The sequence below is a fragment of the Meles meles genome, chromosome 2 (assembly GCF_922984935.1).
Source record: "Meles meles chromosome 2, mMelMel3.1 paternal haplotype, whole genome shotgun sequence".
Classification (NCBI taxonomy): domain Eukaryota; kingdom Metazoa; phylum Chordata; class Mammalia; order Carnivora; family Mustelidae; genus Meles; species Meles meles.
Window position 1 is genome coordinate 59,805,108 of NC_060067.1, and position 144,179 is coordinate 59,949,286.

Genomic DNA, 144,179 nt, shown 5'->3' on the forward strand with positions numbered 1-144,179 from the left:
ATCAACACACAGGTCTATCAACATCCAGGGGCACCTGGGTGGTTCAACTGGTTAAGTGTCCAACTCTTGATTTTGCCTCAGGTCATGATGTCAAGGTTATGAGATTTAGCCACACGTCAGGTTCAGTGCTGGGTGCAGAGCCTGCTTAAGATTCTCTCTTTCCTTCTGCACTGGGTGCCTGGGTGGCTCAGTGGGTTAAAGCCTCTGCCTTCAGCTCAGGTCATGATCTCAGGGTCCTGGGAACAAGCCCCGCATCGGGCTCTCTGTTCAGCAGGGAGACTGCTCCCGCACCCCTCTGCCTGCCTCTCTGCCTACTTGTGATCTCTGTCAAATAAATAAAATCTTAAAAAAAAATTCTCTCTCTCTCTCTCGCTCTGCACCTCTCCCTCCTCTAAAGAAAAAAAAAAAAAAAGAAAGAAAAGAAAAGAAAAAAGAAATCATCCATGTTCCTACCTTTGTCTCTCACTAGGTTGTAGAGTTTCTTGAGAATATACTTTTGACAGGGTTCGTAGGCCTACCATGTAGTCCAGATCCTGAGGCACAGTAGCAGCTCAATTCATGTTTGTTCCATTGAGATAACAATTCCTACTTCCTTGCTCACTCAGCCCACACACCCCAGACAACACATGCTGAATCCCTGACTCCCATAATCCCTGTCTAGTCTACCCCTCAGAAGCACCTCCTTCTGTGTCCCACATCTCTTTGAACAGGACCATTATTCCCCCAGACTCCATGAATTCTTCTTCCCTGACCTTGAACCTCCCCTCAGCATTCCAAGCTACTCAAACAATCACCAACTTCTATCGTTTTTACCTCCTAAGTATTTGTTCTTTTAATGCACTTTTCTTTGATTTCTACTGCAAGCACCTGGATCTAGGCCACCATCATCTCTCTCCTCAGCCAAGTAGGTCCCTCTTCCTCCTCATTTGCATCCCTACCATGCACTCCCTAACCAACAGCAAAACCGTTCTTTCTAAAATGCAATCTGATCATACCCCGCTTACAGTCTTTCCCAAAGTCTGCTGAGGATGACTTTCCAGGCAGCTGCACTCATTCCTGTCCCGCCCCCTTCCCCACTCTATACACATCTCACCTGAGCTTCTACCCAAACGATCTTCCAGCCACATGAGCAGTTTGCTATGCCCAAACTATCCCCCTCCTTCAGGAAAACTGTCTTTCTCTAACTCAGTTCCACTTCCATCATGTTAATTTCTGCTGGTATCTCTTTTTTCAAGAAGCTTTCTAGAGACAGGTCCAATCTGGATAAAGTGGTTTTCCACTGAATTCCTATGGAAAACTTAACTAGTCCCAATATACTTGTCTTAGTCAATGTGGGCTGCCATAACAAAAATACCATAGACCAAGTGACTTAAACAACACACATTTATTTCTCACACTCTGGAGGCTGGGAAGTCCAAGATGTGAGAGCTCACTGCCTGGTTCACAGATGGTGGTCTTCTTGCTGTGGCCTCACATGACAGAAGAAAACAAGAGATATCACTGGAGTCTCTTGCACAGGGGCATTAATACCACCTCTGAGGACCCCACCTTCATGACCTAATTATCTCCCAAAATCCTCACCTCCTAATACCAACACAGTGGCAGGTAGAATTCAACAGATGATTTGAAGGAAGACACAGTCTATAATAACATTTATTGCACTGACTTGTTTAACTGTACCTCAAATAAACTGTGTGATTCAAGTTTTTAAAACAAAATTAAGATTTGACCAAGTTATCCCATTTCTTCAAATCCTTTAAAGATTCCCCATTGCTTCCAGATGTGAGCATGACCTCCTATATCTCTAGCTTCATCTCCCCACTCCATCCAAAGTTCTTACCATTCCCATCTATAAACATAGCCTCACCCATGCAGCACTAGCTCACAAATCTTTGCATGTATTGCTTCTTTTGCCTAGACTACCTTTCCTTATCTTTCTTCTAATCAGTTAGTCCCCATCCTTCAAAACCCATCTTAAGTATCCTCTGTTTCATGAAGTCTTTTGATACCTCTCTCCTCTATATAGATTTGACTACCTTTTCTACTGTGGCCCCATGTTATTTGTACGAATTTCTATTACTTCATGGCACTTCTTGGTTTATAATTCTAACTTTGTGTCTTCCAGTGGACCACAAACTTCTCAAGGGTAGCATCAAGGTTTTATGGAGCTTTCTTTTCCCAGTGCCTGCTGCATACAAAAAAGGTGTTCAATAGAAACTCTTTCAGAGAACAAATGAATGAACAACTTCATCCATTCCTCAGGAATGTACAGTTTTCCCCCCTCCAGTTATTCTATCTCTTCTGAACTACAACAGATGAGATTGCCTTGTTTTCTATACATATATAGCAATACAATCTTTCTCAGTAAGTTCTAAACATCTAAAGAGCAGGGGGAAAGCCTTATAGCCTCTTTGTTTCCATGCCTTGCACATAAAGGAGCTCAATCTACTTTTACTGATTGATTGCTATTGCTCAATCTACTTTTCCTTTTTGAATCAGCAACTTACTGAAAAAATTAAAAAAGAAAGCCTTCTGAGAAATCAAACAACAAAATCACAAAATGTTCTTTTCTAAAAATAACACTTCCCCAAAACACTCAAGGCAAAAGCTGTGTGTTTTCTCCTCTCCCATTAATGAGAGAAAGATACGACTTCCTCAGGTTTCATTTTGTCTGCGTCATGTCTGTGTTGCCTGGAGATTTGTGGCTGTTGTTCAAAAAAAATCAAATGACAACAGGAGATGGATGGTCTCCTTGATTAAAAAGTGGCACTCAGATACATCAGCTTCCTCAAATTCAAGGAGGAGTAGGTTATTTCACAGCTAGTGCCTACTTCAGCAGCACAAGTCCCTGTGAAAAGCTGAGGCTGGCTGTCCCCCACCCAGATCTGCTCTTAATGCAGTACCATGTAGAGCAGAATCACAAGGGTTTAGGATTTGCTATTCACTGATTCAAGATCACCTGCATTCAAATCCTAGCACTGACAGTTGCTAGCTGTGTGATCCTGGGCAAGTTTCTTAACCTCTCTAAGCCTTGATTTCATCATTGGGAAAGTGGGGGTGATAACAACATACCTAATGGAGATGCTGATGTAGTTGAATGAGATAACACAAACCATTTAGCACTGCCTGTTTCCTAGTGCTCATTAGTCATAGCCATTATCATTTCATAGCCAGAACTGCATATGTCATAGTAGCTACCAAATGTTGAACACTTGCTATGTGCTGTATACACTATGCTAATTGTTTTTATATTGATGAACTTACTTATAAATGTCAAAACAGTCCTTAATCAGGTATTATCCTCATTTTACAGTTAACTGGGTTTTCATGAGGCTAACTAACTTATCCAATATCATGCACCTGTTACAGTGATCTTTGTGGAGGAATGAGTTACCCCCTTTTCTGCAGTCCAAACTTTCTGTTTTCTGTATTAAATGAGCAGGTGGGAGCCAGAACCCTGAATCCCAACCAACTCCTCAACTTCTGAAAGGATTTGTGACACAGGGGCAGCCGGGCCCAGTGGATTCTCATTAGCACTACTAGCTTAGTAGTAATTTGGACTTTGGCCCTATGTTTCTTTACACTGGACCCAAATTTGAACTTCAATGGCCCCTTTAATCACTTTAGTTGAAGAGCACTGGTCCTCAGATCTTCCCACTTAAAGGGAGGTCGCCAAACTGTGGAAAGAACCAAGATGCCCTTCAACGGATGAATGGATAAGGAAGATGTGGTCCATATACACAATGGAGTATTATGCCTCCATCAGAAAGGATGAATACCCTACTTTTGTAGCAACATGGACGGGACTGGAAGAGATTATGCAGAGTGAAATAAGTCAAGCAGAGAGAGTCAAATATCATATGGTCTCACTTATTTGTGGAGCATAACAAAGAACATGGAGGACATGGGGAGATGGAGAGGAGAGGGAGTTGAGGGAAACTGGAAGGGGAGATGAACCATGAGAGACTATGGACTCTGAAAAACAACCAGAGGGTTTTGAAGGGGCAGGGGGGTGGGAGGTTGAGGAACCAGGTGGTGGGTAATAGGGAGGGCACGTACTACATGGAGCACTGGGTGTGATGCCAAAACAATGAACACTGTTATGCTGTAAATAAACAAATAAAAAAATAAGAAAATTAAAAAATTAAAAAATAAAAATAATAAAAAAAGAAAAAAAGTACAGAAAAGGGAGGAAACGAAAAAAAAAATCAGAGCAAAAAATCCTTTTCTGTCATCAGCACCAACCTAGAAGGGAAATGGCCTCAGCTATCCTGCCCACTCTTCTCTCATGGGCAATATGCTGCCCATGGGTTTTTAGAGACCACCCACCAAACTGGAAAGACCCCTCAGCTTTTTTTGTCCCCACTGGGCTCATAAAGAGTAAACCACTAGTTATCCCCCTCTCCTCACCTCCCTAAAAAAAAAAAAAAAAAAAAATCGACCTTTCCTTTTTCCTTCCTACTAAATATTCCCACCCATATAGCCTATACCTTTTATGTATTTGTCAGTCAATCCTTAATCTATCTGAGCATCCTCTTTGGCCAGTAGTTGTGGAGATAGAAAAAGGCCTTGAGCTCCCTCTAGAGCTTGATATAATGTGACCAACGCACAGGTTCTTTGCCTTGACTTTATAGAGCTGCAGGTGGTGGGTAGGGGCAATATCAGTCATCTATGCAAGCCAAAAGCTTTACAGGAATGAATTCAAACCAGCGTATTCTCCTCCTTGAAAAGTGAACCAGGGCGAACGTGTCAATTTCAACAATTCCCTCCAAGTGAGCAGACACAGAGACAACTTCTCTCTCCAAGAGGCGGGCAGGTCACTTTGGCCCTTGGAGCCTGCTGTGTCTCAGCAGAAAAGTGGAAAGCAACAGACCGGCCAGCCATCTAACCCCCAGACTGTGGGCTCTGGGGCCCTACCTGGCCTCTGGAGACATGAACAAAGAGAGAAAGGTGCTTCTTCTGGCACCAAACATTGACCAGTAAGAGGCACCCAAGGTGATCACCTGCCTAGTGCCAAGCCCTGGAAGTGGACAAAGGCTGCTTGCCTCAGGCAAACAAAAAGCCAGCCACTATATAAAGCATGCTTGTGTCTGCAGAATCACTGGCTACATTTCCTGTTCCTGTGTCCAGCGCATGCAAGGGAAATATTGGTACTGGGTAAATACATTTTTGGAATAACGTTGAATGAGCACACACCTAACAGCTGTCCTGCGACTGCTTCCCCTAACTAGTGTACAGTGCACTTGTTGTGGGTAGAATTATGTCCCCCCAAAAGAAATACATTCTATTTCTAACTCACAGTGCCTGTGAATGCGACCTCATTTGGAAGTAGGGTCTTTGTAGATTATTCAAAGTTTAGATAAAGTCATATTGGATTCAGGTTACTCATAATCCAGCAACAGGTGTCCTTATTTTTTTTTAACAGGTGTCCTTATAAAAAGAGGAAAATTTAGACACAAACAGACAGTGACATAGGAGGCAACACCACACGATGACAGAGGCAAAGACTGAAGTGATACATCCAAAAGCCAAGGAATGCCATGTATTTCTGGCAATCATAAGGAGTTAGGAGAGATGTATGGAATGATCCTTCCCTGGAGTCTTCTCAGGGAGCCTGGCCCTGCTGACACCTCTTGTGGACTCCATTACTGTGAAAACAACATTTCTGTTGTTTTAAGTCATCCAGTGTATGGTAATTTGATTTGGCAGCCCTAGCAAACTAATACAGCACTTTACTTTTTTCAATCCAGTGAAATGAAATTTTCAGGGCCCCCACAGAGAGAGTATTACATCTCATATTCCCTCCGAAAAAGCCAAACAACACCCAGTTATTATTTTCACTGCTTCCAGTTCTCTACCTGAAGATAAGGTGTTCCAATCATGCACATAGTTTGGGGCTTAGAATTCAAGGACATACCATGGAGGAGCTGCTGGTAATGTCAGCTAAATCTCTGTAGTTCCCACAGGGCTTCTGTTCTAAGCAAGAGGAGAGGAGAACAGGAACAGAAATTATGGACACACTTCAATTCTCTCATGTGGGACACTGGGCAGCAGCTTTTCCCTAATCTATTTGTAAAAATATATTTTGAAAAAGAAGATGTATTCCCAACAATACAGGGCATTACAGATATTACATGCTCTCTGACCTAGTTGCAGAAATTGCTTATCCACTGCTTAAGGACAATAAACAATCGTCCTGGTGTGTTAATCTCATATGTTTCCCAGAAGGGAAAATTACCACATGGAAGTACCAGAGGGTTTCAACACCCTCCTTCCCAGCAAAAAGGGATTCTTCTCAGAGTCCTCCCTTCTAAGGACCCCATCCCTCTACACTGGGATCTCCCCAGGAGAAGAACAGCCCCATTTTGTCTTCAAATTCATACTACCTGGCACCAGGACGGGCATCTTGGAGGTTCTCTGAAAAAATTAGGATGGAAGTGCTAGAGATGGACAGGGTCCTCCAGTTGGAGGGATCTGAAGCCCCCAAGGTCTCCTGGTCCATCCTCTTCCTACCAAGCCTGTTAAGACATGAAGGAGAATCTTTCATCTGAATTTTCTTTATCAGTTAACATTAATTCAGGGTTAAATCTTCTGTAAAAAAAAAAAAATTCATGCAGTGACTGGGCTTCATTCAAGCCAGCTATAGTGCCCAAGACAACATGTTTAAAAATCCTCTCTATTTAAGTCAGTTTGAACACAGCACTGTTCAAACCTACCTAGTTCTAGGATAGTTATTGCTAATCAGCCTGACTCCTTGCAATCTCTTCTGTCAGCATTGACCTTGGGTCTCTATATTTGCTGACTCTCTTGACAGACTGCTATGTTTTCTTCCCAAAAGGGTTCCTGGAAAGCCCCCATTTGGCCCAACCCCCCAAATTCCCTCTGATTAGCTCTCTTGGAACTCATCCTGTTGAGTGGGATGGCTGCCCCTACCAATCCTGATTCTAGGAGTTGGCGTTTCTGTTTTGACTGCAGCGAGGAGTTCTGAAGAAGCAGTTCTCCCTGACCTATGGGTTCTCCACAGGCTGTCCTTGGTAAGTTCATCAACCAGGCATGTTAGCAGTGAAGCTCAGATCACCATTCAGAAACAAGATTTTCTCTCATTGCTTCATTTAGGATTTTTAGGCAATATGAGACTTTAAGAGGACAGACTGGGCCAGATTCTAAATAAATGTTTTATATTGGTGATGTTAGAAGATGAAGGAATTAGAATGAAAAGAAAAGAAGAAAAACGGGTCAGAATATAGGAACAGCTGCTTTTGCAAAGCTGCTTTAGAAACAATCCAAAACTTCTTTATCCATTCATCTGTTGATGGACATCTAGGTTCTTTCCATAGTTTGGCTATTATAGACATTGCTGCTATAAACATTTGGGTACACGTGCCCCTTCGGATCACTATGTTTGTATCTTTAGGGTAAATACCCAGTAGTGCAATTGCTGGGTCATGGAAAGAACCTAGATGTCAATCAACAGATGAATGGATAAAGAAGATGTGGTATATATACACAATGGAATACTATGCAGCCATCAAAAGAAATGAAATCTTGCCATTTGCGACGACGTGGATGAAACTAGAGCGTATCATGCTTAGTGAAATAAGTCAATCGGAGAAAGACAACTATCATATGATCTCCCTGATATGAGGACATGGAGAAGCAACATGGGGGGGTAGGGGGATAGGAGAAGAATAAATGAAACAAGATGGGATTGGGAGGGAGACAAACCATAAATGACTCTTAATCTCACAAAACAAACTGGGGGTTGCTGGGGGGAGGTGGGATTGGGAGAGGGGGAGCGGGCTATGGACATTGGGGAGGGGAGGCGAACCATAAGAGACTATGGACTCTGAAAAACAACCTGAGGGTTTTGAAGGGTCAGGGGTGGGAGGTTGGGGGAACAGGTGGTGGGTAATGGGGAGGGCACGTTTTGCATGGAGCACTGGGTGTTGTGTAAAAAGAATGAATACTGTTATGCTGAAAAAATAAATAAAATGGAATAAAAGCTTTGCTTAAGATAAAAAAAAAAAGAAACAATCCAAAAGCTGAATTTCTATCAATTTGGGAGAGGGTAGTTCAGATACTAGTAGGAGGGGGTCGGGTGGTAGCAGGTCCAAATATCCTGAGATGCTATCATGGAAATTTAAAGATACACATGCACACACACACACACACACACACACACACACACACACACACACAAGTATTTGGATCTCTAAGGTCTAGAAAATGGAAATCAACCCAGTGACTCAAAAAGGAGGCCAACCTGAGGTTAGTAGTAGGAGTCCCTCTGGAGGAAATGCAAAAAGACCTGGTGAAGACATTTTTTGAGAATGAGAGGTTCATTAGATGTCACCAACAGTGTACATGTCCTATTACCATGATGGCGACATCAAAGTCCCAGAAGAGGGGCGCCTGGGTGGCTCAGTGGGTTAAAGCCTCTGCCTTCAGCTCAGGTCATGATCCCAGGGTCCTGGGATAGAGTCCCGCATCGGGCTCTCTGCTCAGCAGGGAGTCTGCTTCCTTCCCTCTCTCTGCCTGCCTCTCTGCCTACTTGCGATCTCTCTCTGTCAAATAAATAAAATCTTTAAAAAAAAAAAGAAAAAAAAAAAGTCCCAGAAGAATCTTGGGCCAGGCCACTCCTGAGTCTTACTCAACTTACCTAAAAAGAGGCAGTAATGACAGTATCTCTATACTGCAAGGACACTTGGAAGGGTTGCATGAGGCAATCATTGTTAAGAACTTTTGAAAATTACCAATTCCAAACAAATAGAAGGGTTATAATTTGTCTGTGAGAAGAATCTCACAGACTGGACCAAAGGCACAGAGCTTGCTTACAGGAGAAAATGCGGCATTAAATCTTTGAGATGTGGTCTGGGTTGACCAAGGTGCTCGTAGAGTGAATCACATCACAATCATGTGACCTTGTAAGACAACTTCAGGTGAAAGTATATTTGGTGATATTGGGTGGGATTTCCCTTGAATATTGGGACCTCAGTGAAATCCTATCCCAGTGGGGTCAAGTGAAGAGCCTTCAGTGGGAAATTGGGACAACTGGATTATCATACCAGGTATAGCTATGCATGGGCTTGTGTCATCAGCAGTCCCTTTGCCTATTTGCTCACTTGTAAAATAAAGGCAATATCTCCTAGTTGTTTCCACATGTAATATTATGTGTGTGTGTTTGTGTACATATGTAATATTGTGTGTGTGTGTGTGTGTGTGTGAATGCTTGTATTCATAGGCAATGCTTATGAGAGAAACATTAATATTACTAGTGCTAAGCCCTGGTTTTGTTCTACTTTTTCCCATCAAGATAATTTTATGAAATTCTTAGAATGTGTTTGAAAGAGCACATTTGGGTTTATAAGAGCAGACTCCAGCCCAATGAAGAGCAACTTTATGTGCATGCCTTCATTCACATGCTCCTATGTTCATTAAACTCAACACCTTGATTATCCTTCTGACCTTATCCAGGTCCACTGGTATCTCAACTGTGCACTCTCTGACCAATCAGGACCAACCAGTCCTGCAATGAAGAAAAGCATGAGCTCCCATTTGGTTTCCAATGATCCCCAAATGGCTCATGAGAGACCAATACTGGGGTTCAGAGATAGTCCTGTTCTCTTCCTGAAAAGTAGGTGTTAGGGTGAGGGTGGGAGGCCCATCACCGGGAGGGAAAGCCATGAAGACATTGAAGTCATTAAGAAAGCATTTAGGGTCTTCAGTGGCTTAGGAGAGAAATGGGTTCAAGTAGACATTATGGGACTACTTGAAACTCCTTTAGACCCAAAACATGCTTCTTTCCCTACTCAGAAACTTTTTATAATCAGATTTCACAACAAAGCCAGCTGGAAACAAAACAAACCAAAAAGGTGTGTGTGTGTGTGTGTGTGTGTGTGTGTGTGTGTGTATACAAGCTCCTGCCTTATACCAGGAAGGATGAATTTCCTTCCACAACATCCACATCCACTCTGAGACTCACTGATCTCTCTAATCTCTGCAGCTCCCAGATACACTCAAAGGAATAGAAAACATAGAGGTATCATCCTGATTCCCAGGGCTGGGCGGGGCAGCCCCTTTCCCCATATGTTCCACCAGTATGGATTGTGTAACTGTGGACAAGTTACAAGTTTTGGGATCTCAGTTTCTTCATTTGTAAAAACAAAGATGGTAACTATGCCTATCAAGGGGGTGGGATGAAAATTCAAGATACTTCATGTAAATCATTTACTGTAGTACATGAGTTTTAAGAAGGACTAAAACATTATCCCGGTAATAAATAATAGCACTATTATTATTATTATCTTTGCTTTAGTACTCTCACAGCCCTACACAGCCCCAAATTGCAGTTGTGTATTTACCTGTAGGATCCTCCCACCGAAGGCAAGGACGAAGCCTGTCTCGTCATCAATCTACCGCAAGCCCTTTGCTGAGTGCCTGACTTACAACAGGTGCTTAGGATGTGTCCTAATGAATGAGGTGTTTGAAGCAATGGTTCTCAGCCCTGGCTGGCACTGACATCACCCCAATAACTTAAAAAATCTTGATGCCCAGCCCCATCTCCAGAAATTCTGAGTGAACTGATAAAAACTTAGACCCCAGCATGAATGCTTTTTTGTTTTTTGTTTTTGTTTTTTCCTAATCTCCCCCAGGGGCTTCAGGAGGCAGCAGGAGTTGAAGACTGCTTCAGAGTCTCAATGATTAGCCAGGCCAGGCCATCCCGGAGGCTCTTCCTCCAACTGCCTGCCTCTGATGACGTGGTTTGCAAGGCCCAGGAGTCCCTATGGACACAACTTTCTGGATTAGAAGTGTCCTGCCCTAACTGCTAAGCGGTGTCTTCCCACTACCCAGTGACGCGGGTCCCACTGACTCCCTATGGAGCACAATGCAATCCTCATCCTGAAACGTGGACCAAGACAAACTGCGACTGCTTTTCCTTTATAGCCAAATTCAGGCACTCTCAGCTCTCAGTGAAAATCATTTGCAGGCCTTGTGGGACAGAGGAGAGAAAATAACATCTAAAATATATAAATAATTTAAGGCTGAGTTTATTCATGATGCCGTGTTTTCTCCAAGCAGTGGTTTGTATAATCTTTCTTACACTGCCAGTTGGGCTGCCTCCCTAGCATTTATTACTGCAGACAAACCGTTAGAAGCTGTTTTGATTTATGCATCTACATTCTATTATGGAGGTAAGTTTATAGCACACTGCGGTTTCTGCTGCTGACATCGTAGGAAGAGGGAAAAAAAAAGAAACAAAATGACTGGAGGAAAAAATGGAGAATAGTCATTCTGAGTAAGAAGGGCAAAAGAAATGGGTCTATGCACTTTTATGAAACATTTAATTAGTTATCTGGTACACACGCTAACACTCACATTCCTGCGTAAGACAAAAATGTATGTATATTAATCAAACGTCTTCTAAGGGACAGTTTACTCTTCTAAGGGATGGGAGTATACAGGTAAATAAAGTAGACAGAATCCCTGCTCTAATAACATTATCTTGTTCCACCAATATCCTCCTGGGGAAAATGATGCTACCACCAACTCTATCTCCCCAAAAAGGCTTAACACAGAATTGACACATGGTAGATATTCCATATCTGTTGACTGAATGAGTGAACCCAAGATGAGGAATAAAATGAAGTTATACTGTCAAGATCCCTTTTAGTTATCTCTCTTCACAGCAAGGTTGCATTAGAAGAACCACACAAAACCTCACCCAATCAGCATTTATTTTGTTTGGCTCTCAAGGATGTCATGGCTGGCTGCCCACTGACCAGGTCAGGCTCTGTTTTAACAACTGGGGTGTCTCAGCTGTACTCCATGAGTCTCTCACTCTCCAGTAAGCTATACAACATTTCCTTGTGGCTGCAGCAAATGAACAGAGAATAGGTAGAAACACACAGGTCTCTTGAGGTTTAGGCTTGGGACTAGGAAACCATTACTTCAGATGGATTCGATTGGCTGAAACTAGTCACAAGGCCAGCCCAGATTCAAGGCATAAAAGATCCCATCTTTAGTGGGAGGATCTGGATGGTCACAGAGCAAAGGACAAGGCTAAAGAGGTGAAGAATTGAAGCCACCATTGTGATTTGCCACAGGTACCCAGCAAATTAGCAAAGAGCTGTGACTGGAACCAGCCTCCTAAGTGAAGTCTACTGTCCTTTCCAGTATTACCCAGGCACATTCCCACCAAGCCCCTGAACAAGATTCCCAGTGAATTTAGGGAGAAATCACGTGTGTGTCTGAAAATAGTGCAGTGTGTCCTGAGTATCTTCCCACCTGTATCCCTAATCATTTCACCTGAGCCCCGCCTAGGGTTGTCTCCTGCCTATGATCTCCTGCCCTTACTCCCACTAGTTCTTTCTAGACCCATCTTATGTTTCACCATAAGAGACAGGATATGTTCATAAAAAACAACAAGACAGAATTTTAGCTTCAATATGTTGAGGGCTTACCACATCCCAGACCCTTGAGTAGCTAAAGGACTTTGCACATATTACCTCATTGAATCCTTATACCTACTCCATGAATGAGTTAAAATTATCTCTTATTTTACCGCTGGGTGTGGGGAGTGAAAAGTAAATACTAAGGGAGATTAAGTCACTTGTCCATGGTTTTAGGATTAGTAAGCAATTGAGTCAGGTTTCAAATCTAGTTTGTCTCAATCAGAGCCCATGTTTCTAACCACTGTACCATGTCTGCCACCCTGGAACCCACTGAGTCTCCTTCACGAAACTATGATACCCACCTTGGTAAGGAATTTCCACTTTCTTAATGCAAAAAACATGATCTTCTGCCCTTTCCCATCTTATCAGATATTGCAAAGGAAGAATCCAAGTTCACACAACAACATCTTGGATCATTTTCCATTGGGGACAAGGGTTGGGGGCAGGTTGTGAAATGTGCTGTCTTGTGTAATTTCTGCTGGCTCCCACAAGAATATCCCAGGCTCTGTCAGAGTGACTGCAAATAAGGCCATAGATTCAGTTTCTCCTTGGGCCAGTTGGAGTCAACATAATGCATGATGTAATTTGCTTGCCCACACAAGCACCAATAATTCTTTGTGTAATTTCCTATTGTTGGTTGGGAAGGAGGCTGGTTCTTAATCAGAGAGAAAGTATGAGAATACCATTCACATTAATGCAAAAGCATTGGATCCCAACAAGAGTACCTCGATGTGAACAGTGGGAGAGTGTGACCAGGAAAACACATGGCAGCCTATTCCAAAGTTGAGCTGTGAGAGGAAACTGTTACCCACAAGTGGACTATCTATTCAGTCCTCACCTCTGCAAGCTGAATTTAGCCTCCCCTTTAATCTCCATTTAACAATGACACCCAAAGAGGAACAGATAAATGGAAACCTACCACCTGATCCAGAGGTCTCCAGGCTCATCAAAGTTTCACCCTAGTGAAAGCTGGATTCAAGGTCATGGCTTAGGTTTAAATACCTAGGTTTAAATACTTAAGAGGACCATGTTCAGGGATGCTAAAAGGGAAAAAAAAAAAATATATATATATATATATATATCTTGTGAATGTCTATATCTATATGATTTATATATATATAATATATCTTGTGAATATATATATATATATATTCACAAGACTTTTGGTGCATTTAACCAGCCAACTACATAGGTAAGAATGACAGACCTGACAGGCCTGTTTCACTCCACTGGTCAAGGGGAGGTTGGTGGGAACCATCCTGCCTTGGGGAAGGAAGATACAATCCTCAATAGGGGGGCTTACCACATTAGAGAAAAAGGTGAAGAAAGCCTCCTATGCCCAAACACAAGAAAGAGTGGAAATCAGAACCCTCTCTTTAAGGCACAGTGACCCCATCTACCGTAAAAACATCCCAGTGAGTGTTAAGCTGGGATCACACTGGTCGTTCCTCTCCCCTTGGAACACAGTGAATGAAGGACTGGGGAGAGGGACCTACCCCATATGGAAAGAATGGACAGAAATCACCTCATCTTTGAAAAGATGGCATAATATAAAAAATGGACATCAATATTCTTACTCTCAGAGAAGCTGAGTGGAGGATAGCTAATTTTTAACACTGGCCAAAAAACCAGCAGAGAGTGGAGAATGTGGATAGAGAGAAACAAAAAGGATTGAGAGGAAGCCTGTTCATTGCAGCATTTGCTGCTGGAAAGCAGACCTCTCCCTTCAGCACAGCTGTGATGTGTGGGGCAGAGTTGAGTCCACGAGAGAATGCAGAGGCATCATCAGAGAAGCAGATGCTAAATCATTCTTAGAACAAGGCAGGGGCTGAGGTGTGAGCCAAATGGGAGGCAGGGAATTAGAAAAAGGAGGGAGGAGACCGCCAGAGAGGACAAAAGGGAGGTGGCAGGAACCCACTCTGGACATAGCCATCTTCCATTGCAGGTGGACTGCTACCTCCCCCAGAGGGCTCAGACTAGGGTGGGATGGATGCTGTCCAAGGGAGGCTTAATGACCTCTTCATGTTGCTTTCTTTGTTCTATAAAGGCATGTACAACTACATTAGTATGCTCAGCAAAGGGCCTCCTTTTGTTGTGGCAGGTGCTGTAGGAATTCAGAACAGCTGATGTTTCATAAAATCATGAGCCTGCAGAGAGCCCTGGGAGGTCAGAAAGCCCAGGCCCCTGCCCCTCACATCTGGTCCCTCTGCTGAATGGTGTTGCAGCTCAGAAATATTTTTAAAATCATGTTTATTGTACTCATCTTATTTCAAGATTGATATACTTTCATTGGGGGAAAAAAAAAACATGGAGCATGCAGTAAGGCAGAGAAGAAAACAAAAATAATTTCTAATCTTACCACCATTGAATGAGAGCCACTGTCAACATTTTAATCGAGAACCTATCGTTCTTTCTCAATCTCTTACCTGCAGGATACAGGTATGTGTATGTGTCTGCATGTATCTGCGTGTGTCCGTGTGTATTGTAAATGTACAAAAAAGAAGTGGGACTTTTCATATACTACAGAATCATCAGATAAAGTGTGAACAAAGAAGCATCAAGTGTCACACACTTTAAATAGAGCCAAATGCCTCTCTCAAGCCTTGCCAAAAAGTGGCTAAACTTGCACGGTTACCTTCAACCATCACCTAACATCACAATAATCCTATCCATCTATGAAAGAAGATCAAAGAGAAGAGAAAGAGGCAGTCCCTGACTATTGAGTAGAAATGCTGGGCTATAGCATATCATGACCTAAACAGAGATTCTATGAGATCTGGAAGGGGCTTTTCAAGAAAATAAGTCCTAAATATATGGAACACTGGCAAGAAGAGAATACTGACACCAGTTGGTCACCTGAGTAGAGAGCAGTCTTGTTGATTTGCTTGGTTCCTGCTTAGGTAAGAAAATAGAGGATTGAGAGAGAAGGGGAGAGAGAGAGAGAGAGAGAGAGAAGCAGGGGGTACATCCACAAAGCATCCTGGTTCTTCCATTGTCCTGACAAAGACGCACTTAACTTTCAGGAGGTCAAGTGGACACTGTAGAAGATAGACTTGGCCCATCTTTTTGGCAACCACAGAAGAGACTGAGTTGCCAAGGAAGAGGAGATGAGAAGCAGGAGGGAGGTTGGGTGAACAACAAAGGGAGCATCTGAGAGAGAGTCAGATATTGTCTGCTGGAGTTTGATCTCTGCAGCTTAAAGTTGTCTGGAGAAGAACCTCAGAAAACTGACAATATGCCCACCAGGAGAGAGCTACAGAGAGGTGAATCTGCCATGGACAGGGCCCTAAGATCCTATCAGTTTGAACGAAGAAATCACAACTGCTGATGGAATGAACGTCAGCAGCAGCCAGCTCAATAACCAACACTGTCCTTGCCCTCTTTCTACACCTCCCAAACACACCAGAGGACCTCTTGCCTCCAAGAGAGAGTGAAGAGACTGCCCCCCAGATAAGGGAAGGAGGAGGAAGAGTAAAGAGCAGGCTAGGTCCCTCCTACTCAACGTGCCTAAAGTCTCAAGCCCCGATACCAGTGGAGGGAGAAGAGAAGATGAGATTGGCCTTTTATGCTGGAAAGTCTTGTTACAACCAAAGAGAATAGGAAATTTTGGAATCTGCTACCTGTTAGGTAAGAGATTTAACACCACATCATTGGGAATTGTGACCGGGGACACAGTGACTAGGGGAAAATCCTTTGATGTTTGTAACCCAGCATGTTAACATGTCTTTATAAACTTAAAACACACATGCACATGTACACACAAGCATACATACACATATGCACACACAATACCTGTATGTATATATACACATACATATACACATACACGCATATATACACATACACACATACATATATACATCACGTGTATACAGCATACACACATACATGTACACACATCTATACACATGTATAGATATATGTGCATATATGCATGGCCACACATATACACTTGCACACGTACACATAATACATGCATACACAATACATGTACACATAGATACATACATACACACACATGCACACATAATACGTGTGCACACACATTCATTCATGCATGCACACATACACATATATACATGAACATTCATGCATACACAATATATATGTGAATGTGTATACACATGCTCACCTACACGTGCACTCATACATATACAAACACACATACATACACATACATATATATATATACACATATACGTGCACACACACATGTATACATACACACCTCAAAATATATATATATTTTTAATCCAGACAGAATAAAACTGCCAAAAGCAACTTTATTTTTTCACATTCCCCTGCATAATTCTCTAGGATGTAGCATTCTTTCCTTTGGGTTATTAACTGTATCTTTCATCTTTTCCTTAACTCTATATTGGTATTAAATTATATTTTCCCATATCTCTTGGAAATAAAATGTTAGCTGAAAATAAAACTTATTTTTAATACTTACCTGCTTTTCTCCCTGATCCTATGACCCTTCCTTCCCAGCACCTGCATGAAACCTCATGCAGTTTCCATCATTTTTCTATTTACTTTTGCATAGAACAAAGCCTGGTCTTGCCTCACACCATCTCGCATCCTATTTAAAATCCTCGCCTCCCGGAACTTGCACCAGTCCCCAGCTGGGGAATCTGGATGAGGAAAGACACAGAGGTGACAAGGCCAGAATTTCTGTACATTGTGGAATCACTATGTTGTACTCCTGAAGGTAAAATAACATTGTGCATTGACCATACACAAATAAAAAAATGAAAATGAAAAAATCTAATATAACAACCAGTATTTGTGAAGTTGTAAAAAAGTAACCTAATCTATTTACTACTGGTGGCCATAAGCATACTCTTTCATGATGACCAAATAACAAAATGTATGAAGAGTCAAAAAATAAAATGTTTAAAAGACAATAAAAACACTAGAAGGTATGGTGGCTTTGTTATGTGAGAAGTTAATTCCCAGGATTCCATATCTGTAAGGTTGTAGGGTGGGAAGGATATAAAAGAAGTGTACATGAAATGCAAAAAGCTTTAGTGAAGCAGTGACCATTTTTTGTACCTTGAAGTTTGGCCTAGGGCACCAGGGACTGTGACAGCTTGTGCCCATGGTCACTGACCATCTAGCTCCCCTTGTAGGCATGGAGCAGATCCAAAGCCTGCAGTTCCTCTAGCCCCTGCTAGATTTCTTCTTTCAGCTACTCCAAGTCTGGAATCAGGAGCATGCACAGCTCTGTGGTAAAGGGCACCAGCTGCCCCTGCATGTCACCAACTTATCATGGTTGGAAGTGGTGAGAGATACACAACGGTTCCAGTTAATTCTTGTGGGATCTAGTCCATGTTCATCTATTCCAGTGTTTCCTGGTTCTCCCCACTTCCTGCCCCCACTTCTCCTCCGAACTGCTAGCTAGGCAAACCTATAGAGACTTCAGGCCCAGCGCCAGATGCAGAGTGCCAGCCTTTTATGACTTCTACACCAGCTCCCACAATGGAAGCAGGTCTAACCCCTTATTCTCTATCACCCATAATGGTTCTGCTTCTCTGATTAAACCCTGACTGATAGAGAAAAAAAGAATATGGAACACTGGGTGTTATACATAAACTATGAATCTTGAAACACTACATCAAAAACTAATGATGTATGGTGACTAACATAACACACACACACACACACACACACACACAAGAACCAATGCCTAGCACCCCAATATCTTCACTAGCTGGCCATGCATTACTGTCCTTCAGTGCATGGCTTCCTCTCCACTTATACTTTACCTCTTTTTGGTCACCTCCTCTGTCCATGTAGTCCTCTACTCTGATACCTCTTTCAAGGTAGCCCCCCTTCCATGAAGTTTATTTCAGGACACAGAGAACATGCATAAAATGTAGACCCACCAAATTCCAAAACTACAGTCTTTTTTCAATAGAGCCTTCTAAAAACAGTTTTTCCATGTCCTCATATCAGGGAGATCATATGATAGTTGTCTTTCTCCGATTGACTTATTTCACTAAGCATGATACGCTCTAGTTCCATCCACGTCGTCGCAAATGGCAAGATTTCATTTCTTTTGATGGCTGCAACATGGGGGGGTAGGGGGATAGGAGAAGAATAAATGAAACAAGATGGGATTGGGAGGGAGACAAACCATAAATGACTCTTAATCTCACAAAACAAACTGGGGGTTGCTGGGGGGAGGTGGGATTGGGAGAGGGGGAGCGGGCTATGGACATTGGGGAGGGGAGGCGAACCATAAGAGACTATGGACTCTGAAAAACAACCTGAGGGTTTTGAAGGGTCAGGGGTGGGAGGTTGGGGGAACAGGTGGTGGGTAATGGGGAGGGCACGTTTTGCATGGAGCAATGGGTGTTGTGCAAAAAGAATGAATACTGTTACGCTGAAAAAAATAAATAAAATGGAAAAAAAATAAAAAATAAAAAAATAAAAACAGTTTTAAGTATAGATCAGATGATAGTCTTTATGTCCCCCAAATACCAAAGGAAACATATCAAGTTCTCCAGCTGATTTTTTCCACCAAATTGCTTTTATTTAGTCAATACACCCTCCCCACAAGGTGGAATATACTTCTCCACTCCTGCTGGTTTGAAGTTTTGCCATATGACTGGTTTTGGCCAATCAGTTATGAAAAAAATGATCACCGTATTAGTTATGAGTCAAGATATTAAAAGGCATTACATTTTTCAGCTAATTCTTATACTTATGCCTTCACTATTAAAACTTGTCCTGAATGGGGAGGGTATGTGCTATGGTGAGTGCTGTGAATTGTGTAAGACTGATGATTCACAGACCTGTACCCCTGAAACAAATAATACATTATATGTTAACTAAAAAAAAAAAAAACACACCTTGTCCTAGGCAATTGTTGCTTTGAGTATGATGAGACACATGAAAAAAACTAGAAGGCCAAACCAGGCCTTTAGACAGCCAAAGAAAATGAATGAACAACACAAGCTACATGACAAATGATTTATTTTGCTAAATAATAAAATCAATTTAGATCTCTAAAGGGCACTATAAATAATTTTTTTTACATTTCCATTTTCGCAAAATGTTCATTCCCTTTCCCATTCTGCTATTATCACCAAACAAAAATACCAGCCTTAAAATTTTCTCAAGATGCCTTATTTCCCTATCTTTGTCTTTGGTTTTCTCCAAACCCACAGGGTTCTTCAGGTTCAGGAGTATTACATAAAAATGCATGGTTAGGGGCGCCTGGGTGGCTCAGTGGGTTAAAGCCTCTGCCTTTGGCTCAGGTCATGATCCCAGGGTCCTGGGATCGAGCCCCGCATCGGGCTCTCTGCTCCGCGGAGAGCCTGCTTCCTCCTCTCTCTCTGCCTGCCTCTCTGCCTAGTTGTGATTTCTCTCTGTCAAATAAAAAAAAAAAAGCATGATTATTCACTCAGATGCAGAATTTAAGAAAATAATAACTGAACAAAGAAAGAGACAAACAAATGAAAACACTCTTAAATATAGAAAACAAACTGGTGGTTGCCAGAGGGGAGGTGGGGGGAAGGGGAAATAGATAAAAGGGGTTAAAAATACAATTATCTTGATGAGCATGGAGAAATGTATAGTATTGTTGAATCATATTGTACAACTAAAACTAATATATATATATGTTAATTATAGTCCAATTTTTAAAGATGAAAATTCTCAGTTCTTCTCAACAGATTTTTTTCTAAGTATACATAAAGTATCCCAGAACCTTCCAGAATGGTGGTAAGCATAATGTAAATAGAATTGATGGCCCTGAATGTCAGCCTTTCTTTCTTTCTTTTTTTTTTTAATATTTTTTTACATTTTTAAATTTCTTTATTTTCAGCATAACAGTATTCATTGTTTTCGCACCACACCCCAGTGCTCCATGCAGTACGTGCCTTCCCTATTATCCACCACCTGGTTCCTCAACCTCCCACCCCCCCCGCCCCTTCAAAACCCTCTGGTTGTTTTTCAGAGTCCATAATCTCTCATGGTCCATCTCCCCTTCCAGTTTCCCTCAACTCCCTCTCCTCTCCATCTCCCCATGTCCTCCGTGTTCTTTGTTATGCTCCACAAATAAGTGAGACTATATGATACTTGACTCTCTCTGCTTGACTTATTTCGCTCAGCATAATCTCTTCCAGTCCCGTCCATGTTGCTACAAAAGTTGGGTATTCATTCTTTCTGATGGAGGCATAATACTCTATCGTGTATATGGACCACATCTTCCTTATCCATTCCTCCGCTGAAGGGCATCTTGGTTCTTTCCACAGGTTGGTGACCATGGCCATTGCTGCAACAAACATTGGGGTACAGATGGCTCTTCTTTTCACTCCATCTGTATCTTTGGGGTAAATACCCAGCACTGCAATTGCAGGGTCACAGGGAAACTCTATTCTTAATTTCTTGAGGAATCTCCACACTGTTCTCCAAAGTGGCTGCACTAACTTGCACTCCCACCAACAGTGTAAGAGGGTTCCCCTTTCTCCACATCCTCTCCAACACACATTTTTTCCTGTCTTGCTAATTTTGGCCATTCTAACTGGTGTCAGGTGGTATCTCAATGTAGTTTTAATTTGAATCTCCCTGATGGCTAGTGATGAGGAGCAATTTTTCATGTGTCTGATAGCCATTTGTATGTCTTCATTGGAGAAGTGTCTGTTCATATCTTCTGCCCATTTTTTGATATGATTATCTCTTTTGGGTCTGTTGAGTTTGAGGAGTTCTTTATAGATACTGGATATCAACCTTTTGTCTGTACTGTCATTTGAAAATATCTTCTCCCATTCCGTGGGTTGCCTCTTTGCTTTGTTGACTGTTTCCTTTGCTGTGCAGAAGCTTTTGATCTTGGTGAAGTTCCAAAAGTTCATTTTTGCTTTTGTTTCCTTGGCCTTTGGAGACATATCTTGAAAGAAGTTGCTGTGGCTGATATCGAAGAGGTTACTGCCTATGTTCTCCACTAGGATTCTGATGGATTCCTGTCTCACATTGAGGTCTTTTATCCATTTCGAGTTTATCTTTGTGTACAGTGTAAGAGAATGGTCGAGTTTCATTCTTCTACATATCGCTGTCCAGTTTTCCCAGCACCATTTATTGAAGAGACTGTCTTTTTTCCATTGAATATTTTTTCCTGTTTTGTCGAAGATTATTTGACCATAGAGTTGAGGGTCCATATCTGGGCTCTCCACTCTGTTCCACTGATCTATGTGTCTGTTTTTATGCCAGTACCACGCTGTCTTGGTGATCACAGCTTTGTAGTAAAGCTTGAAATCAGGTAACGGGATGCCGCCAGTTTTGTTTTTGTTTTTCAACATTTCCTTAGCAATTCGGGGTCTCTTCTGATTCCATACAAATTTTAGGATTATTTGCTCCAGCTCTTTGAAAAATATCGGTGGAATTTTGATCGGAATGGCATTAAAAGTATAGATTGCTCTAGACAGTATAGACATTTTAACAATGTTTATTCTTCCAATCCAAGAGCATGGAACAGTCTTCCATCTTTTTGTGTCTTCTTCAATTTCTTTCATGAGTGTTCTGTAGTTCCTCGAGTACAAGTCCTTTACTTCTTTGGTTAGGTTTATGCCCAGGTATCTTATGGTTCTTGGTGCTATAGTAAATGGAATTGATTCTCTAATTTCCCTTTCTGTATTTTCATTGTTAGTGTATAAGAAAGCCACTGATTTCTGTACATTGACTTTGTGTCCTGCCACGTTACTGATGGTTGTATGAGTTCTAGTAGTTTGGGGGTAGAGTCTTTGGGGTTTTCCATATAAAGAATCATGTCATCAGCAAAGAGAGAGAGTTTGACTTCTTCCTTGCCAATTTGGATACCTTTTATTTCTCTTTGTTGTCTGATTGCCGTTGCTAGGACTTCTAATACTATGTTGAACAAGAGTGGTGAGAGTGGGCATCCTTGTTGTGTTCCTGATCTCAACGGGAAGGCTGCAAGCTTTTTCCCATTGAGGATGATATTTGCTGTGGGTCTTTCATAGATAGATTTTATGAAGTTCAGGAATGTTCCCTCTATCCCGATACTTTGAAGTGTTTTAATCAGGAACGGATGCTGGGATTTTTTTTTTTATTTGTTTATTTTCAGCATAACAGTATTCATTGTTTTTGCACCACACCCAGTGCTTCATGCAGTACGTGCCCTCCCTATTACCCACCACCTGGTTCCTCAACCTCCCACCCCGCTCCCCATCCCTTCAAAACCTTATGGTTGTTTTTCAGAGTCCATAGAGAGACTATGGACTCTGGATTATTTTTTTAAGATTTTATTTATTTATTTGACAGACAGAGATCACAAGTAGGCAGAGAGGCAGGCAGAGAGAGAGGGGGAAGCAGGCTCCCTGCTGAGCAGAGAGCCCGATGCGGGGCCGATCCCAGGACCCTGAGATCATGACCTGATCTGAAGGCAGAGGCTTTAACCCGCTGAGCCACCCAGGTGCCCCTGGATGATGGATTTTGTCATATGCTATTTCTGCATCAATTGAGAGGACCATGTGGTTCTTCTCTCTTCTCATTGATTTGTTCTATCACATTGATTGATTTGTGAATGCTGAACCAACCTTGCAATCCAGGGATGAATCCCACCTGGTCATGGTGGATAATATTTTTAATGTGCTGCTGGATCCTGTTTGCTAGGATCTTGTTGAGAATCTTTGCATCCATATTCATCAGTGATATTGGTCTGAAATTCTCCTTTTTGGTAGAGTCTTTGCCTGGTTTGGGGATCAGGGTAATGCTGGCTTCATAAAAAGAGTCTGGAAGTTTTCCTTCTGCTTCAATTTTTTGGAACAGCTTCAGAAGAATTGGTGTTATTTCTTCTTTGAAAGTTTGGTAGAATTCCCCAGGGAATCCGTCAGGTCCTGGGCTCTTGTTTTTTGGGAGAATGTCTGCCTTTCTAACCTGATTTTTAGGAACAACAGCAGGGAAGTATGAAGCTTCCTTCAACAGCTACTACACAATCATGGTTAATATAATAATAAAAGCTATCAATGATTGATCAATTATGCAAGCTAAACATGGCTCTCTATCATCTAACCCTTACGACCAAAAGCACTCTCTGAGAGATACTCTTAATAGCTGCACTTACAGATGAAGAGACAAGATCAAGGGGTTTTAGTGACTTGTCCTAGAGTCCCCAGATGGTTAATGATGGAGCCTGTTCTTGCTCTGATTCCAGGACACACACTTGTAACTAAGTTGTATGCCTCAAACATCATCGCACCATCAGAAAGAATAAAAACAGCATTGGCTATCATTCATTAAGTTCTGCTGATCATGCCCTACTTTTCTTGATGTCAATATATGTGTGCAATGGGAATGTATTCTGCACTACTATACACACACACACACACACACACACACACACACACACACAATGTCACAGGGTTTTATTTGTCTCGATCAAGGTCAGTTTACCTGGGAGCCCCCACTGGACAGACTGCCAGGAAGCTCAACAGCAGCCATTATTAGGGGGACCCTCCTCTTCTCTAGTGTTGTACAAGTGCTCCATCCTCCTTCCTAGTCTAGAACATTTGGGGATGGGCTCTCTAATCTTCATTCTGTCAATGTGATCCCTAAACTGAGCCACCCAGTGTCTAGCCTCCATAGGTTTGTAACTGATCACACATCACTCAAGATATTACATCAAACAGTGCCCAAGACTTTGCCATTTCCAGAAGCCCCAAACTCCTTTCTTCACCAAGTCACAGAAGTATCCATTGCCAATGCATAAGCCAGTGTTCAGGAATCATTCTTCCAGCGTTGATGCTTAAGAACTAATACCCTCTATTCTGAGGATCTCAAAGAGCTGTTTCAGGAGGTTGGACAAACCAGGGGGATCTTAAATCAATCATGGATAGAAAAAAGAGAAAGAAGTGTGTTGGGCAGCTGCACTGTGCCAAATACTTTGCCATATAATATTCTATTTCCCTACAAAACTGCAAGGCAGAAACAATTATAATTGGCTTTTTCAATGAATAAACAAAAGATCAGGGAATTTTTATAAAGTCTGCAAATTGTACAACTATTCTATTCTTCAGAGATGAACTGGTGAAAACTTGTAGCTAATCTGAATAATAATTACTATTTCTTAAGTTTTCATCCTATCTAGGAATTGCATAGACACTTTACATCTATTAGTGCCCATAACAACCCTATAACTTATTTCATCATCTCTGCCTAAGAGATGAGAACCACTGGAGTTCAGAGAAGCCAAATCCTTTACCCAGGGTCACACATCTGGGGAAGGATGGATTCTGAGTGTGAAGTTGCCATATTAAAACCCAAAGTCTGATTCTTAAACCGTGCAGAGCATAGCTCTCCCTCAAACTTTAAAATGAAGTTGCAGCCCTGGTGGGACTGGGAACTGTGGGAGATGTGAGTGGATGAGACAGGAAGGGACAGAAGAGCAAAGAGCATCCAAGTGGTAGTCCTGGTGCTTTTCTGCCTTACTGCTGAGTATTTTGCAGGATTGAATCACAGAACAAAAGGGCAGAGGTCTTGCTTACTTTGTTTTACAAACCACACACTGCAGAATGAGAATAATTATTAGTCATCTGTGAGGCTTGTGATGCTGGTGGCTTAGTCATTCAAGAAGTATTACAGATCATGCATCCGTAAGCCTCTAGGTAGAGCCTCAAGTAACCTACAGAATTCTTAAACAACTGCCAACTTCTCAGACTCCTTAGGGCAGGGGGTAGGCAACAGCCACACTCTGCAGAAACTATTCAGTCTTTCTCTTAAGAGACAGAAATCTTTAGGTCAATAGCATTGATAGAAGTTCAGCAGAATGCACAAGAGTCCCTCACCTACTTCCAACCAATTTCCTTTTTGGCATGACAAGATACTCCAAGTGGTTTTATGTCTCCCTATGGGCACCAGAGTTTCAATTTCAATTATGTTTGCTTGACATTTATGAGAGATGCTATACGTGTGAGAGAGGTAAGAAAGGAAAATATAACAGGCATATAAATGGGTAAAGAAACCCAAAAAAAGCACTGAAGTTGGCTTTATGATGGAAAAGCTAAAAAGTACATGTGGCCCCCTAACTTGGTAGCACCACTCCAGGAAATACTTCCTATAGAAATCATTTAAACAGTTAGAAAATATTTAAGCACAAAGATGCTCATCAAAGTGTTGCTTATCAAACACTTCTCCAATGAAGACATACAAATGGCTATCAGACACATGAAAAAAATGCTCCTCATCACTAGCCATCAGGGAGATTCAAATTAAAACTACATTGAGATACCACCTGACACCAGTTAGAATGGCCAAAATTAGCAAGACAGGAAACAACGTGTGTTGGAGAGGATGTGGAGAAAGGGGAACCCTCTTTCACTGTTGGTGGGAATGCAAGTTAGTGCAGCCACTTTGGAGAACAGTGTGGAGATTCCCCAAGAAATTAAGAATAGAGCTTCCCTATGACCCTGCAATTGCAGTGCTGGGTATTTACCCCAAAGATACAGATGTAGTGAAAAGAAGAGCCATCTGTACCCCAGTGTTTATTACAGCAATGGCCACAGTCACCAAACTGTGGAAAGAACCAAGATGCCCTTCAGCGGAGGAATGGATAAGGAAGATACACGATGGAGTATTATGCCTCCATCAGAAAGGATGAATACCCAACTTTTGTAGCAACATGGACGGGACTGGAAGAGATTATGCTGAGCGAAGTAAGTCAAGCAGAGAGATTCAAGTATCATATGGTCTCACTTATTTGTGGAGCATAACAAAGAACACGGAGGACATAGGGAGATGGAGAGGAGAGGGAGTTGAGGGAAACTGGAAGGGGAGATGAACCATGAGAGACTATGGACTCTGAAAAACAACCAGAGGGTTTTGAAGGGGAGAGGGGATGGGAGGTTGAGGAACCAGGTGGTGGATAATAGGGAGGGCACATACTGCATGGAGCACTGGGTGTGGTGCAAAAACAATGAACACTGTTATGCTGAAAATGAACAAATAAAAAAAATAATAATAATTTTAAAAAATGTTGCTTACCAACAACAAAAGCATAAAACACCTACGTACTCGGCCCTAAGGCCTTGTATATGAGCAATGTGTTATATCCAAATAGTGGATCATAATCATTAAAGTATATGTTTTTGAAAGTCCTATAACATCTAAGAAGCTATCTTATTGTACTAAGTGGAAAATGGTACCAAATTTAATGTACAGTGTAATCATAATCATGTAAACACAATGACCCAGTTTTTTTTAAGGGAAGGGGAAAAAGACTGAAAGCAAACAGGACCAACCGTGCATAGTGGTTGCTTTGGGAACTGATTCAAAGGTCAATTGTTTTTCTTTCTATTTTTTGGCATTTTCCAAAATGTTTATAATGAGCATGCATTGCTCTTATAATGGACAAAAGCAGTAAAAAGTTGCTGATGGGTTGTTTGACTGATTATCCTTATCAACTCAATTCTACCTATAATTAATCCATATTATGGTTGGTGACAGCAATAACCCAAGTGGTTAAAATGAACCCCACTGGCATAGTTTGGCATTCTAAGCCTTGTTTCTCATCAAGCCCATTTCCCAGTCCAAAGTTCTTTCTTATTATGGTCCCAAAGACAGTAATACACAAATCTTTATAGAACCCACCCTGGTCTAGCTGCCTCCGTGTTTTTGTTTTACCAATTCCTCTTCCCAATGTGCCTTTACTCCTTCTCACCATCCCTCCACAGCAGCTGATTATCAAAAAGCTCAGCCCAAATGCTTCATATCTCTGGAGTGACCTTAGACTCTTGGGAAAATTGTTTCACTTCTCAGAGTTTCGATTTCCACATTTCTATAAAATGGAAATAATTTCTGGGGCACCTGGGTGGCTCAGTGGGTTAAGCCTCTGCCTTCGGCTCAGGTCATGATCTCAGGGTCCTGGGATTGAGCCCCACAACTGGCCCTCTGTTCATCAGGGAGCCTGTTTCCCCCCTCTCTCTGCTTGCCTCTGACTACTTGTGATGTCCCTCTGTCAAATAAATAAACAAAATCTTTTAAAAATGGAAATAATTTCTATACTGATTTTTTGTTAATATTCCAAAAATGTATCTATGTTGAGTGTGTGGCACATAGTAATCACTCAAAATATATTTAAATGGTAGTTATTATTTGTGTTTGATTTTCCTCTGAATCCTATCCCCAACCTGCTGCTAGTTCAGTGCCAGGCATGTAGAAATCACTTGATGCATTTTCATTGGGTTGATAAGTACCACTGGTGATAAAGAGGCCCTGGCAGATAAGAACATGTGGCTATATGATTTTGGATGCTTTAGCTCCATAAGAAAGCACAAATTAAAAAGCTAGTCAACAAAAGAACATTCTTCCTACCTAGAGAATGAATTTTATCAACTTTGATCAGAAAGAGGCTTTGGAAAATTGCCTGCAGGCATCACTGAATGTTCTCACTCCCAAAGTTAAGAATATCAGAAAAGAAGATGGAAATTTTCCTCATCCTTTTCTTCCCCACCCCCACATCAGGTCCCTATTTCAAAAGGAGGATTTGGTTGTTTTCAAATGAACTTTTACATTTTTTTTCAAAAATCAGCTAGATACCAGTGCATCCCTACAGCTGAATAAGCACAATTAAGATGAAAGATATATCCTGGGGACAGCATAAACTCTGGTCCAGCCACCCCTCGGGCTTGTGTAACTTCTCCTGTTTGATGAGAACAGAAGACAAGTGGAGTGTCTGTATTCTACGTCATGCAGGGTTAGCAGCCTCAAAGTTCATTTTGAAAGGAGAGTTTCAATGCCTGCAGACTAAATTTCATCTTGATCTTGTCTACTCAGAAAATCCATGGTTGTAATGGTGGTGAAGCTCCTTCAGCTCAGCCCTTGTAGAGAAACTAGCCTGATCCACAAGCAAAGTAATCTTCTTCAATCTGCAAATGCTTGAAGCAGCTCTTTAGCATAAGGGAGTCACTCTTAAAAGAAATAAAAACAAAATATTGTACAAGTTATACCATTTTTATCGTAGATGATTCTAAGGGAGGGGTGCTTAAGGGGATGGTGAGTTGAGGAGAAACCCAGAAGTTTCTGGGTTTGTAAAACCCAGCATGACATTTGTAAAACACCTTTTTGTTCAGGGAAAAGCACTGTGCTCTACCAATTTTCTTCCAAATCCATTAAATTATTCATTCATTCAATAAACACTCAACAACAAACTACTTTCCATTTGCTTTTTCATTTATTCATTAAATAAACATTTACTGAGCACAGAATGGATACCATGTACTGTCTAGTATATTATGAAGAATATAAATAGTAAATGCTGACATTTGTTGAGTGATTATAATATGCCAGCAATTTCCTAAGATCATACAGCTGGTTAGTAGTAGATCTAGGTTGTATCCAGAAGCCTGACCTGGAAGCCATGTATTTGACTTCATACTCTATTGCCTCTCAAAGATGCAAGATATCCAGATGTGGAGATGCAACTCCTGGCCTCAAGGAGCTTAGATTTTAGAAGAACTGAGACGTGCTCTAAGAGAAGTTCAGAAATAAGTGTCAGGGACATTTAGAATAAGAAATGATTTCTTCTTTGCTAGAGAAAGAAAGATGGCTCCTTAAATTGGTGGGACTCTTTTTTTTTAACATTTTATTTATTTGACAGAGAGAAATCACAACTACAGAGAGGCAGGCAGAGAGAGAGGAGGAAGCAGGCTCCCCACGGAGCAGAGAGCCCAATGTGGGGCTCGATCCCAGGACCCTGGGATCATGACCTGAGCTGAAGGCAGAGGCTTTAGCCACTGAGCCACCCAGGCGCCCCTAAATTGGTGGGACTCTTGATGGACAAGTAGGATTTGAACCAGCATCACTGGGCAGAAATGGTATTCTAAGGGAACAACATCAGCAAATTACAAGGAAGAAAAGCAGGAGGTGTGGAAAAGTGCAAGTAGCTCAGTTTGGTCAGAGCACCAGTGCATGTAAAGAGCCACAGTGAGGGGAAAGTCTGCAGCTGGAGATGGAGGCAAATGTGGTGAGCCACATTTGCTTTTTTTTTTTTTTTTTTTTTTTTGAGTAGCTTCCCAGGTAACGTTCTTCTACTAAAATTTATCCTGCAAGCACCTATTAGTCTGTGATGGGGTATTTGCTCCATCAGAGTGAGTATTATGGCACTCCTCTAAAAAGTCCATGAGAAAGATTTCCACTTTAAAGACTCACTAACAGTCTCAAGCAAGACAGTCATTCTGTAATTTCAAGGACATCCTGTCCATCTTGGGAAACTGTTGATATGATATAAGCTCTGCAACTTTGGACAGGGAATTTCAGAAAAGTCTCGTCTTTCACTAAAAATTTTTCTTGTTGGGTCTGACACAGGGGAGGTATCTGTTGGGTTCATTCCCAGAGTAGAGGAGGGAAACAGTGCTGTGTATACAATGGGTACTTATTCCATTTTGTTCTTGCTTTGTGCTCATAGAGCAACATCCTCAGATCTAATTCCTCCTGGAGTATCACGTGGAACAGGGGAGACATGCTCAGAAGATCAGGATTATATCTATCAACATACATGAGAGAATTGGCCTTTTGAGTTTTTTCAGTACACATCAGTCTCTACCTGGTGCTACACTGTCCAGTATGTGCTCCTACTGTAAAAGAGAGGATGGGGCCTTTGGATGGGGAAGGAATGCACATCCAGTTATATGATCAACAATGGGTGTTCAGCCTGTATCAGAGAAGACTAAAGAGGGGCAAGAGGTATCTTCACATATTTAAAACATGATCATATATAAAGAAGGATCAGCTTTAAAAGACAGATCTTAAACTAATAGGGGAACTGAAATTCATATATATTAGGTACTAGGCTTTGTGATAAATAATTATAAACAATGCAATCAAGGTCTTACAAACCTTTACACTATTACAGGAATTAATATTCTCAGTTCTCAGCTAAAAATTCACATTATTTAGAAGCCTCAAAAAGATTGGGAACTTATTTGAGGTCCCACAAATAACTAGTAGTAGAGTTAAAGCTCAAACCTATAACAGCCTAACTCTGTCTTCTAGCTCCCCAGTTTCTGTCCTCACTATAAAATGCCTTAAGGATCTTTTCTATTAATTACCATAGGGACCAAACAGGAAGGAGCTAGAGAGGCAAATTTTAGCTCAATTGAAAGTACTTCTGTCACATTCAACAGAATCAATTTGGGCAGGAATATGTCCCCTCTTGAGACCTCAGATTTCTCTTCTAAAAATAAAATAAAATAAATAGCCCATCACATTTTTTTTTCTTGCAGTAACTCTCCATAATCTAAGTCTGTATTGAATAGATCTATCTCCCTGGTAGTTCTTGTATCCATAGGACTGTATTGGGATCAAGAGAAACCTCTCTACAAGGTGTTTAGTCACCTTCCTGAGCCAGCCCTTTCCTGTCTCTCCTTCCTCACCTTCCGGTCATCCTAAACTTGCATCCTGTCCTTCATCTCTACCCAACCACCTGTTGGTCTCCAAATGGAGGACCATAGCTCTTAGGCTTCACACATTTTATTCCCTCCACTGGGATAAAACTAGGCAGGTGACCTTCCTACAAGTAAATATTCTTAAATATTATCTAATATTCTTAAATATTTACTATATTAAATAGTAATTAAAGTATCGAGGATATTCTTTTTTAAATTTTTATTTATTTATTTGACAGAGAGAGAGAGCACAAGCAGGGGGAGCATCGGGCAGAGGGAGAAGCAGGCTCCTGCCTGAGGAGGGAGCCTGATGCAGGACTCAATACAAGGACCCTGGAATCTTGACCTGAGCCAAAGGCAGCCGCTTAACTTACTGAGTTACCAAGGCACCTTCCATTTTTCTTTAGGACAGTAAATAGCATAGCACCTAATCACTTCATCTTTTTCTTTAAGTTCCTTTAAAAGAAAATGCCATTCCGCTAAGCATATTAATGATCAAGGAGAATCTACTCAACATTTCATAAAGAGGATAGAAGAGGGCATTTATATCACATAGACCACAGCATGTCATAGGAAACAGCACAATTCTCCAAGTCTTTCCTCAGTCATAGCAATGCTGGGTCTTGTCCCAGCTATTCCCCTTGTCCCCATTCTTGTGACAACAGCACCCATGGCTCACTCGCTCTCTCTTTCTAATGCAGACCAATGAACTCCGTTTACCTGCTGTCATCCAAATATCCTTACCCCTAATTCCTAACGCTATTTTCAAGGGCCAGAACTACTATATTAAGAATGAAAACAGTTTCTAACTAGCAAAGAGGAATTCTAATGTTTATTATATATAAAGTCCAAAATAAGGATTTTATGATACATATCAAAGAAAAGAGAGAGCAAGTTACATTTCTTTAAACACAATAGGAAACACATATAGAAATCTAAGTCAACTGGCACCTTATTCTATTTTTTTTCTAGAGCTATTTTGTGTCCCTCACAGAGTAGGGCCCAAGTTAGCTGCCCAGCTGCCTTGTATCTTTGCCCTGGTCTATGCCTGGCAAGCTCCTGCTCACATTATAAGATTTAGCTGAAAGCAGCACTGTCTCTCTGTAAAGTCTGTACTCATCCACTCACCTTCTTTCAGTGTTCTCCAAATTTCCTATAATTCAGTACTACAATTACTATATAGTATCTACCAATATTTATCATTTATCAATAATCTGTCTCCCCCCACTAGACTACGAGCTCCTTAGCACAAGGACTTTGCCTAAACAGTCTCCAATTCTGCATAATCCCAGAGTAGATAGTACAATAGATCCTGTTTTTGAAAGAAAAGTGTTTGCTGTATTAAACTGAACAATTAAGTTTCTTCCAACTGCTATTTAGATAGATGAATGCCTGCCTACCTACACGAATAAATACATATATACATAGGTGTGTACACATGAGAGTACACACATACACGCGCACACATGATCTTGATTCCTAGTCAAGAGCAAACTGACTTTGATGGCAATGCCTACCCAGTACTCTTCACGTCTAACCCAGGAAAAAAGAAGCTGATCTTACCCAGTATCAAGCACAGAATTCCCTGTAGGTAGGAAAAATATGAAGTTAAAAAAAAAAAAAAACAGGAGATGATTTGCAAAAGAAAATGAAGCGCACAGCAAGCTAGATTCCCCAAGGTTCCTAAACTGGTAGTTAATTGAATCCAGTGTTCCAAGACCTTAATTTCAAACAAGATCTTTGGGAGAAACAGTCAGTTGCCCTCCTTCAGGCAAAATGAAAACCTTTCCTTAACTCTGAGACTTAACAAAGCTCCCAACTTCTGCCTTAATCCTTGTGTTCACTGGGTAAGGCTGTACCTTCGGGCTTAAAGCAGGCTCTGAGCCTCCCTTTCTCCTGTTCCTCCAGCACACCAGTTTCTTAGTAAAACTTTATAGGTATTACTTAATCCAAAGCTCTCTGAATAAAAGCACCATATTTCCCAGATGTGAGTCCCTATCAACCTGACCCAGGCCATATGTTATCCCCAGGTCTTGATTCTGAGCCACCACCCAGAATAAAATTTCTCCATCTCTTCTAGCAGTTTGGTACATCCTTATTTTCATTTCTCTGTTCTCTCTTGTGTCCTCATTCACTCATTCATTCAAAGGAGGTATTTATTGAATATTTACTATGTGTTAGGAGTGAAGTTACACAGAATAGCTAATAATAATAACAATAGTTGCTGAATTTATTGTACACTGTAAAAAAATTAGATAGAAGACAAAATCTAGATTATTCTCTGTCTCACTGAATCCTCACAAAGATCCTTGGCACTGGTACTATTAGCAATGCTACTTTACAAATGAGGAAATAAGGGGTAGCGAGAGCAAATGACTTATTGTATCTATTTAGGATTTCATCTGCAACTGACAAAAAAATCAACTCAGTGTGACTTAAACAATGAGGAAAATATTTTATCTAAGGCAAGAGGCAAAATGGAAGAGGCAGCCTGGGATCAGTGACTTCATACTTGCCAGCTCCCCCAGTCCGTAGGTGGAGTCTCCTCACAACTGCAACAAAGCTGTAGTAGTTGCAAGAGTTTCATCCAAACACAGTAGTCCAAAGGGAGAGAGCAAGAACACTTTTCTTACTGTCTGTGTTAGTTACCTAGGACTACTGTAATTAAGTACCACAAATTGGATGACTTAAAACAACAGAAATGTCATTTTCTCACTGTTCTGGAGGCCAAAATTCTGAAATCAAGGTGTCAGTAGGGCCATGATCTCTCTGAAGGCTTAGAAAAGTATCCTTCCTTGCCTCTTCCTACCTTCTGGTTGTCAGCAATCTTTGGGATTTCTTGACTTGTAGATGCATCACTCCAATCTCTGATTCTGGGACACTGTTTTTCCCTGTGTACATCTCTTGTCTCTTTTTCTCCTCCAATAAAGACATTAGTCATGTTAGACTTAAGGGCCACCCTGATCAGTATGACCTCATCTTAACTTGATTATATCTGCAAAGATCCTATGTCCAAGACAATTTCACATTCATGGGTACTAGAAGTTAGGATTAAACTTATTTTGGGGGGAGAAAAATTCAACTCACAACAATATCTTATTGCAGGAACTAGAAAACCTCTCCTGAAAGCCCCCTCATCAGCTTCCATATATCATTTTTCAGAAGTGCATTAAGTGCCCAAACCTAAGACAATTACTCCATAGGGAAATAACGGCCACGCATGTTCAGCTTATACCAGTCATGACCCTCCATAAGGCCTCAGATATGACCTTCCGCAAAGATATATATGGCTGAAAGAGACTAAATACTTGAACATCATTAAGGAAGAAGGAAATAAAAATTGATGACATTGATGTCTCTAGGAAAAGCAATCAACAATGTCTGTTGTACTTGTCTATGGTCCTACATGGGTGTCTAATTCTTGAACTTCCTGTCTATGAGCTCTGAAACTTCCATCTGAACACCTGTTAAGGTACCATTCCTTATAGTCTGCAAAGCTCTGTACTATGGGATTTGTAGATACCTTCTCCTTTAATCTGTACCACAATCCAATGAGATACAATCCATAATTATCCTTATTTTAGAGATGACAAACTGAGGTATTAAGCTGAAGTTTGCACAACTCTTGGATGTAGACATTTATGAAATGCAACAGTGTATCCCCAGACTGTAAGCAACTCATGGCCAAAAACTATATATAAACTATATATAAAACTATATATAAAAACTATATATAAAACAAACTCATTTTTCTGAACCCATGACATTAAAGCTTGGGAACCATGTCTTCCTAAGTTTACTATGAGTGTTACAACTCTGCTTCTCTCTGTCTTTTTTTCCTATGCCCATTTGTTAATTTATGGATCTGAGGAGCAGGTGACAATAACATGGATGATAAAAAGTTAAAATTGGGCTTCCACTGAATAGTTTGGTTTAAAATTGCTTTCATTGTCATTCTCTTCTTTCCTTTTTTTTTTTAAGGGTAGAAACGTTACCTTTATTATTTTTTCCCCATTTTATTTATTTTTTTCAGCGTAACAGTATTCATTGTTTTTGCACAACACCCAGAGCTCCATGCAAAAAGTGCCCTCCCTATTACCCACCACCTGTTCCCCCAACCTCCCACCCCTGACCCTTCAAAACCCTCAGGTTGTTTTTCAGAGTCCATAGTCTCTTATGGTTTGCCTCCCTTCCCCAATGTCCATAGCCCCCTCCCCCTCTCCCAATCCCACCTCCCCCCAGCAACCCCCAGTTTGTTTTGTGGGATTAAGAGTCATTTATGCTTTGTCTCCCTCCCAATCCCATCTTGTTTCATTTATTCTTCTCCTATCCCCCTAACCCCCCATGTTGCTTCTCTGTGTCCTCATATCAGGGAGATCATATGATAGTTGTCTTTCTCCGATTGACTTATTTCACTAAGCATGATACGCTCTAGTTCCATCCACGTCGTCGCAAATGGCAAGATTTCATTTCTTTTGATGGCTGCATAGTATTCCATTGTGTATATATACCACCTCTTCTTTATCCATTCATCTGTTGATGGATGTCTAGGTTCTTTCCATAGTTTGGCTATTGTAGACATTGCTGCTATAAACATTCGGGTACACGTGCCCCATCGGATCACTATGTTTGTATCTTTAGGGTAAATACCCAGTAGTGCAATTGCTGGGTCATAGGGTAGTTCTATTTTCAACATTTTGAGGAACCTCCATGCTGTTTTCCAGAGTGGTTGCACCAGCTTGCATTCCCACCAACAGTGGAGGAGGGTTCCCCTTTCTCCGCATCCTCGCCAGCATCTGTCATTTCCTGACTTGTTAATTTTAGCCATTCTGACTGGTGTGAGGTGATATCTCATTGTGGTTTTGATTTGTATTTCCCTGATGCCGAGTGACGTGGAGCACTTTTTCATGTGTCTGTTGGCCATCTGGATGTCTTCTTTGCAGAAATGTCTGTTCATGTCCTCTGCCCATTTCTTGATTGGATTGTTTGTTCTTTGGGTGTTGAGTTTGCTAAGTTCCTTATAGATTTTGGATACTAGCCCTTTATCTGATATGTCATTTGCAAATATCTTCTCCCATTCTGTCAGTTGTCTTTTGGTTTTGTTAACTGTTTCCTTTGCTGTGCAAAAGCTTTTGATCTTGATGAAATCCCAATAGTTCATTTTTGCCCTTGCTTCCCTTGCCTTTGCCATTGTTCCTAGGAAGATGTTGCTGCGGCTGAGGTCGAAGAGGTTGTTGCCTGCATTCTCCTCAAGGATTTTGATGGATTCCTTTCTCACATTGAGGTCCTTCATCCATTTGGAGTCTATTTTCATGTGTGGTGTAAGGAAGTGGTCCAATTTCATTTTTCTGCATGTGGCTGTCCAATTTTCTCAGCACCATTTATTGAAGAGGCTGTCTTTTTTCCATTGGACATTCTTTCCTGCTTTGTCGAAGATTAGTTGACCATAGAGTTGAGGGTCGATTTCTGGGCTCTCTATTCTGTTCCATTGATCTTTGTGTCTGTTTTTGTGCCAGTACCATGTTGTCTTGATGATGACAGCTTTGTAATAGAGCTTGAAGTCCGGAATTGTGATGCCACCAACTTTGGCTTTCTTTTTCAATATTCCTTTGGCTACTCGAGGTCTTTTCTGGTTCCATATAAATTTTAGGATTATTTGTTCCATTTCTTTGAAAATAATGGATGGTATTTTGATAGGGATTGCATTAAATGTGTAGATTGCTTTAGGTAGCATGGACATTTTCACAATATTTATTCTTCCAATCCAGGAGCATGGAACATTTTTCCATTTCTTTGTGTCTTCCTCAATTTCTTTCATGAGTACTTTATAATTTTCTGTGTATAGATTCTTAGCCTCTTTGGTTAGGTTTATTCCTAGGTATCTTATAGTTTTGGGTACAATTGTAAATGGGATTGACTCCTTAATTTCTCTTTCTTCTGTCTTGTTGTTGGTGTACAGAAATGCAACTGATTTCTGTGCATTGATTTTATATCCTGACACTTTACTGAATTCCTGTACAAGTTCTAGCAGTTTTGGGGTGGAGTCTTTTGGGTTTTCCACATATAGTATCATATCATCTGCGAAGAGTGATAGTTTGACTTCTTCTTTACCAATTTGGATGCCTTTAATTTCTTTTTGTTGTCTGATTGCTGAGGCTAGGACTTCTAGGACTATGTTGAATAGCAGTGGTGATAATGGACATCCCTGCCGTGTTCCTGACCTTAGCAGAAAAGCTTTCAGTTTTTCTCCATTGAGAATGATATTTGCGGTGGGTTTTTCATAGATGGCTTTGATAATATTGAGGTATGTGCCCTCTATCCCCACACTTTGAAGAGTTTTGATCAGGAAGGGATGCTGTACTTTGTCAAACGCTTTTTCAGCATCTATTGAGAGTATCCTATGGTTCTTGTTCTTTTTTTTATTAATGTGTTGTATCACATTGATTGATTTGCGGATGTTGAACCAACCCTGCAGCCCTGGAATAAATATCACTTGATCGTGGTGAATAATCCTTTTAATGTACTGTTGAATCCTATTGGTTAGTATTTTGGCGAGAATTTTTGCGTCTGTGTTCATCAAGGATATTGGTCTGTAGTTCTCTTTTTTGGTGGGGTCCTTGTCTGGTTTTGGGATCAAGGTGATGCTGGCCTCATAAAATGAGTTTGGAAGTTTTCCTTCCATTTCTATTTTTTGGAACAGTTTCAGGAGAATAGGAATTAGTTCTTCTTTAAATGTTTGGTAGAATTCCCCTGGGAAGCCATCTGGCCCTGGGCTTTTGTTTGTTTGGAGATTTTTGATGACTGTTTCAATCTCCTTACTGGTTATGGGCCTGTTCAGGTTTTCTATTTCTTCCTGGTTCAGTTGTGGTAGTTTATATGTCTCTAGGAATGCATCCATTTCTTCCAGATTGTCCAATTTGTTGGCGTACAGTTGCTCATAGTATGTTCTTATAATTGTCTGTATTTCTTTGGTGTTAGTTGTGATCTCTCCTCTTTCATTCATGATTTTATTTATTTGGGTCCTTTCGCTTTTCTTTTTGATGAGTCTGGCCAGGGGTTTATCAATCTTATTGATTCTTTCAAAGAACCAGCTCCTAGTTTCATTGATTTTTTCTATTGTTTTTTTGGTTTCTATTTCATTGATTTCTGCTCTGATCTTTATGATTTCTCTTCTCCTGCTGGGTTTAGGGTTTCTTTCTTGTTCTTTCTCCAGCTCCTTTACGTGTAGGGTTAGGTTGTGTACTTGAGACCTTTCTTATTTCTTGAGAAAGGCTTGTACCACTATATATTTTCCTCTCAGGACTGCCTTTGCTGTGTCCCACAGATTTTGAACTGTTGTGTTTTCATTATCATTTGTTTCCATGAATTTTTTCAGTTCTTCTTTAATTTCCTGGTTGACCCATTCATTCTTTAGAAGGATGCTGTTTAGTCTCCATGTATTTGGGTTCTTTCCAGCTTTCGTCTTGTGATTGAGTTCTAGCTTCAGAGCATTGTGGTCTGAAAATATGCAGGGAATGATCCCAATCTTTTGATATCGGTTGAGACCTGATTTGTGACCCAGGATGTCATCTATTCTGGAGAAGGTTCCATGTGCACTAGAGAAGAATGTGTATTCTGTTGCTTTGGGATGAAATGTTCTGAATATATCTGTGATGTCCATCTGGTCCAGTGTGTCATTTAAGGCCTTTATTTCCTTGTTGATCTTTTGCTTGGATGATCTGTCCATTTCAGTGAGGGGAGTGTTCAAGTCCCCTACTATTATTGTATTATTATTGATGTGTGTCTTTGATTTTGTTATTAATTGGTTGATATAGTTGGCTGCTCCCACGTTAGGGGCATAGATATTTAAAATTGTGAGATCTTCTTGTTGGACAGACCCTTTGAGTAGGATATAGTGTCCTTCCTCATCTCTTATTATACTCTTTGGCTTAAAATCTAATTGATCTGCTATAAGGATTGCCACCCCAGCTTTCTTCTGATGCCCATTAGCATGGTAAATTGTTTTCCACCCCCTCACTTTAAATCTGGAGGTGTCTTCTCGTCTAAAATGAGTTTCTTGTAGGCAACATACTGATGGGTTTTGTTTTTTTATCCATTCTGATACCCTGTGTCTTTTGATTGGGGCATTTAGCCCATTAACATTCAGGGTAACTATTGAGAGATATGAATTTAGTGCCATTATTAGCCTGTAAGGTGACTGTTACTGTATATTGTCTCTGTACCTTTCTGATCTACTACTTTTAGGCTCTCTCTTTGCTTAGAGGACCCCTTTCAAGATTTCCTGTAGAGCTGGTTTGGTGTTTGCAAATTCTTTCAGTTTTTGTTTGTCCTGGAAGCTTTTGATCTCTCCTTCTATTTTCAATGATAGCCTAGCTGGATAGAGTATTCTTGGCTGCATGTTTTTCTCGTTGAGTGCTCTGAATATATCATGCCAGCTCTTCCTGGCCTGCCAGGTCTCTGTGGATAAGTCTGCTGCCAATCTAATATTTTTACCATTGTATGTTACAGACTTCTTTTCTCGGGCTGCTTTCAGGATTTTCTCTTTGTCACTAAGACTTGTAAATTTTACTATTAGGTGACGGGGTGTGGACCTATTCTTGTTGACTTTGAGGGGGGTTCTCTGCATCTCCTCGATTTTTTTTTCCCTTTTTATTTATTTTTTTTTTCAGCGTAACAGTATTCATTCTTTTTGCACAACACCCAGTGCTCCATGCAAAACGTGCCCTCCCCATCACCCACCACCTGTTCCCCCAACCTCCCACCCCTGACCCTTCAAAACCCTCAGGTTGTTTTTCAGAGTCCATAGTCTCTTATGGTTCGCCTCCCCTCCCCAATGTCCATAGCCCCCTCCCCCTCTCCCAATCCCACCTCCCCCCAGCAACCCCCAGTTTGTTTTGTGAGATTAAGAGTCATTTATGGTTTGTCTCCCTCCCAATCCCATCTTGTTTCATTTATTCTTCTCCTATCCCCCTACCCCCCCATGTTGCTTCTCTGTGTCCTCATATCAGGGAGATCATATGAGAGTTGTCTTTCTCCGATTGACTTATTTCACTAAGCATGATACGCTCTAGTTCCATCCACGTCGTCGCAAATGGCAAGATTTCATTTCTTTTGATGGCTGCATAGTATTCCATTGTGTATATATACCACATCTTCTTGATCCATTCATCTGTTGATGGACATCTAGGTTCTTTCCATAGTCTGGCTATTGTAGACATTGCTGCTATAAACATTCGGGTACACGTGCCCCTTCGGATCACTATGTTTGTATCTTTAGGGTAAATACCCAGTAGTGCAATTGCTGGGTCATAGGGTAGTTCTATTTTCAACATTTTGAGGAACCTCCATGCTGTTTTCCAGAGTGGTTGGACCAGCTTGCATTCCCACCAACAGTGGAGGAGGGTTCCCCTTTCTCCACATCCTCTCCAGCATCTGTCATTTCCTGACTTGTTAATTTTAGCCATTCTGACTGGTGTGAGGTGATATCTCATTGTGGTTTTGATTTGTATTTCCCTGATGCCGAGTGACGTGGAGCACTTTTTCATGTGTCTGTTGGCCATCTGGATGTCTTCTTTGCAGAAATGTCTGTTCATGTCCTCTGCCCATTTCTTGATTGGATTGTTTGTTCTTTGGGTGTTGAGTTTGCTAAGTTCCTTATAGATTTTGGATACTAGCCCTTTATCTGATATGTCACATGATATATTCAGAGCACTCAACGAGAAAAACATGCAGCCAAGAATACTCTATCCAGCTAGGCTATCATTGAAAATAGAAGGAGAGATCAAAAGCTTCCAGGACAAACAAAAACTGAAAGAATTTGCAAACACCAAACCAGCTCTCCAGGAAATCTTGAAAGGGGTCCTCTAAGCAAAGAGAGAGCCTAAAAGTAGTAGATCAGAAAGGTACAGAGACAATATACAGTAACAGTCACCTTACAGGCTAATAATGGCACTAAATTCATATCTCTCAATAGTTACCCTGAATGTTAATGGGCTAAATGCCCCAATCAAAAGACACAGGGTATCAGAATGGATAAAAAAACAAAACCCATCAGTATGTTGCCTACAAGAAACTCATTTTAGACGAGAAGACACCTCCAGATTTAAAGTGAGGGGGTGGAAAACAATTTACCATGCTAATGGGCATCAGAAGAAAGCTGGGGTGGCAATCCTTATAGCAGATCAATTAGATTTTAAGCCAAAGAGTATAATAAGAGATGAGGAAGGACACTATATCCTACTCAAAGGGTCTGTCCAACAAGAAGATCTCACAATTTTAAATATCTATGCCCCTAACGTGGGAGCAGCCAACTATATCAACCAATTAATAACAAAATCAAAGACACACATCAATAATAATACAATAATAGTAGGGGACTTGAACACTCCCCTCACTGAAATGGACAGATCATCCAAGCAAAAGATCAACAAGGAAATAAAGGCCTTAAATGACACACTGGACCAGATGGACATCACAGATATATTCAGAACATTTCATCCCAAAGCAACAGAATACACATTCTTCTCTAGTGCACATGGAACCTTCTCCAGAATAGATCACATCCTGGGTCACAAATCAGGTCTCAACCGGTATCAAAAGATTAGGATTATTCCCTGCATATTTTCAGACCACAATGCTCTGAAGCTAGAACTCAATCACAAGACGAAAGCTGGAAAGAACCCAAATACATGGAGACTAAACAGCATCCTTCTAAAGAATGAATGGGTCAACCAGGAAATTAAAGAAGAATTGAAAAAATTCATGGAAACAAATGATAATGAAAACACAACAGTTCAAAATCTGTGGGACACAGCAAAGGCAGTCCTGAGAGGAAAATATATAGCGGTACAAGCCTTTCTCAAGAAACAAGAACGGTCTCAAGTACACAACCTAACCCTACGCGTAAAGGAGCTGGAGAAAGAACAAGAAAGAAACCCATCTCCTCGATTTTGATGCTTGTTCCCTTTGCCATATTAGGGAAATTCTCTCCAATAATTCTCTCCAATAGACCTTCTGCTCCCCTCTCTGTTTCTTCTTCTTCTGGAATCCCAATTATTCTAATGTTGTTTCATCTTATGGTGTCACTTATCTCTCGAATTCTCCCCTCGTGGTCCAGTAGCTGTTTGTCCCTTTCATTCGGCTTCTTTATTCTCTGTCATTTGGTCTTCTATATCACTAATTCTTTCTTCTGCCTCATTTATCCTAGCAGTGAGAGCCTCCATTTTTGTTTGCACCTCATTAATAGCTTTTTTGATTTCAACTTGGTTAGATTTTAGTTCTTTAATTTCTCCAGAAAGGGCTTTAATATCTCCAGAGAGGGTTTCTCTAATATCTTCCATGTCTAATATCTTCCATGCCTTTTTCGAGCCCGGCTAGAATGTTCAGAATCATCATTCTGAACTCTTGATCTGACATATTACCAATGTCTGTGTTGATTAGGTCCCTAGCCTTTGGTACTGTCTCTTGTTCTTTTGTTTGTGGTGATTTTTTCCACCTTGTCATTTTGTCCAGATAAGAGGATATGAAGGAGCAAATAAAATACTAAAAGGGTGGCAAAGACCCCAGAAAAATGCGCTGTAACCAAATGAGAAGAGACCCCAAATTGTGGGGGGGGGGGAGAAAGGGGATAAAAAGAGGTTCAGAAAAAAAAAAAGAAAAAGATTTAAAAAATACAACAAATAAAGAAAAAATATAAAAAGAAAGAAACTATATATATATTTAGATAAACTAGTCAAAAAACGTTAAAAAAGAAAAGGCTAAAAGTTTTAAAAAATTTAGCAGAAGAAGAAAAAAGAAAAAAAAATTGAAGTAGCCGCAAGACTAAAGAATCATGGGGAGAAAGCCATGAGTTCCGTGCTTTGCTTTCTCCTCCTCTGGAATTTCGCTTCTGTCTTAGGAATTGAACCTACTTTCCTTGATAGATGAACTTCGTCCTGGCTGGATATTTTGTTGATCTTCTGGGGGAGGGGCCTGTTGTAGTGACTCTCAAGTGTCTTTGCCCGAGGCGGGATTGCACCGCCCTTACAGGCGGCCGGACTAAGTAATGGCTCGGGTTCGCTTTTGGGAGCTTCTGTTCCCTGAACTCTTTCCGTAGAGTTCCGGAGGACGGGAATGAAAATGGCGGCCTCCTAGTCTCCGGCCCGGAGGAGCCGAGAGCCTGGGGCCCCACTCCTCAGTGTGCCCCCAGAGGACAGCACCCAATCACTCCCGTATCCCCAGCCTCCAGCCGCGCTCCAAGCTCACCCAGCCCGCGACCAGTTCAAGGTAACCCCGAGCTGAGAGTTCAGTCCTCGGCTCTGTCTCTGCAGCCGGCTTCTCCGCTCTAATACCTGCGAGCTCTGCTACACTCCGACACCCCCGATCCTTCTGTGACCCTGCGGGACCTGCGGCCACGCTGACCCTGCGCGGGCTTCACCCTGGTTTAGCCTCTGGAGCAATGTCCCTCAGTGGAACAGACTTTTAAAAGTCCTGATTTTGTGCTCCGTTGCTCCGCCGCTTGCCGGGAGCCGGCCCCCTCCCCCCGCGGTCTATCTTCCCTTCGTTTTAGATTCACTTCTCCGCCAGTCCTACCTTTCAGAAAGTGGTTGATTTTCTGTTTCTAGAGTTGCTGTTCTTCTTCTATTCGATCTCTAGATCTCCGGCTTATCACGAAAGAAAGTCACTCAGGAACAGCCTGCTGGGACAGATGCAGAGGACCAGGTGTGGCGGAAAGGGCAGGGTGCTTTCCTGGTCTCTCCAGGAGCTCCTGTCTCCCCAAATCTCCATGTGCTCACCAACCCAAACTCTCTGACCCAGGCCCTACGGAGGGTTTGCTACCCAAGCAGGACTGATCACTTCATGGGCCAGAGGCTATGGACTCAACCTCCAGCCCCTCTCCTCTCCTGCGAAGTGACCCCGAAAGTTCCATTCTCTTCTTTCTTATGACAATTTTGGGGGGGGGTGCCTGGGTGGCTCAGTGGTTTGGGCCTCTGACTTCGGCTCGGGTTGTGGTCTCGAGGTCCTGGGATCGAGTCCCGCGTCGGGCTCTCTGCTCGGCGGGGGCCTGCTTCCTCCTCTCTCTCTCTGCCTGCCTCTCTGCCTGCTTGTGATCTCACTCTGTCAAATAAATAAATAAAATCTTAAAAAAAAAAACTGGAAAAGTATGAGCTTACTGATGTAACTCAGCTAATAAGTACCAAATACAGACTTGAGGTCAGTGGTTAGTTCCCAGTTAGTATCATAGAGTCTGATTCCTCAACACACAGACTTTCACAGCACAACTGCTCCATCAATCATAGGATAATCTTAACATTCATCCCAAGGAGATGACAAACTATGGGTAAAATCATTAACTTGGATCAAAATTGCCCTTGTTATTTTAGAATTAAGCTATAACTCATCCTCAAGGAATCCAGTATAAGGAAAAACTGTCTACAAGCAAAGTTGTCCGAAAGACAATGAGTTGCTTTGAGAGATAGTGAGCTGCCCATTATAGACAATATTTGAGCATAGGATAAATACATGCTTGATGAAACTATAGGAATCAGACTTTGGACAAGAAATTGTGTTGAGTTTTCCGTGTGATGTCAGTTGTAATGAGATGATCGTACTGAGACTTGTTGTGAGATTGCCTGAAGTTGTTTTTCTGATGAAAATAAGTAAATCTATATACCTGCAATAAATAGTTAAAAACACAACACTATTTACATTAACATCAGAAATATATTAAATTCTTAAGTACAAATCTAACAAAGTATGTATAAGTTCTATGTGAAGAAAAGTACAAAATGCTAATAAAAAAAAAAAACAATGAAGATCTAAACAAATGGAAAGATATTCCATGCTCATGGATAGGAAAACTCAATATTATCAAGGTATCAGTTTCTTCTGACTTGGTCTATATATCTGACACAATACCAATTAAAATCCCAGCAAGTTATTTTATTGAGATTGACAAACTGATTCTAAACTTAATATGGAAAGGCAGAAGGCCCAGAAGAAAAACAAAGTTGGAGGGCTGATTTCAAAACTTAGTATAAATCTACAGTAATCAAGACAGTATGATTTTGAAAAATCACAATTTTGAGGGGAAAAAAGAATAGATGCAAAGATTAATAGAACAGAACAGACAAGCCCAAAAATAGAACAAGGACCCAAGAAAATGTAGTCAACTGACATTTGACGAAGGAGCAAAGGCAATTCAATGGAGAAAAGATAGTTTTTTCAACAAATAGTATTGGAGCAAAACAGATATATAGAGATAAATCTTACACCTTTTATAAAAATTAACTCAAAATGGGTCATAGATCTAAATGTAAAATGAAAGGCTATAGAAAATAACATAGGAGAAAATCTAGATGACCTTGAGTTTGGAGATGACTTTTACGATTCTACACCAACAGAACCATCCATGAAAGAACATATTGACAAGTTGGACTTCATTAAAATTAAATGCTCATGCTCTATGAAAGAAACTGTAAATATTTTCTCTCGGTCTGTAACTTGTCTTTTTATATTTACAAAACACATATCTGATAAATGATGTATAGCCAAAATACACAAAGAACACTTAAACCTCAAAGATAAGAAAACAAATGACCCAATTTAAAAATTGGAGGATATCTGAACCTATACCTCACCAAAAAGATATGCAGATGGCAAATAAACATATGTCATTAGAGAAATGAAAATTAAAATCCTAGGAGCAACCATATAAAATACCTACATACCAATTAGAATGGTAAAATCTAAGATACTGACATTTGTGATAACATGGATGTACCTAGAGGGTATTATGCTAAGTAAAATAAGTTAAATAGAGAAAGACAAGTACCATATGATTTCCTTTATATGTGGAATCTAAAATAAATAAATGAATAAATAAATAAGACCAAACTCTTAGATACAGAGAATAAACTGGGAGTTGCCAGAAAGGAGGTGGACAGGGATAGGGGCAAAATAGATAAAGTATATTGAGAAGTACAAACTTCCAGTTATAAAATAAATAAGTCATGGAAATGAATAGTATAATAGTCAATAGTCAAATACTGTCATAAAGTTGCATGGTTACAGATGGTGGCTACATGTGTGGTGAGCCCTGAATAATGCACGGAATTGTCAAATCACTATGTTGAACACCTGCAACTAATATAACATCATATGTCAACTTTACTTCAATAATAAATTTGAAAATAAATAAATAAATGAGTAAAATACTAACCACACCAAATGTTGATGAGAGTACAGAGCAATGGGAACTCTCATTCATTGCTGGTGGGAATACAAAGTGAAATAGCCACTTTGGAAGACCGTTTGGCAGTTTTTAAATCTAATCACAGACTTATCACAAAACCCAGTAAGTATGCTCTTAGGTAGTTCCCCCAGATGAGTGAAAACTTATATCTTCTCAGAAACCTGCACACAGATGTTTATAGTATTTAATTCATAATGACCAAAAATGACACAGCCAAGGTGTCTTCAGTAGGTAAAAGGATAAATAAACTGTGGTCCAACCAGACCCTGGAATATTATTGAGCACTTAAAAGAAATGAGCTAGCAAGTTAGAAAAATATATGGAAGAAACTCAAAGACATATTGCTAAGTAAGAAGCCAGTCAGAAAAGGCAACCTGCTCTATAATTCCAACTCTGGTATTCTAGAAAAGGCAAAACTAGGGAGACAGTAAAAAATATCTCTGATTGTCAGGGATTCAGACAGGGAGAAAGGGATGAATATGTGGAGCACAAGGAATTTTTAGAGCAGTGAATCTATTCTGTATGAGACTGTAATGGTGGGTACATGACTATATTCATCTTTCAATGCCCATAGACTGGACGATACTAAGTTAATCCTAACATAAAGGATAGACTTTAGTTAATAATAGCATACCAGTGTTGGTTTATCAATTTTAACAAATGCACCACACTAATGCAAGATGTTAATTATAGGGGAAATCATATAGAGGCAGGCGAGGGAGAAGATAGTTAATGTGCTCTGGGGTGTTCTAGCTGAAAGTGCATGCATACATGTTTTGAAATCCTGACAGCTAGAAACATGCCCCTGACATTTGAAAGCTGCCAGCAATTCTGCTTCGCCGAGGTAGAGGCTTGAGTTTCTCTATGAAAGAAGCCAGTGCCTTTGTTAATGGAAAAACACTTATAGGACATTTTTTTTAATTTTTTTAATTTGTTTATTTACAGCATAACAGTGTTCATTGTTTTGGCATCACACCCAGTGCTCCATGCAGTACGTGCCCTCCCTATTACCCACGACAAAGGGAAAGTGGGACCTCTTCTGAAATAGAGAGACCCAAAACAATGAGAAACCAGTCTCCTCTGTGAAACACATTCCCCAGCCAAGTGTTTATGGGGAGCCTTGGTGATTCTCCCTCACTGTGTCCAGAGGGTTGAGGGATAGACAAAAGGGAGAGATTTCCCTTTTCAGGGCACTCCCTCTCAGGACAATAAATTGGGTGTGTGTGTGTGTGTGTGTGTGTGTGTGTGTGTGCGCGCGCGTGCGCGCAGAGACAGGATAGGCTAAGAAGAATGCCTTAGTGTAGGTCCCCACCAGGAGGACCCTTGGGCCAGGGAAGCTGAAAGTTACCATACCTTGTAACATTCACCTGCATTGCCCTGTCTTTCTCATTCACAAGCCTTAAGTAATGTTTTAGGAAGGGCACAATGGAGAATTAAAGGACAAAGCTACTTCATGCTTAAGGAAAAGCGGTATGGAGAAGTCAACCCTGAGGAAAGGCAGAACCAAGGAAGCCAGGGGCAACAGGAACATTCTCAAAACCACAGAAAAGCAGGTCAGTGGGTGTTTAAACAGCACAGACAATAGAATTATGAAGGTTCTGGAGAGGGACAAAAATGGTCTATGAGCTGGGGAGATGGGAGAGCTCCCAGACATAACCTGAAATGTGGAAGACTGAATACTTGGGGTGAGGGGCTTTCCTAGCAGAGCTCATGTGAACAAATGTCACAGAGGAACCCACTTCATAAAAAGTAAGTTGCACCTGGAAACGTCATTTGATACATTTTTCTGGTCAATTTTGTAGCAGAGAAATTGTCTCCTTGTGCAAAGTTTGGAACCAGTTTGTCAGTTAGAAGATGACACCACACACACACACACACACACACACACACACACTCAACTCACTCACTCTCTCATCGCTCACTCAACATATGCTGTATAGTTGTTGAAAGAGTCACAAAGTACGTCTGGCTCCTTCTAAAGTTATTTTTCCTTCCCAAGCTTGAATGCAAAATTGTGCTTTCATATTTCTTTCAATCCAAGTCCTGTGGATCTGCTTAATAAGATTCAGACTTTCATTCTTTCTATCTCAGGAACTGAAGAAAGAGAAGTCTCCAGGGGTCAGCCCTGTTTGAATTCTCAGCAGACTTGACAATGGAAAAGTTCAAACGTTATGGCCTCCAGTCATTTTCTAAAACAAATAAAACCAAAGCAAGCCTTGTAGGCTCTTTCATGGTTTACACGACTAAAACTCTCTCTCTCTCTTTCTCATTTTTTTTCTTGGCTTAATTTTTTTTTCCTGCCTCCTCCACACAGTCTTCAAAAATATGTGAGTCATGTACACACTAGGACCTCAGCTGACATTCCCCCATGTATCAGTGTGAAATGGCAGTAAGCAAATTAAGCAAAAGTTCTGGCTGGGGAGATAACTCAAGTTGGAGGGCTGCCAGAGAGCTGGCTCTTCAGTTCTGGTTTATCCAGAGGAGGGAGAGCAAGGAGAGCCAGGACCAGAGGAATGAGGCAGCTGTCAAGGACAAACAAACCTCATGGCCAGAATGATGATAATAATAAGTAATAATATACAGAAGATGATCTGAAGATGCAGGAGGTTGGAACAAAGCCAAAGCCATCAGCACTCCCAACACATATGTGGAGACCTTGGTGGTGGAGGAAGGAGAGCACCTGAGAGGAGGCGGGTAGCCATCAAGGGAACTAATCTAGCTCAGGGGCTGGTCTGTGCAATCTTTGCAGTGTGGTTAACCAACTGCCACAGATCCATGACCTCTTCCTTGGGTATCCGTACTACCTCTCTGCCTTAACTGAGGATTGGCTTTCCCCTGGTAATACCAATTCCTTTGCAGCCACCTCAGGTAGAATGTGCCCATTCTCAACACATCCCTATATATTCCTTAGAGTTGTGATCAGCATGCTGGTGCTCACTGCCATGCCCACCTGCCCATCCTCTTGTGTCAAAATCCCTTTCTTCCTGAGCCTTAAATTCTCTGGATACCTCAGTCTCTGACCTCACCATGCTGTTTCTAACTCCCATTCCAGCTGCCTCATTCCAATTCCTTGTCATTATTCCTTCTCCCAGTGGTTTAAATGATGGTTTGATGGTGTTGTTTATATCTGGCCTACAACCTCCCCTTCATTGCATATTACCTCAGGAACAACATTCACAATGACCAGCCTATATGATGGCCAAACTTCTCAGGTCCATGCTCTCCCATCTCAAAGTCTCTTTTTTCCATATAGCACTTATTTCCATTCAACATTCAACAAATAGTAACCAGAATCTCCAAGCACCTACCATTCACTCTTCACTGGGCATGATGCTTAAGTGAACACAGTCCTTGCCTTCAAGGAGCTTATAATCTAATGGGAGAAAGAGTCACACAGAAGAAGAACACAGAGAAATCCAATCTGGAAGGAAGAGTGGGGCAATAGAGTCTCCTCTCAGCAGAAGCTGGACCTACAGTGTTGAGATGGTAGATAACCCATCTGGGCTATGGAAGGACATCAGTGGAGCCCATCAGAGGGACCCATATCCAGTAGAAGATAGGGGGAGATTAGCATTAGCCACATTGTGTCTTACAAAGTCTGTTAAGGTTCAGATTAAGTCTCCAAATAAGGAAAAAATTTTATTTTTTTTTTAAAAAGCTGATTATTAACCAGAAATCAAGGCAGAAACATAGTCATAAGCAGGATCCTATTCATCTCTGTAACTTGGCACCTAATACTATATACTAGCTCATGGCAGGTGCTCAGTAAATGTTTTTCAGATAATAGTCATTCCTCATGAACATAATAAGCAGGATAAGAGATAGAAGGAAAAGCTTCAGAATAATCTACAGGGCACCAAGCACTCAGGCTGGGTTCCTAAGTAAAACCAATTCTAGATCCCACTTCCCCTTGTCCATGGGGCTCCTAAAATACTCCACCACTTGGTTTCCAGGGACCAGGCCTGGCTGAGACTGCAGGTTGGAGGTGATCAGCATAGGATCTGGAAGGCCATGGGACAATCAGGGCTCACTCAGGCTCAACCTAGCTTGGAATTAGTGTGTGGCAATAAGAGGAACCTGAAGCCAATCTAATCCCTCTTCCAACTGAAGCCTCTTCTATACCTTTTGTTGTGATTGGGAACCAATCTGTTTATTGGAATATGGACCACCTGACTCTGAAGCAACACCTGTCCAACCTGGGTCCCCCAGCAGAGCCCTCAGACCCACAGAAGTTTTCAAAGGTGACAAGAGGAGTCATGGGGGCATTTCTCTCATCCTTAAATCCTAACTGAATTTAATTTAAAGCTGTACAGGTTAACCAAATTGTCCTGTTTTTCACTCAAATTAGAACCAACTCAGTGTGCTAATGCAAGTCATGCAGATCAGAAACTATGATTAGAGGTTATATGTGTATTTGATTAAATTTAAATGGAAAAGTGAATCAAATATTTATCATTAAGTACATTTTGCTTGACAAAATCTTTCAAAACATGTTGTACTTTGCAGGGAGTTAATAAAAGATGCCTCTTTGGTGCAGAAAAGTTGAAATCATTTGATAAGAAGTAAGGAAAAGCTTGTATATTTCATCAGCTCATTACATGAGGCCAGAAGCAGCTCATTCCTTGCCTGAGGAGATGCTGAAAAGGTGTATTGAACCTGGCTTCTTCTGCAGAGAATAGCATAGCTTAGACAGAGGAAGTTTGATTCACAAATCGAGCATATATCCTGCCTTTTCTATACAAAGTGTATCTGAGGGTAATCAAGGAGTTAATAAGGGTTCATCTTAATAGAAGTATCCAGCTGTATCTCTTGTCCATGGTTCTCCACATTATTTAATAAGAAAACACAAGCTTGAGATATTAACAAATGTGGATTTGAAAGACAGCTCGCCTACACATTATGTCCCTGACTTTGGACAAATGCATCATGGAAGACATGCAACTGCAAGTATCAAAAGTGCCCATAAATGGTGACTTAAAAAACTGAGGTTTGTTTTTCTCAAATTCCAGGAAGTCAGCTACAGTAATCTCAAAATGGAACAATTCCATAAGAGAATCATCAAGAAACTGGGCTCCGATCCAGTTTCTGCCCCTAGATGAATATGCATGTAAGTGTTCCTCTTCTTCTTGGCATGATGATTATTACTCCTCTCACCATTGCATCCACATTCCAGGCACAGAAAACAGGGAAGGGAAAAGAGCAGAAAGTATGCACCAACTGAATCTTTTTTATCAGGAAAATATTAGCTTATTTGGAAGCCTCATTCAGTAGATTTCTGCTTGTGTATCTTTGCTGACACATTGCAGGGAGAGTCTAAATAATAGTAATTTGACAAAGAATTGACATTTACTAAAGGCACATAATCAAGTACATGTATATTTTTTTTCTTCAAATAGAAATAAAGACCTAAAATTAAAAATTAGTGAATCCTCTTTGAAACCCATCTAATATGTTAAAATTAATTCAGATATTTTAGTTATAAACATAGTTAACAAGACATTTAAATGGGTTAACAATGGAAAGGAAAGGGGGAGAGGAAAGATAGAATGAAGGAAGGGGAAACGTTGAAGAATAAATAAAGAAATGAAGGGAGAAAGATAAGGAGAAAATCTCCTTGATCACTTTTGATGTTTTGTAAATTGGCAAATAGGGGATCCTGGGCAGCTATGACTAAGCTGGGTCAAGGATCCCAGGGTTCTGGGATCAAGCCCCACATAGGGCTCCCTACTTGACAGGAAGCCTGCTTCTCCCTCTCTCACTCCCCCTGCTTGTGTTCCCTTTTTCGCTGTGTCTCTGTCAAATAAATAAGCAAAATCTTTTAAAATTTTTTAAATGAAAATTGGTAAATAAAAATAACAGGAACCAATCATTTATCCTGCCTTTTCTGTACAAAGCATACCTGAGGGTATTCAAAGTCTTACTGAGGGGATTCTCTTTATGGTAGGATCACAGCTTAGAGTAGAAATGAAGAATGATAAAATTAGAACCTAACACTTTGTGGGGCACCTGGGTGATTCAGTCAGTTAAGAGTCTGACTCTTGATTTTGGCTCAGGTCATGATCTCAGGGTCGTGACATTGAGCCCTGCACGTGTTGGGCTCCGTGCTCAGCAGGGAGTCTGCTTAAGATTCTCTCTCTTCCTCTACCCATCCCCACCTCTAAAACAAATAAATAAATCTTTTTTTAAAAGAATGTAACATTTCATAAACTCAAAAGAAATAATGAATCCAGGCAAGGATCATGAAGCACTTCTAATGTCATGGAAAGTCCATTCGATGCAAGGGAAAAATACACCATCTTCTAAAGATCATGGTATTCTTGCCAAAAACTCCAACCTGAATCTATCGAGCTTCAAAATCTAAATAGCAATTTACCTGAAACAGAGAGGCAGAGGAATAAGATAAATGATGCCATGGGGATTCAATCGGCAAAGTCCAGAACATGGGAAAAGCTACACAGGAAATGCTACAGGACAAATAAGCAGTTTTTCAACAAATAAATTACACAGGGAATAAAAGACTAAAGAAAGAGGAAGAAGAGATTTTTTTTTAATTGAGACATATCCAGCTATTGCTATGTATGACACTTATTAGACTGTTGATAGAAAAAAACCATTAAAAGGATATAAATTAATTGGAGAAAATTGAGCACTGACTCAATATCTTTAATTATTTAGATATAAAAATAGTATTGTCATTATGTTTCCTTAAAGAGTACTTCCCAATTAAAAACATGATATAATTTATATGGATTAAATTATACAATGTCTGGGATTTCCTCCAAAAGAATTCAGGAGGAAGGAGGAAAGTGGATGTAGACACACATGTAATAACATTGGCCATGAGTTGCAACTTGAAATTGCATCATGGGTGCAAAAGAGTAATTTATTACACTATGCTCTCTACTTTTCACGTGTCTGAAATTTTCCATAATTTTTAAAATGCTAACCAACCTCAAAATGAATAGCATTAAGCAAAAATACCACTGAACTTAGCCGAAAGTGAAGAAGTCATTCCAAGACAGTCATTTCCCTCAGAACTGGCAGAGATGTCTCCCCAGCCCCAGTGGAGAGAGCCTGAAGTTGATATCAGAACTAGAGAGCTCTTAAGCCGAGAGTAACAGTATAATAAAACCTATTAATTCTATGCAAGAAATTTCCTTGTATCTTATCTGCATATCATCTTCACAAAGTCCTGAATTAAAAAAAAAAAAAAAAGCTCTGGATTTTATTATAAACACCTGAACTGTATGATCCTATCTTACCACAAAAATCAATGTAGGATTTCCCCAAAGGATCTAAAGCGGGTAAATAGCTCCTTGGTAACATGGACTTTGCAAAACTTCTTCTCTCTCTCTCTCTCCAGATATGGCTCCAGTTACACACTCAAATATATTTTCACATAATTATGAGGGTTTAAAGAAAAGAAAATGTGACTCTAGAGAAGGCAGATAGTTTTAAAGATATTCCAAATAAATTTGTGCATTCACTTAGTCAACAAATATTTGAGTGCCTACCCTCTATTGAACATTATCCTGGGTTCTAAGAAACGGCGCTAAAGAAAAACAAGAGGTTCATTTTTTGCCTGGTGGAACTCCCAGCATGGAGAGACCTAAGGAAACAGAGGAAACAGAGTGTACACCCAAGACACCCATGACTAAGTGTATATAACCCTCTACATTCATAGCAGTATTGTTCTCAGTTTCAAAGAGGTGGAAGCAACCCAAGTGTCTATCAACAGATGAATCTAAAAAAAAAAAAATGTGGTAAATACACACAGAGGAATATTATTTGGCCTTAGAAAAGAAGGACAAAGACATTCTAGCATATGGTACAAATGGATGAACCTTGAGAATATTATGCAAAGTGAAATAAGCCAGTCACAAAAGAACACACACTGTATGAGTCCACATATAGGAGGCATCTAGAATAGTCAAGTGTATAGAAATGGAAACTAGCACAGTGGTTGCCAGTGCCTGGGGATGGTGTAATAAGGGCTTACTGTTTAAGAGAGTTTCAGTTTCAGTTTTTAAAGATGCATAGTGTTCTCCTCAGGCATGGTGGTGGCTCTGGTTGCATGACAATGTGAATGTTCTTAGTGCCACTAAACAGTACCCTTAAAAATAGTTAAGTTGCTAAATTTTATGTTATGTGTATCTTACCACAATTATTTTTAAATTATAGTCTTCAGTAAATTCTACCAAGAAGAGTTATACAGCTGTTTAAAAGGACGATAGGTGTGCCTCCCTGTGTTTAGTCCCCATGCTCTCCTTCCCAACATACCCTATATTAGCTTAAGGGTCTACTTCTCCCACACATAGTCATAATGATACCATCTCTGCCTCTATTGCTATATACTGATTAGCCCAAGCCAATCACAGCATGATACTGTTCTGACAACTATCATTGATCTGAGGAGTGCTTTGGCACATGAACTATGTTGGTCCAATAATATTGAAGTGAAGCATTTATATTCTATGGTTGGAAGAGATGGAAACAAGGAAGCACACTGGTTCTATTTGCTGCTGGCAACCATTTTGTAAACACAAGGGGAAGCCGCTTTGGGCTGAAGGTAATGCAGGAAGCAAATCATAGAAAAACTCAAAGGACCTGGTCACAGAGAGAAGTCACTGACATTGCTAAGCCACTGAAACAACCAATTATGTAACCATTCCTACCTCTAGACTTCGTGGTTCATGCATATTCCTATTATAAAAGTCAGTTTAAGTTAAGTGTTTGATAATTCAGCCCAAGTCATCCTTTCTGAAGTAATAATACCAAAGAAGCAACAAATAGGAGTAACTGCCCTAGTTGTAGAATTCAGGACAAGTAACACCCAGGCCCAGGCAATAGCATATGCAAAGGACTTGTGGCAAAAGGGAAAGGAGTTCCTGTCCTCGAGTTCCAAAAAGTGAAAGAAGTCTAGTCTGGCAGAAGCTCAGAGGAAGGGGGTAGAAGGTGAGCAATGTTACAAGAGGAGACTGAGAGATGGGGAAGAGGTGCCAGATCCTATATGTAGGTCACACAAAGATTTGAATCTTAATCTTAATATCAGAAGCCATTGAAGGGTTTTATAACATCATGAGGACATGCTCAAATTGGCTACAATGTATATAACTGATTGAAGGAAGGTCAATAAGAACACAGAGAAATGAGTATTTCAGGCAGCTGATGGCAACCTACGCCAGGGCAGTGGCTGTGAAGATGGAGAAATGTGGACAGATTTATAAGGTTTCAAAAGGTACCGTTGGTAGAACCGGTGCTGGACTTAATATATGTCACGGAAAAAGAGGGAGGTGTCAGGGATGATTTCCAAATGTCTGTTTTTGTCATAGTAGAGAACACTGAAAGACAACTAGATTTGGGAAGATTGATCCAGAATTATAAATAAGAATAGAACTAATACCTAAAAACTTGACTCACTAAAGTAGCCTTCTTATTTTTTTTCTCAGTGCTCTGTTATCTTTTTTTTTTGCATTTTTTAATTAATTTATTTATTTTTTCAGCGTAACAGTATTCATTGTTTTTGCACAACACCCAGTGCTCCATGCAATACGTGCCCTCCCTATTACCCACCACCTGGTTCCCCCAACCTCCCACCCCCGCCCCTTCAAAACCCTCAGGTTGTTTTTCAGAGTCCATAGTCTCTTATGGTTCGCCTCCCCTTCCAATTTCCCTCAACTTCCTTCTCCTCTCCATCTCCCAATGTCCTCCATGTCATTTGTTATGCTCCTATATTTTTATAAAAAAAAAAAAAGAAAGGATGAATACCCAACTTTTGTAGCAACATGGACGGGACTGGAAGTGATTATGTTGAGTGAAATAAGTCAAGCAGAGAGAGCCTTCTTATTTTTTTAAAAGATTTTTATTTATTCATTTGAGAGCAGGAGCACATGGGTGACAGGGGGAGGAAGAGGGAGAGGAAGATGCAGACTCCTCACTAAGCTGGGAGCCTAATGCCATGGAGCTCAATCCCAGGACCTGAAGATCATGACCTGAGCCAAAGACAAATGCCTAACATCTGAGCCTCCCAGGTGCCCCTAAGGTAGCACTCTTAATTATAGCTAATAGAAATCATAGTATCAGTTACCAATTACAGAGCATGTATTCTGACTGGGTCTCACAGTACACTGCAATATAATTATAGTCATCATTGCAGCAGACTGTATTTTCCCAGGAGCCCCTCAACAATGCCTCATATGCCACTGTAATGTCACCTTGTTCCTGCTTCCAGGAACAAGAGGTGATGTCTATGTCCCCACATTGAATGTGGGCAGGATTGTAACTACTTCAGTCAACAGAATGGGTCAGCAGTGCTGCTATTTGATCTCTAAGGTTTAAGTCATAAAAAGCCACGCATTCTGAGAAGTGCTGTTGGGACACCTATTCTAAGGGAAGCCAGACCATGCAAGTGGCCCAACTCTTCTGAGACTACCAAGCTGGGGAGTTCACATACAAGTACTCTGGTTGCCAGATTTCATTGAACTCCTGGCCAACAGTCAATGCCAACTTACCATTCAGGTGCAGGGGCCACCCTGGAAATATATCATCTAGCTCCACTCTGATCACTACCACTGTTGTCATGAGGAAAGAAACAAGCTATCCCCATCAAGCTGTTCCCAAAAGAAAATAATAGCTAATTGAGCAAAGTAACTGATTATGGTTGTTATTTTATGGGGACATTTGGTGGAGTTTATGAGACTCTCCCCACCATCATATAGGTGAAAAAATGAAGGCTGACAAAGATTAAAGTAACTTGCCCAGGGTCACAGAGCTAGTGAACATAGCAGCCAGAATTAAAACCAAATCCCTCTGGCCCAGAACCTGGGCCAGATTTATTTCTTAAATCTCATTGTTGTCCCACTTCTGGTCACATCCCAAAATGAAATTGCTATTTCTATTACAAATCTTGCACCTTATCCCAAAACACATCTTCACACCCAACCTCAAACACATGCATTTTGAAAGTGATCTATTCTGCTTAAAAAGAGCAACCTGCCTGTAAACCAGAGAGATTTGCAAGTGCTTGAATAGTTGTGTGTGTGTGTGTGTGTGTGTCTTCCATCACTCTTCCCAAGCAGTAGGGAATTGATAGGAAATTAAAACAGACAACTTCCATTTTCTTTCAAGAGAGATTTATGACAACTGTCTACAGAATTTCAAGCTGTGAAGTGAACTGTAAAACAAAATGTTTTAAAATAATATGTTTAAAGCAAAGCAGTGTTATGTACAATTAATGTAAAAATTATCAGAAGTGATAGTTGCTGAGAAAAAGTAAAAGTAGAGAAATATGAGTAACGAAGTTACTGGCATTTCATGAAGCAGTAATCCATCAGCAAGGAGCACAAACCAAGGGGATAATCAGGTATATTAATGACTTCAGAGTAACTTCTTACTAGTCAGACATCTCAAAGTGGAATTCAATCCCTTGGTCACTGCCTTAGTCCAGCCTTTAAGATTTTGCCCCAGCCCCTGGAAGCCTCCCTTAGCTGATCTTTCCGTCCCCAAGCCTCATCACCAGTTTTGCACAAACACCCCACACCCCACTCCCACTGGAATACCCAATGTCTGCCCTGACCAGGAAAACTCTTTCTCATTCTACAGACTTCCACTTATGTGCCAGTTCCTCGGAACTGCATCCCTGCTGGGATCCCACGAAATAATGTATGGAAACATTATGTATGTGCCAGGTAAACCTCATCCTGGTCTTGATACGTTTGTTCAGAAGACAAATTCTCACCCTAGACCTCCATACTAAGCTTTAGCCTTCCTTTAATCTTTTCTGAAAGAAAATATTTTATCAGAGTCTTCTGGACAAAAACTAAATTGAATGAAATAAGGAGGAGAATGAAGTACTGGGGTCCAAATCCTAGACTCCTGACTCCCTAGGTGTATGATGTCAGGCAAACCAGTGACTTGCTGAGACCTACTTTCCCTATCTAGAAGAACAAAGTTTATACATGTATATCCCCTAATCTCAGAAATAAATGAAGATCAAATAAAAACACAGAGGTGATGAAAGGTGAAGGCTCTGTAGGCAAGCTGACAAGAAAGGGAAAGAACCATGGATGAATGTACCTTCCCCTGACTCAGGAATCTAAGCCCAAGGGTGCGGGACCTCTCCTGACCCAACCTTCACACTGGTTTGAAAAATTTAACCCTCACTAAAGTGTCCTCATCGCTCCTGTGAAAAATATGGTCCCACTACTAAGACTGTCTGGAGTAAAATATATTTCTCCCAGAAAATGCTAGTGAATTTATCACAACTGGGCCATTCATCTGTTAAAAAGCAGAATGGCATTTATTGCCAATTGCTCCCTTTATGGGAGAAAAGAAACAGGGAGCCTAATAAGCTTGGTTAATTTTTTTTCTTTTATGGCTCCAGCAACTGCACTAAATATTCCGTCTGCTTTTCTTACGCAGTTCGGAGGCGGCTCTGAACTTTGGAAGTGTTACGGGGAAGATTCCAGCAGAACCACATGCTGCAGCCTCATGAGAAGACACTGAGTGGAAAGAGCTCTGAGAACTTGTCCTTCCTAGGGGTTACATGATCACTGATCAGTTTACAAGGACGAAACTTCTAAAAATCCCTCAGGCAGTGGGCAAGTATCTTGCAGGGACTTGACTGAGATAAATCTGAGATACAGAAAGGAGGCTTTTAAGTCAAATAGAAAAGCAGCATAGGTTTCTGAAGGAAGGGTTGTGGAGTCACACCAGGTCTGAGCCCTGACACTGGTTAACTGTGTTAACTTGGTTGATATCAAGGCACCTCAGAAGGCCTATTTCAAGTGCTCACCCCCGACATCCCACAGCACACATGCATCCACCCTGATATTCCTGCTAATTTCGTTCATCTCCCACTTAAGGAGTTTGAGAGCATCTGTTGTAGATCACACAGTGCTTTCTCTGGAGCACAGCACTGCACAAAAAAGCACCAAAGGCCTGGCTTTTAGAACCCAGCTCTACATTTAAATGAACTTCCAGGCCAGCACTATCTGAAAGAACTTCCTGAGATGGTGAGAATATTCTCATATGTGCTGTCCAATATGGTAGAACCTAGCCACATTAGCTAATGAGACCTAAAATGTGGATGGGGAGACTGATGCATTGAATTCTTAAGCTTATTTGATTATAATTAGTGCAAATTTAAATCTAAACAGCCACATGTGGCTACTAGATATCACACTGGACAATTCAGATGGAGACTGTTTGAGCCTCAGCAACTTTATCTGTAAAACACATCCTGAGGAAGATTGCTTTGAGGATCATATGTTATAATGCATAAAAAGCCCCTAGCCTTGTGCCCAGCATGTAATCAATGTTGGTAAGACAAGGAAGTGAGACCGTTCATGGATCTGTCTTCCTTTGGCCCTAGAATCAGAACTTTGAGACTTGATATTAATTGGGAGTGTCAGGCAGCATAAAGATTCCACCTAGTGGTTATCCTCAGGGCATGGGCAAGCAATCTATCTTTTAGCAAACTTTTCCAGGTGGCCAAGAATGTTCTGCATGAGGAAATCTATTAACTACTTCATGTGAGTGAATATTTACAGGAAGTTAGAAACTGCTGACTTTAGCTAAGGAAAATGCCCCTCTTTGGAGTTTCATGGCCGATTAAAGCTCTGGAATTTCATTGAGGGGATTTATAGATAAAAGTTGCTAACTATACAAGTGCATTTTTAAATATGCTCTCACCAACTGCAGGTTCTATTCAAGATGTGGCACTAGGCTTCTAGTGGGCAAAGGAGAGCTCTTTTGGTACAGTATTGAATAATAACAGAACTGCGATGCTCCAAGCTTGTCAGCCGCAGGCAGCATTTCACAAAGGCTTAGACTCCCAGACTCAGAAGGACCTTAAAGACTATGTCATCCCAGCCCTTCTCCAGTGCTCAAATCCTCCCAACATGTTAGCTTTAGCTTGAGCAACTCTTATTTTAGGGGATCTCCTCGTGTCCTAAAGCAATCATTGCATTATTGGGGTTAGAAAGAGCTTCCCCTGGTGAGCAAAACTCCAGTGGAGAAACATGGTATCTTAGAAGAGCATTGAGCTCTGTCATTTTCAACTCTATTAGCCTCAGAATCCTGAGACATAAAAGGGAGATAATAAAAATGTGGTGTAGGGCCACTGGGAAAACGGAGCTAGAAAGAGATGTCATGGAGTATGTTCTATCCCATTCTTTCCGCTGGCTCTGCTTCTTCAGCTCTGAAGGCAAGCTGAAGATGGCTAATCTCTCATAGAGCCTCTCCCCACAGTGGTAATAACAGTAGTAGAAGTAGTAGTCACACAACTACTGTTGTAATTTTTTTTTTACTAATATTATTATTCCTAATAATTCTTCCACAGATTTGTAAGTACATGGACATACATGTGCCATCTCCCTTCACCCAGCTTAGCAAACTTACTTCCATTGATATCCCTCATGTACTAGAGTTTCAGATGCAGCATCGTTTTAATTCAATACGTCTCGATTGCTGTGCTAGACACCAGCTGACACTGGGAACTGTAACCTAAGTGACACCTAAAACCTGTCCATCCCTCCAGCTTCACTTTCCGTGCAGCTGCTGGTGGTGGTGGTGGTTATACTACAAGTAACACTGATAATATTGGGTTCTCAGGATGACCTTGATTAGGCACTATGCTAAGTACTTAGCATAGATAATTGCATTTAATCTTTAAAACAGCATTGGGAGGTAGGTGTAGCATTTTTGTCTACAGATAAGAAAATAGAGCAAGGCAAGTTAAGTAACTTCCCAAAAATATGTAAGTGAAGCTGAAAATTCATCCAAAAAATACAACCCCAGACTGTGCTCTTTCCCACTGCATAATAGAGGTGTTAAGTGCATGAGCGCTGAAGCCAACAATGAAGGGTTCCAATCCCAAAGGTGGAGACACTCTCAAGAGATTATTACATAATAACAGTCCCAGTAAGAGACCAGGGGAACTCGAGCTGAAAGTGGAGACGGAGAGGATCAAGTGAATGGCTTCATAGGACTTGGGGCTTGATGGAATGAGAGATGGCAGAAATTTTCTCTAAGGGAGGGCCTTAGAGAAAGATAGGAAGAGATAGGGGAAGGATAGCAAGACCAGTGTCCATCAGGTAATAAGATCCCTGAAAATTTACAAAATGCTGGAACATCAATCCACTAGACAAGAGAACTGAAATGTTCTTAAAGAGAACAGATACAAACTAAACATTCTCTTACCATGCTACCTGGCAATCATGCTCCTTGGCATTTACTCAGAGTTGAAAACTTATTTCCATGCAAAAACTTGCACACAGAAGTTTATAGCACCTTAATTCATAATTGCCATTACTCTGAAGCAAACAAAATGTCCTCTAGAAGGTGAACAGATGAACTGTGGAACACTTGGACAATGGATCATTATTCAGTACTCAAAAGAAATGAGCTATCAAGCCATGGAAAAGACATAGAGGAAACTTAAATGCATTTTAATGGAAAGGACACATACTGTGTATTTCTACCTATATGATATTCTAGGAAAGTCAAAATTATGAAGACAATAAAAAAAATCAGAGTTTAGAGGGCACCTTTGTGGCACAGTCAGTTAAGCATTTAACTCTTGGTTTCAGCTCAGTTCCTGGTCTCAGGGTTGTGAGATTCAGTCCCACATTTGGCTCCATGCTCAGTGCAGTTTGCTTGAGATTCTCTCCTCATTACCCACCACCTGGTCCCTCAACCTCCCAACCCCCCCACTCTCCCTCTCCCTCTGCCCCTCCTGCTCTCTTTCTCTCTCTCTCTAAAATAAATAAATCAATATTTTTAAAAAATCATTGGTGTTAGGGTGTGTTGAAGTGGTGGGGAAGGGAGGAAAAGATGAATAGCCAGAGCAAAGGGAATTTTAGGGCAATGAGAATATTCTGTATGATATCATAATGATAAATATGTGCCATTATACATGTGTCCAAACTCCTGAAATGTACAACACCAAGAGTAAACCATGGACTTTGAGTGATTATGATGTGTCAGTAGAGGCTCATCCTTGGTTTAAAAAATAAAAAAGTCCATTTCCAGTAAGCGATGCTGATAAGTGAAAGGCGATGCATGTGTGGAGTCGGGAGATATACAGGAAATCTTTCTACCTTCTCTCAATTTTCTTATAAACCTGAAACTGCTCAAAAAATTAAGTCTCTAAAAATAAAAAAAAAAAACAATGGCGGGGGGAAGGAAGGAAGGAAGGAAGAAAGGAAGGAAGGAAAGGAAGGAAGGGAGGGAAGACACCTTCATAGAAATAATTTGACCTTTAGGCCATCAGAATGAGCATCATTCCCAGATAACTGGTTCTCAAGCTCCGACATCTTTAGCCATTTTCATTTCATAGCCTTCCATCTGCCCTTTAAGTGTGGTAGTCTCCAAAACAAAGTTGCAACTTCTTCTAGTGATCCAGAGACTTCCTTTTTTGAGCCCCAAGTCTGCTCCTGTCTTCTGCTCAGTTCTATTTCAGACCTCAGTATCTGAGGTGGATTTCTAGAAACCATGGATACACATCAGGGTTCTGCATTCTGTGTGAATATTCCAATTTTTTAAATTTTATTTTATTTTTATTTACATTCAATTAATTAACATATAGTGTATTATTAGCTTCAGAGGTAGAGTTCAGTGTGTTCCAAATTTCTTAACTTTCCAGGAGCCACTGGCATTTCTCGAGTATCTATTATGAGCCACAAACTGTTCTAGCACTTACGTGCATTAACTATCCTTGACTGACCCTGTGAGATAGGTGCTATTAATCACCCCAGTTTAACAGTTGAGAAAATAGACATCAGGGAACTTGCCAAGTGCTAAATAGTTAATTAAGCAAGTATTATGAACCCAAGCAATCTGATGCCAGAGCCTGTGATTTAAAGCATTTGGTATAATTTTAGTTTGGGTCATCAAGTTCGTTGAGCCTCTAAGCTGTGTCTTTCAAGGTGTGTGGGACTACAGCTTCCACTTTAAATAAAACAAAGTATCAAACACCATAGAAAAGGAGAGTTCAGGTCTCAAATCAGATAGGGAAATTGATACCCAAGGAAGGACAGTGACTTAGGTCACTGCCATGATAAAACTCAATTCAAGCTTTGGTCTCTCATTTCACTGCACTTTCAATGAAACAATGCAATACATGAAAAAAAAATTTGCTATACAAGTTCAAGATATACTTATTATTGTTAACATTCCTCTCCCACAAGGCAAAATGTTTTTCACACAATAGGTGGCTGACAGATATGTTTAGGTTATAAAAAGTGGACCTAGGAATATAATTTAAAATACAAGGTCTTAGGTAAGAAAGGCCTTTTTGGAAATATATAGAAAGGCATTTTTGCACGGCCAACATTCCATTAGTACTCCAAATCATTAATCATATTTTGTGCTTCAAGTCAACCCAATGCCTTTGCCTGTAAACTTTTAACAGATTAGAAACAGGTGACCTGCTTCCTGGACTCCCCTTCAGTATGAAAGCACTTGAGAAAAACTGTAGGGGTAGAAACTCAGGTCCAGGCTAATGAGGCCTGCACTGCCCATAAAATGGCCTTGTGGAATCGGCTGATATGTCATAGAAGCTCAGAGCTCAGACAAAAGAAACCAGTCAGAGAAACAAGATGACCACTTTATAAAGTAAAAAACTAAAATTCCCCCAGGTCTGTGTGTATCGTGGTATTTTATGCGAACTTAGACTGGTGGAAGTGGAAAACAAACTCATATCTTACAACTCCAAAATTCTAGGGCATTAACCAAGTATCTTCATCTTAAAGAGATGATTCCATTATGGAGGGAAAATGATCAATAGCTAATTGAAACACATCTACTGAGCAACTGCCTTTTATCCAGAACTGGACTGAGTATCGTGAGATTTCATAGTAGTGTTGGACATGATCTCAGCCACTCAGTGTCTATAACAACAATTAGTATTACAAATATTTTGAAAAAATCTCTAATGGTCCTTTCAATTCTTGAATGATCCTGGTTGATCTTAAAGCCACATAGAAGAATGACTAAAACATAGACTTGGGATCCAGATTTTAGAGGTTCAAATCCTAACTCTGACACTTACTATCTGTAACACTTACCTTGGGCAAGTGTCTAACTTGGGCAAGTTACTATCTTTCTGAGGCTCCATTCCCACCTCTGTAAAATGGGGTAATATTAGTACATACCTCATAAGGTTGTTGTAAATATTAAATGAGTTAGCACCTATAAAGCCCTATGCTACAACTGGGCATGTACTAAACATTTTGTCAATATTCATTATGTCTCTACAGATTGGAAAACCAAAGTAATGTGCCCAGAGGCAGTACAGGCAAGAGTGACAGTGTCAGAGTGAAAGCCCAAGGCCTGTTGCTGTGATGACATGTCAGATGAGATGCTTCTTCCTTTGAGCCTTTCAGAATTTCAAAAGCAATCCTCAAGCTATCCTGTCAGCACTGGAAATGGGCAACCCTACTCGAGCTGCATGGTGTAGGTTCTTATTTGGATGTAATAATCTGTTTTTAATCTTGTGTGTAAATGAATACAGAGGTTAGTCACGGGGTGCATATTAATCTAAAATAAATGAATACATTTGAATTAATCAGACCTTCAGTCTATGTAAATTGATGATTTATAATGATATTAGCACAAATTGCAATGATAAATCATTTTAAAATTAGATTCAATGTTCCTTAAGGCAGCAAGGACTCTAGAGATTTGAACATAACTTGTGACAACTTTAAAATGTAGATGGGTCTGGCTATAGCTTGAGGGCAGAAGCAAAGGGCCAGAAGACCAGAGGGCAATGTGAAACCACATCCTATGCAGGGACAATGGTAATGGGACCTGCAAGGTCACAAAAATAAGAAAAGAGCAAAAGAAAGTCAATGAAACAGACACATTCTGAATTACCCAGTTTATTTTCTGGTTTACGACTGAATACCTTGAGCCTTTGATTCAATTCAAATTCCAAGGAGGAGTTAAATTGAGGCAGCTTAATGAGAAGGAAAGATTTCAGGGGGCTCCTCTGCTTGTTGGTGATTTAGGGCAACTAACTTTATTGAGGCTGCTGATTTCATCTGAAAAATGGACTTCACCATCCCAACTTTAAAGTACTGTTATGAGAATTAAATAATATTGGATGTTAAATGAAAATCCCAGTTTTACGAAAAACAGAGTAGTAATGTTAAAAATGGAGTCAGACTGCCTGGGTAAAAATCCTGGCGCTGCCACTCGCTGGCTGTAAGACATTCAGATAATTCTATAGTCTTTCTGAGCCTCTGTTTTCCCCATATAGAATGGGGATAATATTAGGGCTGATCTCTTGGACTGGTATGAGAATTACATGTAAACATACAGGTCTTGTAACTAAGGAGGTACTTGGTAAATGTTACCTGTTAGTATATATGATTGTCATTGATGTTACCATGAATCCTGGGTAGTAATATTGTGTGAAACTGGACTAAGTAGAAAGGAGGAACTATGATGGACATACCAGTGGAAGAGAGAATATGTGGCCAGACAATTAAGGGGAGGAGGAAGAAAATATATCTGCAGGGAAGAAAATACACAGCATCCAGACTCAATACTCTTCCCGCATCCAAGGAAGACATTGTTGAACACATTTATTATCTTCCCTGCCAACCCTTAGACCGTCACTTTTTTCATATGTACAAGGTTATAGATCTGCATGAAGAGACGATTACCTGAAGGTAAGAAATTGAGCAATACTTTGCAAGACAAAGAACATGGGGTCAGAATCACTCTGGGCTTCCTCTCTTGGGAATTAGCACTGCCTGGAAAATAATGAAGGTCTGTGATGAACTTAAATTTTCACTTGTGTCCAAAACTGTGACTCTCATCTATAACTGTTTATAAATAAAAGTACCAATGCTCTGAGATCCCATCAGAATTTTTGAACCACCTGGTTGATGGAATCTTTCTGGAGCCTTAAGACAGAAATTGCAAAAAGACTGTGGAACACTGCTCCATAACCATCATGGATGGGAAGGAGAATGAGTAAGAAATAAACTGTGGCAAGAAAGCATCCTTAACTATAAGTTAGTGAACCACAAGAAAATCTTTGTACACATGTCATAGAAGGAGGTACTGAGGCCATCTCCCAAAGGCTTTAGATGAGGGTGAGGTAATCACTTTGTGTGTGTGTGTGTGTGTGTGTCCACTCAAAATTCATATTTTTTTAACTCTTAACCCCCAGTTTAATGGTTTTTGAAGAAAGGGTCTTTGAGAGATAATTAGGTTTAGATGAGGTTATGAGAGCAGGGTCCTTATGATGGAGTTAGTGCCCTTATAGGAAGAGGAAGTTATAAGTGCCTCCCTAAGAAATGTGTATCAGAACTCTCTCTCTACCGTATAAGGATGAAGCAGGAAGGGAGCTATCTGTACCCAGGAAAATCCTCACCAGGGGCTGAATTAGCCCCCATCTTGAACTTGGACTTCCCAATACAGAACTATATGAAATAAATGTCATTGAAGTCACCTGGTGTATGGTATTTTGTCATAGCAGCCTGGGTAGACTAATTCACAGTTATTCTATCAACGGCACTTGCAAGAATTAAAGTACAAATTCAGGATCATCACACCTCATCTTTAAATTACAGTCTTTCTCTTGTGTGTATAAGTATGCCCGTGTGTAGGCAGACACATACACACACACACACACACACACACACACACACACACACACACTCATACATGAAATGTGCAAACACTTGACCATAAGTTGAAAAATCGAACCTTAACCATTTATTCGTCTCCCTGAAAATCATACTTTCTCAATTATCTTATAATTTATAATAAATAATAATAAAATGTTTTCCTCTAGCCAAAAATAAAAGCTTTATCTCCCTGATGGTCAACTGATAGCCAACCTATCAACCAGTTTTTTCCTTTAAGTGCATAACTGCTATAACTTTGAGACACTGATTCTAAATCATCCAATACCACCAAATAAACTGTTTCTAAGAAGGTCAAATCAAATGACTGAAAGGACATCAGAATTTTCAAAGGCAGACAGCAGATTTTCTCAAAGATACCCTCTCTCTGGGGACCAGCATTAATTTGGAGTCTGGTTGAAAGCACGCAAAAAACAAAGAGCAAAGGATCATGGGGGGAAATAGTGGGAACCTGGGCGGTTAGGGTCAGGGACCTAAGTCCCTGGACTCAGGACAGCCTCCCTGGCGCGGAGCCAGAGAGAGTGCGACGGAGAAATCAGGTCTCCATCCCTGAGTCGCCAGTGCACCTGAACGCCAGTGCACCTGAGAAGGAGTGGGGTCTGGCTTCCGTGAGGGGCTGGGAGCCTGGCCAGAGGGCAATCCTGAAACGCGCGTGTACCACACCCTCCCTTGGGATAGGTGCTCATAGGCGCTAGCCTGGAGCTCTGGCAGCCAGAAAAACCAGACATTCCCAGCCCAGGACAGTGGGAAAATCTCAGTGTGCGATCTCTGCTCGGAACCTCTCTGGCGGTCGGTCTGGAGCTGCCCAGACAGCCACCACTGCCCTGGTTTTGGGTACAACGAGGAGCTCCTGCATCCCCAGGGACAGTGACTCAGAACTGACTCTGCCAGCAGCTCTTGCAAAACATTCTGAGTCTTCTCTCTGAGAGGGAGGTCGGGGTGCAGTTTGCTCTCCTCTAAACCTCCAAAAACCATCAAAAGCTGTCAAGGCGAGAGAAAGCAGATGAAAGAACATAAAAACCCCCAGAGAACAAAAGCCTGAAAAAAACAGTTTCCTCAGAGCCCACCCCCTTGAGGGGAGCAGGAGGACCTAACTCAGGGAACATCATTGTCTGAAAACCCACGTGGCAGGACCCTCCCCCAGAAAACCAACCAGGAAGGAAAAAAAAAAAAGACTACAAGAGAACAACCACCACTACTTCATAAATACAACTTTTATTTTTAACTCTTTACCAATATTCTGGTTCTTTTTTTTATACATACAGATAATTTTTTAACCTATTTACCACCACACTGAGATGTCCAGTACATCAAATTCTTTAATAACCTTCTAACCTGAACTTTGTGATACATACACCCGTGTTTTTCTTTTGGTTTTCTATTCTTTTAATTCTTTTTTAATTTTAACTTAGTTTAGACTAGTTTATTCTTTTTTAATTTTTATTTTCTACTATACATATAGAGTTAAACTTCAAGGTAATCCCCTTTCCCCAATCAATGCTACCCCTATAGGCAAACCAGCTTCTAATCCCCCTGTAACTTAGGAAAGTTGAGTCCCTTAACAAAAACATCAAGATACCTTCAGGAAGAATCAAAATAAACTTCCTCACCCACACTGAGAATTTATAACCACTCTCCCAATTTTTCCTTCTGTCAGTGTTTCTGTGAATTTGTGTTTGTCCTGATAATATATAAATCTTATACTTGGGGTTCTTTCTGATGAGGTTATTCCCTTTTTTTTGCATGTATATATATATATATTTTTTCTCTTGTCATATACTTTTATCAGTCTTTTTGTTTGTCTGTTTTTGTTTGTATACTTCACAAATCTTACCTTGTGGCCCATTTGGGCTGAGCCTTCTCTTGTATCTTCCGTTTTTTCCTCTCTCTCTCTCTCTCTTTTTTTTTTCTTTTTTCCTTTTTTCTTTTCCCTTTTTTTCTTTCTTCTCCTCTATTTCTTTTTCTTTTCTTTTTTCTCTCATTTGGGTGGGGAATCCTGACTGCACAGAAGCGTTCCAGGGTGTGCATTGACTGCACCACAATCGATAAGTCCAGCTGCATCTGTTCAGTCATCTCTTACCAAAATGACTAGGAGGAGGAATACCCAACAGAAGAAAAATACAGAGGATGGGCCTTCTGCAACAGAGCTAATGGCTATAGACATAGACAATATGTCAGAAAAGGAATTCAGACTAACAATTATCCAGGCAATAGCTAGGTTGGAGAAAGCCATGGATGACCAAACAGAATTGATTAGGGCAGAACTGAAAGCCACCAGGGATGATGTTCACAATGTTAGGGCAGGAGTGAAAGCCACCAGGGATGATGCTCAAAATGCTCTCAATGAGTTCCAATCTAATCTAAATTCTCTAAAAGCTAGGGTAACTGAGACAGAAAATAGAATTAGTGATCTGGAGGACAAACAGATAGAGAGAAAGGATCAGGAGGAAGCCTGGAACAAACAGCTCAGAAGCCACGAAAACAGAATCAGGGAAATAAATGATGCCATGAAACGTTCCAACATCAGAATTATTGGAATCCCTGAAGGGGAGGAAAAAGAAAGAAGTCTAGAAGATATAGTGGAAGAAGTTGTCTATGAAAATTTTCCCAATCTCACGAATGGAAACAACGTTCATGTACTAGAGGCAGAGAGATTTCCTCCCAAGATTTTAGATTCTCGAAAGTCCTCACGACAACTTATAGTTAGAATGAGGAATTATGTTTCACAACAGACCCTCTTAAAAGCAGCTAGGACAAAGAAGCTCCTGACATACAGAGGAAAGCCCATTAGAATAACGTCAGACCTTTCCACAAAGACCTGAAAAGCCAGGAAGGGCTGGAAAAATATATTCAGAGTACTAAATGAGAAGAACATGCAACCAAGAATACTCTATCCAGCAAGACTGACATTTAAAATGGATGGAGAGATAAAGACTTTCCAAGACCGGCAAGGCTTAAAAGACTATGCAACCACCAAGCCAACACTGCAGGAAATATTAAGGGGGGTCCTATAAAAGAGAAAAAATCCTAACAATATCATTGAACAGAAATATAGAAACAATCTACAGACAGAAAGACTTCAAAGGCAACACGATGTCAATAAAAACCTATCTCTCAATAATCACTCTCAATGTGAATGGCCTAAATGCGCCCATAAAACGACACGTTGCAGATTGGATAAAACGACAGGACCCATCCATATGTTGTCTACAAGAGACCCATCTTGAACCTAAGGATACACCCAGACTGAAAGTGAAGGGATGGAGAAGCATCTTTCATGCCAATGGGCCTCAAAAGAAGGCCGGGGTAGCGATTCTCATATCAGATAAATTAGATTTTAAACTAAAGACTGTAGTCAGAGATACAGAAGGACACTACATAATTCTTAAAGGGACTATCCGCCAAGACGATCTAACAATTGTGAATGTCTATGCCCCCAATATGGGAGCACCCAATTACATAAGAAAACTATTAATCAAGATAAAGAGTCATATTGATATGAATACAATAATAGTAGGGGATCTTAATACGCCTCTCTCAGAAATAGACAGATCATTGAAGCAGAAAATTAATAAAGAAATAAGAGCATTGAATGAAACATTGGACCAGATGGACCTCATTGGCATATACAGAACATTCCACCCTAAAACAACAGAATACTCATTCTTCTCAAGTGCACATGGAACCTTCTCCAGAATAGACCACATACTGGGTCACAAAGCAGGACTCAACCGATACCAAAAGACTGACATTATTCCCTGCATATTCTCCGATCACAATGCTTTGAAACTGGAGCTCAATCACAAGGAAAAGTTCAGAAGGAACTCAAACAACTGCAAGCTAAAGACCACCTTGCTTAAGAATGCTTGGATCAACCAGGAGATCAAAGATGAACTTAAACAATTCATGGAAACCAATGAGAATGAAGACACTTCCGTCCAAACCCTATGGGATACAGCAAAGGCGGTTCTAAGGGGGAAATACATAGCCATCCAAGCCTCCCTCAAAAACATTGAAAAATCCAGAATACACCAGCTGTCTCTACACCTTAAAGAACTGGAGAATCAACAACAAATCAAACCAACTCCACATGCAAGAAGGGAAATAATCAAGATTAGAGCAGAGATCAATGAGGTAGATATGAGAGATACAGTAGAAAGTATCAATGAATCTAGAAGCTGGTTTTTTTGAAAGAATCAATAAGATTGATAAACCATTGGACACACTAATCCAAAAGAAAAGAGAGAAAGCCCAAATTAATAAAATTATGAATAAAAAGGGAGAGATCACAACTAACACCAAGGAAATAGAAACAATCATCAGAAATTATTACCAACAGTTATATGCCATTAAGCTAAGCAACCTAGATGAAATGAATGCATTCCTGGAAAACTATAAACTCCCAAAATTGAAACAGGAAGAAATTGACAACCTGAATAGACTGATATCTAGTAACGAAATTGAAGCAGTGATCAAAAACCTCCCAAAAAACAAGAGCCCAGGACCTGACAGATTCCCTGGGGAATTCTACCAAACTTTCAAAGAAGAAATAACACCACTTCTCCTGAAGCTGTTCCAAAAAATTGAAGCAGAAGGAAAACTTCCAGACTCTTTTTATGAAGCCAGCATTACCCTGATCCCCAAACCAGGCAAAGAACCTACCAAAAAGAATTTCAGACCAATATCACTGATGAATATGGATGCAAAGATTCTCAACAAGATCCTAGCAAACAGGATCCAGCAGCACATTAAAAAGATTATCCACCATGACCAGGTGGGATTCATCCCTGGGTTGCAAGGTTGGTTCAACATTCACAAATCAATCACTGTGATAGAACACATCAATAAGAGAAGAGAGAAGAACCACATGGTCCTCTCAATTGATGCAGAAAAAGCATTTGACAAAATCCAGCATCCGTTCCTGATGAAAACGCTTCAAAGTATAGGGATAGAGGGAACATTCCTGAACTTCATAAAATCTATCTATGAAAGATCCACAGCAAATATCATCCTCAATGGGAAAAAGCTTGCAGCCTTCCCGTTGAGATCAGGAACACGACAAGGATGCCCACTCTCACCATTCTTGTTCAACATAGTATTAGAAGTTCTAGCAATGGCAATCAGACAACAAAGAGAAATAAAAGGTATCCAAATTGGCAAGGAAGAAGTCAAACTCTCTCTCTTCGCAGATGACATGATTCTTTATATGGAAAACCCCAAAGACTCCACCCCCAAACTACTAGAACTCATACAGCAATTCAGTAACGTGGCAGGATACAAAGTCAATGTACAAAAATCAGTGGCTTTCTTATACACTAACAATGAAAATACAGAAAGTGAAATTAGAGAATCAGTTCCATTTACTATAGCACCAAGAACCATAAGATACCTGGGAATAAACCTAACCAAAGAGGTAAAGGACCTGTACTCAAGTAACTACAGAACACTCATGAAAGAAATTAAAGAAGACACAAAAAGATGGAAGACCGTTCCATGCTCTTGGATCAGAAGAATAAACATTGTTAAAATGTCTATACTGCATAGAGCAATCTATACTTTTAATGCCATTCCGATCAAAATTCCACCAGTATTTTTCAAAGAGCTGGAGCAAATAATCCTAAAATTTGTATGGAATCAGAAGAGACCCCGAATTGCTAAGGAAATGTTGAAAAACAAAAACAAAACTGGCGGCATCACGTTACCCGATTTCAAGCTTTACTACAAAGCTGTGATCACCAAGACAGCATGGTACTGGCATAAAAACAGACACATAGACCAGTGGAACAGAGTGGAGAGCCCAGATATGGACCCTCAACTCTATGGTCAAATAATCTTCGACAAAACAGGAAAAAATATTCAATGGAAAAAAGACAGTCTCTTCAATAAATGGTGCTGGAAAAACTGGACAGCGATATGTAGAAGAATGAAACTCGACCATTCTCTTACACCATACACAAAGATAAACTCGAAATGGATAAAAGACCTCAATGTGAGACAGGAATCTATCAGAATCCTAGAGAAGAACATAGGCAGTAACCTTTTCGATATCAGCCACAGCAACTTCTTTCAAGATATGTCTCCAAAGGCCAAGGAAACAAAAGCAAAAATGAACTTTTGGGACTTCATCGAGATCAAAAGCTTCTGCACAGCAAAGGAAACAGTCAACAAAACAAAGAGGCAACCCACGGAATGGGAGAAGCTATTTGCAAATGACAGTACAGACAAAAGGTTGATATCCAGGATCTATAAAGAACTTCTCAAACTCAACACACACAAAACAGATAATCATATCAAAAAATGGGCAGAAGATAGGAACAGACACTTCTCCAACGAAGACATGCCAATGGCTATCAGACACATGAAAAAATGTTCATCATCACTAGCCATCAGGGAGATTCAAATTAAAACCATATTGAGATACCACCTGACACCAGTTAGAATGGCCAAAATTAGCAAGACAGGAAACAACGTGTGTTGGAGAGGATGTGGAGAAAGGGGAACCCTCTTACACTGTTGGTGGGAATGCAAGTTAATGCAGCCACTTTGGAGAACAGTGTGGAGATTCCTGAAGAAATTAAGAATAGAGCTTCCCTATGACCCTGCAATTGCACTGCTGGGTATTTACCCCAAAGATACAGATGTAGTGAGAAGAAGAGCCATCTGTACCCCAATGTTTATTGCAGCAATGGCTACGGTCGCCAAACTGTGGAAAGAACCAAGATGCCCTTCAACGGATGAATGGATAAGGAAGATGTGGTACATATACACAATGGAGTAGTATGCCTCCATCAGAAAGGATGAATACCCAACTTTTGTAGCAACATGGATGGGACTGGAAGAGATTATGCTGAGCGAAATAAGTCAAGCAGAGAGAGTCAAGTATCATATGGTTTCACTTATTTGTGGAGCATAACAAAGAACATGGAGGATATGGGAAGATGGAGAGGAGAGGGAGTTGAGGGAAACTGGAAGGGGAGATGAACCATGAGAGACTACGGACTCTGAAAAACAACCAGAGGGTTTTGAAGGGGCGGGGGGGGTGGGAGGTTGAGGAACCAGGTGGTGGGTAATAGGGAGGGCACGTACTGCATGGAGCACTGGGTGTGATGTCAAAACAATGAACACTGTTATGCTGTAAATAAACAAATAAAAAAAAGGAAAAAAAATAGCTAGAGTTAGGAAGCACTCTACATGTCCATCAATAGGGGAATGGGTAGGCAAAGGTGTTTTGCACTGTTTTGCTTTTAATGTGGTTAACTCTATAAATACTAGGTCTCCAAAAAATAGTATTGACTAAAAATGTGATGGATACACAAAAGTAAAAATGACACTTTTCATGTCAAATAAAACGCAAACACAAAATACACTTTGTATTGTATGAAGATATGAAGGCAAATTCATAAAAAGGACTAGAAAACTGCATAACAAACAAAGTGGTTTACTTTAAGAAGAGGGGAAATTAGATGGAGAAAGGACATTTCTACAAGTATAAAATTCCAACTTTAATAAGGATGTATATGTACATTATTATTAGTTAATAAAAATATTATTTTTTTAAATGAAACACATGTGGCAGTTGCAGCTGTGCTCTCCCAGCTCCTGTCTCCCTCCTCGCACCACCCTGGAGGCCTCCCAGAACCACAACCCATCTGCCACCAGTGTCGCTGCCACGTGCAAAAGACCTGAACCCAGTGGGGGAACGACCAGGGCCCTGAGGGCAAGAAGCTACAGCAGGAGCTGATGACCATCAGGATGTCTGGTGACAAAGGAATTTCTGCCCTCCCTGAATCAGACAACATTTTCAAATGGATAAGGACCATCCTTAGAGCAGCTGACACCGTATATGAAGATCTGCATCATAAGCCCTCCCTGGAGTTCCCAAGTAGCTACCCTTCCAATGCCCATGGTGAAGTTCCTCACATACTGCTACCACCCCAACATGAAAACCCAGAGGAACATCTGCCTGGATACCCCTAAGGACAAATGGTCTGCTGGGTATGATGTCAGGACCATCCTGCTGTCCATCCAAAGCCTGCTAGGAGAACCAAACATTAGTAGTCTTTTGAATACCCATGCTGCTGAACTCTGGAAAAAAACCCACAGCCTTTAAGAAGTATCTGCAAGAAACCTACTCAAAGCATGTCTGCTGCCAAGATCCCTGACTGTCCAGCCTCTCTCCTTGTGTTGTCTTTATTTTCTTCTTGGATAGTCTGCTTTTTTCTTAATTTCTGTCTAGGACTCTGTATCTTAAGCTGTGGTGTCATTTTTGTTTCATCTTTGTTTTTGTTTTTTTTTTTTAATTAAGTCTCTGGTTGAGCCCTTGTGATGAATATATTAAATAAATAATTGGGTTTTTAAAAAATTAAAAAATAAATTTAAAAACACATGAGGCCACCTAGGCCACTTGCAATATTGTAGAGTAATTCTAATGCTAACTGTGCAGAGGGAGTGTCAGACTCCACAGGCTAGGGGCAGATTATCCAACAAGACTGTCCTCACTTCAGATACCTGACACAAATTTGGGAGTCCCCAGGCCACCTGCACTTTTGACCAATTAATTGCAAATCCAGAGAATCCCATGACACTTCTCAGTTTTGATAATTTGGTAGAACAACTCACAGAACTCAGGAATGTGCTATCCTTATGGTTACAGATTTATTATAAGATGTATCAATAACTCCTCAAACTCAACACACACAAAACAGATAATCATGTCAAAAAATGCAACATGGACGGGACTGGAAGAGATTATGCTGAATGAACTAAGTCAAGCAGAGAGAGTCAAGTATCATATGGTTTCACTTATTGGTGGAGCATAACAACATGGAGGACATGGGGAGATGGAGAGGAGAAGGGAGTTGAGGGAAATTGGAAGGGAGATGAACCATGAGAGACGATGGACTCTGAAAAATAACCTGAGGGTCTTGAAGGGGCGGGGGTTGGGAGGTTGGGGGAACAAGGTGGTGGGTATTAGGGAGGGCATGTATTGCATGGAGAACTGGGTGTGGTGCAAAAACAATGAATACTGTTATGCTGAAAAGAAATTTAAAAAACAATGGGCAGAAGACATAACAGACACTTCTCCAAAGAAGACATACAAATGGCTAACAGACACATGAAAAAATGTTCATCATCATTAGCCATCAGGGAGTTTCAAATCAAAACCACATTGAGATACCACATAACAACAGTTAGAATGGCCAAAATTAACAAGACAGTAAACAACAAATGTTGGAGAGGATGTGGAGAAAAGGGAATCCTCTTACACTGTTGATGGGAATGCAAGTTGGTGCAGCCACTTTGGGAAACTGTGGAGATTCCTCAAGAAATTAAAAATAGAGCTTCCCTATGACCCTGCAATTGCACTATTGGGTATTTACCCCAAAGATATGGATGTAGGGAAAAGAAGGGCCATCTCTACCCCAATGTTCATAGCAGCAATGGTCACAGTCGCCAAACTGTGGAAAGAACCAAGATGCCCTTCAACAAACAAATGGATAAAGAAGATATGGTCCATATATACTATGGATATAGTATCCTTCAGAAAGGATGAATACCCAAATTTTGTATCACCATGGCCGGGACTGGAGGAGATTATGCTGAATGAAAGGAGTCAAGCAGAGAGAGTCAAGTATCATGGTTTCACTTATTTGTGGAGTATAAGGAATACTACAGAGGATGTGGAGAGATGGAGAGGACAAGTGAGTTGGGGGAAATTGGAAGGGGAGACAAACCATGAAAGACTGTGGACTCTGAGAAACAAACTGAGGGTTTTGGATGGGAGTGGGGTGGGGGGTTGTGTGAGTATGGTGGTGGGTATTATGGAGGACATGTGTTGCATGGAGCACTGGGTGTGGTGCATAAACAGTGACTTCTGGAACACTGAAAAGAAATTAAATATAGATATAGATATAGAGATAGATAGAGATAGAGATAGGTATAGGTATAGATATAGTTCAATCAGTCAGGACCAGACAAATGAAAAGGAACAAGTTAAAGTCTGGGAGAGTCCTGAATGTAGAAGTCCCTGCTTTCAACCTTGTGGATTCAGGTTATGTCACACCTCTGGCACACTGATATTTTCACCAACCTGAAAGCTCCACTAAGCCTCAATGTTCAGAGGTTTTACTGGGGACTCATTATGAGGGCATGATTGAATAAATCATTGGCTACATGATTGAATGCAACCTCCAGGCCCCGCTTTTCCCTCTCTCCCTGGTTTTTGAGAGATCTAGCTGATCTCCCTTGGCTCGAAGCCTCAACCCTCTAATCACATGATTTGCCTTTCTGACTGTAACAGCCCACATCATGAGTCACCTCATTAACATAAACTCAGGTATGTCTAAGGGGCTCATAAATAACAAAGATGCTCCTGTTACTACAGAAATTCCAAGGATTTAGAGTGTCCTTTCCAGAACTGTAACAAAGGCCAGCCACATTCTGTATTATACAATACCAGTTCTCTGGTGACAAGCACAACTGCACCTAACTCACTTCAGGCTGGTGGATCTATAAAGTGTCAAGGAGGCATACCCTATTAAATTTGGTCATAAGTTATCAAAGAAGTTACACATTAGACAAGACTACAGAGGAGCAGCTCTGCATTACCTATATAGATTTTATAAAAGTGATTTTGTTCTCATAAATACAAATTTTCTTTTTCTTTCTCTCTTTATTGCTCATTGTTGTAGCTACATTTTGGTTAACTATAAGTTTATTGTGCGATATCTCTTAGCAATCCAATCTAATGCAAAAAAAGAGAAAAAAAAAACCACAAAACCTGTCCTATATCTGTCCCTAAGTTTTTCCTATAGCAGTACTAATACTATGAAGACTAGCCAAGTGGAAAAGAAATCTAATTATGAAGTCAGATAGATCTGGACGCAAATCCTAGTTCTGCATCACATTCTATAACTCAATCCTGCTCCACATGTCTCTTACCTGCACAGCATCTGCATGTTCTCATTGTGATAACAGAGATACAAGAGATTTAGAACTGGCACACTGTACTTTCCACCCCCATTATATCAGTCAAAGTATGTCATATTACTGAATCTAGACACCTAGTGGAAGACACTAAAAAGTTACATGGAAAAGGTATCAAAACAGAAAAGGAAAATAAATGGGGCCAGTGTGGAATCTACCACAATAGCTATCACTTTCTGAAAACTTATGCTATACTAAGATATTTGCTAAGTATTTTATATACATTAATACACAACAGCATTTCAGGATTTTGCAGATCAAGAAGTTTGAACTTACACAGCTAAAGTAAATTGAAGGTTAAACAGCCACTACTAGAGGCAGAATTGGAGTTCAGACCCAAATTTTCTGACTCCAGTTCTTACCCCAGACTTATGTAGCCTTTATCAATCCCCCATATCTTGATGAAGCCATAAAAGTCAGCAGAAACCACAATCATGTGGCATTAGAGTGCCTACCTTTTATGTTGTAATATAAATCTCCTTGGAGTGAAGTGTCACACTTCCTTCATTATCTGGTACTCTTTAGATTGCCTGGTTATGAATTCCAGTACTGTAATGTTAAATATGGTTAGCTGGGATAAGTCCCTCAACCATTCTGCCTTAATTTCCTCATATGTAAAAGGGGAATAAAAGTGAAATGTCTACCTTAGAGGACTGTTATATAAATTAAATGACGGGATAACTAGTCATTTATAATAAAGGTATCTAGTATTTATATAGGGCCTCCTATATTCCAGGCATTATTCAAACTCTTTTTTTTTTAATTACCTCATTTAATTCTCACAGGGCCCTGTAGGGATAGTACCATTATTCTTCTCCATTTGTATTCAAGAAGTCTGAGACATGAATAGTTTAGGTAACTTTCTTCAGATCACAGAGCTAATAAATGGCAAAAGTCAGAACCTAAGGAGGCAGTTTGCTTCTTTTTAAAGAGATTTTATTTATTTGACAGCAAGAGAGGGAACACAAGCAGGGGAGAGGGAAAAGCAAGCTTCCTGCTGAGTGGGGAGCCCAATGTGGAGCTCGATCCCAGGAACCTGGGATCATGACCCAAGCTGAAGGCAGACGCTTAATGACTGAGCTACCCAGGTGCCCTGGCAATTTGCTTCTTGATATCTACTTTCAAACCAAGAATACTAAGATTGCCAACGACATCAATGATTTTTTTAATTGTGGTCAGTGCTGTGTTATTTCAGAGAAGGTACTCAGGGATTATGCCTACACAAGTGTTCTTTCACTGGGCTCATTAACCCCTGTCAGAAAGGACAACCTAATGGTCCACAAAGAACTAGATAATGAACCTGGAGGACTCCCATTTCCTAAAAAGGACAGTTGAAATACTAGGGCTGCAGGTCTCCCACTAGGCTGGTCCTCTCACTGCAGATTAAAAACAAATAACTCTCAAGAGATCCACTTGTGAGGCCTTAAACTGGATCTTCTGGCAGAGAGCTGAGGAGGCACTTAACAAAGTCAGGACCCTGAAGTGTGGCTGCTTCTATGAAGATTGATCTGAATGGCTCCAAGTAAATAAAAATGTGCTGGAGCTGCTGTCCTTAGCTTCAAGGCCTGAGGCATTTAGTGTGAGCACCAGATACACACACACACACACACACACACACACACACACAAACTATGACTGCCTTAAGACTGCCGATCTTTCCCAAAGCCAAACCCTGTCCTTTCTGATGATTTTTCTAAGTAGAGATTGGAGAATCATAATACGTCTTCTGTTTCATTCTACAATCAGAGTTGTGTAATACAGCAGGGAACACAGACACCACAGAAAAACTGACTAGTTAAAACATAGTCTAATTGTTGGATGCAGCAGAACCAATGTCCATCCCTTGCTTTTCTGTCTTTCTTTGCTCTGCCTTTGCCCTTGCAGCTACAATGGTGTTTGGGAAGAGATGGCCTCAATAAGCATGATCGTCTCCACCCAACTGTAAACTAGAGCCCCTCTTAACTTTTCACATAATCTCACTTCTATCAATAAAAGAAAAAAAAGTATCAGGGCAAGATGATAAAGGAACAAGTTTCAGAAACATAAACTATCATTCTTCCAGTTTCTTTCACTTAATACATTTCTAAAAGTCACGAATTCATTTTCTAAGCAAAAGGAAGACCCAAAAAGATTTTGATTTACTTGTGACTCTTGAAAGTGATATTTAAGGACACTAAGTCAAGTGGTAATATAGTGTATGGGTTACAAAGGAAAAGTTTAGAGTTAGAGACAATAGTTAGGGAGTAGTTAGTAGAAAGACAATGCTGCCTTTGTCACACCATTTACTCTTTCTGTACATACAAAAAGTCTAAATTCTCCAGTGTACCTTGCAATTAGGTTAAAGCCATGAAACTGAGTTCCAGCTAATAGAAGATGGGCAAAAGTGATGTAAATTTTTCCAGCCATTCTGTACAAGCAATTTATTCTAAAGAAATAGTTGTAAAGCTGCATGAAATTATATTACAAGAGTATTCATGTAGTATCATTCATAATAGTGAAAACTTAGACCAGAACTCCAACAGGGTACTAAATACCTGACACTTGGTATATCTGAAACTTGAAATTGTGTACAATTTTTTTTCCATTTTATTTATTTTTTCAGCGTAACAGTATTCATTCTTTTTGCACAACACCCAGTGCTCCATGCAAAACGTGCCCTCCCCATTACCCACCACCTGTTCCCCCAACCTCCCACCCTTGACCCTTCAAAACCCTCAGGTTGCCCCAGCCTCCCACCCCTGACCCTTCAAAACCCTCAGGTTGTTTTTCAGAGTCCATAGTCTCTTATGGTTCGCCTCCCCTCCCCAATGTCCATAGCCCGCTCCCCCTCTCCCAATCCCACCTCCCCCCAGCAACCCCCAGTTTGTTTTGTGAGATTAAGAGTCATTTATGGTTTGTCTCCCTCCCAGAATGAACAAAATTGTCCCAGTAAGTATGACTATTTTATGTCATACCAACACTTCTATTGAGAACAACCTAAAAACTGATTAAAATACATATTAAAAAGATACTTTTTGAAAGTATCAGAGAACAACCAAGGCAGATAAGAATTAAGAGGCCAGAATCCCAAAAGGAAAGAGAAAGTACCAAGATGAACTGTACTCCATTGTCACTTTTATCCTTTGGGGTTTTGCCAATCTTTGGGAAGGGGCATTGAGGGTAAACAGAAAATAAATACAGTTGCAGCAGTCTCACTGAAACAGAAAGACAAGAAAATTGGAATTAAAGGTGATGAAAACAGCCAGGAGTGAAGGGGTCCAGAAAAAAGGGCACTACAGAAAAGTAAGCCCAAAATTACTCATGTAATTTTGCCCAATTACTCCCTGATTCCTGACTGTGGGCTTATAGAACTAGATAATGGAAAAATCAAACAAAAAGCAGCTACTAGGAAGTTTAAAATCTAAGCAAAGACATAGGCATTCTTACAGAAGTAAGGCGAGATAAATTGGAGACTAGAGTCCATCATGGAAGATAACCCCGATAGAAAACCCAGGTTTTAGATTGAGAACATTATAAGACTAGAACCAAAAAGTAAGGAAACATATAAAAAGATAAGCCCCATTAAAGCCAGAAACCTAGCTTAAATGGATAACCACTCATATGTTATATAACTACAAGAAGAAAAGTAAATCTTCTCTCTAAGAAAGTAATGTCATTCAGAGCTTCTAAAAATTTCTATATACAACGTTGGGAATTTAACAAAAAATCAGAAGTCATGGCAAAACAAAATAACAAATGATCAAAAAACAAAAGAAAAAAATAGACAATAGAAACTTACCCAAAGGTGATCACACAACTGGATTTCAGAAAAACTTAAAAGAAATTATAATTAATGAACTCAATAAAATATAGGATGAGATAAAGTTTTACTATCTATAAATTGATATTTATAATAAATACCTCAGTAGAAATTCTAAAATTGAAAGTATAACAACTAAAATTAGAATAAAAGGCAGATTAAAGAAAACAAAGGAGAAAATCAGTAAACTGAAACAAATCAGTAAAAAAATGTCCATTTTGATGTATACACAAAGAGATGAATATAGAGAAAAAATTGAAAAAGATGCATGGAATGTGGAGGCAGAAGAGAGAAGAGAGACAACTGACCAGAAAAATTTTCAAAGATTGGCTCAGAACGTTCCAAAACTGGTGAAAAACAATAAGTCACAGATTCAAGAATATCTCAGAACCAAAACAACATGAATACAAAAAAAAAAAGTGACAAAAGGAACATCATAGAAAAACTATTGAAAAACATAGACAGAGTAAAAATCTTAAAAAAAAACAGGAGAAAAAAAATCTCTTTTGGCTTCTTAACAGGAATTATGGAAGCCAAAAACAATATAATGAAATTTAAAGTGCTGAGCAAAAACAACTTACCAATCTGGAATATTTTGCTCAGTAAATTAAAAAAAAATTTAAGATTAAGACCAAATACAAGAGGGGTGCCTGGGTGGCTCAGGGGGTTAAGGCCTCTGCCATCCGCTCAAGTCATGATCCCTGGGTCCTGGGATCCAGCCCTGCATTGGGTTCTCGACTCAGTGGGAAGCCTGCTTCTCTTCCTCTCTTTCTCTGCCTACTTGTGGTCTCTGTCTGTTAAATAAATAAATAAAATATTAAAAAAAAAAGACCAAATACAAGAAACACAAATGAAGGAAATGGAAAAACATCTCATCTTCATGGAGTGGGAAAACAATCTTTTGGGTAATCTCAAAAAGAGTAACAAAATTATAGTGTGTATTAAATGGGAGAATGTGAATGTATGTGAAATAAACTAATAGCAGAGGATATAATTTACAAAAAATAATTAATCCTACGGAAAGAAAAACATGAAAGAAAAAATATATATCGAAGGACAATAAGTGAATAAGAACAATGGAATAATCAAATAATAAAACAATTTAACAAATATATAAGCAACTTACAATAAATGTAAATAGGCTAAATATTTCAATTCAAAGCAAATATTGTCACACTGGGATATTCAAGCAAGAATAAGTACACAAGTATCATATGGTTTCACTTACTTGTGGAGCATGAGGAATAACATAGAGGACATTGGGAGATGAAGAGGAGAAGTGAGATGGAGGAAATCTGAAGGGGAGAAAACCATGAGAGACTGTGGACTCTGAGAGACAAACAGAGGGTTTTAGAGGGGAGGGGCTGGGGGGGTGGGTGAGACTGGTGGTGGGTATTATGGAGGGCACATATTGCATAGAGCACTGGGTGTGGTGCATAAACAGTGAGTTTTGGAACACTGAAAAAACTAAAATTAAATATTTTTTTTTTCAAAAAAGGAAAGGAAGATTGCATGTATCTATCTTGAATTAAATAAATTTAAAAAGAGAATAAGTACACAAAAACAGAGAAATATAACCAGGCAAGAAATAATTCAAAGAAAACTAATGTATCTATATTAACCTTATAAATAGTTTTAAGGTAAAAAGTGTTACAAAAAATACAGAAATTTTTATAAGAATAAAAGGTTATTGAAGAGACTGTCTTTTTTCCACTTATATTTTTTTCCTGTTTTGTTGCAGATTATTTGACCATAGAGTTCAGGGTCCATATCTGAGCTCTCTACTCTGTTCCACTGGTCTATGTGTCTGTTTTTTTGCCAGTACCATGCTGTCTTGGTGATCACAGCATTGTAGTAAAGCTTGAAATCAGGTAACGTAGTGCCGCCAGTTTTGTTCTTGTTTTTCAACATTTCCTTAGCAATTCGGGGTCTCTTCTGATTCCATACAAATTTTAGGATTATTTGCTCTAGCTCTTTGAAAAATACCAGAGGAATTTTGATTGTAATGGCATTAAAATCAATGCACAGAAATCAGTTGCATTTCTGTACAACAACAACAAGACAGAAGAAAGAGAAATTAAGGAGTCAATCCCATTTACAATTGCACCCAAAACTATAAGGTACCTAGGAATAAACCTAACCAAAGAGGCTAAGAATCTATACGCAGAAAATTATAAAGTACTCATGAAAGAAATTGAGGAAGACACAAAGAAATGGAAAAATATTCCATGCTCCTGGATTGGAAGAATAAATATTGTGAAAATGTCCATGCTACCTAAAGCAATCTACACATTTAATGCAATCCCTATCAAAATACCCTCCATTTTTTTCAAAGAAATGGAACAAATAATCCTAAAATTTATATGGAACCAGAAAAGACCTCGAATAGCCAAAGGAATATTGAAAAAGAAAGCCAAAGTGGGTGGCATCACAATTCCAGACTTCAAGCTCAATTACAAAGCTGTCATCATCAAGACAGCATGGTACTGGCACAAAAACAGACACATAGATCAATGGAACAGAATAGAGAGCCCAGAAATAGACCCTCAACTCTATGGTCAACTAATCCTCGACAAAGCAGGAAAGAATGTCCAATGGAAAAAAGACAGCCTCTTGAATAAAAGGTGCTGGGAAAATTGGACAGCCACATGCAGAAAAATGAAATTGGACCACTTCCTTACACCACACACGAAAATAGACTCAAAATGGATGAAGGACCTCAATGTGAGAAAGGAATCCATCAAAATCCTTGAGGAGAATGCAGGCAACAACCTCTTTGACCTCAGCCGCAGCAACATCTTCCTAGGAACAATGGCAAAGGCAAGGGAAGCAAGGGCAAAAATGAACTATTGGGATTTCATCAAGATCAAAAGCTTTTGCACAGCAAAGGAAACAGTTAACAAAACCAAAAGACAACTGACAGAATGGGAGAAGATATTTGCAAATGACATATCAGATAAAGGGCTAGTATCCAAAATCTATAAGGAACTTAGCAAACTCAACACCCAAAGAACAAACAATCCAATCAAGAAATGGGCAGAGAACATGAACAGACATTTCTGCAAAGAAGACATCCAGATGGCCAACAGACACATGAAAAAGTGCTCCAATCACTCGGCATCAGGGAAACACAAATCAAAACCACAATGAGATATCACCTCACACCAGTCAGAATGGCTAAAATCAACAAGTCAGGAAAAGACAGATGCTGGCGAGGATGCGGAGAAAGGGGAACTCTCCTACACTGCTGGTGGGAATGCAAGCTGATGCAACCACTCTGGAAAACAGCATGGAGGTTCCTCAAAATGTTGAAAATAGAACTACCCTATGAGCCAGCAATTGCACTACTGGGTATTTACCCTAAAGATACAAACATAGTGATCCGAAGGGGCACGTGTACCCGAATGTTTATAGCAGCAATGTCTACAATAGCCAAACTATGGAAAGAACCTAGATGTCCATCAACATATGAATGGATAAAGAAGATGTGGTATATATACACAATGGAATACTATGCAGCCATCAAAAGAAATGAAATCTTGCCATTTGCGATGACGTGGATAGAACTAGAGCGTACCATGCTTAGTGAAATAAGTCAATCGGAGATAGACAACTATCATATGATCTCCCTGATATGAGGACATGGAGAAGCAACATGGGGGGTTAGGGGGATAGGAGAAGAATAAATGAAACAAGATGGGATTGGGAAGGAGACAAACCATAAATGACTCTTAATCTCACAAAACAAACTGGGGGTTGCTGGGGGGATGTGGGGTTGGGAGAGGGGGAGGGGGTTATGGACATTGGGGAGGGTATGTGCTATCGTGAGTGCTGTGAAGTGTGTAAACCTGGGGATTCACAGACCTGTACCCCTGGGGATAAAAATACATTATATATTTATTTTAAAAAAAAATTGGAAGGGAAGGCGAACCATAAGAGACTATGGACTCTGAAAAACAACCTCAGGGTTTTGAAGAGTCAGGGGTGGGGGGTTGTGGGAAGAGGTGGTGGGTAATAGGGAGGGCACATTTTGCATGGAGCACTGGGTGTTGTGCAAAAACAATGAATACTGTTACGCTGAAAAAATAAATAAAATGGAAAAAAAAGTATAGATTGCTCTAGGCAGTATAGACATTTTAACAATGTTTATTCTTCTGATCCAAGAGCATGGAACAGTCTTCCATCTTTTTGTGTCTTCTCCAATTTCTTTCATGAGTGTTCTGTAGTTCCTCGAGTACAGCTCCTTTACCTCTTTGGTTAGGTTTATTCCCAGGTATCTTATCGTTCTTGCTGCTATAATAAATGGGATCGATTCTCTAATTTCCCTTTCTGTATTTTCATTGTTAGTGTATAAGAAAGCCACTGATTTCTGTACATTGACTTTGTATCCTGCCACGTTACTGAATTGCTGTATGAGTTCTAGTAGTTTGGGGGTGGAGTCTTTGGGGTTTTCTATATAGAGAGTCATGTCATCTGCAAAGAGAGAGAGTTTGACTTCTTCCTTGCCAATTTGGATACATTTAATTTCTCTTTGTTTTCTAATTGTCATTGCTAGAACTTCTAATACTATGTTGAACAAGAGTGGTGAGAGTGGGCATCCTTGTCGTGTTCCTGATCTCAACGGGAAGGCTGCAAGCTTTTTCCCATTGAGGATGATATTTGCTGTGGGTCTTTCATAGATAGATTTTATGGAGTTCAGGAATGTTTCCTCTATCCCTATACTTTGAAGCATTTTAATAAGGAATGGATGCTGGATTTTGTCAAAAGCTTTTTCTGCATCCATTGAGAGGACCATGTGGTTCTTCTCTCTTCTCTTATTGATTTGTTCTATCACATTGATTGATTTGCAAATGTTGAACCATTCTTGTAACCCAGAGATGAATCTCACCTGGTCATGGTGGATAATCTTTTTAATGTGCTGCTGGATACTGTTTGCTAGGATCTTGTTGAGAATCTTAGCATCCATATTCATCAGTGATATTGGTCTGAAATTCTCCTTTTTGGTAGGGTCTTTGCCTGGTTTGGGGATCAGGGTAATGCTGGCTTCATAAACAGAGTCTGGAAGTTTTCCTTCTGCTTCAATTTTTTGAAACAGCTTCAGGAGAATTGGTGTTATTTCTTCTTTGAAAGTTTGGTAGATTTCCCCAGGGAATCCGTCAGGTTCTGGGCTCTTGTTTTTTGGGAGGTTTTTGATCACTGCTTCAATCTCGTTACTAGATATCGGTCTATTCAGGTTGTCAATTTCTTCCTGGTTCAATTTTGGGAGTTTGTAGTTTTCTAGGAATGCATCCATTTCATCTAGGTTGCTTAGCTTATTGTTCAATAAATGGTGCTGGGAAATCTGGGCAGCTATATGTAGAAGAATGAAACTCAACCATTCTCTTACACCATACACAAAGATAAACTCAAAATGGATAAAAGACCTCAATGTGAGAGAGGAATCCATCAGAATCCTAGAGGAGAACATAGGCAGTAACCTCTTCAATATCAGCCACAGCAACTTCTTTCAAGATATGTCTCCAAAGGCCAAGGAAACAAAAGCAAAAATGAACTTTTGGGACTTCATCGAGATCAAAAGCTTCTGCACAGCAAAGGAAACAGTTAACAAAACAAAGAGGCAACCCACGGAATGGGAGAAGCTATTTGCAAATGACAGTACAGGCAAAAGGTTGATATCCAGGATCTATAAAGAACTCCTCAAACTCAACACACACAAAACAGATAATCATATCAAAAAATGGGCAGAAGATATGAACAGACACTTCTCCAATGAAGACATACAAATGGCTATCAGACACATAAAAAAATGTTCATCATCACTAGCCATCAGGGAGATTCACATTAAAACCACATTGAGATACCACCTGACACCAGTTAGAATGGCCAAAATTAGCAAGACAGGAAACAACGTGTGTTGGAGAGGATGTGGAGAAAGGGGAACCCTCTTACACTGTTGGTGGGAATGCAAGTTAGTGCAGCCACTTTGGAGAACAGTGTGGAGATTTCTCAAGAAATTAAGAATAGAGCTTCCCTATGACCCTGCAATTGCACTGCTGGGTATTTACCCCAAAGATACAGATGTAGTGAGAAGAAGGGCCATCTGTACCCCAATGTTTATTGCAGCAATGGCCACGGTTGCCAAACTGTGGAAAGAACCCAGATGCCCTTCAGCAGACAAATGGATAAGGAAGATGTGGTCCATGTACACAATGGAGTATTATGCCTCTATCAGGAAGGATGAATACCCAACTTTTGTAGCAACATGGATGGGAGTGGAAGAGATTATGCTGAGCAAAATAAGTCAAGCAGAGAGAGTCAAGTATCATATGGTTTCACTTATTTGTGGAGCATAACAAAGAACATGGAGGACATGGGGAGATGGAGAGGAGAAGGGAGTTGAGGGAAATTGGAAGGGGAGATGAACCATGAGAGACTATGGACTCTAAAAAACAACCTGAGCGTTTTGAAGGGGCGGGGGGTGGGAGGTTGGGGGAATCAGGTGGTGGGTAATATGGAGGGCACATATTGCATGGAGCACTGGGTGTGGTGCAAAAACAATGAATACTGTTATGCTGAAAAGAAATTTTAAAAAAGTGAAAAAAAGAATAAAAGGTATACACACATATATATATACATATATATATCCTAAATTTCTAAACATTTAAAAAATATAGCCTTGTATTTATGCCAAAACCTGACAGAAATACAAGGGGGAAAAAATCTACTAATAAGTATTGATTTTTAAACAGATTTTTGTGGTTTATTGGGTGGCTCAGTCGTTAACCATCTGCCTTTGGCTTCAGTCATGATCCCAGGGTCCTAGGATGGAGCCCCACATTGGGCTCCCTGCTTAACGGGAAACCCACTTCACCCTCTCACACTCCCCCTGCTTGTGTTCTTGCTCTCCCTCTTTTCTCTGTAAAATAAATAAATAAAATCTTTTAAAAAAATTAAAACAGCTTTCTCAGTAATCAATAGAGTAAATAGACCAAACAAACAAACAAACAAAAATCAACAAGAATACTGAAGTTTTGAATATCCTGATTATCCAATTTAACTGGAATGATCATATATGGAGGACTACAACCAACAAGTACAGAATACACATTATTCATGTACAAATACAACATTTACTACCTGATCAAATGCTTATCTCTAAAGCATACCTCAGAAAATTTCAAAAATCAATCAACACTATGTGTTCCTGATATCAAAGGTAATAAACTAGTAATCAATAACAAAAACAAAAATAGAAAAAATCCCCATATGCCTGGGAATTAAGCAATGATTCAATACACTTGTAAACTACACAAAGGTAAATTAAAATGAGAAAAGATTTGAATTATAAGAACTGAAAAAAAAGAATTAAACACTACTAATAGTGTTTAAAGAAAAATGGATAGCCTCAAATACAGACATTTAAAAAGAAAAAGGCTGAAGATCCGTGACCAAGCTTTTATCAAGCAGCATGAAAAAGAACTGTAAATGAAATTCAAGGGAAATTTTTAAAAGTAAAAATTTTAAGATTAATACAATTTATAAACTTCCTGCAACTTCTAGAAAAAGCAAAATGGAAAGGGCACAAATTACTGATATCAAGGAGAAAAAGAGACACCCTCACAGTTTCTACAGCCATAAAATAATAAGACAATATCAATGACTTTTGCAAATAAGCTTGAAAACTCAGAATAAATAGACATATTTCTTAAAAGTATAATTTACCAAAACTGACATGGAATAAATAAAAGGTCTGAATATTCCTGCATGCATTAAAGAAAATTAATCCATAAGTAAAATTTTCCCCACAAAGAAAACTTCAGTCCACAATAGCTTAACTAGGGAATTCTTTCAGATATTCAACAATAAATCATGCCAAACTTACATTAACTCTTCCCACGAATAGGAAGAATGATATCTCTTGTTAGGATATTAGCATAAGCTCAACCCCAATATCTATCAATGAAATTATAAAACAAAAGAGTACAAACCAATTTCTGTAATTAACATACATGCAAGAGTCCAAACCAAAGTAATAGCAAAGCCAAATGCAAATGCAGTGACATGTGGAAAGAGTTTATTCTGCTAACAAAGATTCTCTCCTTGGCCAAAGTTTAATCAAATTTCTATGAGCCCTTTACTCAAGGAGCCCAAAACTTGGGCTTCTGCCTCCAGGCTGTTGAATCCAGTTTTAGCAAGAATCCTGCTAGTCAGTTTAGCCAGAATCCCCTACCCGCCTTCATTATCTAAACAAATTTCTCATCTCCCATCATCTCCAGGTTATATCTGATTACCCTGGCCTGCTTTCACAGCAAGAATCGTCCTAGTACATCAGTTTAGCAGAGAACTGCCCTACATGCTTAGTAATTTTTTATCTTCTTCCCCCAAACCTTGTCCCGTGGTTATAAATCCATACTTTCCTTTGTCTTATTCTGAATTGAGCCCTATCTCTCTCTCCCTTACTGCAAAACTCCATTGCAGTAGTCTTTGCCCCTATTATGACAGTACTGAATAAAGTTGGCCTTACTATTTTAACACGAGTCATGGTACTCTCTCACTAATGCTGCTATCACCTCTTCTATTCATCATTAGTCTAGAAGTTTTTTTTTTTAATTAATTTATTTATTTTTATTTGTTTATTTACAGCATAACAGTGTTCATTGTTTTGGCATCACACCCAGTGCTCCATGCAGTACGTGCCCTCCCTATTACCCACCACCTGATTCCTCAACCTCCCATCCCACGCCCCGCCACCCCTTCATAACCCTCTGGTTGTTTTCCAGAGTCCATAATCTCTCATGGTTCATCTCCCCTTCCAGTTTCCCTCAACTCCCTCTCCTCTCCATCTCCCCATGTCCTCCATGTTCTTTGTTATGCTCCAAAAATAAGTGAGACCATATGATACTTGACTCTCTCTGTTTGACTTATTTCACTCAGGATAATTTCTTCCAGTCCCGTCCATGTTGCTACAAAAGTTGGGTATTCGTCCTTTCTGATGGAGGCATAATACTCCATTGTGTATATGGACCACATCTTCTTTATCCATTCATCCGTTGAAGGGCATCTTGGTTCTTTCCACAGTTTGGCGACCGTAGCCATTGCTGCAATAAACATTGGGGTACAAATGGTCCTTCTTTTCACTACATCTGTATCTTTGGGGTAAATACCCAGCAGTGCAATTGCAGGGTCATAGGGAAGCTCTATTCTTAATTTCTTGAGAAATCTCCACACTGTTCTTCAAAGTGGCTGCATTAACTTGCATTCCCACCAACAGTGTAAGAGGGTTCCCCTTTCTCCACATCCTCTCCAACACACGTTTGTTTCCTGTCTTGCTAATTTTGGCCATTCTAACTGGTGTCAGGTGGTATCTCAATGTGGTTTTAATTTGAATCTCCCTGATGGCTAGTGATGATGAACATTTTTTTATGTGTCTGATAGCCATTGGCATGTCTTCGTTGGAGAAGTGTCTGTTCATATCTTCTGCCCATTTTTTGATATGATTATCTGTTTTGTGTGTGTTGAGTTTGAGAAGTTCTTTATAGATCCTGGATATCAACCTTTTGTCTGTACTGTCATTTGCAAACAGCTTCTCCCATTCCGTGGGTTGCCTCTTTGTTTTGTTGACTGTTTCCTTTGCTGTGCAGAAGCTTTTGATCTTGATGAAGTCCCAAAAGTTCATTTTTGCTTTTGTTTCCTTGGCCTTTGGAGTCATATCTTGAAAGAAGTTGCTGTGGCTGATATCGAAAAGGTTACTGCCTATGTTCTCCTCTAGGATTCTGATAGATTCCTGTTGAGGTCTTTTATCCATTTCGAGTTTATCTTTGTGTACGGTGTAAGAGAATGGTCGAGTTTCATTCTTCTACATATCGCTGTCCAGTTTTCCCAGCACCATTTATTGAAGAGACTGTCTTTTTTCCATTGAATATTTTTTCCTGTTTTGTCGAAGATTATTTGACCATAGAGTTGAGGGTCCATATCTGGGCTCTCCACTCTGTTCCACTGGTCTATGTGTCTGTTTTTATGCCAGTACCACGCTGTCTTGGTGATCACAGCTTTGTAGTAAAGCTTGAAATCGGGTAACGTGATGCCGCCAGTTTTGTTTTTGTTTTTCAACATTTCCTTAGCAATTCGGGGTCTCTTCTGATTCCATACAAATTTTAGGGTTATTTGCTCCAGCTCTTTGAAAAATACTGGTGGAATTTTGATCGGAATGGCATTAAAAGTATAGATTGCTCTAGGCAGTATAGACATTTTAACAATGTTTATTCTTCCAATCCAAGAGCATGGAACAGTCTTCCATCTTTTTGTGTCTTCTTCAATTTCTTTCATGAGTGTTCTGTAGTTCCTCGAGTACAGGTCCTTTACTTCTTTGGTTAGGTTTATGCCCAGGTATCTTATGGTTCTTGGTGCTATAGTAAATGGAATTGATTCTCTAATTTCCCTTTCTGTATTTTCATTGTTAGTGTATAAGAAAGCCACTGATTTCTGTACATTGACTTTGTATCCTGCCACGTTACTGAATTGCTGTATGAGTTCTAGTAGTTTGGGGGTGGAGTCTTTGGGGTTTTCTATATAGAGAGTCATGTCATCTGCAAAGAGAGAGAGTTTGACTTCTTCCTTGCCAATTTGGATACCTTTTATTTCTCTTTGTTGTCTGATTGCCATTGCTAGAACTTCTAATACTATGTTGAACAAGAATGGTGAGAGTGGGCATCCTTGTCGTGTTCCTGATCTCAACGGGAAGGCTGCAAGCTTTTTCCCATTGAGGATGATATTTGCTGTGGATCTTTCATAGATAGATTTTATGAAGTTCAGGAATGTTCCCTCTATCCCTATACTTTGAAGCGTTTTCATCAGGAACGGATGCTGGATTTTGTCAAATGCTTTTTCTGCATCAATTGAGAGGACCATGTGGTTCTTCTCTCTTCTCTTATTGATGTGCTCTATCACAGTGATTGATTTGTGAATGTTGAACCAACCTTGCAACCCAGGGATGAATCCCACCTGGTCATGGTGGATAAACTTTTTAATGTGCTGCTGGATCCTGTTTGCTAGGATCTTGTTGAGAATCTTTGCATCCATATTCATCAGTGATATTGGTCTGAAATTCTCCTTTTTGGTAGGGTCTTTGCCTGGTTTGGGGATCAGGGTAATGCTGGCTTCATAAAAAGAGTCTGGAAGTTTTCCTTCTGCTTCAATTTTTTGGAACAGCTTCAGGAGAATTGGTGTTATTTCTTCTTTGAAAGTTTGGTAGAATTCCCCAGGGAATCCGTCAGGTCCTGGGCTCTTGGTTTTTGGGAGGTTTTTGGAATGGAAACAACGTTCATGTACTAGAGGCAGAAAGATTTCCTCCCAAGATTTTAGATTCTCGAAAGTCCTCACGGCACCTTATCATTACAATGGGGAATTATGTTTCAAGAGAGACCCTCTTAAAAGCAGCTAGGACAAAGAAGCTTCTTAGATACAGAGGAAAGCCCATTAGAATAACGTCAGACCTTTCCACAGAGATCTGGAAAGCCAGGAAGGGCTGGAAAAATATATTCAGAGTACTAAATGAGAAGAACATGCAACCAAGAATACTCTATCAAGCAAGACTGACATTTAAAATGGATGGAGAGATAAAGAGTTTCCAAGACCGGCAAGGCTTAAAAGACTATGCAACCACCAAGCCAACACTGCAGGAAATATTAAGGGGGGTCCTATAAAAGAGAAAAAATCCTAACAATATCATTGAACAGAAATATAGAAACAATCTACAGACAAAAAGACTTCAAAGGCAACACGATGTCAATAAAAACCTATCTCTCAATAATCACTCTCAATGTGAATGGCCTAAATGCACCCATAAAACGACACATTGCAGATTGGATAAAACGACAGGACCCATCCATATGTTGTCTACAAGAGACCCATCTTGAACCTAAGGATACACCCAGACTAAAAGTGAAGGGATGGAGAAGCATCTTTCATGCCAATGGGCCTCAAAAGAAGGCCGGGGTAGCGATTCTCATATCAGATAAATTAGATTTTAAACTAAAGACTGTAGTCAGAGATACAGAAGGACACTACATAATTCTTTTTTTTTATTTTATTTTATTTATTTTTTTCAGTGTAACAGTATTCATTCTTTTTGCACAACACCCAGTGCTCCATGCAAAACGTGCCCTCCCCATTACCCACCACCTGTTCCCCCAACCTCCCACCCCTGACCCTTCAAAACCCTCAGGTTGCCCCAACCTCCCACCCCTGACCCTTCAAAACCCTCAGGTTGTTTTTCAGAGTACATAGTCTCTTATGGTTCACCTCCCCTCCCCAATGTCCATAGCCCACTCCCCCTCTCCCAATCCCACCTCCCCCCAGCAACCCCCAGTTTGTTTTGTGAGATTAAGAGTCATTTATGGTTTGTCTCCCTCCCAATCCCATCTTGTTTCATTTACTCTTCTCCTATCCCCCTATCCCCCCCCATGTTGCTTCTCCATGTCCTCATATCAGGGAGAAATGACAGATGCTGGCGAGGATGTGGAGAAAGGGGAACCCTCCTCCACTGTTGGTGGGAATGCAAGCTGGTGCAACCACTCTGGAAAACAGCATGGAGGTTCCTCAAAATGTTGAAAATAGAACTACCCTATGACCCAGCAATTGCACTACTGGGTATTTACCCTAAAGATACAAACATAGTGATCCGAAGGGGCACGTGTACCCGAATGTTTATAGCAGCAATGTCTACAATAGCCAGACTATGGAAAGAACCTAGATGTCCATCAACAGATGAATGGATAAAGAAGATGTGGTATATATACACAATGGAATACTATGCAGCCATCAAAAGAAATGAAATCATGCCATTTGCGACGACGTGGATGGAACTAGAGCGTATCATGCTTAGTGAAATAAGTCAATCGGAGAAACACTACATAATTCTTAAAGGGACTATCTGCCAAGACGATCTAACAATTGTGAATGTCTATGCCCCCAATATGGGAGCACCCAATTACATAAGAAAACTATTAATTTAGATAAAGAGTCATATTGATATGAATACAATAATAGTAGGAGATCTTAATACGCCTCTCTCAGAAATAGACAGATCATTGAAGCAGAAAATTAATAAAGAAATAAGAGCATTGAATGAAACATTGGACCAGATGGACCTCATCGGCGTATACAGAACATTCCACCCTAAAACAACAGAATACTCATTCTTCTCAAGTGCACGTGGAACCTTCTCCAGAATAGACCACATACTGGGTCACAAAGCAGGACTCAACCGATACCAAAAGACTGACATTATTCCCTGCATATTCTCCGATAACAATGCTTTGAAACTGGAGCTCAATCACAAGGAAAAGTTCAGAAGGAACTCAAACACCTGCAAGCTAAAGACCACCTTGCTTAAGAATGCTTGGATCAACCAGGAGATCAAAGATGAACTTAAACAATTCATGGAAACCAATGAGAATGAAGACACCTCGGTCCAAAACCTATGGGATACAGCAAAGGCGGTTCTAAGGGGGAAATACATAGCCATCCAAGCCTCCCTCAAAAACATTGAAAAATCCAGAATACACCAGCTGTCTCTAGTCTAGAAGTTTTAACCAGTGCAATAAAATACAAAAAAAAATTAAAATCAAAAATTAAATTAAAGTGTTATTATTTACAAAATTATAATATTAATAGAAAATGCGAAAAACTACAAATAAATTATGAAAATAAACTATTTTTAGGATTTATTACAAAGTCAGCATACAGAAATTAATTATATTTCTACATTCCAATATCAAATAATTAGAAATGAAATTTACAAAAATATAAGTAACAATACCTACCATTCAAATACATCAATATCTAGGAATAAATATAATTTTTTAAATGGGCAGGGCTTCTACACACACACAGAAAAATAAACATTATTAAAGAAAGTTAAAGAAGAAATAAATTGATGAAGAGTTATACCATTTTCATGGATTAAAAGACTCAATATCCCAAAGATATCAGTTCTCCCCAAGTTGATCTATAGATTAAATTCCAACAAAAATCCCAAGGAAATTGATGAGATGATTCTAAAATGGATATAGAAGTGAAAAATATTCAGAATAGTGAATAATCTTGAAGAAGACCAAAATTGAATGACTAACATTACCAGATACCTACTCTTACAAAACCACAATTCTAAGTGTGGTGGTGAAGAAACGATAGACCATAGACTAAAAAGGAATGGAATAGAGTCTCCAGAAACAACCATCCATAAACACATTTCTGACATGGCACAAAATTTACCCATGAAATGCAATGGAAGAAGCACAAGTCTTTTCAATAAATAATGCCAAATCAATGAATCTGACCTCTCTCCTCACACCATGTACAAAAGCTGGTTTCAGATTCATCATAAATCTCATTGTGACAGGTGAAACAGTAACACAGAAGATAATATAACACAATAGCTTCATCAGGATGGGTAAAAATTTCTCAAACAAAATGCAGAAAACATTAATAAAAGAAAATATAGATAAATTAGCCTTCAGTGAAAGATGCTTCAGAGTGGAAAGTCAAAGCACAAAGTGAGAGAAGATATTTGCAATACATGTATCCAAAAAGTACTTATATTCAGAATATATGAAGAACTCCAATAAATCTCTAAGAAAAAGAAAACAACCCAATAAAATAAAGGCAAAAGACTTGTCCAGGCACTTATCAAAAGATGATAACCAAGAGACTAATAAGCATTTGAAAAGGTGTTCAGTATGTTAACTCATAAGGAAAATACAAAATAGAGCCACAATGAATTACTATTTGATAACCACAAAATTGGCTTAAATTTAAATTAGAGAAAAACTCCTACTACATGCTGGAAATAACATAAGCAACTGTAACCCTCACACACCACCTGCGGAAATATAAATTCTTACAGTCACTTTGGAAAAACTGCTGGCAATAGCAACTAATGCTGAATTTGCATAGGTCTTCGGTCACAGCAATTCCATTCCCAAGTGTGTGCCCAAGAAAAAAATATATATGCATGTTCGTCAAAAGATACATATGCCTAAAGACATTATTCATAGTACCCCAGAACTACAAACAATCTGAAAGTCCACCAAAAGCAGAATGAATAGGTTATAGTAGAATCATACAATAGAATACTCTGCAGCAATAAAAATGAACTACTACTCCACACAATAGCAGAATTTCACATCCATAACAAGCAAAAGAATCCAGACACCAAAAATTTTTTTTAATTTATTTATTTTTTAATTTGTTTATTTGTTTATTTACAGCATAACAGTGTTCATTGTTTTGGCATCACACCCAGTGCTCCATGCAGTACGTGCCCTCCCTGTTACCCACCACCTGGTTCCTCAATCTCCCCCACCCCTGCCCCTTCAAAACTCTCTGGTTGTTTTTCAGAGTCCATAGTCTCTCATGGTTCATCTCCCCTTCCAGTTTCCCTCAACTCCCTCTCCTCTCCAACTCCCCCATATCCTCCATGTTCTTTGTTATGCTCCACAAATAAGTGAGACTATATGATACTTGGCTCTCTCTGCTTGACTTATTTCGCTCAGCATAATCTCTTCCAGTCCCGTCCATGTTGCTACAAAAGTTGGGTATTCATCCTTTCTGATGGAGGCATAATACTCCATTGTGTGTATGGACCACATCTTCCTTATCCATTCCTACGCTGAAGGGCATCTTGGTTCTTTCCACAGTTTGGTGACCATGGCCATTGCTGCAACAAACATTGGGGTACAGATGGCTCTTCTTTTCACTACATCTGTATCTTTGGGGTAAATACACAGCAGTGCAATTGCAGGGTCATAGGGAAGCTCTATTCTTAATTTCTTCAGGTATCTCCACACTGTTCTCCAAAGTGGCTGCACTAACTTGCATTCCCACCAACAGTGAAAGAGGGTTCCCCTTTCTCCACATCCTCTCCAACACACGTTGTTTTCTGTCTTGCTAATTTTGGCCATTCTAACTGGTGTCAGGTGATATCTCAATGTGGTTTTAATTTGAATCTCCCTGATGGCTAGTGATGATGAATATTTTTTCATGTGTCTGATAGCCATTTGTATGTCTTCGTTGGAGAAGTGTCTGTTCATATCTTCTGCCCATTTTTTGATATGATTATCTGTTTTGTGTGTGTTGAGTTTGAGAAGTTCTTTATAGATCCTGGATATCAACCTTTTGTCTGTACTGTCATTTGCAAATACCTTCTCCCATTCCCCTGGGTTGCCTTTTTGTTTTGTTCACTGTTTCCTTTGCTGTGCAGAAACTTTTGATCTCGATGAAGTCCCAAAAGTTCATTTTTGCTTTTGTTTCCTTGGCCTTTGGAGACATATCTTGAAAGAAGTTGCTGTGGCTGATATCGAAGAGGTTACTGCCTATGTTCTCCTCTAGGATTCTGATAGATTCCCGTCTCACATTGAGGTCTTTTATCCATTTCGAGTTTATCTTTGTGCACGGTGTAAGAGAATGGTCGAGTTTCATTCTTCTACATATCGCTGTCCAGTTTTCCCAGCACCATTTATTGAAGAGACTGTCTTTTTTCCATTGAATATTTTTTCCTGTTTTGTCGAAGATTATTTGACCATAGAGTTGAGGGTCCATATCTGGGCTCTCCACTCTGTTCCACTGGTCTATGTGTCTGTTTTTATGCCAGTACCACGCTGTCTTGGTGATCACAGCTTTGTAGTAAAGCTTGAAATCGGGTAACGTGATGCCGCCAGTTTTGTTTTTGTTTTTCAACATTTCCTTAGCAATTCGGGGTCTCTTCTGATTCCATACAAATTTTAGGGTTATTTGCTCCAGCTCTTTGAAAAATACTGGTGGAATTTTGATCGGAATGGCATTAAAAGTATAGATTGCTCTAGGCAGTATAGACATTTTAACAATGTTTATTCTTCCAATCCAAGAGCATGGTCTTCCATCTTTTTGTGTCTTCTTCAATTTCTTTCATGAGTGTTCTGTAGTTCCTCGAGTACAGGTCCTTTACCTCTTTGGTTAGGTTTATTCCCAGGTATCTTATGGTTCTTGGTGCTATAGTAAATGGGATCGATTCTCTAATTTCCCTTTCTGTATTTTCATTGTTAGTGTATAAGAAAGCCACTGATTTCTGTACATTGACTTTGTATCCTGCCATGTTACTGAATTGCTGTATGAGTTCTAGCAGTTTGGGGGTGGAGTCTTTGGGGTTTTCCATATAAAGAATCATGTCATCTGCGAAGAGAGAGAGTTTGACTTCTTCCTTGCCAATTTGGATACCTTTTATTTCTCTTTGTTGTCTGATTGCCGTTGCTAGGACTTCTAATACTATGTTGAACAAGATCAGACACCAAAAAAATTTCATGTTAAATGATTCAGCTAATATTAATCTCAAGAAAAGGCAAAATATATCTATGGTGATGATTCAAAATAGTAGTTACATTCAGAGAGAATGGGTAAAATGACTTGGAGGGGTAAGAGGAAGAATTCAAGGTAGTGTTATATTCCATTTTATTTTAAATGATGGTTACATGACTATATTCATTTGGGGGAAAATTGTAAGGATTTGTGCTAAAGTTCTGCACAATTTATGACATACTTTAAACACACTTTTTTAAGTTTAGATCTGTATATATAGACATAAAAATATGTCCAAGCTATAATATTAAATGAAAACAGAAAATTATAAAATAGTCCCTATAGTACAGGCCTATGCTGGAAAAATAAACTTAAAAAAAACATAATGTGTTTTGGGCCTGGGTGACTCAGTCCATTAAGCGCATATGCCTTCCACTCAGGTCATGGTCCCAGGATGCTGGGATCAAGCCCCATGTTCCTACTTAGTGGGGAGTCTGCTTCTCCCTCTCCCTCTGCCCTGCTCATACTCTCGCTTTCTCTCCCTCTCTCTCAAAAAAAAAAAAACCAAACAAACAAACAAAGAAACAAAAACAAAACTTTAAAAAATAATAAAAATAAAAAATAAAAAGCATAGTTTGTGTGGATTCAGAAGAATATGCCACCTTCAATAAATGGTGTTGGGAAAATTGGACAGCCACATGCAGAAAAATGAAATTGGACCATTTCCTTACACCACACACAAAAATAGACTCCAAATGGATGAAGGACCTCAATGTGAGAAAGGAATCCATCAAAATCCATGAGGAGAACACAGGCAGCAACCTCTTCGACCTCAGCCACAGCAACTTCTTCCTAGGAACATCGCCAAAGGCAAGGGAAACAAGGGCAAAAATGAACTATTGGGATTTCATCAAGATCAAAAGCTTTTGCACAGCAAAGGAAACAGTTAACAAAACCAAAAGACAACTGACAGAATGGGAGAAGATATTTGCAAATGACATATCAGATAGTGTCCAAAATCTATAAAGAACTTAGCAAACTCAGCACCCAAAGACAAATAATCCAATCAAGAGATGGGCAGAGGACATGAAGAGACATTTTTGCAAAGAAGACATCCAGATGGCCAACGGACACATGAAAAAGTGTTCCATATCACTCGGCATCAGGGAAATACAAATCAAAACCACAATGAGATATCACCTCACACCAGTCAGAATGGCTAAAATTAACAAGTCAGGAAATGACAGGTGCTGGCAAGGATGCAGAGAAAGGGGAACCCTCCTACACTGTTGGTGGGAACGCAAGCCGGTGCAACCACTCTGGAAAACAGCATGGAGGTTCCTCAAAAAGTTGAAAATAGAACTAACCTATGACCCAGCAATTGCACTACTGGGTATTTACCCTAAAGATACAAATGTAGTGATCTGAAGGAGCACGTGCACCCAAATGTTTATAGTAGTAATGTCTACAATAGCCAAACTATGGAAAGAACCTAGATGTCCATCAACAGATGAGTGGATAAAGAAGATGTTGTATATATATACAATGGAATACTATGCAGCCATCAAAAGAAATGCAATCTTGCCATTTGTGACGACATGGATGGAACTAGAGAGTATCATGCTTAATGAAATAAGTCAATCGAAGAAAGACAACTATCATATGATCTCCCTGATATGAGGAAGTGGAGATTCAACATGGGGGGTTTGGGGGGTAGGAAAAGAATAAATGAAACAAGATAGGATCAGGAGGGAGACAAACCATAAGTGACTCTTAATCTCACAAAACAAACTGAGGATTGCTGGGGGTGGGGGGGGTTGGGAAAGGGGGAGTGGGGTTATGGACATTGGGCAGGGTATGTTCTATGGTGAGTGCTGTGAAGTGTGTAAACCTGGTGATTCACAGACCTGTACCTCTGGGATAAAAATACATTATATGTTTATAAATTAATTAATTTAATTAAAATAAAATAAATACATGGAAAAAAAAGAATACACCACCTAGAATGAAGGTTGAATGTGATAATAAGAGACTTTCCCTCCAAGTTTATATTCTTTACTATTTTAGGGTTTTTTTTTTTTTCTTTCACAACAAGCATACTTACTTAACTGATGGGGATTTTTTTTTTAATAAATGTTTTGAAAAGCAACTGAGAAAATGAGGCCTTGAAGTAAACTATAATTCAAATAAAGACATGGCATCAAGAGACATTTAGCATAAATTATAATTTGAATCTGATCCTTTTGCCCCAATAAATGCCTGAGCACAGGCAGTGGGAGAGAAGTCTAGATGTCTGTAATGTTTTGAACAGGATCCTAAGCCCTGTATCAAAGTTACATATTTTAACACAATGCCAGAAATCAAAGGCTGTTCAGGTCTCCTATTGCCCTTCTTTCATCCTGCTTCCAACCCTTAACTATATGCTGTTAAATAATTTTAACCAACTTTATTTCCCTCCAAAGTCTTCTATATTTTCTCCCTCAGGAGTAGAATGTATTCTGCCATATTACTTTCAATTACTATTTAATAATTTATGAAATTACTCAGCATCATACCTGCAGTATTTCGGTCAGGCCCCATTACATTGTAATGAGGTTTGATTTAACATGGTCATTATAAATGCTGCTAAAGGTTAACAGGGAAAAAAGTTTCATTCCAATGCATTTGATTTCAATCATTTAAGAATAAAATAAGCATCTGTCACTAAGCATGGAATTTCCTTTTCCTATAAGCATCAGGGTCTGATTATTTCTCTCACAAAATTTTAGCAGAATATAAAGGACTATAGTCTGGCAGAAATCCAGCTCGTGGGAAGCATAGTGCAGAGCAGAAATTTCCAATGATTGTGCCATAGATTTCTTGGGCAGAACCATCTTTTGTTGTGTAACTCTGGCAAGATATTCAGCATTCCTGACCTTTGCCCACTAAGTGCCTATAGGGTCAGTTACTGCTACAGCCAAAAGTAGCCCCACAAATCTCCAAATGACCTCTTGGGGGCAGTATTTCTCCCAGTCCAGTACCACTGGTTTAAAGGGTTAACCACTAGTTTGCAAGTTTAGCAAGTTTCATTCTGAAACTCTAATATGCTAGACATAATTTTTGATGTAATCAGAGAAGAAAAAAATGTAACTGTGATCTCAATCACCCTGTAAGGAAGGTAGATCCATTGTTTAGTGAGCCCCTACAGTGACCTGAAGGGCCAGTTTGTATCAGTTCTTGAGAACTGTGCATCTTTCCCACACCCTATGTTCAGTGACCCCCACATCAGTACTTGGAAATCAGCCATGGTGGGAATTTTGGGAAAGCCAGTTGTTAAACATTCACCAGTATATACTGTTCTTGATGCATATGACTAAGTTTTGGATAGGAGCTAGGGAAAGATAAAGAACTTAAAACACAGACTGAAAAAAGGAACAAAGAACAGAAAATTACAACCCTACTTCGTGGTGACCATCAATATTCAGTAAATTCTTCTCAACTTAAGAAATGCTTGAAACAAAGGAGCAACCAGTGAAGATGCTGAGTTTTGCCTGAATGTTGGTCTATTGATTCACTCACCAAATATTTATTAAGCACAAATCAAGTGCCAAACACTATTTTCACCATTAAGTTGCAAGAGCCATTCAAAGACAACACACATAACTACAGAAACATGAGACAGAGAAGATCCACAAGAAAGTAAATTTCAGAGATATTACATACAAACTTTATGGAGGATTTTGGAACATTTCCTTGGAATCAGTGAAGCTCCAGGTAAATCACACCTGGATGTGAAAGGAATAAGGATCTGAATTTCACATGGAGAATACCAATTTAAAGAGGTTTTTGGGGGGCAAAGCATCCAATATCTTGGCATCCAATACTGAATTGCTTTCCCTCCCTCAATCCCAAAAGCAGTATCCTTTTCCAAACACTGAACCCTGGCCCTTGGGAGATGCTGAACTCAAAGGAACACCAGATAGTGACTACTTAGGAGGCCATGCAATATGAAGACATCCCTCTTAGAGAAGCTCAGGGGAATATGAGATCTGTCTTCAAATGCGTGAGGATCATCAGATTAAAGAGAAGTTAGATGTCTTCTCTCTAGCTTTAAGGGCGGCAGTAGAAACAATGGACAGAAATAACAGGGTAGCAAATTTCATCTCAAGAAGAGAAAAAAATTTCTAGCAGTCACAGCTGGCTAGCATTGGAACAACTAAAAACGCCACTCTGTTATGTCAACAGGATAAAATCCAAGTTCTTTTATGGCATCTAGGGTTTTCTCATGACCTGCCTAGTTCCAGTTGGTCACACTAGCTCCAACATCTTCCACTCCTGCTCTGCAACTGATGTTCAGTGAAGACCAAACTGTTTGTAGTTTTGGCACATGCCAAGTTGTTTATATTCTCTCAGTTCCTGGCTCCTGCCTGAAGAGTCCTGTCACCTCTTCTTCATTTGGCTATATGTTCCTTATGGGCATGGCCCTCTTACCTGCTCTGGTGACATTCTATATACATCTTCAACATTGGCCTTCTGCATGCATATAAAAAATAATGAACCTCTGTGAGTGTATCTATTGCTGTAGCAATTAAAAATAGCTAAATGGATTTTCATCTAATTTGGGCACTTTATGGAATGGTCTGTATTAAAATACAGAGTACTCAGAAAACATAAAATTCACTTAGGTGGGACTTGGTGTTACTCCTAAACAACAAGACAGTCATCTTCCAGAGCAGCTAAAGCTGATGCTCTAGGAAGTGGAACAAGGACTGCCAATTGGGTCAGGCAGCAGGTCTACTTGTGGATACAGAAAAATAAGGAGAGCTTCAAATATGAATCCCAAGTCAAAATTCACAAGGATAGGCACTCCAAGTTGCAAATGTAATTTGAATTTGGGCTGATTTTCACAAATGTAATGTTTACCCATAATGGAGAAGTGTTCTTGATCATTATTCCATATACTAGCTGGTCCTATTTAACATGTCTGATTACTTCCTTTTTCTCTCCTAAGTCAATGACTTGGCCAAAGTCAGAGATTCTGACTTTGTTGTTCTGTTGACCATTATATTTTCCATACTTAGCTAGAGGGGAAGGAAGTAAAGTACCTGGTATATGATTCATTTGTCCCTCAGTTATCGGAGGACACTCCAGAGAAAGAAGAAAAGCAAGATAATCTAATCTATTCACCTGTAGACATGCTGATAGCTGGACCGCCTGGAAAATAAAGGCATGGTATTTCCTAGAAGAAGATCATTACTTACAGAATGTTCTTAGCAGGATGTTCCTGGTTTAGAATTACTTGTGGTAAACAAACCTAGAATCTATGGATTTATATGCCATAATTTCCCAGATCACATCACATAAGTTGTACAAATATCTGGGGGTATAAAATGGAGATGTTTCCTAACCCAAACCCTCTCCTCTGGGTGCAGTAATCCACAAATCTCACTTAGGGACTTCGCCTATTATGCTGGGCCAGAGAGTCCATATGTGATGCAGGAAGGCAAGATCTGGGAAATCATACAGGATGTCTCAGACCTCTTCCTGCGTTGCCTGTCCTACTTGATTGCTTACATTTCTGAAATTATTAGCAAATCTTGGTAGCATGTAAGACCTCTGATCCATGTAAGTCTGATTTGATGATCCAATCAAATCATGTTAGCTAGTATAACTATAGTGTAGCTACTATAACTATAAATCAAATCTGTGTTAGCTAGTATAGGCATTTATTGAGGTAGCTCAATAAATACTGGCTAAACCAAATACCCAGACAGAATGTGCCCTCCTATGCACAAGTTAGTTCCCATTGCTAGAATTATTACAGCTGGAGCTGAAAGACAATCTTTAAAAGATATCATCTAATGGGGTTCTGTGTTTAATGACTGCTTCTACTATATTAAACTTTTAAGACCTTCACTGTTAATATTCTGTAGCACAATGATCTGTCTTTGGAAGCTTGAGTCTCTGCACTCAAATCTCATCCCATACCTCAGTGGTACTATAAGCAATCTGCAACAAAAGAAAGTTTAATTCATAGGGCTCCTGCTACCACAAACTGACTTGAGAGACAGAACCAAGAATTATTTGCTCTTAACAAAGCCATTAAAAAAACAATTTTGACGTATTGATTCTATGATCCTCATAATAACCCTGAGAGATTATAAAGGGAGAAAATCTATTTTCATATCCAATTAGACTCAAAGAGGAAAAGTGATTTTTTCCAAACTCACACAGATAATATTTATCAGAGATGGGCTTCAAATGCAAGTCTTTGGCCTCCAGAGACAATGTTCCCTTCCTTAATGTTCTCATACTACCTGTCTCATTCTTTCCAACCTTGGACAAAGAAGTAACTGCAAAGCTCTCTGAAGCACAATTTTCTCTTTTGCAAAATGGCAATAATGGCTGTACCTTGTGTATAACACTGTGAACCTTTCATGATAACAAATGTGTGTTTAGTACTTAGGCAAAACTGAGTACAAAATGGTATTACAATAATGATTTGTGTCTTCATCACATTTTATAATATCATACCCCTTTCACATTCATTGTCTCATCTTATTTACTCTAAACATCTTTCAAGATGGACAGGGTGGGCATTTTTATTCCTTATAAGAATATAAGGACTTAAAAGGTTAAATGAAATGATTAAAGGTGAGGAGGTGAAAATGGAACTCCTTGTTGTCTGATTCTAAAACCCCATCTTAAATGCTACAAAGATTTTGTAAAACAACAAGAAATTTCACTCCCTCTCCCCTTGACAAATTTACAGCTTTGTGAATATCTAGGGCTTTTTAAAATGTCATGTATATCATACCAAAAAATCAACCCATCTAGGAAGCAAGGTGTGTGACTATGGGTTTCAAACAGTGTTTCAAGATCAAAGGCAAGGAGGCTTCATTCGCCATTCACAAGTGCAGAAACCAGTCTTCAGGGGGAAAGCCAAGAAGAGCTATGACCACCACTTAATTCCAAGCATATGATGCAGATGCAGAGCTATGCACACTGTATGTGTTCTCTGAATCCTTGGTCTTATACATAATTAAATTTGGGGTTGAAGTATAAATAAAGAGATAGTAAAATCATCTTGAATTTTCCCTGATCCATGTAACCAAAGTTTTCCCAAGAAATTCTGAACCAGATTTCACTGTCTTCATCTGTAAAACAGAGATCAGAGAACCTGTTAGATTTGCTGTGAGAATTATAGCTGTCTGCTAAGATCTGTTCTTCCTTTCTTCACAGGTACACTTCATTTCCCAGCCTCCTTTGCAATTTGGCATGGTTGTGTGACTGGGTCTGAGCCAGGAGGATGTGAGTGGCAGCGATGTATCAAGATGGGCTATAAAAACCCCCATATTCGGCACCTGAGTGGCTCAGTGGGTTAAGCCTCTGCCTTCAGCTCAGGTCATGATCTCAGGGTCCTGGGATCGAGCCCCACATCAGGCTCTCTGCACAGCAGGGAACCTGCTTCCCCCACTCTCTCTCTGCCTGCCTCTCTGCCTACTTGTGATCTCTCTGTTACATAAAGAAATAAAAAAATCTTAAAAAAAAAAAAAAACCATATTCTTCCATGTTCTCTTTTTTGTGGCTAGAGACCAATAAGGACAATTGGGATAGCCTTGGAAGCCATGTGTTAAAGATGGCAGAGCCGCTGTCAACCTAAGTCCCTGGAAGACTGCGTGGCAGAGAAACTGTCTCCCACCACCAACCACCTCTGCTGACCTGGAACCTCCATCCCCGCCAGACTCAGGTAAGAAAAAACAAGCTTTCTTGTGTTTGAGCTACGACATTTTTAATTTCCTTCTTGTAGCAATTTAGCCCACATAAACTAATACAAATGATAATGTGCTCTGCAACTATAAAGGATTATTTTTCTTCAGTGTCATTATTCTAAGCTCAGCTCTTCCCCAGGTTAATTTTTATGACATATGTCAGCTTTAAAGTCAACCTGTTCATTTTAATTATATGTTGTTCACAATAATGAAAATATCTCTGTGCTACCACTCTACAATCTCTCTCAAACTATAGCTTTTACCATGGCAATTTCAAATCAAGAAAATTCAGTGCTTCCTAATACCAGTTACTCCAAGTTTGGAATGATCTGCTGCAGTAGACAACCTAGTCACTCCTAGTAGGAAGATGCAGTTCATGGCATCGGTTAATTCCCATTCACAGCTAAAAAAACTGAAACCCAGAGAGATACATAATATGGTGAGATTTTGGAGCACCAGGGAGGTCCTTCCCTTCTGGCATATCTGCCTTTGACAGAGCTAGAGAAAGCAATGTAAACTTTAAACCGAAATTTAAAACAAAACAAACAAACAAAAAATAGTAATTTGGACCGCTAGTAGGTATAATAAGGGTTTCTAGTTCCTCTTACCCGAATCCATCTCAAATATCACTTTTAAAATATTGTTTATAAAGCACCACTTGGTTTCACTGTTTCCAAAGTCAAGAACTTCTGATGGCTTCCTATTGTCATTTATCTTGGTTTTTAAGATTCCCTTCCAGGCTCCTCTCACTATAGTCAATCTCCTCCCTTACTGTGCACTCCTTTGTCTCCTGTGGTCTTAGTACCTTTGCTACTGCCTGACAGCCATTCATCTCTGCCCTTTTACCCATCTAAGTCAGATTCAGTCCATTCTGCCTATATCATGATGAACATGATTATGCCAAAGACCCAGCTCCCATGGATTTTGATTCCTGAAATCCATGACCCTCTAGGTCAATACTACAGAATGGACATTTCATTCTTTGCTATTTGGTTTCATGAGGTTTCTTTCTGTTGTCTATGGTGAATTTTAAATTCTATAGAGAGGAAAAATTCACACTACAAGACATTATAGTGGAGGGAGTGGGATTCTGTTCACTGAACACAGGAAAGTTTCTTGAAATCCCTGGCCCACAGTGTGTACATCATTAAAAATGAATTTAATGGACTGTCCAACTCTAGCATTGAGTAAATGTGCTTTGCATTCCCATATCACTACTTGAACAAAGACTCACTGAGCCCCTGCTAAACAGCACACATGATTCTAGGAGCTGAGGATTCAGTGATGATTAATCTTCTTCCTCTCACAGTTAAGGTGAAGAAGCTTGCATTGGAACAGAGTGAGTCCCTGTTACTAATGACATGCAAGCAGAAGCTAAGGAGGTGTTGGCTGTAAGTGCTGGAAGTGTTTTAGCAAAGACTCCTATAATCAGCAGAGGCCTAAAGTTTCTGTCAGGAGGCTGGAGGCCACACACACTTCCTACCCTCTGGAATTCAACCAATAAGATACAGTCACAGGGTCAATTTGCAAAGGTCAAACAGGAAGCAAACTATTGACTCGTGTATTGATTTGGTCAGCTTGTCACCCACTAGAACCCAAGACCTGACATTTACTGCCCACCTGCTTATACTCACTGACCTCTGTTTTACATTTTTCCTTCATCTCTTCTTTCCAGCTTACCTCTTTATTCAGGCAAATGAAACCCCAAAACCACCCCATCCCAGACTATTCAGAACTTTTGAGCCAATCTCCTGACTTGAGCCCACATGGATACACCATGGAGTGACCTCTGGAATGACTTACCATTACCTTTACCTCATTCTAACACTAAAATCTCCTCCCAGGAAGGAGCTTCAGCCTCATTCACATAACACACATGTATGGATAACCATGTTTTCTAAGGTGCATGTGTGACCTTATGCCTGCCTCTACATACCATGACAAGGCTTCCCAATCTAAATATTCATCTTAACCCTAAACCAAAGGAATCCATTCACCCTCTTTAGGGGAGCCACGGTTTTGCAAGCCATTCCCTGTCATCTCCTTGTTTGCTGTAAATAATTTTGTTTGACAGCTTGACTGAGTACTGATTCTGATGCACTGGGAGTGAACTCATGCTGGTTTGGTTACAAGCTCACACTGCTAGAACAAAATATCACAGGCTGGTGCCTTAAACAACATTTCTCATTGTTCTGGGAGGCTGGAAGCCCAAGATCCAGTTTCTGGTTGAATCAGTTCCCGGTGAGGAGCTTCTTATCCTTACATGTCAAAGACAGCAAGCTCTGGTTTCTCTACCTCTTCATATAAGGATGCCATTCCCAACATGGGGAGCCCACCATCATTTCAAATTCATCTAAACCTAATTACCTCACAATGGTCCCACCTCCAAACACCATCACATTGCAGGTTAAGGTCTCAACATATGAATTAAGGTGGGGGAAGGGGGTGGTGTACAAAAATGTTCAGTCTATAACATGTATTAACTGATACATTTGCTATGATGTATTTATTAAATACATATGTAGTAATTAAATATAGATGCAAAAATAATAGCCATGCAAGCATCAGATATTCCTTAGCAGAGTTCTGGTAAAATATGGGATAGAGAATGTGACTGGTCCATAGGCTCCCCACCTCCCACCTAGAAAACAAATCTTAAGGGAGGCTGGTGGAATGGGAACAAGTTAGAAGCAAGCCTGGAGAACAGCCTCTGAGCTGCCTTTCCCAATCAGCTGCAAGAATTAGCCCTGGGGCCCACTTTAACCGTGCAGAGTCATGTCTTCTTTCCTAGGAAAGAGGGAGACACCACAAAAGTTCTTGCGTTCCTTCCCCCCTGTGGTTGCTGGACACAGGAAGAAGGCTCACTCATAATAGTTCTCAATATCTTTTCAAAAATACAATATTAAGATTTAATCTGTTATAGCATCTAGCATAGCAGAAAGCCATTATGAGCCTTTTAAACCATCAGACAACCCCCATGACAGAAAAACTGCCCCACATATAAATGAACCTCATTTGCCATCCATAGCTCACAGACCTGGCCCTAAATGACTTACAGAAACCTCCCCTGCAAACTACATCCCCATCTGCCAGGTTCTGTCATCATTACTTATCCAACATTCAGTCTCACCCTGCAAGTTCTATGTTCCTAACTCCGGGCCATGTGCCTCTTCCTGAATATAGCTCAGTGTCCTTCCAGCTCTGCTCCCCACGGCCACTGCAGATAAGGCTTCTCGCCTAGTGCCAGGCCTCTCTCACAGCTTTTATAGACCCCACCCATCATCCTGCCCCATGCCTGCAAGAGGATCCCACTACACAAACCAGGGCCTGTGGGAGGGGCTCAGTAAATGTTTGCTGATCTTATCATTTTGAACAGCTAAGGGTTGAGATGTCTTTACCTGCCTTTTAATTCCTGATGATAATAATAATATAATCTTTTATTCACTGCTGGCTATGATAGAAGTGTATGCCAATGAATTCATATGCATTATGTTCTCTGACTCTCAAAAGAGCCTGTAAAGTAAATGCTTCTATTACTGGCCCCATTTTATGATCAGGAAGCCAAGGCTCTGAGAGTTGGGACCTTGGCCAAGCTGGTAAGAGGTGGTAGGGCTCAGTGTTGCTGTTAGCCTAAAGGGTGTGGCTTCTTTCTTTCTTTTTTTTTTTTTTTTAAGATTTTATTTATTTATTTGACAGAGAAAGACACAGCGAGAGGGGGAACATGAGTAGGGGGAGTGGGAGAGGGAGAAGCAGGCTTCCTGTTTCCTACTTTGACATGAGCAGGGAGCCCCATGTGGGGCTCAATCCCAGGACTTGGGATCATGACCTGAGTTGAAGGCAGATGCTTAACAACTGAGCCACCCAGGCATCCCAGGGTGTGGGTTTCTAATGTGGTTTTAATTATACCTCGAGGATTATGGAAAACCTCCCTTTCCATGTTCTGCTGTTAATCCTGGGGTTTTACTCCCTCTGGAAGATTCATGCTTGTCTTTGCACAATGAGCTGGAGTGGTCTGGTTGTGGATGGACAATTTCTAGCTCCAACAGGTTGGGATGTCCTCAGCCAGTCATGTAATCTCTGTAACCTTTACCTTGCCAGCTGAAGAATGGGGATAATGCCACAGCTTTGCCTTTTCCTGCCAGTATTCCGGGATTGTGGTGAAAAGCCAGTGAGGGGCTGCATATGAGAACATTCTGAAAGAATAGAACAATCCAGTCAGAATATGGTTGAGCATCAAAATGACCCAGAGAGCTTGTGAGACCCAGGTTCCTGGACCCCATCTGCAGCTTTTCTGTCTCAGAAGTCCTGGGTGGGATCTGAGAATCAGTATTTCTAACAAGGTCCTGGGTAATGCTGATGCTACTAGTTTGGGGACCACATTTTGAGAACCACCATCTGATGCCAACTCCTGTTCTCAGCAAAGTGCCCCAGTGTACTCCCAAAGTCATCTGCCTTCTGTGTCAAGAAGAGTCACAGTTCAGGCTGGATTTCAGTCCCTATCATCAATCCCAGGGACATCACAAACAAAGAAACAAAGGGAAACTGTCCTTCTTTCTCAGACAAGTTATTTGTCAGGTCAGGCTTTTGATGGTTAATGTGAGGGTAGGGGTGCCTAGTCAAAGAGTCATGGTGACGAGCATAAGATTTACAGGTAAAATTACAGCAGGCACCAAATAGGCGGGAACATGAGTCATGGCAGCGGCATCTGGGAAACAATATTAGGAAAGCGCCTTGCGGATTGCGAGGCCATTGATGGCTGGCTCCAAGACAGCCCTCCTAGGCACAGGAACAAAAGTACACCGTGTGCTCCAGTAAACCTCCTGGGAATGCTTCTGTCCAGATCTCCTGACAGGCTAATAGGAGTTTTTCCTTTTCCTGACGAGGGAGTCGTTCTCTCTTTGATGCCTTTCTGAGTGTGTCTGTGGTTGATAACAGCATAATTTCCCTCGGAAAATGTCCTTTTCTTGTGTCCCTCTCATTCCCTACACAGTGCCTGCTATAGGGGAGGGGCGCTGAGGAGAGAATGAATCGCAGGTTTTCCCTGCACCCTTAAGCCATCTCGGGCAGACAGGTCCAGAATAAGAAGGTCAAGGCCAGACTTCACCTGCCCCAAGCCTGTGGGCGGGCACTGTGTTCCCTGGTGAAGCGGAGACCTGGGCAGCCTCAGACACCCCCACTGTGGGCACTGAGCTGCCATCGTCATGGGGATCAAGCCCTCTCTCCTCTCCGTTACGGGGCCCCAGTGGAGCTGCTGCAGGACGCCCCTAGGTCACCTTATGGCTGAGGCCCCGCCAGAATCTCCATGGAAACAGGCAAGGGACGGGGAGGTCCACCCGGTGTCCGCTCCTTGATTTCTGCCTTCAGAGTCCTCTCGGGTATTCCACTACCCCTTGCCTGCAATAATCTGGGCTCCTCAGATATGCAAGTGACTCATTTTCCATCCATCAGAGATGAGACTTAAATAAATAAAAAGGTACTTCGTGGGGTGGCTGGGCCTAATGATAAGCAATTATAGGAAGCCAAATGAAGGCAGTGCTTTGTGCGGGCCTGTGAAATTGGTTAAGCAAAAAAGAATAATGACCCGTTTCAGTGATTCATCCCTTTGCTCATTTCAGAGGGAGCATTATCTCAGTTAAGTGATGCAATTAATATGAAAATGAGGGAATCATTGTTTAAGGAGATGAGAGGAAATCGGGGAGGGCCCCCCCATGCCACAGTGGGGAAGCATAGGGACCACTGAGATGAAAATTTGCATAGGTCAGTAGCAATGTGAAGCCTTTAGCACGTATTCAAAGCTTAGCTTGCATTGTAATACTTCGCCATTAAATTCTCATTATGGTGACCTGTGTCCAACACAATTCAATTTTTCAGAATCTTAATGATAAAAAGTTAATTACGTTAAGGTGAAAACCTTTTGTACTGGGCCCTAAAATGAAACACAGAAAGGGCACCCTGAGTACCTCAGAACACCGCAGGTAGTGCCAGGGGGGCTTAAATTACTGTTTTATTAACCATAACATGATTTGCAGGTTGATTTTTTTGTGAGCTTTGCAGGATCTTTTGTAATGAAGTCGAGAGTGATAAATAAGGTGTTTGCTTCTCCTCTTCACTTTTTTTTCCTTTCTCCTTTTTCTGGTGGTATTTTTCCACTCAGTAGCTGGCAGACTGTAACCCAAGGACTGGTCTACATCTCGGACAAGGAGAAGGAAGAGAACAGGGATTTAGGATGGAGCAGGTGGCAGAGAGCAGAGAGGATCAAGAATTAGGTGCAAAGCTGTCACCTTCTGTGCCTTGGGCATGGCACTATATAACCAAGAATCTCCAAGCAGAGAAGAGAAAGGGAGCGTGGTCTAGTCTTTACAGCATGGAGCTTCTGTCACTTACTGGCTCTGTGCCCTTGATCCAAGTACCTAACCTCTCAGAGTTTCAGCATCCTCTTGGGCAAGAAATGGATAACGTTGCCTTCCTTGCAGGAATTATTGTGAGGATTTGGGATCAGGTATATACCACGGTTCCCACCAGTGGGAAGAGGGGAGCACTGCTATCTGCATGAGCATTCAGTGTGTTGTTAGAACCTATGCTTCACGCACAGCAGGAATATGGTAAACATCAGTTCCCTTCCCAGGGTGAGCCTCCACTTCTTCCATTAGGAAGTCAGAGAGTGAGTCATGATTTTAACATCCTGACAAGACAGAAAAGTACCAAAGACTTCTGGTCCCCTCCACATAATCTGACACTGGCAACTCCAAAAATAGGGAAAAGGATGGCCAACGGATCTCTGGAACTAGGAGAAGATCTATGAGAATCCAAGGAATAAGAGAAGGTGATAGGGACCCCTGAATATGGAGTGAAAAGGGGTAGGAGACACAACCACCCAGAGGAGAAGATGTCCAGGCAGACCACTGCAAGGCAACAGTAATAGGGTAGCATCAGAATGGCCCAGCAGTCAACTGAAGGGGGAGCATTGAACTACGTACACAGGCTGACCAAAGTCTTCTTCCTCCCACACCTCTAAACCCAAAAGCCAGGTATTTGCGACTGAAGGAGATGAAAAACTGCAAGAGAGTTAGTGCCAGGGCAGAGGCAGAGGTTGTAACTGAGATGTGGCAACTCCTTCTCTTCTACAGGAAATGACAGCCAAGGCCTAGAATTTATCCTTTAATGCTGAAAAATGCTGTGGGTGGGAATGCAAGTTGATGCAGCCACTTTGGGAAACAGTGTGGATATTCCTTAAGAAATTAAGAATAGAGCTTCCCTATGACCCTGCAATTGCACTGCTGGGTATTTACCCCAAAGATACAGATGTAGTGAAAAGAAGAGCCATCTGTTCCCCAATGTTTATAGCAGCAATGGCCACGGTCTGTGGAAAGAACCAAGTGCATGGAGCACTGAGTGTGGTGCAAAAACAATGAATACTGTTACTCTGAAAATAAATAAATAAATAAATAAATAATTCTAATGCATTGGAAAAAAATAACTAAATAAAGACAGTATGCATGAAAAACACAATACTTGTAGTTGAGAGAAAGAATTCAGGAAATTGGGGTACCTGGGGGGCTCAGTCAGTTAAGCCTCTGCCTTCAGCTCAGGTCATGATCCCAGGGTCCTGGGATAGAGCCCCACATTGCGCTCCCTGCTCAGCGGGGAGTCACTTCTCCATTTCCCTCTGCCCCTCCTCCCCATGCTCTTTCTCATGTGCTTGCTCTCTCTCTCTCTCTCTCTCTCTCAAATAAATAAATAAAATCTTTTCAAAAGAATTCAGTAGATGGATTGAATAACAGAATGAATATAACTGCAAAATAAATCAGTACATAGAAAAATTAAATCAGAGATGCAACCCGTAGCATCAGGAATGGATACAGGGATGACAAGTATGGAAGAAGAAAATAGGTCAGTATAAGCATCAGCATATGCACCAGAGGACCCCTAGAAAGAGGGAAAAATATGAGGGAGAAAATATGCAAATAAATGACTAATAACTTTTTAAATTAGAAATACATATGTGTGGAGGCCTGGGTGGTTCAGTGGGTTAAGTTTCTGCCTTCAGCTCAGATCATGGTCTCAGGGTCCTGGGATCAAGCCCTGCATTGAGCTCTCTGTTCAACAGGGAGCCTGCTTCCCCCCTCTTCCTCTGCCTGCCTCTCTGCCTACTTGTGATCTCTCTATCTCTGTTAAATAAATAAATAAAATCTTAAAAAATATATATATGTGATTGAAACATTTATAGAATCCAAACTTACAATAAACCATGCATACTTTAACCCAACAAAGAGAAAAATAACATCAATAAACACTTGAAAAACGATTTAAAAGCTTTCAAAGGAAAAGGTCACCTACAACAAAACAAAGATCTAATTGACATCTGATTTCTCAGCAGGAAAAGAAACACACAGAAAAAACTCTGAAGCTAAAATTTTACATCCCTCAAAACTTCTTTTTGAATGCCAGAGTATTTTCAGGTACATAGGACTTCACTTGGGTTACTACACAAAGACTCTCTTTGAAATATATTTGGAGAAGTGCTCCTATATGAAAAGAAATAAATAAAACCTTACAAGATAGGGGACATACAGTAAGCTTAAAAAACAAACAATAAAAAATATGGCCAAAAGATGTTTGAAAATGTGTAATAACTGCATTAAATATTAAGAGACTAAACTCTCTTCTCAAACATCAGAGACCTGTGGATTGGATTTAAAAACAAGATCTAGTAATTCGGGGGTGCCTGGGTGGCTCAGTGGATTAAGCCGCTGCCTTCGGCTCAGGTCATGATCTCAGGGTCCTGGGATCGAGCCCCACATCGGGCTCTCTGCTCCGCAGGGAGCCTGCTTCCTCCTCTCTCTCTGCCTGCCTCTCTGCCTACTTGTGATCTCTCTCTCTGTCAAATAAATAAATAAAATCTTAAAAAAAAAAAATCTAGTAATTCGTTGTATACAACAGACCAATTAAAGGACTATTTCAAAAGTTGAAAGTGAATAAATTAATGAGCTGTGGCAGGCAAATATGAAGTGAAATGACAATTTTGATGCCAAAAGAGAAAAAATAAAGTAGGAGGCAAAAAGAAATTAGAAAGGGACAAAGAGAATATGCTACTAAAGGAAACAATAAATCAAGAAGCTTTTAAAGTCATGGAAATAACTCTATCCAAACATAGAACATTTAAAAATCTATTGATTTTAATTTTCTTGCAGTCCTGGAGATAGAGATAGGGTCCCCAAGTGCCACCTCAATACCCCATATTGTTTTGTTATTCCCCCCCCATACCTTCATAAGTCATCCCTTCTTTAAAGATTCTTCAATTGGGGTCGGGTGGGAGGTTGGGGGAACAGGTGGTGGGTAATAGGGAGGGCACGTATTGCATGGAGCACTGGGTGTTGTGCAAAAACAATGAATACTGTTACGCTGAAAAAATAAATAAATTTAAATAATGGGAAAAAAAAGTTTCTTCAATTGAAGCATCTGAGTCGAATTCTGTTTCTGGTAAGAAACTGATCTAACTTTAACCTTAGTTAACCTTAACTGATCTAACTTTACAACGTACAACCTTCTGGAAACAAAAGTTTATGTTTGTATCAAGAAAAGGACCCCAAAAAAGGATAATATATAGGTTCTAGAGTCAGACAAACGAGGCATGAGGAGTCTTGGCTCCATTTCTGCTTACCATTTGTGGGACGTTGGGTGAGATGCCCAAATTCTCTGAGCCACAGTATCCACAAATATAAACATTATATAGTAATTCCTGCTTCATCATGTTTTCTGAGTATTCGCGATATAGCAGTCACTTAATACATTTTGGTAGTGATAGAAATAGTAGAAGTAGTAGTGTTAATGCTAACCTGATGACACTGCTAAGAAGAAAAAAGTTGTGGCTCTTGGTATTATCACTGGGGTTTTTTTTTTGTTTGTTTTAAGATTGTATTTATTTGAGAGAGAGACAGCGAGAGAGGGAACACAAGCAGGGGGAGTGGGAGATGGAGAAGCAGGCTTCCCCGCTGAACAGGGAGCCCAATACAGACCTGAGCCGAAGGCAGACACTTAACTGACTGAGCCACCCAGGGGCCCATCATTGGCCTTTTTTTGGTGCAAATAGTCCTCCATGTTCAATTACACTAAATACATAAAAGCAAGGGATATATTCTTTCTTCAGTAACAAGAAAACCCAATTTACAATTCTTTTTTTTTTAATTTTTTAATTTTATTTTATTTTCTGTGTTCCAAGATTCATCGTTTATGCACCACACCCAGTGCTCCAGAATTCTGATATCTTTTTTTTAAGATTTTATTTATTTATTTGACAGAGAGATCACAAGTAGGCAGAGAGGCAGGCAGAGGGAGAGGGGGAAACAGGGCTCCTGCTGAGCAAAGAGCCCAGTGCAGGGCTCGATCCCAGGACCCTGAGATCATGAACTGAGCCGAAGGCAGAGGTTTTAACATACTGAGCCACCCAGGTGCCCCCAGAATTCTGATATCTTGATGAGTGTGCAGAACAACAACAGACACCGACCCTGATGTATTGCTTCATCTACCTTTGAGGTGAGATATTTAATAAGTGAAGAAATATCCCCAACAGATCTTCCTCTGAGAAGATTCACATGAGGTTTCACAGAGTTGGCTACACTAGATGACACCTGGATGTCAGGAAAGATGCCAAGAACTGGATAACAATGGATCAAAGGGAGAAGACAGGAATATGAAACCAATGAAAGGAAGATTCTCTGTGCAGGAGGAAGGAGATGTGTTCATCAAACAAGCAGTTTGGTGGCATTTTGAGGACCAAAAAAAAGTATAGACAAACATGACAGGCAGTAAAAAATCATAAGATTTGGGAACTCAAAAGAATGAGGTAAGAATCAGGAAACAGGGAAGGTTAAAATAGTGAGAAGACTAAAATCAAAGCATCCTCCTGCCCCTATCAGGAAGCCACTCATATTCTTCCTGGTGGGACAGAACACTATAGAACCAGTTTTAAGCCTCAGGGACTTGTAGCTAAGACAAGTATCCAAAAATAGTAATCCCAGTCTCATGAAGGAATGTAATCTATCTTTAGCCAACTTTACTCATTTTACGGATTAAAAGCATTCTTAAAGATTCACCCATGTGGTGCCAGTGGCTCCCAAACATTGTTTAGCATACAGTCACCTGAGCAACCTATTAAAGCTCACACTCCCAGATAAAAAGCTCTGGAATAAGAGCCCAGGAATCAGTATCTTCAACAAGTTTTCCAGATCACTTTTCTGCAGCCAGATAGGAAGATAGGCTTAGGGCACAAGCAATGTGTGGAATCACTGCTCTGTAAAGCCCCAAGTGGTCCATTTCTCTACAAGTGCAACACTTATTCTGTTTACATGCTTGTTGAATTTCTTTGGGTACTAGCATGTCCAATTAACAAGTTCCTTAAGTAATTAAGTGTTCCCTGCATATCTACCAGGGGCATGAGTGAAGAACAGAGCGATTCCTGACTTCTCTCAAAGAATTCAAAATGTAGAGAAGAACAGACCTTTGCACTATGAACTACAACACAGGAGTAGAGTAAAACAAGACTATAAGGAAGTATAGCAACAGAAAAGAAAGGAGCTATCGATTTTGACTGGGATAATCCAGGAAGACTCCATAAAAGAGGCAGCATTTGAACCGAACCTTAAAAGATGAGCAGGATTTAAATTAGAGATGAAAGAAGGAAGAGTGTTCCATGCTGAAGGAAGAGCACAAGCAAATGCTTGGATGAGTAAGAAGGTAGGTGTGTCTGACTAATGATGAGTGCTTGGTCTTGTTAGACAATCTCAGGTACATCGTCTGAGACCAGATTATCAGAGGCTCTGAGCATCTTGAACTTTGGGTAGTGAGATGCGGGGAGAGAGTAAAGATTTTGATGGAAAACTGCAGACATGATTTAAGCCTTGTTGTAGGAAGATGACTCTACCGAATGTTACATTGACTATTACAGAAGCAAAGGACTAGAAGTGGGGTGGTAATGATCCAAATGAGAAAGAATGAGGCTCAAACCAGGGCAGTAGCGCTGGGTGTGGAGAGAAAGGGAGTGTGGCCACTCTAATATCAGCCATGTCACTTACTAAATGCATGTCTGTGGTCAAAGCAGTTACTTTCTCTGGGTCTCAGTTTCCCTCTTTATAAAAGGAGGTAAATGACTACCTACTAGTCTCCTTCCCTGGGTTATTATGGGATGTATAATCATTAAAATCATGTCAAGTGCTTTGTAGAGATAAGGAGTTATTAATATTAATGATGGTGCTCGCTTCGGCAGCACATATATTAATATTAATGATGATGATAAGGTCTCTATCAGCAGAAAAGGGGGCAGTCAGAGGCAAGTGGGAGACCAGTAGCACTAAGGAGGATGGGCAGGCCTTTCTCGAGCACTTTCCCCTTTAACCCATTTGGAGTTCTTATGAAATCCCCTAACACACAAATCCTAAATCAACCACTCCAGCTTCATCTTCCTCATTTTGGACTCTAACCTGGCCCTTTGAAGCACTAGTGCATCTTAGCTCATGTTTTCCTCATAGACACCCATCCCAAAAGCTGGACTTGTTTAGAAAGTAACAGAAAAGCCCACATCTCACCTGAAGCTTAATGTCTATAGGCAAATGAGGAATGGCATGAATTTCTTTATTAAGCAGATGGGCCATCTACCCTGGCAGGAGAAAAGGAAGCAACAAAATGTAGATCCCTGGGGACAAGACTAGGGCTATAAGGCTGAATATATATCTCATTTTTTTTTCTGGCAGGCAAATGTAAGAGTAGGAGGAGACACTATTCAGCCTTTTAAGTGATGTATTTGGCTCCAGCAGAAGACCTAGGGAGCCTTAAGCAGGAATCCCTTTGGCATTCTCCACTTGCCTTCCATCCTTCTTTTCTCCCCCATCTGCCCCCAAGACCCCTGCCAGATCGCTCTCCCAAGGTCCAGTCCTGATTATACATCTGCTCATAAATATCAAGAAGAAACATCAGGTTCCAGATGCTCCATACCATGATTTTTGACTGCCAAACCTGCTTCTTCTTCATTGCCTCTCCAAAAAGCCCATAGAAACCCACTCTCCCAAAGCCCGTCTGGCCATCAGGAGCTTTTGGTCCCCTGGTTGACCCCGGAGCCCACATGGAGGGCCAGAGCAGGGACTTGGCCAGGACAAAGATCCTGACTCACAGCCCTTTGCTCTTTTTTTTATATATAATTTTTCTATTTCAATACAGATGCCGTATAATAGTTACATCAGTTTCAGGTGTACAACCCAGTGACCTGACAAGTTAATACTTTATGCTGGGCTCACAACAGCTGTAGTGTAGCTATCTTCCCTCTTTTCTTTCTTTTTTAAAGATTTTGTGTATTTATTTGAGAGAGAGAGAGAGGGCGTTAGAGAGCACAAGCAGGGAGACGGACAAAGGAAAAAGGAGAAGCCAACTCTTAGCTGAGCAGGGAGCTTGATGCGGGGCTCCATCCCAGGACCCTGAGATCTTGACCTGAGCCGAAGGCAGATGCTTAACCTAATGAGTCACCCAGGTGCCCCTACCTTCACTCTGTTTAGGCCACACCATAGAATCCCTTGAGTAACGTCAAGGTCAAGAAGGAGCAAAATGGGCTCCATCTAGTTCTGAATCAGACCTGATACTAAAACTAAGAAGGCAAAAAGCTAGGTATAGCCTTCTGATTTATGGAAAGACCAGAAAACCAGGATATTAATTAGGATCGTTAGATCCTTTAATAATGAGATTCAGTTGACTTATAACCAGTTATAGGAGCACTGTATTTCACTCTGCATTGTTAATTGTACTTACTCATTTTTACAGTTGCTAAATTATAAAATACGCTAGAGTTGTGAAGTAGAAGGAGGGATTTATGTGTGTTCTGTGCCAGGCTGCATGATAGAAAGTAAAATTTAAAGTGTTAAAGAGTCCACAAGAGAACCAATGTTATTCTCCCCAACACACAGTCCCTAGATCCACAGATAAGAAATCCTGCACAAAGGAGAAGGCCACGGCCATCATCTCCCTCTGCAATTATTGCAACCAGCTTTTAATCTGTGGCTCAAGTCTCCTAAGGCACTTTGTGATTCCAGGAGTGGCTCCAAATTTGTGTCACGAACACCCCCCAGGAGACCCATGACTTTTTTTTTAAATATTTTATTTATTTATTTATTTGACAAGGAGACACAACTAGAGAGGGAACAGAAGTAGAGGGAGTGGGAGAGAGAGAAGCAGGCTTCCCGCAGAGCAGGGAATCTGACGTGGGGCTTAATCCCAGGATCCCAGGATCATGACCTGAGCCAAAGGCAGACGCTTAATGACTGAGCCACCCAGGCACGACGCCTTTCTTTTTTTTTTTTTTTCTTTTTTTTAGAGCAGGGGAGGGGGGTAGGGGCAGAGGGAGAGAGAGAATCCTGAGCAGGTTCCAAGCGCAGCACAGAGTCTGACAAGGGGCTGGATCCCACAACCTCAAGATCATGACCTGAGCCAAAATCAAGATTCAGATGCTTAACCAACTGAGCCACCCAGGTGCCCGGAGACCCATGCTTTCTTAACTACCTAGACTCTGTTATGAGGGAACCAAAATTATCACCACTGTCATCATTAATGTTCTCCAATATACTGTGCGGCCTTGAGCAATTTACTAATAAACTTGAGCCTCCATTTCTGGTATGTGGCGTGTGAGTTAGAATAACTTCTATCTCCATAACACAGGGTCTCACACACAGAAAATGCTCAATTCATATCAGCCGCTGTTGGTACCAAATAAAATACCATGTACAGCCAAAAATTACCCAAAGGTGAATCTTCTACCTGACCAAAGGATCTCCCACCCTAGCGCAGTGTCTATCTCCCAGGCAAGCTTCACCTAGTTGGTTTAGCAGAGAAGATGGAAACAAGCGATGATTTCACCCATCAGGTAGAACTCTCTCCATACAGGAAAGGTGTCCTGCCTCATACATCATAGGCTGTCTCTCATTAATCAGTTGCACATACATATGCACACTGCATTATACACAGAGACAATGATGTTGGAAAAAGAATATCTTAGCAGCTATTATAAAACTCTTCCTTGTGAAAGATGCTGCATTTTTGTTTTAGAAGAAATAGAGGACAAGGTATTTCAGCTAAGGGGTGAGGCCCCAAGGAGCAAGTGCAGCTAAAAATAGATGCTTGGTGTTCTGCCTTCTAAAAAAGATAGATTTTTCCAGTTGTGGGAACTTTGCTTTGTTAAACTCCCAGGTGTCTTGGCTCTGTAAATCCAGGGACACAACGTGGGAAGAAGAACTTGCTCTACTTAATAAAGAGATGAAGAATTTAGAGTTCCCCCAAAGAAAACCTAGCAGGAAAATCCCCTGATGGAGGCTTCACCTTGAATACAGAGGGACAGGGGGAGTGCCAGAAGTGATAAGAATTCAGTAAATGAGACTAGAAGACTCAGTGCTTCTATCTGCTGGCAGCCTGAAGCAAGGTTGAGAGAAAGACCTTATGGACCAAAGTGAAATCTACCAAACGTATAGTGGGACCAAAGTAAAATAGGTTTGGTGAGGTCTTTGCACAGCTTAACTCTTCAAGAACAATTTGTCAATTACCACTATGGTAGTTTATACATTGTAAGATGCACACTTTTTTCCACACTTTAATACCTTTGCAGTCAGGATTCACCTTACAACTGATGGGGTGTTACTAGTAGTTGACAATTTAGGGGCTCTTCTTTCTTTCTTAAAGATAAGGAAAAGCATTAACAGAGGTTATCTTAGGTGTGTCTTACAATTAGTAGTATCTCAGATTTTTTGCAATATGGTGGTTTCTTCAATAGTTGTACCAGTGACTCCAACTCTCCAGACCAGGATTCACAAACACTGGCAGTATCATAGTCCTCAGCATTACCAGGTTAGATCCTGGCCAGCTAAGATTAAACTGACATCTCCCTGAGTTCAGAGAGTTCTTATCTGATCTCAAACATGTGATGGAGCACAGAGTACAGGCAAATTTAATTTTACCTGACACCCTTGCCACAGGCTGATTAGCCAGCTGACAATGTACTTTAATTAACTCACTGGGTCATAAATATTTTGGATTTTTCCATTTTTGGATTACCACAAGGAAAGGTAACTTAGAGCACTGCTCCACCATAAATGAATACTTTTAAATCTACTTACTGTGTCCTCTCTCTGCAAAATTCTCTGTCCATTCTTCCCATTCAGTTAAGGAACAAACATGATTTTCATTTCACATTTGTCTTTTCAAAGAAGAGATTTGAGCTTTCTGATTTTGTCTCAGTCTGGTGGAAACTCTGGAGATAAAATGTCCAACACAAGGTCTTTTGTAGACTAAGGAGCACAGGGTAATGAGACCCTTACTCAATGCTACAGATATTTAGTAGGGGCGCCTGGGTGGCTCAGTGGGTTAAAGCTTCTGCCTTCGGCTCAGGTCGTGATCCCAGAGTCCTGGGATCGAGCCCCATGTCAGGCTCTCTGCTCAGCAGGGAGACTGCTTCCCCTCCTCTCTCTCTGCCTGCCTCTCTGCCTACTTGTGATCTCTGTCTGTCAAATAAATAAATAAAATCTTTAAAAAAACAAAAAACTCCCAGACACACAGAACACACACAGCATACCTACACTCACTCACACACTCACTTATACTCATACACAGGCTCACACACACTTCTTTTTTTTTTCTGCTTTAATTAATTTATTTTTTCAGCATAACAGTATTCATTGTTTTTGCACAACACCCAGTGCTCCATGCAAAACGTGCCCTCCCTATTACCCACCACCTGTTCCCCCAACCTCCCACCCCTGACCCTTCAAAACCCTCAGGTTGTTTTTCAGAGTCCATAGTCTCTTATGGTTCGCCTCCCCTTCCAATTTTATTTTTTATAAGCATATAATGTATTTTTATCCCCAGGGGTACAGGTCTGTGAATCACCAGGTTTACACACTTCACAGCACTCACGATAGCACATACCCTCCCCAATGTCCATAACCCCCTCCCCCCTCCCAACCCCACCTCCCCCCAGCAACTCCCAGTTTGTTTTGTGAGATTAAGAGTCATTTATGGTTTGTCTCTCTCCCAATCCCATCTTGTTTCATTTATTCTTCTCCTATCCCCCTAACCCCCCATGTTGCTTCTCCATGTCCTCATATCAGGGAGATCATATGATAGTTGTCTTTCTCCGATTGACTTATTTCACTAAGCATGATACCCTCTAGTTCCATCCACGTCGTCACAAATGGCAAGATTTCATTTCTTTTGATGGCTGCATAGTATTCCATTGTGTATATATATCACTTCTTCTTTTTTTTTTTTTCATTTATTTGTTTATTTACAGCATAACAGTGTTCATTGTTTTGGCATCACACCCAGTGCTCCATGCAGTACGTGCCCTCCCTATTACCCACCACCTGGTTCCTCAACCTTCCACCCCCCACCCCGCCCCTTCAAAACCCTCTGGTTGTTTTTCAGAGTCCATAGTCTCTCATGGTACATCTCCCCTTCCAGTTTCCCTCAACTCCCTCTCCTCTCCATCTCCCCATGTCCTCCATGTTCTATGTTATGCTCCACAAATAAGTGAGACCATATGATACTTGACTCTCTCTGCTTGACTTATTTCGCTCAGCATAATTTCTTCCAGTCCCGCCCATGTTGCTACAAAAGTTGGGTATTCATCCTTTCTGATGGAGGCATAATACTCCATCATCACACACACTTCTTGTTAAGGATCACACTTTTTGTATCTAGATAGAGAGAGAACATCCAACGTGCATGGTTGAGGGAACTGCTGGCATCTGTAATATATGAACATTAACTAGAGTCATTCATGTACAAAAGTTTTAAAAGATGACAAACCGAGAAATGGGGCTATAAGAATTTTCGCTGATTGTAGCTTGGGTGATGGGGACCGGATCAGCAACAGCTAAACTCCCCAGTCACTTACTATGTCCCAGACACTAATGTACAATATCACTAACATTCAAGATGATCCTCTAAAGGAGGTTCCATGGTCAGAGGTACAATGTCATGAGCCTGAGGTCACAAGATCAGCAAGCACCAAGTCTGGGAGTCAGATGCAGGACCATTGATCCCCAAAGTGCTAGCTCTCTCCCTTTGCCAGGTTGCTTCTCATTATCAGCCATTGTCTCCTTTTTCCAGCCCTTGAAAGAATTTCCTTGCTCTCTCAGCTAGCCCTGCTTCTCAGAATGAGGCTACACTGGCAGCATCGCCAATCTCCAGGTGGTAAGTAACCTTCTCGCTTTGCATCTAACCTTGTGTTCCCCATTCTGTGCTGACAGGTAGTAGCAGTCCCTCCTTTCTGAGAATGTCACTGAGCCATCTTCAAGGAAAAAAAGGCAATGCTGACATTCTACTTTTCCTGTGACTCCCTGGAGAACGTTTAATCCCCATGACCTTGTGGCTATTTAAAAAGAGCCAATCCCCAGACCTTGTCAGTTGGTGACAGCCAGCATTTTGTCTAATGGGCCCGAGGGTAGGCACAGTTTGCAGTGGGGAAGGGTAACATCTGGCTGGTGTTTAAAAAGCAAATGGGGTTTCTCAATGATTATTATTCATCAACAGTATTCAAAGGCATGTTTTGTCTGGATTGTTGTCTATAGAGAAAAACAAATCCCAAGCACAGATACACAAAATCTACATTGTTTTTATGATAAGCTAGAAAGATGCCTCTTTCTACTAAAGAATGAGAGGAACTCCAATTTGGTTTTTATGACATCAAAAATTGAATATTACAGTGTTATTAAGAAATATTAAAGCATAATAACCATAGACATTAATAACTACCACTTATTAAGTGGACCTTAATAATTGCCATCAAATATCTTGGTGATTTGCATTATCTAATCAACTCCTCATAGTAACTCTCTCTATATAAAAGGATTTCCCATTTTACAGACAAAAAACTGAGACTAAGTCAGAGAGGCCAGGATGGGGCCCACTCTGAGAAACGTTTGTCATCTGCCTATGACAAGGTCAGTATAGAAACTATAGTAAGTTTAACAACTTCTACAGGCATTTAACACCGCCATGACAACCAGCCAACATTTATTTATTTATTTATTTGTATTTTGCTTTTACTTTTTGTATTGTACAAAAGCATCAGCCTACAATGGATTGGAAATTAAATAGCAATTTGTCCTCCACCACAGATGGCTTTAGAAGCACACTATTCCCCAAAAAATCTCTTGCTCTGGAAGGATGGTCAAATTGGTAGGGAAAAAAAATAGATTTGAATGATTCTAACTTGCCATTTAGTGATTAGTCATCCTTCTTCAAAGTGGCTAGGGTGTCAGATGGGGCCCCAGCATCTATATTATTTGACACCCTACAAAGATGTAAGGTCTGGGAAAGAGGCATCTATAGTCCTTCTTGTTCACTGGTCTGGTACTAAGGAGATGACTCATAAACATTGTTGATTGTGTGAACAAGTGAACAACTTCTGATGGACAGACATGCTTGAGAAGCATTATTTTCCACATTCCCACCTACCATCAAGATTTTACCTATTCAACAGGCTGAAGATTCCCATGATATTTCATCCTGCTAGGTAAGAAAGCCAGATGAATGAAAAGGGTAATGAAAACTGTGAAAGTCTAGTGAAGGATGGAAGCTGGGTGTGGAAAGCAAAGTACTGGCTCCCCAAAGATGTCCACATTCTTAACCCCCAGAACTGTGAACATGTTGGGGCATGTGGTAAAGGAGGAATAAGGTTGAAGATGGAATTAGGGCTGCTAATCAGCTGACCTTTAGATAGAAAGATTATCCTGGGTTGTCTGGCTGGGCCCTGTGTAATCATAGTGTCCTTCAAATTACAGGAGGGAAGAACATTAATGGAAGAAGAGTCCAGGCAGAAGAATTGAATTTTAGGTCCCAGAGAAAGGACATTCTTTGGCATGTTCCAGGAGCAAAAAGAAGGCCTGAGGTGCTGAACTGAGGGAGTGAGAGAAAGATCAAATGAGATGAAGCTGGAGTGAGAGGTGGAAGAGGTCCATGAGAGCCTGGGAGGCCATCACCAGGGACCGGGGTTTACCCTACAATCAGTAGACTGCCATAAAGGTTTAAGCCGGGGTATAATACAATATGATAATGAGCTGGTGTTTTATAGTCTCCTGGGCACTTCACAAGGACCCCAAGACTCAACCAAGTTCAGCACTGAAGTCGTCATCTCATATATATCCCTTAGTCAGTGTACTAAGATATACCAAGTCACCCACCCAGAAGCCTAAGAGTGATCTGAGACTTCTCCTTCCCAACCAAGCTCATCAATTTCCCCTCCTAACCAGCTATCCATACACATTCTCTGTGCCATGTCCATGTGTTAGGGAAGAAGAAGTCACAACTGCCCCCCAGCCAGAGACCCTGCCTCTGCCATCACCCACCTCTAGCCATCCTCCACCCTGAAGCAAAGACATGTGCCCAAAGGCAAACCTGGCCTTTCCCTGCTTTAAATCTGCCAAAGGTTTTCTACAGTCCACAGGATGAACTCTAATTCCTGGGATCTGCACAAGGGTGAGGCAAGTGAGACACTTTCCCCAGGGACAAAACTTAAGGAGGTGCCAAAATACTCAGAAATCAAGATAAATAATATATAAAAAAAACTTTATTACAATACCATTTTACAAACCAAAAAAAGTTTGCCTATAAAGAAGAAGTCAAACTATCACTCTTCGCAGATGATATGATACTATATGTGGAAAACCCAAAAGACTCCACTCCAAAACTGCTAGAACTTGTACAGGAATTCAGTAAAGTGTCAGGATATAAAATCAATGCACAGAAATCAGTTGCATTTCTGTACACCAACAACAAGACAGAAGAAAGAGAAACTAAGGAGTTAATCCCATTTACAATTGCAGCCAAAACTATAAGATACCTAGGAATAAACCTAACCAAAGAGGCTAAGAATCTATACGCAGAAAATTATAAAGTACTCATGAAAGAAATTGAGGAAGACACAAAGAAATGTTTTTTTCTTAAAGATTTTATTTATTTATTTGTCAGAGAGAGCACACTGAAGCAGGAGGAGTGACAGGCAGAGGGAGAAACAGGCTCCCTGTGGAGCAGGGACCCCAATTCAGGACTTGATCCCAGGACACTGGAATCATGACCTGAACCAAAGGCAGACACTTAATCTACTGATCTACCCAGGTGCCACACTATTTGAAGTACATAATTCAATGATTTGGTATATTGCGCAACCATTACCATTGTATTCTAATTTTATTTTTTTTAATATTTGATTTATTTGACAGAGAGAAATCACAACTAGGCAGAGAGGCAGGCAGAGAGAGAGGAGGAGGCAGGCTCCCTGCGGAGCAGAGAGCCTGATGTGGGGCTCGATCCCAGGACCCTGGGATCATGACCTGAGCCGAAAGCAGAGGCCTTAACCACTGAGCCACCCAGGCGCCCCTGTATTCTAATTTTAGAACAGCTTTGCCATCCCCAAAAGTGGCCTTGTACCTGTTAACAATCACCCTCCAGCATCCTTGCCACTTGCTCCAGACCTAAATAATCAATAATCTCTACTTATTTGCATATTCTAGACATTTCATGGAAATGGAATCACAGAACATGTGATCTTTGGTGACTGGCCTCCTTCACATGGCATCTTGCCAAGGGTCATCTGTGTTGCAGCATGGATCAGTAATTCCTTCCTTTTTTCATGGTCACATGCTATTCCATTGTATGGATGTGACACATTTTATTGATCCTTTTGTCAGCTGATGGATATCCAACGGGTGTTTTCTATCCTTTGGCTACAACAAATACTACTGTCAAAATTCATTTACAAGTTTTTTGTGGACATATGTTTTCATTTCTCTTGGGAGAATACCTAGCAGTGGAATTGCTGGATCACATAATATCTCTAGGCTTGACTTTCTGAGGATCTGCGAAACTGTTTTCCAAAGTGGCTGTACCATTTTATATTACCACCAGCAACATAGAATGGTTGCACCTTCCCACATCTCCACCATTTATAATGCTCTTTTTTATTACAGTCATTCTAGGGAGTGTGAAGTACTACCTCATTGTGGTTTTGATTTTCATTTCCCAAATGAATAAGGATGCTGAGCATCACTTCATGTGATTATTAGCCATTCATAAGTCCTCTTTGCAGAAATGTCTACAGAAATCATTTGCCCTGTTTTTTTTTTTTTGCCCTGTTTTTAATTAGAGTTGTCCTTTTATCCTTGAATTGGAAGTGTTTCTTACATATTCTAGATACAAGTCCCTTATCAAGTATATAACTTGCACATATTTTCTCCCTGTCTGTGAGTTATCCTTGTCCTTTCTTGATGGTATCCTTAAAACCACAACAGTCTCAAGTCCCATTTATCAATCTTTTCTTGTATTGCTTGTGGTTTTGGTGTCATGTCTATGAAATCATTGCTTAATCCAAGATCATGAAGATTAATTCTGGTGTTTCCTACTGGGAATTTTATAGTTTTAGTCCTTACATTTAGGACTATGACATACCTGCAGCTAAGGTTCATATATGGTGTGAGGTAGGGGTCTAGCTTCATTCTTTTGTATATGGATATAGAGTTGTCCCAGCAATAATTATGGAAGAAATAAGTAATATTTTAATGCAATAAGCACAAGATCAATAACAGTACCATGCTGAGAAATATTGGAGCCTGAGGCAAAAGGAAAAAAAAGATTAGTAAAACTAACCCATTACTATTTAAAACTTTGATATTTTTATCTTGATTATTGAGGGTTTTTTAATTTTTACTTTTTTAATTTATTTTCAGTGTTCCAGAATTCATTGTTTATGCACCACACCCATTACTCCATGCAATACAAGCCCTCCATAATACCCACCACCAGGCTCACCCAACACTCATCCCCTCCCCTCCAAAACGCTCAGTTTGTTTCTCAGAGTCCACAGTATTTCATGGTTTTTCTCCTCCTCCAATTTCCCCCAACTCATTTCTCCTCCAATTTCCCCCAATTTCTCCTCCAATTTCCCCCAACTCATTTCTCCTCTCCATTTCCCACTGGGAAATGGAGAGGAGAAATGAGTTGGGGGAAATGTTATTCCTTATGCTTCCTCCATGTTATTCCTTATGCTCCACAAGTAAGCAAAACCATATGATAATGGGTTCTCTCTACTTGACTTATTTCACTCAGCATAATCTCTCCCAGTCCCATCCATGTTGATACAAAAGTTGGCTATTCATCCTTTCTGATGGAGGTATAATACTCCATAGTTAAAGCCTCTTTAAATTTGGCATCTGAAGTAAATGCTTCACTCACTCACCCTTGTCACAGTCCTGATGACTGCTAAGCTTAGCCTATGAAGGCTTCCCCATCCTACCTCCTATCTGCTCCTTGAACTACCTGCATCTCAGCCCACCATGCTTCAGCTTTTACCAGTAAAATACAATTTTGCTCATACATATTTGCTCAAATACAGATTTGGCCATGCTATGTCAGGCTTCTCTCATCTCTTTACTTGGCTTGGGATATCTTTCTCATTTTCCACTGCTTAGCTCTTTCCTATCCTACAAAATCAGGTACTCCCACCCACAGAAAGAATTCGTTGGACCTCGAGGTTAGGTTAAATTCTTCTCATCTCCCTTTCCACACGGTCTGGTTTTCCTATGACATACCACTTATCACATTTATAATAATTACCTATTATTTGTCTTCTCTCCTTCTAGACTGCTGTTCTTTGTCCCTTTTGTCCAACTATCTCTTATCCACCTGAACATTCTCAGGTCTTAGTACAGAGCCTAGAATATGGCAAATGAAAAACAGGATGTTTAACAGTTCACCTAATGGGAGCGTATCAGGGAGAAAGTGATCCCATCTGCCTAAAGTGAACAGAGATGATTTCCTTCAGGAACCTTGAAGAAGGACAAGAACTAAGTACCTGTTGCAGAAGTCCTGTCTACTGGAAAGTGAGGCATCCCAAGAACAGAAGCTGTGTCGCACACAAGAGCTCTTTGATGACACTCCTGTGATGAAGCAAAGCCTCCCAAGACCTCATTAGAAGGTCAGTCTAGGTACAGGAGAGTGATATAGAAATTCAGTAACAGGAACTTGTCCTAGGGGCCCACAGGTGAGACAAGCAAGTGGCTGCCTGCAGAGAGTACTGTAGTGAGCAAAAAGTAAGGACATTCACATTAAGATCACTTCATTCTATTCATTCATTCATTCATTCATTCATCCAATCATTCACCAAACATCCCACAAACATCTATGAATCATCTTTTGGGGACTGTGCTAGATGCAAAATGTCCAAGGTCAGTCTCTTACTGAGAGAAACTCATAATCAAGTGAACTGCTACAAACCTACTATGTGAAGGTGAGACAGCAAGAAGATAAAGATGTTGACCACAAAGTCTAGCCTCCAGTGGTTTTACTGGATTCTTCTGGTTGCCCCCCTGAACCCATCCTCTACCTTTATCCACTCTACCATACCCTCAGAACCTGAACTTCTTAGACAACACCAATGGGCTCCCTTGCCCACTGACTTACAACTGGCTAGTGTTGACAACAATAGGAGCTTGAAAGGAGAGAGGCAATCAGGAATGTAACATTTATTACCATTGCTATGGGACTGCCATGCTGGTTATGTCCAAGGTCAGAGGCCCTACTGTGAGCTTCATTCCACACATTCTCTTTCCCTTCTCCCCATACCTTCAGTCTTACAATGGCAACAAGATTTCATAGCCCTGTAGTATTAGACTTTGTGCTTTCCCTAAATCTTGCTTTCAGCTTTGTAAATAGTCTTTTATAAAATTCTTCTCAAATTACCCTAATGTGAGTGTGCCATCTGTTTCTCACTGAGATCTTAACGGATACAATGAGTTCCTAGGGGATATGTGACAAGAACATCAATAAATAGAGGATGGAAGGAGGAATCCATTCTACATGTAAATGAATGCATATGGTCATCAACTAGGAAAGGTGGGCATGGGGAAGAGTCAAAGCCAGTGCACTGGGATTGTTTGCATGCTTACCTAGGAGGCTAGACCAGTGCAGAACACTGATTAAGGGTATCTGGTGGCCTACTTTTAAAGGATAGCAGATTTGGAGAGCAAGGAATGTTCCTTCCCTCCAGAGAAATGCCTGGGGGACAATGACTTTGAGCTTTCTAGGGTTAGACAGTGATGAAATATTAATAAGTTTAATCCTTCTGGATCACCCCCTCTTTCCATGCCACCCTGGAACAAAGGAAAGGATAAGCTGATGCACCCCAGCTCTAGAGGAAAAAGGAAATAAGGTTGTTTTCTAAGAGCTGTAGAAAATATAAGTAAAAGAACAAAACAGAACTCACAAAATCATCTTAAAGAGACAAAATTATTTCCAAGGCCTATAAAAGTTGCTTGCAACCTGAAGAATCTAGGGGTTATCTAGATGTTTCCAGTGTGGGAATGTCCACATTAGAAAGAAGGATACATTAGGCTCTTTCAGCATAACATCACTGAGTGTTCAAATAACACTACTCATATCCCTCTTTCCAGTCCATCTCCCTCATAAGGCCTTAGGAGTTGTATTTAGTTGCCCATGTTGTTTTCCTGCAAGATACAAGATATTTGATGTTAAAGATCAGTACATTTGGAATCAGTTTTTATTTTCCCTTGGTCTTCTGTAAACATCGTTAGCATGAGTTGTTCTCAAGGTCAGTAGTCTCCGGAACATTTGGAGCATATGATTCCCCAAAGCCTAGGTCAAACTCCTGGGCTGGGGAAAAGTCATGAAGATCAGTCCCAGGCAGAGGCTTCTTGGCAGTTCACCACTTAGTGACACTTGCACACATGCGCACACACGTGCAAACACACACACACACACACACACACAATGGCACCTTGATGTGCCTTGTCTCCTTCATCCCCTTGACCAGTTGATTGACCAAAATTCAGGACTTTACCTTAATCAATTTTCAATTTCATAGGTTGACTTGCCTCATTGTTCTTCTTGACGGATTCTGTCAGTCACTGTATTTGCTGCCTGTCAAACTACAATAATCCGGAAATTTGATAAACAGGCATGACCCAAGTGATTGATAAAAATGTTAAGCAGACAGGCAGGTTGGTAGCTCTTCTTTTAAAACTCTGGTCTGTCATTTTCCTTTGAAGTGGAAAGCCCAGAACCAAAAGCAATATTCCAGGTGTTGGTCTAATTCATGCACAAAGGAGCATGGCTCTCACCTCCCTCGCCTCAGTTCTGTGCTCCTATTAACAATAGGGCATGAACAAAGTATCTCCCTATTCCAGCATGGGTCATATTTTTACTAATGAAAGGACCTCAGTGGTTCTTTATCCTGCTGGTATTGAATCATATCAGTCTATCTTGTTTTTCTCTTGGACTCAAGTGTAGGCCATTTGATTCCTGTTCAATTCTGCCTCATTATGCACCTACTGTTATTTCAGTATGTTGAGATCTATTGGGATCCTGGAACAATGGATCAGACACATTCCTTGACTTTGTCTGACTCCCTATCACCATCTCATCCCAAGTTCTGTCTCTGTATTTTAATTCCAGCAGTATAAACCACTTCTGGGTCTCCACAGTGTCCTTTAGACTATGAATACACCGTGATCTCTTCAACACAGATGGTCTCAGATTAACACAAAGGTCCACACTCCAGGCTCTGACCCCCACCATTCAAGCACTGGTCAATGCTACAGAAGGCCCAGCAGCCAAAGGATCTGAGGAGTCTCTGGGTCACATGGACAAGAGTCTCAGTCCAGTTCTGTCTCCACACTTATAAGGCTATATGAGTAGCACATGGTAGAGTAGAGTGAGGACACAGTGGGAATCTGTCTGCCTCTCTCTACCTATGGCAGAGGCTGTTCATTGCTCCCCTGCATCATTCTTCTCTTCTGTTAAGAATAGACTACCTTGGGGGGCCTGGGTGGATCAATGGGTTAAGCCTCTGCCTTTAGCTCAGGTCATGATCTCAGGGGCCTGGGATCAAGCTCGGATCAAGCCATGAATTGGGCTCTCTGCTCAGTGGGGAGCTCACTTCCCCCTCTCTCTGCCTGGTGCTCTGCCTACTTGTGATCTCTCTCTCTGTCAAATAAATAAAATCTTTAAAATATATATACATACCTCCTTTTTAGCAATGTACATATGACCACCTGGAATCAAAATAATATTTCCAGTTCCTTTACAGCTGGGAGTGGTCATGAGATAAAGTCCTGACCAATGAGACACAAGAGGCTAATTATGAGAGGTTTACAGGAAGGTTTCTTTTTTTTTTAAGATTTTATTTATTTATTTGACAGACAGATCACAAGTAGGCAGAGAGGCAGGCAGAGGGTGGGGGGTAAGCAGACTCCCCGCTGAGCAGAGAGCCCAATGCGGGGCTGGATCCCAGGACTCTGGGATTACAACCTGAGCTGAAAGCAGAGGCTTTAACCCACTGAGCTACCCAGGCACCCCATACAGGAAGGTTTCTTAGAGGGATGGGATGAACGATCTTTTGTCCTTGCCTGCTCATGCCAGCTGCCTGCCTAGAATGTGGACACGATGACCAGCTTCCATCCACTGGCTTTTCTGGCAGCCATTTTAGAACCATGCAGTGAATTTGAAGTTAGAAGTGGTTCTAGAGGCTTGTGAAGAAGAAAGATTAAAGCCTGGTCTCCAAGTCACCATCCCATCCCATCCCATCACCCAGGGCCTAGACCATCATTACACATCTTCTTTTATGAGTGAGGCAAGAAGTTTTTTGTTTGTTTTTTTGTTTTTTTTGTTTTTTTATGTTTTTTTTAATGTAAGCCCCCTTCCAGAAGCTGCTTTCAGCTTTATTTAGCTAAAATTACCCTCACTGTTTGACTGGAAAATGCTCCTGGTCTCTGTTACTGTTTCTCCAACTGCAAGATGAAACTGCCCATCTGACATGGAGGACGCCTTGACACCCCATCCCTTCCCATTTACTCAGCACATTCTTACTTTGCACCTAACATAGGTCAAGCATTGACAAGGTGCTAGGAACACAAAGGCAAAAGAATCAAGGAATTCAGTCTGCAGGCTTTGTTTTATGGCTATTTTTTCTTACTATTTCTTTCTTCTTTTTATTTTTTTTCTTTCAACAAAAATGTATGAAGGTGCTGACCCTTGGACAGGCCCTGGGCCCAGGACTAGCATATTTAGCAAATAATAATATGAGAACAAAAACTTTTTCTGTGTAAGTATGTTGTATGCTGTTAGTTTTTATAATGAGAATGTACTCATTGTTTATCTGAAATTCAGATTTAACTAGATGTCTTGTGTTGTATCTGATAAGCCTACCACATTGAATAAGACTACAAAGTTTGTTCCTTCAAAGAGCACCCTTCCTCGTGGAGGGGATGGCAAGTAAGCCAGTGGGCTGCTCAGTATCCTCACTGAAGGTAAGGATGAGCAACATGAAGAAGATAAAACAGCTACAGTGTTAATGGGTTGTCAGGGAAGCCCCACCAGGAGTTAACATTTCACCAGAAGGTTGAAATGGGGCCAACCAAGCCCAAGGAGGCTAAATCCAAGCAGAAGAGCCAGAAAAAGCAAAAGTCCTCAAGTAAGAATGTGTTTTGAAAATTCTAGAATCTCAAGGCCAGTGTCATCAATGTTGAGGAGGGAAAAGCATACCTGAGCCAAGCCATGTAGAAACTATAGGTAATGGAAAGCAATTGCACTAGTAAATATTTAACCCAAAGATACAACAGTATAGTGATACAAAAGGGCACCTACATCCCAATGTTTATAGCAGCAATGTCCACAATAGCCAAACTGTGGAAAAAGCCAAGATATCCACCTACAGATGAATGGATAAAGAAGTGATATATATACATATTGAAATATTACTCAGCCATCAGAAAGGATGAATACTTACCATTTACATCGACATGGATAGAGCTGGAGGGTATTGTGGTGAACAAAATAGGCCAATCAGAGAAAGACGATTATCATATGGTTTCATTCATATGTGGAATGCAAGAAACAGGGCAGAGGAAGGGGAATGGAATGAAAGGGAAGGAAAACCGAATAGGAAGTCATCAGAGAGGGAGAAAAACTATGAGAGACTCTTAACTCTAAGAAACAAACTGAGGGTTGCTGGAGAGGAGCGGGTGGGGGGATGGAGTATATGGGTGATGGGCTTTAAGGAGGGCATGTGATGTGATGAGCACTGGGTGTTATGTGCAGCTTACAAATTACTGAACTACATCTGAAACTAATGACGTACTATATATTAGCTATCCGAATCTAAATTAAAAAAAAAAAAAAAAAAACTGGACACCGTCAAAGAGTTACTTAGCAGGGGAGTGATAATATTTAATTTATTCAGTTTTATTTAGTTTTTTTTTAATTTTCATAAGAAGACTAAACATGAGGGGGTTGCGAAGATGGTGGGGAAGTAGGAGGAGGCACCATTTCAACCTGTACCCTAAAGTGAGCTGATTACCTACCAAAGAACTCCGACCACCAATGAAATCAGCCTGAGATCAGAATTATACACATCTGGATCTCTACAGGAGCAGAAGACGCCAGTGGCAGGTAAAGCAGACTGGGAACGTCCGACTGATATCGGAAGATAAACAAAAGGGGGAGGGAGCCACCAGAGGTGACCGATCGGAAAGTAACACCCCAACACGAGAGTGCTCTGCATCTGGGGACCAGCATTAACTTGGAGTCTGGTTGAAAGCACTCAAAAAACAAACAGCAAAGGATCGCGGGGGGTAATAGTGGGAACCTGGGCAGTTAGGGTCAGGGACCTAAGTCCCCAGGCCCAGGACAGCCTCCCTTGGTGCGGAGCCAGAGAGAGTGCGGCGGAGAAATCAGGTCTCCGTCCCTGAGCCACCAGTGCACCTGAATGCCAGCGCCGCCCCAGAACGAGTGGGGTCTGGCTCCCGTGAGGGGCTGGGAGCCTGGCCAGACGGGAATCCTGAAACGCACGCGTCCCACACCCTCCCTTGGGATAGGTGCTCATAGGCGCTAGCCTGGAGCTCTGGCAGCCAGAAAAACCAGACATTCCCAGCCCAGGACAGCAGGAAAATCTCAGTGTGCGATCTCTGCTCGGAACCTCTCCGGCAGTCTGGAGCTGCCTAGACAGGAACCGCTGCCCTGGTTTTGGGTACAAGGAGGAGCTCCTGCATCCCCAGGGACAGTGACTCAGAACCGACTCTGCCAGCAGCTTTTGCAAAACAGTCTGAGGCTTCTCTCTGAGAGGGAGGTTGGGGTGCTGTTTGCTCTCCTCTAAACCTCCAAAAACCATCAAAAGCTGTCAAGGCGAGAGAAAGCAGATGAAAGAACATAAAAACCCCCAGAGAACAAAAGGCTGAAAAAAACAGTTTCCTGAAAAAAAAAAAAAAAAGAGCTCACCCCCTTGAGGGGAGCTGGAGGACCTAACTCAGGGAACATCATTGTCTGAAAACCCACGTGGCAGGACCCTCCCCCAGAAAACCAACCAGGAAGGAAGAAAAAAAAAAAAAAAGACTACAAGAGAACAATCACAACTACTTCATAAATACAACTTTTATTTTTAACTCTTTACCAATATTCTTTTTTTTTATACATACAGATAATTTTTTAACCTATTTACCATCACACTGAGATGTCCAGTACATCAAATTCTTTAATAACCTTCTAACCTGAACTTTTTGATACATACACCCGTGTTTTTCTTTTGTTTTTCTATTTTTTTAATTCTTTTTTAATTTTAACTTAGTTTAGTCTAGTTTATTCTTTTTTAATTTTTATTTTCTACTATACATATAGAGTTAAACTTCAAGGTAATCCCCTTTCCCCAATCAATGCTACCCCTATAGGCAAACCAGTTTCTAATCCCCCTATAACTTAGGAAAGTTGAGTCCCTTAACAAAAACATCAAGATACCTTCAGGAAGAATCAAAATAACCTTCCTCACCCACACTGAGAATCTATAACCATTCTCCCAATTTTTCCTTCTGTCAGTGTTTCTGTGAATTTGTGTTTGTCCTGATAATATATAAACCTTATACTTGGGGTTCTTTCTGATGAGGTTCTTCCCTTTTTTTTTTTTTGCTTATATATACATATTTTTTTCTCTTGTCATATACTTTTATCAATCTTTTTGTCTGTCTGTTTTTGTTTGTATACTCCACAAATCTTACCTTGTGGCCCATTTGGGCTGAGCCTTCCCTTTTATCTTCCCTTTTTTCCCTATCTCTCTCTCTCTTTTTTTCCCCTTTTTTCTTTCCCCCTTTTTTTTTTCTTTCTTCTTCTCTATTTCTTTTTCTTTTCTTTTTTCTCTCATTTGGGTGGGGAATCCTGACTGCACAGAAGCGTTCCAGGGTGCGCATTAACTGCACCACAATCGATAAGTACAGCTGCATCTGTTCAGTCATCTCTTACCAAAATGACTAGGAGGAGGAATACACAACAGAAGAAAAATACAGAGGACGGGCCTTCTGCAACAGAGCTAATGGCTATCGACATAGACAATATGTCAGAAAAGGAATTCAGACTAACAATTATCCAGGCAATAGCTAGGTTGGAGAAAGCCATGGATGACCAAACAGAATTGATTAGGGCAGAACTGAAAGCCACCAGGGATGATGTTCACAATGTTAGGGCAGAACTGAGAGCCACCAGGGATGATGTTCAAAATGCTCTCAATGAGTTCCAATCCAATCTAAATTCTCTAAAAGCTAGGGTAACTGAGACAGAAGATAGAATTAGTGATCTGGAGGACAAACAGATAGAGAGAAAGGATCAGGAGGAAGCCTGGAACAAACAGCTCAGAAGCCACGAAAACAGAATCAGGGAAATAAATGATGCCATGAAACGTTCCAACGTCAGAATTATTGGAATCCCTGAAGGGGAAGAAAAAGAAAGAAGTCTAGAAGATATAGTGGAAGAAGTTGTCTATGAAAATTTTCCCAATCTCACGAATGGAAACAACGTTCATGTACTAGAGGCAGAAAGATTTCCTCCCAAGATTTTAGATTCTCGAAAGTCCTCACGGCACCTTATCGTTACAATGGGGAATTATGTTTCAAGAGAGACCCTCTTAAAAGCAGCTAGGACAAAGAAGCTTCTTACATACAGAGGAAAGCCCATTAGAATAACGTCAGACCATTCCACAGAGACCTGGCAAGCCAGGAAGGGCTGGCAAAATACATTCAGAGTACTAAATGTGAAGAACATGCAACCAAGAATACTCTATCCAGCAAGACTGACATTTAAAATGGATGGAGAGATAAAGAGTTTCCAAGACCGGCAAGGCTTAAAAGACTATGCAACCACCAAGCCGACACTGCAGGAAATATTAAGGGGGGTCCTATAAAAGAGAAAAAATCCTAAGAATATCATTGAACAGAAATATAGAAACAATCTATAGACAGAAAGACTTCAAAGGCAACACGATGTCAATAAAAACCTATCTCTCAATAATCACTCTCAATGTGAATGGCCTAAATGCGCCCATAAAACGACACAGGGTTGCAGATTGGATAAAACGACAGGACCCATCCATATGTTGTCTACAAGAGACCCATCTTGAACCTAAGGATACACCCAGACTGAAAGTGAAGGGATGGAGAAGCATCTTTCATGCCAGTAGGCCTCAAAAGAAGGCTGGAGTAGCAATTCTCATATCAGATAAATTAGATTTTAAACTAAAGACTGTAGTCAGAGATACAGAAGGACACTACATAATTCTTAAAGGGACTATCCGCCAAGACGATCTAACAATTGTGAATATCTATGCCCCCAATATGGGAGCACCCAATTACATAAGAAAACTATTAATCAAGATAAAGAGTCATATTGATATGAATACAATAATAGTAGGAGATCTTAATACGCCTCTCTCAGAAATAGACAGATCATCGAAGCAGAAAATTAATAAAGAAATAAGAGCATTGAATGAAACATTGGACCAGATGGACCTCATCGGCGTATACAGAACATTCCACCCTAAAACAACAGAATATTCATTCTTCTCAAGTGCACATGGAACCTTCTCCAGAATAGACCACATACTGGGTCACAAAGCAGGACTCAACCGATACCAAAAGACTGACATTATTCCCTTCATATTCTCCGATCACAATGCTTTGAAACTGGAGCTCAATCACAAGGAAAAGTTCAGAAGGAACTCAAACACCTGGAAGCTAAAGACCACCTTGCTTAAGAATGCTTGGATCAACCAGGAGATCAAAGACGAACTTAAACAATTCATGGAAACCAATGAGAATGAAGACACCTCGGTCCAAAACCTATGGGATACAGCAAAGGCGGTTCTAAGGGGGAAATACATAGCCATCCAAGCCTCCCTCAAAAACATTGAAAAATCCAGAATACACCAGCTGTCTCTACACCTTAAAGAACTGGAGAATCAACAACAAATCAAACCGACTGCACGTACAAGAAGGGAAATAATCAAGATTAGAGCAGAGATCAATGAGGTAGAAACGAGAGATACAGTAGAACGTATCAATGAAATTAGAAGCTGGTTTTTTGAAAGAATCAATAAGATCGATAAACCATTGGCCACACTAATCCAAAAGAAAAGAGAGAAAGCCCAAATTAATAAAATTATGAATGAAAAGGGAGAGATCACAACTAACACCAAGGAAATAGAAACAATCATCAGAAATTATTACCAACAGTTATATGCCAATAAGCTAAGCAACCTAGATGAAATGGATGCATTCCTGGAAAGCTACAAACTCCCAAAATTGAACCAGGAAGAAATTGACAACCTGAATAGACCGATATCTAGTAATGAGATTGAAGCAGTGATCAAAAACCTCCCAAAAAACAAGAGCCCAGGACCTGACGGATTCCCTGGGGAATTCTACCAAACTTTCAAAGAAGAAATAACACCAATTCTCCTGAAGCTGTTCCAAAAAATTGAAGCAGAAGGAAAACTTCCAGACTCTTTTTATGAAGCCAGCATTACCCTGATCCCCAAACCAGGCAAAGACCCTACCAAAAAGGAGAATTTCAGACCAATATCACTGATGAATATGGATGCAAAGATTCTCAACAAGATCCTAGCAAACAGGATCCAGCAGCACATTAAAAAGATTATCCACCATGACCAGGTGGGATTCATCCCTGGGTTGCAAGGTTGGTTCAACATTCGCAAATCAATCAGTGTGATAGAACACATCAATAAGAGAAGAGAGAAGAACCACATGGTCCTCTCAATTGATGCAGAAGAAGCATTTGACAAAATCCAGCATCCGTTCCTGATGAAAACGCTTCAAAGTATAGGGATAGAGGGAACATTCCTGAACTTCATAAAATCTATCTATGAAAGACCCACAGCAAATATCATCTTCAATGGGAAAAAGCTTGCAGCCTTCCTGTTGAGATCAGGAACACGACAAGGATGCCCACTCTCACCACTCTTGTTCAACATAGTATTAGAAGTTCTAGCAACGGCAATCAGACAACAAAGAGAAATAAAAGGTATCCAATTTGGCAAGGAAGAAGTCAAACTCTCTCTCTTCGCAGATGACATGATTCTTTATATGGAAAACCCCAAAGACTCCACCCCCAAACTACTAGAACTCATACAGCAATTCAGTAACGTGGCAGGATACAAAGTCAATGTACAGAAATCAGTGGCTTTCTTATACACTAACAATGAAAATACAGAAAGGGAAATTAGAGAATCGATTCCATTTACTATAGCACCAAGAACCATAAGATACCTGGGCATAAACCTAACCAAAGAAGTAAAGGACCTGTACTCGAGGAACTACAGAACACTCCTGAAAGAAATTGAAGAAGACACAAAAAGATGGAAGACTGTTCCATGCTCTTGGATTGGAAGAATAAACATTGTTAAAATGTCTATACTGCCTAGAGCAATCTATACTTTTAATGCCATTCCGATCAAAATTCCACCGATATTTTTCAAAGAGCTGGAGCAAATAATCCTAAAATTTGTATGGAGCCAGAAGAGACCCCGAATTGCTAAGGAAATGTTGAAAAACAAAAACAAAACTGGCGGCATCACGTTACCCCGATTTCAAGCTTTACTACAAAGCTGTGATCACCAAGACAGCGTGGTACTGGCATAAAAACAGACACATAGACCAGTGGAACAGAGTGGAGAGCCCAGATATGGACCCTCAACTCTATGGTCAAATAATCTTCGACAAAACAGGAAAAAATATTCAATGGAAAAAAGACAGTCTCTTCAATAAATGTTGCTGGGAAAACTGGACAGCAATATGTAGAAGAATGAAACTCGACCATTCTCTTACACCGTACACAAAGATAAACTCAAAATGAATAAAAGACCTCAACGTGAGACAGGAATCTATCAGAATCCTAGAGGAGAACATAGGCAGTAACCTCTTCGATATCAGCCACAGCAACTTCTTTCAAGATATGTCTCCAAAGGCCAAGGAAACAAAAGCAAAAATGAACTTTTGGGACTTCATCAAGATCAAAAGCTTCTGCACAGCAAAGGAAACGGTCAACAAAACAAAGAGGCAACCCACGGAATGGGAGAAGATATTTGCAAATGACAGTACAGACAAAAGGTTGATATCCAGGATCTATAAAGAACTTCTCAAACTCAACACACACACAAAACAGATAATCATATCAAAAAATGGGCAGAAGATATGAACAGACACTTCTCCAATGAAGACATACAAATGGCTATCAGACACATGAAAAATGTTCATCATCACTAGCCATCAGGGAGATTCAAATTAAAACTACATTGAGATACCACCTAACACCAGTTTGAATGGCCAAAATTAGCAAGACAGGAAACAACGTGTGTTGGAGAGGATGTGGAGAAAGGGGAAACCTCTTACACTGTTGGTGGGAATGCAAGTTAGTGCAGCCACTTTGGAGAACAGTGTGGAGATTCCTGAAGAAATTAAAAATAGAGCTTCCCTATGACCCTGCAATTGCACTGCTGGGTATTTACCCCAAAGATACAGATGTAGTGAAAAGAAGGGCCATCTGTACCCCAATGTTTATTGCAGCAATGGCTACGGTCGCCAAACTGTGGAAAGAACCAAGATGCCCTTCAACGGATGAATGGATAAGGAAGATGTGGTCCATATACACAATGGAGTATTATGCCTCCATCAGAAAGGACAAATACCCAACTTTTGTAACAACATGGACAGGACTGGAAGAAATTATGCTGAGCGAAATAAGTCAAGCAGAGAGAGTCAAGTATCATATGGTATCACTTATTTGTGGAGCATAACAAAGAACATGGAGGACATGGGGAGATGGAGAGGAGAGGGAGTTGAGGGAAACTGGAAGAGACTATGGACTCTGAAAAACAACCAGACGGTTATGAAGGGGTGGCGGGGGGGTGGGGGGGGTGGGAGGTTGAGGAACCAGGTGGTGGGTAATATGGAGGGCACGTACTGCATGGAGCACTGGGTGTGATGCCAAAACAATGAACACTGTTATGCTGTAAATAAAAAAATAAAAATAAATATAAAAAAAAGAACAGTGAATTTATCTGTTTTATCACGTGATCACCAATACCTAAATGACTATGTGATTCATTGTAGATCCTTAATGAATAACTATAAACAATGAATAAATTAAGTTTGAGTCCAGTTGTAAAAAAAAAAAAAGAAGACTAAACATGAGATTTACCCTCTTAATAGACTTTTAAACACACAGTACAGTATTGCTATCTATATACATAATGTTATAGAGTAGATGTCTAGCACCTACTTAGCCTTCGCAAGTGAAACTTTATACCTTTTAATTAGCAATTCACATATTCCCTTCCAAGCCCCTGGCAACCACATTTCCACTCTTCACTTGCATGAATTTGACTATATTAGGCACCTTGAATAAGTGAAATCATGAAGTATTTTTCCTTCTATGGCTGGCTTATTTCACTTCACTAATGACCTTGAGGTTCATCCATGTCATCACAAATGGCAGGATTTCCTTCTTTTAGTTCTGAAAGAACTTCCTGCCTGTTGGGTGGAAGTGACATGGGGATGGAGTCATGATGGCAGCTGCAGGAAGAAGAGCGAGGAGGCTTCTCAGTACACACCTGAATGAATGGAGTCTTCACTGGGGGTTGGCAGCATGGTTGGTGAGAATAACTCCACTGGGTATGCATTTCTGAGATAGAACAGATAAGACTGGTAAATAAATTAACCAAGGGGCTGCAGGAGAGAGGCAAATCAAATATGACTTTTAGGACTTAGTCCTAAGTAATTGAGGAGGGAAGGTCTCACAACCCCAGTTGGGAGCACCGCTCCAGTGAGTGGGGTGGGTAGGAGAGTGAGGAGTCTGGCTTGGTTGTATGATTTCCATTAAATATTCAAATGGAAATGTGGCCCATTCACAATTGCTTTTATTACCCCCAACTTACAGGAGAGAAAACTGTAGGACACACACTCAAGTCTGTCCAGACACAGCTTGTTTCACTAGACCACATTATTTTAAACCTCTGCACCTGCAGAGGTGAGGCACGCACCAAATGAGATCATAGATTTTAAAGTGTAATGATTATGAATGTGGGACACTATCTGAAGACAGGCCAGGGCATCAAACCCACAGGGATCTGAAAACAGATAAAATGTGCCCAGCTCTGCCTGGAAGCTGTGTCCACTGCATGCCAGGGTCAATC

The 144,179-nt window shown here is 40.5% G+C and overlaps 1 pseudogene; it reads left to right on the top strand.

Moving 5' to 3' along the window:
- The first annotated feature begins 74,318 nt into the window (after positions 1-74,318).
- On the top strand, positions 74,319-74,913 carry LOC123936838 (annotated as a pseudogene).
- Positions 74,914-144,179: the final 69,266 nt, after the last annotated feature.